This window comes from Sinohyriopsis cumingii, unplaced genomic scaffold, assembly GCF_028554795.1.
Source record: "Sinohyriopsis cumingii isolate HCF-2022 unplaced genomic scaffold, ASM2855479v2 utg001505l, whole genome shotgun sequence".
Taxonomy (NCBI): Eukaryota; Metazoa; Mollusca; class Bivalvia; order Unionida; family Unionidae; genus Sinohyriopsis; species Sinohyriopsis cumingii.
This window is the reverse complement of record NW_028316006.1, coordinates 971863-1116041: the sequence shown is the minus strand read 5'-3', so window position 1 is coordinate 1116041 and position 144179 is coordinate 971863. Positions and strand designations below refer to the sequence as shown.

Genomic DNA, 144179 nt, shown 5'->3' with positions numbered 1-144179 from the left:
CGAAGATGTGCTCCAAACTAGCTAAGCTAAACGAAGCCTACTTGAATTTGCATAGGGTCAGGCACAGTCTGATACCGAAGCCAGAAGAGATAGAGAATGTGAGAATGATAAAAGTCACTGAAGATCTGATAGAAGAGCTCTTCAGAGAAGAAGTGAACAGGGAGAAAGAAGAATGGACAGAGAAGTACAGACTTCAGAAACAGCAGAGAGAGCAGCAACAGCAACAACAGCAGCAGCAGCAGGAACCTGAACCTGACAGAGGCTTTGTCGATTGTCGTATCGACACCAAAGAGTTCTTCTTCTCTTTCCGAAGAAGCAGACCTATCGTCAGAAAGTCTATCGTCAGAGGACGTCGCATTCTTAGAAACTAAAAGATCGCCCTAGCTTCAACTTCGCACACAAAAAAACAGCCCTTTTCAGGGCTACCCAATACTCTAGAAAAGAAATAACAATAGATTTGCCAATGTATGTATGTATGTATGTAGAGTAGTGTGAATATAAACACTTACTCTTTTGTGGTGTGAGTGTATGTGCTTGTGTGGATAGTAGATAATGATAATGGTTTTTTTTGCTGTTTGACGTGCGTGTAGAGCAGATTTGGGGTCTGATTTGATTGCTTTGCGTATGTGGATAGTATATTATTTTTAATGAAAATTTTAAAATTAGTAATGGGTAGTAAAAAAGTGAGTGAGTCTTTCGTTTAGGTCCGCGCGTTGTTTGGTCATGATCTAGGTAATATAACTTTTGTCTTAGGGGGATGTTTTCCTTCACGTCCGCGCTTTCACTATAAATTGAAAATCGCCCAGCAGTCTAGCTACCCTTGTTGATTGATCAACAATAAAAATGAGTAGCAGACTTGAAAAACTTTTTGAACTCCAGATGCTCCTGGAATATGCCAGATGCCTCCTGAACGAGCTGGCTGCGGAGGCCCTTGTGGAAGAAGCCAGGATAGAACAGGAGGAGGAAGAGAGAAAAATGAAAGAAGAGGGGGAAAGAAAGAGAGAGATCAGGTGTCACCCTATGATGAACCCTGTGTGCAAGGTGACACCTGAGGCAAGGACATCTCCCCAACCTGTAGCTGCACCACAGTTACAACAGGAGGTAAGGATGCCGATTCATCCTAGAATTAGAAAAAGAAGAAGAGAAAGGGAAGTATTCACTATTCCAGAGACAGAAGATTGGAATAGTGAAGCCACTCAACCCGCCTCTGCGCTTACAGAGACAAGGGTGAATTGGCAAGGAGACTGGAGTCGAAGATGTGTGTGCGGTGCCAGACCAGGAAGGTGCCAGCATTAGATAGGTGCATCTGTTGTTAAAAAAACAGCCCTTTTCAGGGCTACCCCAATCTCTAGAAAAGATATAGTAATCGATTTGCCAATGTGTGTATGTAGAGTAGTGTGAATATAAACACTGACTCTTTTGTGGTGTGAGTGTATGTGTTTGTGTTTGTAAGAGTTAGTTAGTTAGTTGGATTATAGTGGTTTTCGTTCTTTTGAACATGTACCACTTTTTTATTCACGCACTGCGTGATTTTTAATTACTCCTGGGGGAAGGAAAAGGAGCCTCATCCCCCAGGCTTTTATGTACTCAAAGAGTACTTTTTAATTTAGCCACTCAGGTGTAGGACTAACTAGTCCTTAACAACCTGACTGAAAGGCTAATAGACATGAGTGGGAATAGTCACACCACACACTCGTGTTTCTTAGTTGGATTGAAAAGCCCCAGGTGTCAAACCAAGCAGTATGTGACTCCCGCCACGATTGGTCGGCAGCGATGACGTCACATTCGGACACCCGGTCTTGTGGCATTGACGAAGTGGCCCGCTTTTTTGATATCATCAATTGCCTTTCCCAGTCCGATATTCCGGTAGACAGAGCCTTCCTTTTTTCCACTCTGTTTAGGTGGTGCAGGTTCATCAGCTTCATCGCCGCTGGATGATGATACTTCCAGGGCCGCTGCCAGCGTGGAAGTTTCAAATTCTTCAGTGTCGTCTGCCAACATTGCCTGGATTTGGCTGAGTATGTTAGTAGAAATAGCTGTGGAAGCTTGATTTAAAAGTTCAGCCAGATGTTGTTTAAGAGACAAGGAGACGGTTAGGAGTATTTTTTTTTTTTATTTTTAATTTTTTTTTTTTTTCGTTTTCTTTTTTTTATTATTCATGAATTCCTTATTTATTTTGATTCCCTATCTTATTGGTTTGGAATGAAAACTTGTTTTATGGTTGTTTGTATGTTATTATGGAGTCCTGTTTTAATTAATTCCTATTTTCCTATTTTAATTTTTTGTGGCCTTAATTGGTTTTTATTATTCGGGGTATGAACGGCTGTGTCAGTTTGTGAACCTACGAGACCTAGCAGGCCGTCATAATTCCCAAACAGTGATTTTGTAATATTCGTCCTAAACTGGTTTTTATTATTCGGGCTATGAACGGCTGTGTCAATCTGTGAACCCACGAGACCGAGCCGGCCGTCATAATTCCCAAACAGTGATTTGTTATATTTTTAACTGGTCTTTGATTTACTTTCTTAGATTTTTTTGAGTAGATTGGATTCGTGTATAAAACGTATGATATTTTTGAATGTTAGATTAATATTGGGGTTTGTGTTCATCAAGAATTCTGGGTATGTTGTAGGGGATCCAATTTTATGCTGTTTAACTTTAAACTTAGCCCTTTCTTTTTCAAGTGTATGGCAGTTGTTAAAAATATGCTCTATGTCTTCTGGGACCCTGCAGTGGTAGCAGTTAGGGTTATGTGGTTGTGGTCCTATGTACTGTCCGAAGCTGTTAGCCAGCTTGGTTTTGCCCGTGAGTATTCTATTTATGAATTTTTGTTCACTGCCTTTTGTTTTGGGTGGTTTCCTATTTCTACATACTTCTTTAATGATGGTTTTTAGTTTCCTGCCTTGAGTGCTTGTGTTCCATAATTCCTGCCATTTATTATCAATGAGGGTTTTAGATATGCTATTGAGTTCGCATATGCTATAATCTAGGCTGATGTGAGTGGTTTCGTTTAGTTTTTGTTTAGCTGTTATATCTGCCATATCGTTACCTGGTATGTTAATATGGGATGGTATCCACATAAATTCTACTTGTAAGTTATTATTGTTCAGTATTTTTAACAATAAATTGGTTTGCCTAAGATAGTTTTCTCTTGATTTGGTGTTGTTATTAAGTATTGAGTTCATGACGCTTAGCGAGTCACTTATTATTACCGCTTGGGGTATTTTGTTCTCTTTGATCCATTTGAGTGCTTCAAGTATGGCCAGAATTCAGCTGTGTATATAGAGCAGAGGTTAGGTAGTCTTCGTCCTACTTTAATGTTAAGTTCGGGGATTACGTAAGCTGCTGCTGTTCTGGGTGGTTCTGTAATTTTGGATCCATCAGTGTAAATCTTAATGTAGTTGCAATATTTTGAGTTGATTTCTTCTGTACAGATTGCGTTTAGTTTGAGTTCCTGTTCGTTTTTATTGCCATATTTCGTAATGAGGGTGTTAACTGTGGGGTTGATATTTATCCATGGTTCTTTGTCATAGTGATTTGCAATTTCTGCTTGGAGTTTGTCTATTTATAGCTAGCCGGGTGGGGTGTGTGTCGGGGTGTGTTGTTAGCCTGGCTGCATATCTGAGGGTGAGTTCTTGTCTTCTAAGGTGGAGCGGCAGTTCTCCAGTTAAGATTTGAAGTTCCACTAGTGATGTGGATGGTAGTGCACCAGTGCAAATAATTAGGGCCTTTCTTTGTATGCTATCTAGTTTTTTGAGGTTATTTTGCGGTGCCGAGTTGTAAATTTGGCATCCGTAATCTAGTTTAGATCTAATTAACGATTTATATAAAGCTAGTAAGGTTTCTTGATTGGATCCCCAGGTGGTTCCTTTAAGGGTTGTAAGGAGGTTAAGGTCTTTATTGCACCTTTTGACTAGTTCGTTTATGTGGTGTCCCCAGTTTAGCTTGGAGTCATAATGCATTCCTAAAAATCGTGCTACATTTACGAATTTAATTTCTTGATTTTGGATGGTGAGTTTGGGAAACTGATTTTGTAATTTACGTTTGGTGGTGAATAATACTGCTATGGTTTTTTCATGGGATATTTTGAAACCCCATTTATCAGCCCATTTCCCTATTTTGTTTAAACTTGTTTGAATATCGCTGATTACTTTGTGGTTGGAGGGGTTTCCTGCTCTCCATAATCCACTATCATCAGCAAATTGTGAGAGTTCAATTAGTTTTGATGTTAAGTTGGTGTCCAAGTCATTAATCATAATGTTGAAAAGGGTTGGGCTGAGTACGCTCCCTTGTGGTGTACCGTTTTCAAGTGTGTGTGGTTCAGAGTAGGTGTCGCCGACTCTGGTTGATATTTTACGGTCAGCGAGGAAGTTTTCAATGAATTTAAACATTCGACCTGTGATGGCGTAGTGGTTGAGTTTGGCTAATAAGCCTTTGGTCCATACAAGGTCGAATGCCTTTTCGAGGTCAATAAATACTGCAATTAAATTCCTATCAGCTTTGCGTTTGGAGTTGCCTACCCCTTTTTTTAAATATTTTTTATTTTTTAAAAAAAACAACAAAAAGAAAAATCCCATGTTCAAATTCCCCTTGTCCCTAGAATTGCTTTTTTTTTCTCCCATGTTAAATTTCCCTTGTCGCTCAACAGACCCAAAATAAATTCCCATGTTAATTTCCCATTGTCGCTAAAGTGGCCCAGGGGTTTTCGTAATGTTAAATTTCCCATTGACGCTAAAGTGGCCCAGGGGTTTTCGTAATGTTAAATTTCCCATTGACGCTAAAGTGGCCCAGGGTTTTCGTAATGTTAAATTTCCCATTGACGCTAAAGTGGTCCAGGGTGGTTTTTAATGCTAATTCCCATTGACGCTAAAGTGGCCCACTTCACTACTAACATAATCAGCAAAGGCACGAAAAAGGCAAACGAATCCTGGATAGAAAGACAATGTTGCAAAATCGAAGACAGCCTGTGTTGAATAAAATTAATATAGCATAATTTGAAACAGAGCATGGTAGATTCATTCAGTTTCTCAGGGTAGTCACATGACTTATGTCTGTTACTAGCATATGATGGAAAGTGTATTATGTATATGAGGACCTAAAAAAAGTTGTATTGCTCTGAGAACAACGTCTGGTTTTATCTGCCTGTTAAGCAGCTGACTGGTATGTCCCTTTCTAGTGGACAATATATCAACATGGTGGCAGCGGTGGCTAATTAAGGACGCATCGAGTTTTAGAGGTAAACTGATTTTAGAAGTAACGCATTTTGCATCCTTTATCACAGTGTCACGTACTACAGGTCCAGTGGCGGGAAAACTAACGATAACATGGCCGACGGTCTCCTAAGCAAATTCCGCTTACTGCCAATATTAAATGTAACCGATGGGAACGTTTCGGAAAAGTTTAAGCATTGGAAAAGACAAGTGCAGATTTACCTACGTGCAGGTGGAGCAACTGATAAAGAGGATGAGGTACAAACGGCCATAATTTTTCATTGTGCAGGACGCATCTTTTGGATATTTATGATCAGTTTGTATGGGACGCAGATGGTGACATAAACGAACCCGGCAAGGTACTTGTAAAACCTGAGGCATATTGTAAACCCCCCCCCCCTGCCCCCCCCCAAAAAAAAATGAGGTCCTGGAATCATATAGGTTCTGGAATGTACCGTACCAAGAACCTATCGACACCTTCCTAACTGAGCTTAGGACGCGAGCGTCGTCATGTAATTTCAGCGGAAAGGATAGAAGGATCAGAGATAAAATTGTTTTCACAGTTACGGGAAAACTTCAGGAACTCTTACTCAGAGAAGACAAGTCAGACCTGAACAAAACCATACAAAATGTGTCATGCATTTAAGCAGTCAAATAAACATAAAAAAGAACTGAGGGAAGCCAGCTCTAGCAGTCAGACTGTTAAAAAAAAAATAACTCAAGGAAATAAAGCACAAACTCGAAGCCAAAGGAAAAGAGATACTAACAGTCAGCCTGGAATTGGCAAACTACGAAATAATCTGTCCTCACCAGTTCAGGGTAAAGATAGCATTTCACTTAAGGAATGCAACTTCTACGGATGCAAACACGAATTTAAGAAGGAAAAGTGTCCGGCATGGGGCAAGACATGCGACATGTGCAAAGGAAGGAATCATTTCAAGGTAAAATGTAAGAAAATCCATTTAGTTAGTGCTAGTACAACGCACGAAGAGCAAACAGATGACGATGAAAATTGGCTTAATACCATAGAAACCAGTCAGAAAAGTTGAATTTCTGCATTAATAAATGTCAACAATTGTGAAGTGCGTTTCCAGTTAGATAGCGGTGCCGTCATCAACACTATCTGCAAGAAGTATGTTCGTAAAGAATAAGTCAGGCCGACAACACTAACCTTAAAAATGTGGAATAAGTCACATATGAAACCACATGGAGAAGCTGATCTGAAAATTATTAACCTGAGCAATGGGGAAGAAACTACTGCTACTCTAGTTGTTGTACCAAATGGTTACATGAATCTCCTAGGATCAAAAACTCTTCAGCAAATGGGATTGATTACGGTTAACAGTGACATATTTATTGCTATGGTCGACACTACGAAACTCAGTGATCTAGGGGAAGCAACTCTTACAGTCGACAACGAATTGCCGTGCAAAAAGTTGCCACTCTCACTTCAAGAAGACGTGAAGAGAGAAATAGATAAACTTGTTGAAAGAGAAGTTCTAATACCTGTTACCGAACCGACTAAATGGGTTAGTCAGATGGCTGTTGTACGAAGGCAGAATGGAAATTTGCGCATTTGCATAGATCCACATCCACTAAATACTGCGCTCTTGAGAGAACACACGAAACTTCCGACACTTGAGGACGTGTTACTAAAACTTGCTAATGCAAAAGTCACCAGTAAACTTGATGTTCGTGAGGCATACTGGCATGTAAGACTTGATCAGAAATTAAGTGAACTAGCTACAATGATTACACCTTTCGGCCGTTACAGATGGGCGAGGTTGCCATTTGGACTAAAGGTCTCGAGCGAAATTTTTCAAAGAAAACTCACTGAAGCACTTGGAGATTTGGATGGTGTTTTCACGATATCGGATGATATAATTGTTGCTGGATGTGGCAGTACTGAACAAGAAGCGAAACAAGACAACGAGAGAAAATTGCAAAACTTGTACAAACGATGCATCGTACGGAATATTATGTTAAATGATGACAAGAAGTAAGTAGGATTGACTAAAATCATTTTTCATGGTCACAAAATAACTAGTGAAGGAGTCAAAGCAGACAATAGAAAGATCAAGGCCATACACGAAATGCCCACACCAACGGATATTTCTGACGTGAAGAGGCTATGTGGAGTGGTGCAGTATATGGCGAAATTTCTTCCAGACCTTGCAAATGAACTGGAACCGATGCGTCAACTCACCCGTAAAGATTCTGTCTGGAATTGGTCTGAAGAATGCGAAGCTGCTTTCCAGAGAAAGAAGAAAAGGCTGACCGAAGCACCAGTGCTGGCATATTTTGACGTAAACAAAGAAGTCGTACTACAAGTAGATAGTGGCAAGAATGGACTGGGTGCTGTCTTACTTCAGGATGGTAGACCAGTTGAATTTGCGTCGAGGGCACTGAAACCGTCCGAAAGAAAGTGGGCGCAAATTGAAAAGGAAGCTCTTTCGATGCTTTATGGTTTAGAACGTTTTGACCAATACACACATGGAAGAAAAGTCATAATACAAAATGACCACAAACCGTTTGTAAACGCTGCAATACTAAATAAGCCTTTGTGTAAAGCTCCAAAACGATTGCAAGATATAATGATGAAATTGTTTTGATATGTCATCAAATTTAGATTTGTGAAAGGAATAAATCTTGTTATCGCTGGTGCCTTAAGCCAAGCTTATCTAGAAACTCTCGCCATAGAAACTGAATGACCAAGAATCCTGGACATTATGTTCGACAACTTCCCAGATGTGAGACTGTAAGAAGTCAATAAAACAACTTTGGAAGATGCTGATATGCAGTTACTTATGGAACTCGTTACTGAAGGCTGGCCTGAAGCTAGAGACTAAGTACCATACTCAGCGTTATCATATTTTGATATTCGGGATGTCCTTAGCATTCAAGATGGAATAATTGTCAAAGAACAGGCAATTATAATTCCCAAATCATTGAGAAAGGATATGAAGAATTGTCTTCACAGTGCTCATTTAGGCTATGATAGCATGATTAGGTGAGCTTAGTAAGAGGACAGATATTTTGGCCTGGAATGGCAGGAGAAGTTAAACAAATGGTTGAATCATGTGAAGCATGTGAGGAATGCAAACCTAGAAACCAAAGAGGACCGCTTTTACAGCACAGTGATGGAGACAGACCTTGCAATAAGGTGGGTATGGATCTGTTTGAAATCAAGGGTAGACAGTATTTTGTTGTGATCGACCTTTTTTCTTCAAATTTCATAGAAGTGGACTACTTAAGTATGGCAAATTGTAGTCAAGTTGTAACAGTACTGAAGAAACAATTCTCAAGATTTGGAATTCCCACCACAAGTATATCAGATAATGGACCCCAGTTTACAGGAAAGGAGTTTACACAGTTCATTCGAAAATGGGACATTAACCACAGAACGTCAGCCCCAAATCATCCAAAGCAAACGGAAAGGCTGAATCTGCTTTTGAAGTCATTAAGAACATGTCGAAGAAGACACTCATAGATGATAGATATCAATATGAAGCCTTGTTAGAACTTAGAAACACTCCGCGTCTGGATACTGGACTTAGTCCGACTCAAATGTTTTTCGGAAGAAACACCCGATCAATGATCCCATCAACAAGTGATCTGACTAAGGAACCAAGAATTAGCTACCGATCAGCGCGAAAACGCTCGATAAAGAAAAATGGTATGAGGGCTCGAACCTTACCACCACTGAGTATCGGAGAGTCCGTATACATTGAACACAAGGAAGGAAAAAATGGAAACTTGGTAAAATCAAAGAAAGACTGAGTGAACGCTCGTACATCGTGGAAAGTCAGGATCAAGGAACGTATAGACAAAATCGTGTGCACATACGACCCACAAAGATAAAAGTATTCATCTCGGAGACTTCACCTTTACGTGAACCCGAGAACACTGATGTACTGACAAATAGCCACAAAGATCAAACAACTGCAACACCAAGTGAACCAAACAGCTCCTTGTCAGTGAATTTTACATTGTTTTGGCTAGTGAATATAAACTGATAATCTGATAACAGATTCAGACAGCAAAGATTTAAAGTTTAGCTTTCAATATACACTATATGTCAAGCATATCCAAAGTATTTGTATTAATCATTTAATAAAGTAGAGATAACTAGTTCTTTAAAGAAAAGGGAATGTTGAATAAATTAATGTAGCTTAATTTGAAACAGTGCATGGTAAATTCATTCAGTTTCTCAGTGTAGTCACATGACTGATGTCTGTTACTAGCCTATGATGGAATGTGTAGAATGTATATGAGGACCTAAAAAAAAGTTGTATTGCTCTGAGAACAACTTCTAGTTTTATCTGCCTGTTAGGCAGCTGACTGGTATGTTCCCTTCTAGTGGACAATATATCAACAGTCTGAGTAGAAATTATAGCAAAATGGCATATCAACTGGTGAAAGATCTCACAACCATAAACAAGGGAAATCTGTTACCATCCAAGACAAATTAGGAAAATGCCTCACAGAGGATAACGAGATCCACAAGCGATGGACAGAATACTGCTCAGAACTGTACAATCATAAGACCCAAGGAGATCCAGCAGTACTAAATAGCCTCAGGCAGAAGAAATTGATGATAACCCCATACTTCGTGAAGAAGTAAACATTGAAGTTAGGTCACTAAAGAAAGCAAATTCAGCCGGCGTTGACAACATACAAGCAGATCTCATTCGAGCAGGAGGAGAAGAGATAGTCACAGTCCTGACGACAATCTGCAACAAGATATGGCAGACAGAAACATTGTACACCACATGGACTCAATCCTTGGTGTTATGTAAATTTGATTTAATTTATGTTTTATTTTTTAATTGTTTATAAGTTTTTTTAAAACATTTTATTTTTCATGACATGCAAATGTAACTTGATATTTTCCAGAAAATTTAGTTTGACTTTACTCTTTTCATGGACGCCTAATAATAGAAACACTGTTTCAATTTTTTACCTAGTTCCTGGCCTTGATTGAGGGTCAAGTAAACAACTTCTTTTTTCAATTCATTTTTTATGTGTGAATGATAATGGTGAACTCGAGGCTGTACTGGACCACCTGCCATTAGACTTGTAGATACCTTCTAAATCATTCTAGAATGTGATCACGTGAACCTCGTCCGGGAATCTGTTTTGCGTCTCAAGTTACTGTATAACCTTTGTCTATAGAGAAATAATCTGAGTTGGGCCTTACACTGTGAAGTGTTTGTTTGTGACCAGTTTGGAGGTAGATTTTAATTTTTATTCAAATTATTTGGAATCTAAAAGTTTAATTCTTTTTTCCTGGATTTATTTCAGTGCTTATACAAATTTCTTGGACAAAGACATTTCTTTAAATTTTATTCGGAATTCAAACACCGGAATAATATTTTCTGTGGTTCACAAAGAACTGTAGACCCAACAGAGCTATACTGACTACAGTAAACGTCATCACCTTCCATTTTTGGATTTTGGTCGGGACTCGAACTTGAATTCATTCGAACATTTCATTACCAGGACTTCTAAAATTTAATTCATGGATTATTCTCGGATTATTTTTGGATTTGATTCTTAAAACCGTAAGTTCTTATTTTTTTCTTCATTTTTACAGATTTTTTTCCCTAGGGAAATAAATTATTTGTTAAATTTTTCAAAGCTTGTTGTTTTCACTCTTTCTTTTGTTACTGTTTATTAGAGGCTAAACACGTAACGTAAGACTTGGTCATCGTGCTCCGCAAGAAAGGAAACCTACATCTATGCCAAATCTACATAACCATCAGTCTGATCAGTCACCTGAGCAAAGTCATGCTGAAGATAATTCTCAACAAACTAAAGCCTCAAGCAGAGAAAATTATTGCTGAAGAGCAGGCAGGGTTCCGAGCAGGAAGGAGCACTACAGAACAACTCTTCAATCTCAGACTCCTTTGCGAGAAACACCTTCAGCATCAGCAGAATCTATACCACGTCTTTATAGATTTCAAAAAGGTCTTTGATAGGGTATGGCATGCCTTATGAGCAGCTATGAGGAAGTACAACATCAGCTCAAGCGTGGTGCAGGTTGTTGAGCACCTCTATGACAAAGCCACGAGTGCTGTCCTCGTCAATGTCAGCAGAGGAGATTGGTTTCGAACAACACATGTATACTGTGACCTACATTCTTCACTTTCCTGGAAAGAATCATGAAGGATGCAGTGCATGACCACAAGGGCACTGTCAGCATCGGAGGAAGAACAATCACCAACCTTCGCTTCGCAGATGATATTGATGGTTTAGCAGGAGATAAAAAAGAATTGACTGACATGGTTGAACGAATCGACACAACCTTCACAGCATCAGGTATGAAGATTAGCGCCGAAAAACCAAACTTATGACAAACAACACCAACGACATCAGTGCAGAAATAAAGGTCAGTGGACAGAAGCTGGAAAGAGTCACAAGCTTCAAGTACTCGGGGCAACAGCAGCAATAACAAGGCTGAGACTAATATGGAAAGATATCAACATTGCTTTTGTTTCCAAAATAAGGCTGATGCTCTCTATTGTCATATCCATCTTTATGTATGCTTGTGAAACATGGACACTCACGTCAGATCTACAAATACGAATTCAAATCTTCGAAATGAGATGCTACCGCAAGATCTTGGGCATCTCATACATTGACCATGTAACCAACGAAGAATTACACAACAGGATCCAACGAGCCATCGGATCCTATCAAGACCTCTTGACCACTGTAAAAAGGCGTAAACTGAAGTGGTACGGTCATGTCTCAAGATCATCTGGACTGGCAAAACCAATCTTGCAAGGCACAGTACGAGGGTGCAGAAGAAGATGCAGACAGAAAAAGAGGTGGGAGGACAACATTAAGGAGTTAACAGGCATGGGATTAGGAGATTCTCAACAGGCAGTAGAGAACATGGAAAGATGGAGAGAATTGGTTGTAAAGTCAACTGTGGTGCCCCAACGACCTCCTGGGTTAAGGGTTTGATGATGATGATGATAAAATTTGTGAATTTTTGTGCAGGAAGGAGATCTGTGGGGTGAAACCTGGAGTTACCGCACATGGCTGTCTATAAAATATTTGAAATTTTGTGCAGGAAGGAGGTCCATGGGGGTGGCATCATGAGTTACTGTACTGGGTGACACCAACCCTACTGATGCCAATGCTATGTACCTATAATGGTCCTACCTGTATTACATATACAGACATAAAACAGACCTTACATACATACATGCGTGCATGTATGCATGCATGCAAACATACATACATACATACATACATACATACATACATACTACATACGAGTCGTGTGACAGAGAGGGCAGGATCCCGGTCGATGTATTTACCGTAAACCACCTTTTTAAATATATTAACTCAATTTGTTCTCATAAAATGTGGGTGAAGGAGTCAAACATATAATAACGTATTTAATATTGCTCAAATGCACTCAAATAAATCTGAAAATCTCAAATTGATCTGAATATGTGTACATTTGTACTCCAGTTTTCATTGTCAGTAACAAGCATGGGTCATCGGGTAGTAGCTTATTCACAACATTTAGTGTTTTTCTCAACTATATGGCAATCGGCCGTACGTGAGAACAAATCCCAAAAAGATGGATAAAATAAAAGACTGCTCTATTTAAAACCTTTGAAAGTTTATTACGAATTAAAACAAACGATTCTTCAAATTGACCACGGAACTTCCAACAAGCAATGAACAAACGAATCCAGATGAATGTAAAAGAAAATACAAAACCAAAACACTTGCTTAGAAAATATTGACGACGAGATGTTAGAGATAACTGGTATGTGTGGGAAACATACATTTGTAAAGCGAATTGAAGAAGACAGAACAATCCATCATATTATATGCCGACAACCAAAAACATTAATAACAGACTTACATTATTTGGAGAAAAAAGCACGGGACAAATAATCTCATTGTTATGAGACAATAGTAGTTAAGTGGGATACCCTAGCCTCAATGGGAATTAGCATTACAGAGACCCCTGGGACACTCTAGCCTCAATGGAAATTTAACATGGAGAAAAATCGTGGGACACTCTAGCCTCAAGGGGAATTTAACATGGGAAAAAGTCTTCGGTCACTCTAGCCTCAAGGGGAATTGAACATGGGATTTTAATTTTTTTTTTAAAAAGTTTTTTAAATTTAAATTTAAATTTAAATTTAAAAAAAGGGGTAGGCAATTGAAAGGCTATCTCTTTTCGAGAAATATGGGGGCCCTGAAAAGGGCCTTTGGGTTTTTTCTTCTTCTTTTAACTTCTTAACTTTTTCCACCATCCCCTTATTTTGTCCATCATTCCTTTCTTCTTTTTCTTTTCTGTTTCTGGTATCCAGTCCGGGTGACCCATGGCTCGGAACTTGGCCTGTATTTTCATCCAGTTGTTATTCAGTTGGTCGAATTCTAATTTCTTCTTCTTATTCTGTTCTTCCTTTCTTTCTTTAGTCCACCTTTCCTTTATGTTCTCTACTTCTTGGGTCAGCACTCGTTTCATAAGTACCTCGGCTTTTATAAGTTGGTCAACACCCCATTTCACAAAAGACCACTCACTCCAAACTAAGATATCTTGTAGGAAGCATCTTACTAATGTTGTATTATCCAGAGCTTCCTTCAAACTACCTACTCTTACATAGGGAGGGTTAATGAATCCTCTTATTTTCTTCACTTCTTCTTCTAACATACCGTCAAGGAGATCCATAGCTAGTTTCAGACTCCTCACTTGTCTGGTCACAAAATCCCTTGTAACTGGATATTTCCATTCCTTTTCTACTCTTTCTACAACATATACTCCATCTACTATCCAAAAATAACAGTGTCTCAAGTTGTTGAACAGGTCAGATACAGCTGCCATTTTCTTTCCGTAGAATCGTGCGAACGACGAACACTGTGGATTCTTATAGTGAAAGCGCGGACGTGATGGAAAACATCCCCCTAAAACATAAAATTGATCTTACCTAGATCATGACCGAACAACGCGCGGACGTGAAGGAAAACATCCCCCACTTTTCTCATTTCATATAATAAAACCCCAAACTATACTCTCCACATACGCAAAGAAACAATAAAAAACCCATAATCTACTATTCACACAAACGTACGCAAGCCCTTACAAACACAAACACACAAACACATACACTCACACTATTAATAAAGAGTTAGTGTTTATATTCACACTACTCTACCTACACACATTGGCAAATTAATAGTTATTTCTTTTCTAGAGTATTGGGTAGCCCTGAAAAGGGATGTTGGTTTTTTTTGAACTCTAGATGCACCTATCTAATGATGGCACCTTCCTGGCCTGGCGCCACACACGCATCTTCTACTCAAGTCTTTCCAAGGTGACTCGTTTGGCTGGGAGCGCAGAGGGAGGATGATTAGCTTCATCACCCCAATCCTCTGTCTCTGGTATCTTGTAAGCCATCCTCTCTCCTATTTTCTTTTCCTCCTCTTCCCTCTGTCTTCTCTCCTCCTCTTCCTTCTTTATTCTTTCCTCTTCTACTATAGCCTCCGCAGCCAGTTCATTTACCAGGCGCCTGACATATTCCAGATGTATCTGGAGTTCAAGAAGTTTGCTTATTCTGGTATTCATTCTGGTGTTGATCAATCAACAAGGGTAGCTAGACTGCCCAGCGAGTTTCAATTTATAGTGAAAGCGCGGACGTGAAGGAAAACATCCCCCTAAAAACATAAAATTGATCTTACCTAGATCATGACCAAAAAAAACAACAACGCGCGGACCTAAAAGAAATACTCACTCACTTTTTATGCTACCCATCACTATTTTAAAATTTTTTCATAAATCAATTCAATAGACTATCCACATACGCAAAGCAATCCAATCTAACTCCAAATATACACCTCAAACACCAAAAAAAGACATCATTTTAATCTACTATCCATACCAACTTACTTAAGCACTTACAAACACAAACACACAAACACATACCCTCACATTTTTTAAAAAAAGAGTTAGTGTTTATTTTCACACTACTCTACCTACACACATTGGCAAATCGATCGTTATTTCTTTTCTAGAGTATTGGGGTAGCCCTGAAAAGGGCTGGGTTTTTTTTGTTTGCTATGGCATTCTTTTTTAGTTTCTAAGAATGCGATGTCCTCTGAGGATAGACTTTCTGGCGATAGGTCTGCTTCTTCGGAAAGAGAAGAAGAACTCTTTGGTGTCGATACGACAATCGACAAAGCCTCTGTCAGCTTCAGGTTGCTGCTGTTGTTGTTGTTGCTGCTGTTGCTGCTGTCTCTGAAGTCTGTACTTCTCTGTCCATTCTTCTTTTTCCCTGTTCATTTCTTCTCGGAAGAGCTCTTCTATCAGGTCTTCAGTGATTTTTAACATTCTCACATTCTCTATTTCTTCTGGCTTCGGTATCAGACTGTGTCTGACCCTATGCAAATTCACGTAGGCTTCGTTTAGCTTAGCTAGTTTGGAGCACATCTTCGTAGGAGGATGAGTCGACAATGGATGGTTAGACTGGAAACAACCCCGGTTCTTAAAGTCAAAGCGCGGACGTGAAGGAAAACATCCCCCACACGGTTTTCGAGCCGCAACGTTCAGTGAGTGTCATGAGAGGGATAGTAAGAAATGAAAGAGCATCAATCCAACATTCTTATAGCTAAACAAACCACAAAGGCATTTTTTTCAAAACACAACATTTTTTATTCAAAAATCACTTAACACTAAACAACAACTCTAACATTTTTAACAATAATCCAACACTATAAAATGAAACAATCTTTTCAAATCACAAACATTTTTTTCTCAATTGACAATCTACTTTAAACAGGGCTGACAACGTTGTGAATGAAATTGTGATTTCCACTTTTGGAAATCATTAGGCCATTGATGGACACTACGTTTCCTAGCTTGAGACAAAAGATAAGCATAATGGTCACAAAACCATCGATCTACTTTCACATCGTTTCTAGAAGAAGAACGAGGATCAAAATGAGTCACTAAATGTTCTAAGGAATAGCCCAGGCTGCGATGATGCAGAAAATACACACAATATTGTCCACACACCAAGGAATCTGTGCCTTGTAATTTCACGTTATTGAATCGGGTAGTCTGAGCATTTCTTCTCATAAAGTCGATGATATCGTCTTCCAAAGGGGGCAATCCGTACGAATCGAAATATTCCACACATCCTTCTTGAGGAAAGTAGACGGCTACCCAGTGGGTTCCTGGGAGATGACTGTCGTCCGTGTTGATCACGTAAGCTTGATGGTCTTTAGGTTTGCGATGAGGAAGTTCATCTTTAGCACAGACGACAGGTTTCCAAGAAGCCGTATACGAACTGTGGTTCAAAAGGTAATAAAGTTCCCAGGTATCCATGTTTTGTGTGTGCTTTTTTTCTTCTTCACAGGTAATAATAAGTCGTCAATTCGATCCTGACTTTTTGCTTGAAAATGTCTGACGAATAAACGGTTATTCGTTCTGTTTCCTCACTCTGATTCAGGAGAGCTTCGATACGATGGATCTCTTGAGTGGTTAATGGTGGACAAGAATGTTCACGCAAGTCTTTATACCACTGGTGCAACACGTCTTCGTCCGAGATGAGACTCCAAGCCTCGTCCAGATACTCGTCCAATTTTTCTTCTTGACTCAACATCAGGCATTTATCGTGTTGAATTTGACTGGGATGATCGTTTTGACATCCATAGCAATTTTTCTTGATCAATTCCGTCATTTTTTCGACCAAGTGTTTGGCAAAGCAGGAGACTAAATGGGCTTCTTGTTCTGGCCATCTCGACTTCATCATGATCACTTCTTCTTCCACAGTCTCCTCACATTTCATGTCCAAAGTTTCTCCACTAGGTAAAGAGGGACAACAGTCTTCCATGGTTTCTAGTAATCTAGAATGACTTCTCTCAAACTGTTGATTTCTATCGTATTATCGAATTCTGCATACAGGATGACGTTCACCGTTTCATCAGGGTCTCGGTCTTTGAACTGAATTTCCACACGAATCTGGCCGGATTTTATAGGGTGGAAATGTCCCTCGTCGCTGCCTTGGTCTGGAGTGAAATCAAAAGCCCACAAAGCGTAGCCTCCTGCATAATCCTCGTACGTAATACCGTGACTGGTATTGGTTCCTAACTGTCCGGTGGCTTCGTACAGGGACAAGTACGATCTCAAGTAATTCTTCTTGGTAAAGTCAGGTTCGAAAGGTCGGGTACACAAGGTCTTGCCATCGCGACTGACTTCGATTTTGGACACGCCAAAGTGTTGAAAGTAGAAAGGATTTTTTTCGGCAGCTCCGTTGAAGGCTGTATTCTCGACGATACCAACGACCAAACGTTTGGGTAACTGTCCTTGGAACAGATGATCTTCGATCATGGATCGCTGTCCCTTGGGAATGGTGAAGGTTTTCACTTCCACGCGTCGTATGGGATACTTGGCGGTCGTTCTGCTCAACGTCTGACTGATGTCGTTTCCCACTTTAGGTAACACTTCCACACGGCGTACGTAGAGTCTGGCTTCTTGGATTTTGGTTTTGTAACCGTCACTATCAGCCAATAAATGGAAAGCGGTACTGCTACGATTCAGTCTCAGGCGAACATCCACCCCGTTCAGCAAATACTTTTCTTGCAACCACATGTCCAAATGCAAACGATCCATCAGTTCTAAACTTGTGCCGACTTCCGTGATTCTCTTTCTTCGTTCTACAAATCCATCATTGTTGTCTTTCTTTTCATCAGTTTCCAATATTTCAAACTTGGTAGGTTCGTCAGCTTCCCATACCACACAGGCATTGAGATGAGTGTTCTTGGCATCTATTCCGTACGTCAAGAGATTTTCCAGGTAGGCACGATAAGGGTAAGTATCCATGCTGCTACTGACCAGTTTGTTATTCAAGTACAAGTCCACTCCACTGAACAAGGAATGCATGAAATTGTTGACGGAGCTACTGCTTCATCGTCTATAGCACCTCCAGTCTTATCTAGAATTTTGACTTTCAGGTACAAGTAACTGCTATTCAGATCGATGTAATCTTCGGGCTGTCCTTTGATTTCAAACTCGATGGGAGCGGAATCCGTCAGTGAGGAGACGGGGTGAAATTCCACCCACTGGGATTCTTGCATGGTCATCATGGTAGGGGGCATGGCAAACAGATCCAGTTCCGACTTGGAACAAGCGCAAGACTCTCGGTGCATCATTTTTTGTTCTTTCTCAATAATCGAAAACGTCTAAGTCTCGAACGGTTCTTCTTTTCTTGGCCTTTCTAGCTTGAAGTCTGGTGAAAGGGTGTTTTCTTCGTCGTCTCTTTCTGCCTTGTCCTTGCTGAATGCCTGACTCGGTAGCGTGCAGGGCATTTATAGGTGTGTCTCGTCGGCCTAAAATGTCTTTGCCCGTTTGTACCAAGACATTTTTGCCTGCCCTCATGAAGGCTTCTTTAGGGTTTTGTTTGTCGATGATGACATTTTGGAGAAATTCTTTGCCTTGCGTCAGTGCCGCATCTTTCAAGGCGTGCAATCCGCGTGTCACCATCGGTTTCAACACTGGGGCCACCGAACGAAAGGCCGATTTTAACATGTCTCCTAAACCGTGTCCTCGCTGTCGAGCAACCCCTCGGTACACTGGATACATGACTTACTTACGAGTCGTGAGAGAACCGTTTTCGAAAATGGAGTTTCACCGTGACTTTTCCTTTGGTGAATGGAATATTTTGTCCCAAATCTCCTTTTATAGTAATGTTGACCGTGTCCAAATACGACTTGCTGACCGGCAAATAGTGAGGATGGACAAATTCGCGGTTGACGTGGTAAGTGTTTCCACCTTCCTCGTCAGTGTTCGTGGCAGAATCTACTTTGAAAGGAATGACACGCAGTAACGGTACGGAGGTGTGTCCCACCACGTTGTACTCCACCACATCGGAGTACACAAACATCAAATTCAGTCCTTGGTTCAGTTCTACCGGGGCACGAAATAACTTGCTAAAGGACTCGTTGTCGTAAACGATGGGTAATTCGTTTTTCTTGATCATGGCCTTTCTCATGTCCATGTCTCCGCCCAACATGTCAAACAATTCAGGACAAAATAAAATGGACACGATTTTACTCCGTTCAAATTTCATCAAGAAGCGACGAGCTGCTTTGTGGTACTCCATGGTGACATTTTTGTTGACATCCTCCAAAGCTTTCAGAAACACGACATAAAACCTAGAGGCTATGGTGCTGACCAAATGTTGACCACTAAAATAATAGCCTGGGGGAATGAACAAGTGATAGGTGGTGTACTTTTGATTTTGTATACGGGTTTTCTTGTCATATTTGACATTGCTATCCATCCACTGTTGCATTTGCTCGTCATAAACTTCCACATCAAAAAAATTTTGATTGGGAAGGACATTGAGGACTTGGGTCGGGTGAATGATTTCTACTAAAGCCACTTCCCAATGGGCTTCGTGATCTAACGGGATGGCTTGAGGTAATTTGGCCGTGTAACAGCACAACGTGTTCTTGGGAAACACCTCCATGGAACTGTCACTGGGTAAGGTTAAGTAAAATTGGTTTTGGTGACTCATAATTCCAGAGTTCTGTGGCTGTCCGAGGGGTTAGTGGACGTCAGAGGCGTGTCTCCGCCCAAAATGGGGTTCTGGTTGTGGTTGGAGTGGTGACTGGCACTGGCACTGGACACAAGGTTCCCGTTGGAAGAGAATTTCAGGGAGGGATTGGGAAGCAGGTAACCGATGCAACTGCTCAATAAAATGGTCCACAATTGTTTGTCTCCTTGTTGCAAACTCAAATTGGCGATGGCTGCCCCGATGACACAATACACCACGAAGATTTGGCAGAAAAAGACGATTTGCGTTTTAGGCACACGTTCTCCACACCACACCCACAAGGGTTGTTTTTGTAAATCTTGCACAGAAGAACTAGGTGAAGGAGGAGTGGTCGACGTAGCTGCGTCTGTGTGAAAAGGCATGATGGTCACTTCTTTTTATAGTCGATGACTTGCGAAGCGTCGATCCAAGAATCAAAACTGGGTGGATGTCCTTTCCAACGTACTTTGACTTCTTTGACACGTCGTTTGCCCACTTTACGGGTTCTGCGTTCGAGAATGCTTTCGATGTCGTACACGTCGTCTTCTTTTTTGGTGACACGTTGTAACTCGGGCAAATAAAACGTTCCTTTGAGAACTTCTCCGTTCATGTCTTCCAATTTATAGACGGCAGGATGACGGCCACGCACTCGTCCAGTGACGCGAAACAATTCGGTCGTCCAGTTAGGTAAGTAACCTTTGTCGAAAGTGCGTTTGATTTTGCCAATGCGCACCCAATCTCCTACGGTCAACTCTCCACTTTTCTTGGGGACAGCCCTCGTCGGGGACGTACCAAACAGGCGCTCAAACACCAACACTTCGTTCTCGGGAGTCACGTCTTGCAGGGCACGTCCGATGCTTCGATGGTAAGATTGGTTGTACGCTTGCACCAGGTGCGGTAAGATGTCGATGTACTTCAGAGTGTGGTGATGCGTAAAATATTTCCACATGCGTTCTTTCAAAGTGCGTTGAAAACGTTCCACGATGCTGGCTTTGGTTTCGGGATTCTCGGTGGTAAAAAAATGAATGTCACGTTTCTTTAATTCTTTTTGGAAAGCTTGGTTCAGAAATTCGGTACCTTTGTCCGTTTGCCATCGAAGAGGGTGACGACCGCTTTGTTTCAACACCCGTTGCAGGGCTCGCACTAACTCGCTGCTGGATTTGGAAGTCAAGGGCACGACCCAGGCAAATTTGGAAAAGACGTCGATGACACAAAACAAATATTTGTAGCCACGATTGTAGCTGGCCAAATGAGAGACATCGGCTAAATCGGCTTGCCATTGATGATCGATGCCTTCCACTCGGGTGCGACTTCTGGAAAACTTGCGTCGAATGGGTTTGTGTAAAGTGTAGGTAGCTTGTTCTTGTAACCATCGTTGCACTTGAGGTAAACGGAGACTTTTCAGTCGAGTTTTGGCAGCACGATACAATTTTTGAACTCCTGCATAACGTGCAGGATGCGAGGGATCGTAGTAAATGCTGGCTAAGACTTTTTCCATTTTTTTTGTGTTTGTGTGTTAATAAGGCACCCACTCTTGGAGGATGCTGCTCTTTTTCTCTTGGGGTACTTTCTTGGATTGTAATGCTTTGCGTGTGCGACCGGCAATAGGTGTTGAAGAGGAGGAGGATGTCTGAGTGGGGGATATCGGTTGTTGTTTCACTTCTGTCGTCACTTCTGTCTTCACTTTCTTTTCCTCTTGTGATGAAGAAGGGGTGGCCATCATCTTTTTAATCCATCCAATTCTGGAGGTAGTTGGTGTTGTTAACTTGCGTACTTTTTCGGGTGGAGTTTGAAACCCTCCTTCTTCTTCTTTTTCTGTCTTGGTCACTGGTAGTGGTGGTACTGGTACTGATACTGGTGATGGTGCTGAACTTTTCATCAAGCTCTTAAAATCTTTCAGAGTGGGTAGAGCTGTTTCGTCTAAAGCTTTCTGGTGAAAGAGTTGCAGTCGTTGCAAAAGTTGACCGTACTTTTGCGATTTTTCTGTTTCGGACAAATCTTGGCGATCCATCAAGGACTGCAATTCGTGTTGTAACTGGGACATCTCGCTCAAATTGGGATTGGGAGGTAAATGCGGGGTGCGTTGTTCTTGCCACCGATGGTATTCCATCCATCGTTTGTAAGGCACTAAAGCTAGTTTTCGTCCTTCCATGGGGTTGTCAGCGGTCGATTCTGAGATCTTGGGACTTCCGAGGGTCTTTTTATCTTGCTCCCACCAGTCCTCCCAACATGGTTCCCAAGACTCCTTTCAGTATGGGGCCTAACAAGAGAGGCAAAATGCCTCCACGTTGGACCAACCTCTTCTTTTTTTGACGAATGGGAATTTTCTTTTGAACCATTTGGCGAAGAACGTGACGATGCTTGCTTAAGCATTGTTTCTGGTGTTTGGACAAAGGGATCGTGCCTTTCAAAACGTTCAAACAACATTCGCACACGGTATCGATGACCTCTTTGGAGGCTGTTTGAATGAGTTTTTTTCGTAGGGGTGGAGAAGCTTTGGACAGGACAGATAACATGTCCCCATGTTTGGCTAAACGTGGTGGCAGTCCTTTCCTTTTCTTTCCTTTGGGTTTTCTGGAGGGTGACATCTTTGAGTCTTCAGGAGCACCAAAAAAACACTGATACCCGACTTGGTCACAGGCCTTTTTTATACTAGAACGCGTCGCCACTGATTGTCTTTACGTCGTATCAGTTTGAGGACAGGCATGACACGTCGTGCAGGGGTACGCAACGGACTAAATCGAGCCAGTTCTTGCTTGGACAAATCCAGTAAACTTTGTAACATGCCCGATCTTTCATGGACTTTGATTTTGGGAGAAGGTACTTTGTGAGCAGCAGCCACTGTCACTAAATTGGAGGGTCCTGCCACTGGGGAAGTTCTTTTGGGGGTCATCAACGGAGAAGTTCTTGGTGTGATCAACGTCTCCAAGTACTCTTCAGTTCTGGGTGTCATTAACGGAGAAGTGGATAAACGTGAGGCTGCCGGAGACGCAGTCACCGCTGTGGCAGGTAGTGGTTTGCGAGTGTACAGTTGCGTCCTGGCCGAAGTGCCTCTCTTGCGACTAGTTTTCTTCTGTGGACTTTTCTTTTTCTGGGGACTTTTTCTCTGTTTCTTTTTCTGGGGGCTTCTTTTCTTTTTCCGGGGTGGTGGTGTCTGGTCAGAGGAGGGTCCTGCCACTGGAGAAGTTCTCCTTGGGGACCTGGTCTTTTTCTTTTTCTTCTTGGGACTTCGTTGGGCTTTTGTCTTGGGTATAACTTTGGGGGCATTAGGATCCCATCTTAAGAGAGAGCGAATGATGACCCCTCCTAGAGTACCGCTCCCTCCAGGTTTCAAAATGATTTGTTTTTTGGTTTGAGTGTCGATGCGGGGATCGGCCAGTTGGACCAAAGCGACTTTCTTTCGATCGAAAAAGCGTTTGGTTTGATGAGGAATCTGAATGATTCCTTGGAGTAATTGACGTGCCGTCACCGTGAACCATCGTAAGACTTCTTTGAGACTAGCTTCTAAGACACGAGCTCGTGTTTGTGGATTTTTTTCTCGACTGATGCCATACAAGGCACGAATCAATTTGACGGGAAGATGCGACTGAAGGGACGTCATGTTCACACTGTGTGAGACAGACGAAAAAGGGTCTGAGGTTTTTATAGATTTTATTATGGGGAGTGAAATGAAGTCGAGGACGGAGACGTGTACAGGACAGGCCCTCCGTCTTGGCACCAGTGGTGAAACAAGTGGGTACGAAATCGCAAATCCTCGGGGGTCGTAGGTTTCAAATCGACAAGTAAATAGGCGTGTGGCGTCTGAGTGGCATCGTCGTACGCCTGAGTCAGCCAAGGCGTTCCTAACTGTTTGGCTAAGACTTGCACTTGCGATTTATCTCGAGGGCTTTTAAACAAGACCACGTAATGCGCATTGAGACTGATGGTGCGATGGGCTTTACTTTGTTGAAACAAATTTTGGGTGATGTAAACGACACTGGCATTACGGTGATGCCCTTTGCGCGTGAACCACAGTTTAATTTCTTCTTCGACTTCTCCTAACATGTCGTCGAAAATGACCAAATGGGTTTGACGGGAGTCAGAGACGATGCCGTCGTCTTCTTTAGGAATGCCTTCCACAAACACGATGGAATCGCCTTGACTTTCTCGCAAGAGGCTGTACGCCGATTGCCACTCTTTGTAACACCACACGATCCGTTGAGGTGGCCGATCGATCAAATGATGTTTATGTTCGATCAAACGTTTGACGAATTCGGTTTTGCCTGAACCGCTAGGTCCAGCAATGAGCATGTTAAAGGGATGGCGAAGATACAAAGCCTCCCAACTGGCACGATCTAAGTGTTCGTCGATGACTTTGACAGTAGAGGAAGAGGGAGCAGAGACAGCAGAGGTAGCCATTGTGTGAGAAATGTCACTTGTGACACGAAAAACAAACAAGACAAGAGTTTATATACTTTTTCAGAACACGTTTATTGAATGTTTTTTTTCAAACATGAATACGAAAGACAAAAATACATAAAAGCCAAAGGCTTAAGTACAAGAATAAAAGGCACATGATAACCATGAACGTGGAATAAACACAAGTGTCTGTACAACATGTTTTGGGTAAAGTTCTAACCAGTTCTATAGTAGGGGGTAAGGTCACACAAGTGTCCTCCCGAAAGGGTCTTTCAGGCCTGTCTACGGCAGTCCCGTCCTGGGTGACGGGTTCTTCTGGCACCGTCACTAACACGGGTTGAAAAGTAACTTTTTTCCTTGAATAACTCTCGTGCATACTGGGCCACCTCTTGGGTCCAAGCCAAACCAATCTGGTTTCTTCTTCGTCAACGACATGGTAAGTTACTTCAATGAACAATGAACTATCGATCTTGCCTAGGGTTCCTTTTTATATACAGACCAATACCGACGTGACCGTACGGCAACGTAAAGTGATTGGGAAGTCGCACTCGCTTCTGGTATACAATTTGATAGACTTTTTCCAAGGGTCGACTGACGATGTGGTGAGTGGGTAAACGTACAATCTTGTTCGGTTGATAGGTGGTCACTTTAAAGTTTCCATCCTCTCCCGATTGCAAGGCTTCTTTCAATACCCCAAAGTTGACCACTCGACTGGTACGATGATTCAGAGTCAGTCCTTTCACTTTGCACGTCGTGTGCACTTCTCCTTGTTTGTCCCGGTATTCGTAGCCGTAATTTTTGGGGCCGCCACTGACGAAACTTAGAATCTTGTCGTCGGGATGCTCGTCTGTCCAGGCTCCTAAACGGTCTCCTTCGATGTCAGGGTGATGTTGAATCGGGTGATGGATGTAAATGCAACTGTCCGTGTCAAAGTACAGGACGCGTTCCCCTAACAGTTCTAAAGCTTCGTACAATTTTAAGCGAGCATGGGCTGTCACGTAAGCCGCAATGATGACATTTCCAAAAGGGTCGTCTTGTACAAAGTCCAGATCTTCTTCGTAATTGACCAAGATCAAATCCTCTCGAACGACGTCCACGTGTTTCATGTATTTGGTTTTGTCGTGAATCATCTGGAAGTAGCGGGAAGGTTCTGTCAAATATTCCGTCTTGGGTAAACACGGTCGTTGTGCCATTTTACCCCACAAGCAATTTAACATCACTTTGGCAAACGATCGCCTGCCTTCGTTTTTCTCGATGTGGTCTAAAGAGATGCCTTCTTGTGCATAGTATTTCTCTTTGAATTGTATTTGGTCTTCGGGAGTGTGACACCAGGAAGGATAGCCGCTGGCTTCTTGCTTCAGTTTCACAAAGGCATCCACGTATTCAGCGAAAATGCCTTTCTGAGTAGGGTCACCCTTGTGGTACTGTTGTGTCTTGGGGAAGTGGCAAATTTCGTACACTTCTAACAGTTGGTATCCCATGTCCAGAGCTTTGAACAATTCTACGCTGACCCAGGTTCCCGTCAAGGCCCGTTCTTCCTGGCTGTGATGACAAGGCTGATCTTGGTTGCACGTTTCGGCACAAGTACGGCACAAGGGAAACATCAGTTTGCCTTGACAATGGTGAGGTAAGACGGGATGGTATTGGTTCGTGGGAGGCAAAACTTTGCACTTGATCAAGCCTTCGTATTGTCGAATGTTTTTCAGGTCGATGTGTTCCGTCAGCAATTGCGGGTGCCCTACAGGAAAGCGACAATATTTGCACACGTAGGGATACAGCGAACACACGTCCAAGTATTTGATTTCTTCTCCTTTCTCTTCGTCGGCTTGGTACAGCAAACAGGTGGCATTGGTCCTTCCTCCGTACAAACTATCCCTCGGGTTCAGCGGGTCCATGAACTGGTAACTTTCCACGAGGCGTTTAAACTCGGGATCGGTTTTCATACGGTGATCGTATTCGTGTTCCCACATTTCCACCACTTGGTATCCTTGCTGTTCTAACTTTAGGCGCCGCTGACAAGTGTCCTGGTACAAGTCTTCCATGGTCCGTTGTAAAAACTGATTTTTAGTGTCACGGTCAGGGTTGCAGACGGGACATCCGTGAAATAAGCAACCGTTAAACTCGTACACGATCTTGGGGTTTACTAAGTCCCAGCCATCGACCGAATACGTTCCGATGGTCTTTTCGCCTCCTCCGTTGCGGGCATGCTGAATCCACTTGTCTTCCTTGTCGCACAAGTAATGTAACCAACGTAGGGCTTTGACCGAGTATTGACGCTTGACATAGTTGGTCGTTTGAGGACTGATGACAGCCACGGTGTTTTCAGGCATAAATCGTTGGCGGTACACTAAGGAACACGCTTTGGCAATGGTGCAAGCTTCTTTCAAAGGATCGACCCCTCCGTGTTCCATGAACAGTTCTCGAAATTTTCCACAGCAACGTCGTAAAATGTCCACGTCGGAACGACAATACTTTAACATTTCTTCCTGAAAGTCGAAGGGGTCAGAGGCATGAGCCTGGTACCAAGCGTAGAAAGCTTCTCGTTGTTCGGTACGCATGTTGTCGGGGTCGTAATAGTGAGCCTCAGGTAAATGGGGTAGAACGGCGTGTTGATTGGCTTCCGTATTGAAAAAGTGAGGAAAGTACCCTTTAGCCATTTCTGTCATTCCAAACGTTTTAGGCATTCGACTCAAAGGCATGGCCAAGTAACTCATCGAATCTTTAAACTGCACTTGTCCCACTTGCATGAAAATGATTTTGGCTCCGTTCAAAATCACTTTAGGACGTTCGGTGCCATGTTCCGTATAGTACCTCAAAAGAAACTGTCCATCGTATCCGGAGAAATTGTGAGCCATCACCGTGGCATGACGATGACAATCTCCGTAACGTTCGATGTCCTCTTGGCTCCACGTCTTGTCGATGGGGTCTAAGACCCATTGGGCAAAATCGGCTTACGTGTTTGGTCCCCGAAAGATTTTTTCACGCCCTCCGGGAATCTTGCTGCAGTGAGGGCAATGACTGAAGATAGGTTCTTGAATGCACTTCTCGCACGCTCGATGAGCCACGCAGAAATTAGGAATGTGAATGCCGGTCTCTTGCATGCATTCGAAATCGAAAAAGATGAAATTGCCTTTCTTCTTGTGACCGTCCTCTTTCTCTGCTGGGGGTTGGTATTTTTGCACGTAGCATTGGTGTTCCAAGTCCACGATGCGGTGACAAATGTGACATTTTTTCTTTCCTCGACATACGTGTGCCTTGGCATTATTGGTAAGTATGCCTTGTCCACAGGTAGGGCACAATCTCAGGAGTTGACAAGCACATTTCTTCTGTGAACCTTGCGCCTTCAAATGTTGTTGGTAACAGGTAGGGCTGACAAACGTGCGCAAACAAGTTGAACAAGGCACTGGTTCTTCGCTCAGACAGGGTTGAGAGGCCAAACATCCTGGGCATTTCCATCCACAATGCTTGTGTTGCTCTCGATTGTTATAACCATAATCACATTTCTCACAATAATAACCGTATCGCAGGAATGCAGTGATACTGGTAATGGTATCGAAATGGTCATCGTGATGATAAAGGTGAATGTATTTTCCGTCCTTAAAATCTTGGCCTCGAAACAACAGAGACCCACGCATTTCTTGAGGGTGCACTTTCAAGGTGTAGCGTGGAGGTAGGGCATCTTGCAATTTCTGCATCTCAGGAATGCCACAGGGTGTGTCTTTGGACAGACCAGCTTGTTGCAACAGGAGTTCTGCTTCGTTTCGTTGTTTGGCTCGGTCCGATTGTCGAATAGTTTTCCAGGCTCTTTTCCATTCTGTCGTGTCGTTCTTGTTGGCATAGGTTCGTCCCACCACGATGGCTCGGGCTAAACACATCTGGTCATGAGGGTTGTTAATTCGGACGAGACTTGTTTTGGTGTTGCGAAGGTCGTCCATCAATAACATCTTTTTGCGTCCAGTCCCTTGAGGAAGAGAGACGTGAGCCATTTTCAGTGTGGCTTTACCATCGGTGATGTCAAACTGGTCATTGGATTGTTGTACGTGTTGAATCTTGTCTATGACTTTGGAAGGGGTTAGTTCTGCGGGTCTGCTAAACTCGATCCAAACAGGGGATTTCAAACCGTCGTGATCTATGGATAGTGTCAAGCGATCGTCTTCTTTGGGTTGACATTGTCGCTTGAGTGCGGTGAGCAAAGAATCCCACATCTCGGTGATGAACCCTTCTGCTTTCTCCAATGGTACGTCGGCCTTGAAATCTTTAAACTTCACCGTGTAGGTGTAAGCCGTGGTTCTAAATTTTCTAGAGGAGCGCTTTTCCGTCTCTCGAATGGAATAGTATTTTTCAGGGTTGACTAAGGGTGACGAACTTGGTCTAGAGGTTTCAAATTCTGATTCACTCATGTCCTCTTCAAAATCACTGGCATGAATTTGTGCCAATATTTCAGCTCTGGTACGAGGCGATAGATCACGTTTCTGCCTCTTACTTTCTTCTTCTTTCTTCTCGAATGAATGGGATCGTTTCATCTTGAGTGCAAAACGTCAAATGACTCAAGTGTAAACACCATAGACTAATTTATAGTCATGGCAGACCAGCGTATATAAAAGGGTGTGTGTCTTGTTCTTTCACTATTCATTTCACTCTCAAGCCGAGCACAACGATGGAAGAGACTACCCAGATGGAACGTTTCGTCAGAGCTTTGCGAGGGGTCATTAGAAAATTCTCTTCAGACCAGCCGACGGACTACTCTCCTTCCTTTCGAGATAAAAGTCAAGATACTTGCTATATCTGTCAGAAGAAAGGGCATTGGTCTTCAGAGTGTCCAGACCGTCAAAAAAGAAAAAAAAACAGGGGCTAAAAAAGACAAAAGTCAAGATACCTGTTATTATTGTAAAGAAAAAGGACATTGGTCTCCAGATTGCCCAAAAAAGAAACAAGAGGAGTCAGAAGAAAAGAAGGATTCTTCAGAAGAAGAGAGGGATTCTTCGGAAGAAGAGAGGGATTCTTCGAAAGAAGAGAGGGATTCTTCAGAGGAAGAAGAGGAAGAAAGAAGACAATTCTATTTAAAAGAAGCAAAGAAACAGGAGAAGAAAAGAAGAAGGGAAGAAAATGAGGAAAAACGGTGAAGAAATTCAAAAAACAGAGACTAAACAAGGAGAAAGAAGAAGTCAATGAACTTTTAATTAAAGTGTTCTGTGGTGAATTGTGAATTGGATTGTAAAAAATGGATAAAAGAATACATGAATGATATAAGGTAAGTGTCTTTGAGTTTTGATTTTAAAATAAGAAGCTACACTCACGCACTCATACAAAAAAGACACGTACTATAAGGGTAAAATGGTTTGGTTTTTTTTGTTGATTTTTGAGTTATTGGCAAATTGAAAGGCTATCTCTTTTCGAGAAATGTGGGTGGCCCTGAAAAGGGCCTTTTTATTTTGGTGTAGGGGTGAGTTTAACCAATCAACTTTAACTGCCTTAAGCCTTTGCCACGGCCGAGGCCTACTTCTGATGATTGGGTTGAAATCACTAAGGGTGGTACGATAGGCTTAGTCACAGGGTTGGCGTGTTTAGCTCGGGAAGGTCGTATTCTCTTCGGTCGTGATAAAGAAGTCTGATACATTTGTTTCAGACTTCTTTACTCCGCTAAAATGTCCAACAGTACCGTAGCCGTTTGATTTTCACCCTCTTGTTTCTTTGCTGCTACTTCTTCTTCTTGTTGTTTTTTTCTTACCTCTTCTTGTTGCTGTTGCTGTTGCTGTAGGAGAAAAGCTTGTTCCGCTTCCTTTTGTCGTTGCATAAATTTCTCCAATTCTTCTTTCTGTCTCTGTCTATAATTCTCCACTTGCGGTAATGAAGAAGGTAACGAAGGTTCCGGAACAAATTCTTGCGAGGTAAGAAAATCCACAAAATCCCAATGTACCTCTTCTGAAAGTAAGTCCGGGTTCCCTTGGGCAGTCTCCCCTGCTGGTGCACCCCAATGGATCGTTTTCTGAGTTTCCGTCATGTTGAATCACTGTCGCATAGATTGACTGCACACAAGCGCTAACGAATCTATATAGACCACGTGACGTCACAGACTGCTCTCTTCGGATTGGATGCGAGCTGACTGAATTTTGTAACGCGTGTTCGGATTGGTGAATGAATTCAATCCGTTTCAATCCTTCCTGTACCTATAAATAAGCGCAGTTCACTGCATTGATTCACCTATTCTCGTCGCTTCAAGATGTGGACCACAGTTGAGTCATCCACCCTTGTGTCTTCCATGATGTTTAGGACGGACATGCTCATGTATGTCAGGTCCAAGTGGACTGTTGTTGATAGGACAGATACTAGTCAATGGATGAGGAGAGCCTTTCAATTGCCTACCCCTTTTTTAAAAAAATTTTAAAAAAAATAAAAAAAATCCCATGTTCAATTCCCCTTGAGGCTAGAGTGACCCAAGACTTTTTCCCATGTTAAATTCCCCTTGAGGCTAGAGTGTCTCACGATTTTTCTCCATGTTAAATTTCCATTGAGGCTAGAGTGTCCCAGGGGTCTCTGTAATGCTAATTCCCATTGAGGCTAGGGTATCCCACTTAACTACTGACAATACAGAACTATACTATCCCGAATTACAGCCAAACTCGAGAACATATGAGGTGTCGAAATAAGACAACACAAACTTGTGTCAACGAGTACTTATGGACAAACAATAATGCCGAATCATTTAACAACACACTAAAAAAAAAACCGAAACAACAGTGTATGGAAGCCACGGCATAACCTTGTGCTGGTTCAGACATTATTTCAAGCAGTAGACCTCAGTTCGTAGATCGCAGTTGCATGGTGAAAGCAATTATGCCTACTGTTTGTACCGAAATTATGCAGCATATTGCATGAACAGCGTAATATGGCGTTGTTAAACTGAGGTGAAACGCAAACACATTTTCCTGAAATTCCTAAAGAATTTGAAAAAAAAATGCAAGACATAATAGAAACAGTTGCAACCACCGGAACATTCTGTTTCAAATGGCGCTAAGAACATTGCTCGGAAGCCAAACCAACGGAAAAGACCGAGAAGTCAAAAAAAACAAAAGCAAGTTGAATGAACTGACAGGGAGTGACTTTGACTATCAAGTTTTATGAACCTTTATTCTGTAATCTGTTCCTTAATTTAATTTTCTTGCTTTCTGCAATGCTGAACTTTAATATTTTAAATGGATAGGATTACTGCCATGTGTATTCATATGTAAATAAAAACGTTTTATTAGTTTCTTTTCTTCTCCGTCAAGTGTCGGGGTATATATATATATATATATATATATATATATATATATATATATATATATATATATATATATATATATAGTTGTAGCTCCTTAAATAATTTATGATTCATTTATTATAAATCATCATGGATAGGTAGAGTATTTGTGCGTTTTTTGTAAGGTGTCCACTCTAACATGTAAAGTGTGTGAAGGGTGTGTGGGTGTTGTTACGTGTTTAGGCTCGAATAAACAGTAACACAAGAAAGAGTGAAAACAACAAGCTTTGAAAAAATATAATAATTTATTTGCCTGCAAAATTCTGTAAAAATGAAAAAATATGAACTTACGGTTTTAAGAATCAAATCCAAAAATAATCCATGAATAATCCACGAATAAAATTTTTTGAAGTCCTAATAACAAAATGTTCTAATGATTTCAAGTTCGAGTCCCGACGAAGAATCCAAGATGGAAGACGATGACGTATGCTGTAATCTGTAGTGTTGAAGTCTACAGTTCCTTGTAGAAACAAGAAATATCACTCCGGTTTTGGAAACCTGAATAAATTTTCATAAAAGCTGTCCTTGTTCAACAATTTCACATGAGCACACGTATCTTCCAGGAAAAACATAATTAATCCTTTTGAATCCAAGTAATTTGAAATAACTCCAAACAGCACAACATAAACTTCCAGTGTAATCGCCTAGCTAACACAGAGAATATCTCTCCAAAACAAAGGTTATATCGTATTCTAACACGCAAAAAAGGGGGTCACGTGATCATGTTCCAGAACCTCGTATAAAGCATGTACTTGTTAAAGATCACGTACACCCAGTGTGGCCCTGACGAAAACGAATCATTTTACTCTAAAAATTGTTTACATCTTAAACACGTAGTCCCATCATGACCTAGACAACAACCAATCATTTTAAAATAAAATAGAACTTATTTACGTGGTTGTTACTAATTTTGAATCAAGGTCAGGATCTAGATCAACAGCTGGTGTTTACTAAAACAGTCATGGTCAAACTATTTTCTGGAAAAAGTATCACCTCCTGTAAATAAATTTACATTACAATAGCATGTAAGGAAATTTGTTTTAAAGAAAACAAACAATTACATTGAAATACATATATATTAAATCATATAATTAAATCAAATATACATAACAGCGTGTAAAGTTTTACTCTTATGTAAGGGCTAGTTATTGCAAATCTAATTTGTTAAATAGTGTTATCTCTGGTTTATACTTAAAAGAATGACATACAACTCCTGGACAGATGATCTGAAATGGTAGCTTGAGATGGTAGATAAAAGTATTTAGTTCCCTTTGAACATGTATGTGGTACTTATATAAAACTAGACAAGAACGCAAGACCTACACTAAAAATCATTTGAATTAAACAGAGATTTCAAAATGAATATTGCTTCTAACTGGACTTCTGATATGGTGTAATTTGCGGAAGTCTATCATATGACGAATTGTAATCAATATCCCGGTCTCAAACGCTTTACGTATAATGAATTTGTCCACGTGATTTAAATTTCATTAATAAATGTCAAGGAAAGGAGACAAACTCTTTTTTTTCGTTGAAAAAATCGTAAAATCTACATTAAATCTGTTCGCAAAAAGAACAGCAAATACTGTATGTTGTGAAATACTGTTTAAATAACCTCTCCTTCTTACATGCCAGAAATGTATGGGATTGCTAGAAAAATTGTAGACACTTAAATTAATATTTAAGAATAAGACACAGAAATCCAATAAACATTTTTCTTATTAAAAAAATGAGTTAGTAATCATCAGCACAACCAAAGTTTTGGGGAAATCAAATAATAACAATTATGAAAAAGAAACGCACATTAAGTTACTAAATGGTACTAATATTAGTACCCCAACTTCGTGGACGTTGAGGTTACAACATCGCAGCTAGTTACTAAATCGTACTAATATTAGTACCCCAACTTTGTGGACGTTGAGGTTATGACATCGCAGCTAGTTAAATGGTACTAATATTAGTACCCCAACTTCGTGGACGTTGAGGTTACGACATCGCAGCTAGTTACTAAATCGTACTTATATTATTACCCCAACTCTGCGGACGTTGAGGTTACGACATCGCAGCTGGTTACTAAATCGTACTTATATTATTACCCCAACTTCGCGCACGTTGAGGTTACGACATTGCACATATTTGCTAAATCGTATTTCTATTATTACCCTAACTCTGCGGACATTTGAGGGTATGACATCACATCTATTTACTAAATCGTACTAATATTAGTACCCTAACTTCGTGGGCGTTCAGGTTGCGACATCGTAGCAGATTACTAAAATGCACTGAAATATACTGAAGTACTCTCAAATATAGTAAAATGAAGTTACTTATTTCAATTATCTAATGAATGTAATGGATGTTTTAATGTTTATGAAGAAAAAAAAGAAATACACATATCGTGACAACACTTTACAGCTGTAAATCGGACACGCAAAATTAATAACCTCATTTCAAACTTTCTTCACGTATTGTAAGATAAGTTTCACATTTTGTTGACTATCAACATATTGTCACATAAATTAGCATTATAATAAATTTTAAAGGTGGTTTGCGGTTGGTTTGTGGGACTCTGAATTCATCATTCCATTGGTTGGGTTAAATCATTTCATTTCACACTACATCATTTCATTTAATACCACGTCATCTGAAATCTAAATTCATCTTTCGGTTTTGTTCGTTAAATCATTTCATGTGACACCACATCTTTTGGAATCTGGATTTATCGTTTCATTTGCTGGGTTAAATCATTTGATTTCATACAACATCATTTGAGTAATGCAATTTTGGCGGTGACGGCTGCCCATACGTTAGGTCATATACATTTAATATATAAAACACTGCAGCGAGATAGTGGAATGTTGTAACCGCATAGTTATTAGTTGACGGATCTATTTCTTGGGTATATAGAGATAGCCGGTGACGATTTAAATTCGTTAATATTTCTTATCTGATTTATTTTTACCATGCACGTTAAAAATCCTCGATTCGTAGAGAGCCATGATAGGCAACATCATATACGTGTAAGATATGTAAATTTATTAATACAAGATAGTAAATTCCTGAGTTTACCTCAGTGAATGGAACAAACCGCCAAAGTTAGCTGTTGTAGGCACAAAATCACAACGTATTGATTGATGGCTATGACTGAAGTGCGAAAAGTTACGAAAAGTACGAAAAAGTTACGAAAAGTTGCGAAAAGTTACGAAAAGTTGAGAACAGTTAAAAAAAAAAACTTGAATGAATGCAGTTTCCTTCCATTATGACTTCAAAGCCAATATCCTTTCAAACTCTATAATACTTCTTACATTTCTTAAAATCGGAGTAGTGATTGAAACTGTGGTAAGAGCATGTTGGGTCCTTTTCGCAGAGGGTAAGCCATGTTTGCGAAAAGAGCCCCATTATTATTAGAACCTATAAACACTCGTTATTAAAACTATATGTTAAATAAATTTCAAAATCAGTTATTACACATTATAATTTCAATTGTGAAACAGAAATGCAACTGATAATAAAATATAGTCGATCCATTTCGCAGATAAGTAAGTCCTTTACGCGACAAGGATACATTTGCAAAAATGATCTTTCTGTAAATACTTTATATACAAAAATATATATTAAATCCTATGTAGAATGAGTTATTGTACAATATATTTAATTTGTGAAACAGAAGTATTAATTGAAACTGAAAATCAAAATCAAAATAGTCGGGTCGGTCAATATATTTTTTATATATTAGCGGTCAATATATTTTTTATATATTAGCGGTCAATATATATTTTATATATTAGCGGTCAATATATTTTTTATATATTAGCGGTCAATATATATTTTATATATTAGCGGTCAATATATTTTTATATATTAGCGGTCAATATATTTTTTATATATTAGCGGTCAATATATATTTTATATATTAGCGGTCAATATATTTTTTATATATTAGCGGTCAATATATATATCATATATTATCGGTCTAAGATATTTTAGCATCCGCAACAAGTCATAGTCATGTAAAGTTTTACAAAGACAAATGTTTGTCTGTTTTATTTGTTTGTCTTGTCTATGTTTTGTATTTGTCTTTGAAAAAGGTTCATTAAAGAGTCGAAAGCGCTCAGGTTAGTTAGATACTAATTTCGCACTGTTCGTAGTCAGTTTATTGCATTTATCTTAATCAATCCCTGACAAACGTGATCCCTTGCTGGATCCACTGCACTTGAAAGGACTGTTATTCGCCATATGAATTGTATTCTTTATATATATATATATATATATATATATATATATATATATATATATATATATATATATATATATAATTTTACAATTTAGATTTGCGATTTAAAAAATACACACACGCCGATAATTCTGTGCAACTAGTTTCGCATTTACTGTTTGCTTCATAATTCTTTAGTGTTATACAACCTTCAACGAAATCGATTCCTTCATACATTAAAGATACTACTGATTTCATTAAAAAGTTGAAGTCTATTATTCCACAGCTATCTGATAAATCAATCCTGGTATCATTAGATGTAACATCACTATATACCAACATTCCACATACACATGGCATTCAAGCGTGTAAATATTTACTAGATAACTATCCTAATAATAGCACACTATCTAGTGAACATATTTGTAAAATAATAAACTTATCTTGGAAAATAATTATTTTCAATTTAATAATACGAATTACATCCAAATAAAGGGTACGGCAATGGGTAATCATATGGCTTCTTCATGCGCTTCCCTTTTCATGGGTAAATTAGAAAAAGATTTCCTTCAAAACGAAAAGTTTAATCCATTTGTTTGGTTTAGAATTTTAGATGACATCTCGATGATTTGGAACCATTCATCAGAAGAAATGAACAAAATTCATTGATCGCCTCAATCATTTTCACCCGACGATTAAATTTACTTATAATGCATCTAGTACGCAAGTTTCAGTTTTAGATGTAAATGTAATAAAAAATATTGATAACACTGTCTCTACAAATATTCATGTCAAGGAAATTAATATCCACCAAACATATTTCCAAAATAGAAATTATCCTACACATATAATTGATTCTGCACTGAACAAAGCCCGTAATCTTACTCAACATGAGGCTTTAAACACAGCAAAATGTACAATAGAGAAAAATATAATTCCTTTCACAATACAATATAATCCTTCATTACCTAATATAGTCCTTATAATTAATAAATATCGGAGTCTCCTAAATTTATCAAATAAAAACAGCGTAAAAACACTTTACAAAATTAGACCAATTCATCCTTGTAGAAGATCCAATAATCTGCAAGATGTTTTTAATTAAAACTAAACAGACAGAAAATAAAAAGAAAGATATTTGTCATCATTTAAATGTAACAGACATCGGTGCACTCGAAGTGCAAATATAAGAGAAAGTAATTAGGAGCGCCAACACAAAAGAAGTATTTTCTTTACGTTATAACACTAACTACGTTTCAATGGATGTGATTTATCTGATAACCTGTATTAAAAAAAATGTAACATGCAATATGTTGGACAATAGATATTGTGCATGAAAACATTAACACACACATAAAAGAAAATTATTGGATTCGTAAGATACTTTGCATGATAGGCCTAATGGCCTTAATACCACGGTACTATATACAATTGTATAAAATGTTAATTAAGACATTGACATGTTCTATATCCTTTATGAAAATATAATTGTATGTATCACTGTTTGTCTCTACTTGATTATTTTACTTTAATTTTTAATGCACTTTTCGTAACTTTTCGCACTTTTCGTAACTTTTCGCATTTTAGTCGTACCGCGTATTAATCAGAACGGAGGAAATGGCGACCAGTTTGACCGAAGCTGAGAGTAACGAAATGACACAAACGAACGCCAACGGACCAATTTGCCCCATATGTTTAGATCAATTCAAGACACCAAGGATATTATCATGTTTGCACACCTTTTGTGAAAAATGTATATTGTCTCTGATCAACATTGATGAAGCTCCAAAGAGTAACCAATTTGAGTGTCCTGTATGCAGACGGACTACAACTCCGCCTTCAGATATAACAGCATCATCGCAATGGGTGAAGATTTTCCCTGTGAATCACTATGTTTCAACATGTGTCGGAAGTGATGAGGATGCACAGACCAAACCTTGTGACCCTTGCTTATCCAAAGACATCCGATCAAATGCTGCCACGGTCTGCATAAACTGTACCGAATATTTATGCAATAACTGTGCACAGAATCACGAGATGTTTAAAGCATTTCGGTCACATAAGCTGTTGAAGACCGAGAACATCCAGAAAAACCCGTCTCACTTCCTTCAAGAAATCAAGCACTCTTACTGTGTGCGCCACTCCAAAAAAGAGATCGAGTATGTCTGTAAAGACCACGATGTTTTGTGCTGCACAAAATGTGTAACCTTAGACCACAGGATATGTAAAGATGTCGTCGAGCTGTTGGATGTTTGTTCTGGAATCAAAGAAAGTGATGAAACGAAACAGCTGCAGTTGAAACTAGATGAACTCATCCAGCAACTTGGAAAGATCCAAGAGTTAGCTTGTGGTAAGGATATGGGCGTCAAGAAACAATCAAATGATATTATTGCGGAGGTACAGTCTGTAACAAAGAAAGCCGAGGATATAATTGCAGCTTATAAATCGTCAGTTTTGGAACAATTGCATCAGATTGGCAAGACTGAAAGCATGACAATGTCCAAGGTTGAGCGAAAGTGTCTATCTTTGAAAGCAGCTATTCAGTGCTCCATTGAGCTGCTGAAAACATTCATGATCTATGGAACAGAGCAACAGATTTTTATCATCATCAGAAAACTTCAGAACCAGATCGAAGACTACAAAAGAAACGCTGCTGAACAGCTATCCAGAATAGAAACGATGCCTGAACTGGGCTTACAGGTGAGTTCAGCATCGAATTTATTGGTACAAAACAACCTTGGAGAGATGCTACAAAATGTTAAGATTAAAGTAAATGTTTTGAAAGAAGTGGACCTAAATTTAGTTCCAAAGGGACAGAGGAAAGAGTGTACAAGGCCTATTAGTGAGTTAAATAATGTCAAGGCAGTCAACTTCAAAGCCCCTGGTCTTCATGGTCATAAACCCTTTTACTCTGGAGTAACATTTATATCTGGAAATAGAATTGTCTTGGTCGACAGTAATGGCAGTTGCTGTCTCCTTTATGACTCAAAATTTAAACAGATTGCAGAAGAGAAATGTGCATCTGCCCCTTTTGGAGTCGCATTAATCAGTGACAACAAAATAGCAGTGACTTTGCCACAGCAGCCAGCTATTCAGATCTTTGTAGTTCAGGATACGTTCATACATGTAAAGACAATAAAGATGCGCTGGGCTTGTTGGGGTGTTGCTTCTCTGGGAAATAACGAACTTGCAGTTGTGTGCAGTATACCAGTTACTGGGGAACATGGAAAATCCATCATTACAATAATTAATATAGAAGGCCAAGAAAAGAAAATAATTGACACAGTTGATATCTTTCCATATTCACAAGCCACAATCAGTTTCAACTCCAAATACATTGCAGTCGATAAAGTAACATCTCTGATTTATTGTTATTTAGATTATTTCCGTGACTTTGCTGGTACAAATCAAACATTTTGGAATTGTCTTTCAGCTATTTATGAAGATAAAATGATCGCATTCATCGGTGCTCCCTCTGATGGTTACATTGGCATTGATAATGATGGCAATGCATATGTCTACAACAGGTCTTGGTATTGTTTTGACCGCATTTCCTCCACAGGTAAAACGATAGGAAACTTAAAAATTCAGCTAGCATCAGATGAGGACATATCGTTTCAAAGAACTGCTGATAGCATATGTTTCTCATCAGAAGAACCTAATAAATTTGCTTTTGCTTCTTCCAGTACTATTTACATTTGTGAACTGTACTGACCTTTGATAAGACAAAGTTAAGTCTCAAGCAAAGAACATGAAGTGAAGTTAATGCAGGTATGAATTATATGTTATTATTACTGCTTAGAAGAAACTGCAATTTATGCAGCGACAAGATGCAGAAACAACTAAATGGAAATGTTTGTCTAAGGCGGGCAGAAATTTCCAGTATTTCATTAGGATGTACAATTCATTTGAATGGAACACTGACATATTGGAGCGTTTCATACTTCTCCAAATGGATTGCTAATAACAATCACAGTATTTTAAGAGTGTTATATAGATGCATAATATTAAAATTCTGTGGGTGTAAAAAAAAATAACCAATAAATATCACAGGTCATTTTTGTTTCCTCTAAACTTTAGAGGTATGCCCCTTTGTTTGATACAACAGAATTTATATATGTTGTTAAAAAAAAAATCACCAACCTCAATATTTTGTCTCCAATTAACAAAAAATTTTGCCATTTTTAAAATACAGTTTTACCCGTTTATCACAACATCCTCTGGTACAACGTAATATGGTCGACATAAGCGGATGTTTTTTTTTGCGGGGGGCAGCCTGAAATTAAAGAGCTTTTAAAGATTAGGCACTATACAAAGCCCTCATTATTATTATTATTTGGATAATGATATAACATTGTAGTGTTAGGGTGGTTTGTCAATATGAACAAAGGATTTGTTTATGTAACAATAGATTCCAGTGCAATTTTATATCCAAGTTTGTGGATTCCTGTCATGGTGCCTTTGAATTTCTCCACTCAAAACCTAAGACTGTATGTAAAAATTTTAATATCCAAAAATCTTGTCACCAAAACAAAAAAATTGCCAGATGGTACAAATGTTTGACCAATAAGGAAAATCAAATCGCAATTTGTGACATTGGCAAAGCTCGACAGATGATAATTTAAAAAGGTTTCTATGAATTACCACAAGACGCATCCAGTTAGAAGTTAAATAATGCCAAAAGTGCTTGGCATTATTTAAAAGAATATAAATATTGAATTTATCAACAAGAAAATTCCAACTTTATGGAGAAACATGAAAATACATAACATTAACTTGATCCTGTGTATACATTTTTAATTCCTTTTCATTGCATACATGATCAGGGACACTATTCTACTAAATAAAAGCGTTCATTATCGATATAACCAATATACATGTATTTTTCTTTAGTCTAATCACAAATAATTGGCATATTATTTTAAATAATGTAGAACATTTTTTCCATTTTCATTGCCTTTAGTAGTTGCACTGATGTAAAATGCAATTGTTGTGTATGAGCTTAATATATTGTTTGCAGTAAATTTCTATCCAGAGAAATTTTGCTTTTATTGTATATCAGACACAAACCTGTATATTCTGTTTCCTGATAGCTGTATCCAAGGTTAAATCCATTATCCTATCAATATTTAAGAACACACCCACATACACATACGATTTCAAAAATGTTCATTGATAATTGCTCCATCAGATTTATTACATTTTACTTCAGACAAAATTGTGTCTCAGCATTTTAGATTTATTGAATGTGGAAACTGCATGCTTGAAAAAACGCCTTGTGATTGACTCCAGAAACGTACACATTTGCAATATTTACATATAATTATGACTAATGTTAATCCTTACTTAAATACAGATCCAAATATGGAAGTTACATTAGCATTAAAACTGTCAACTGGAAAATACAGAAAAGTGATTATTGTCACTTACTGAATTTACGCTGGCATTATCCAGACTAATCTCCCTTTAAAGATCAATACAGGCATTGTATCAGATAAGACGTTAATATTATGTTCATCAAGAATGTTAATGTTAATTTTTGTGTTCCTGAGAGTCACCATCATTGTGGGCTTAGTGCCTTTTACAGAACATGATAGCTATATATGGCAGCCAGTTTAAATGGTAGAAGAAAAACCAGGAAAAAACGGGGGAAGAACCAGCAACACAACCGAAGCTACTCACAGGCTTTCTCACATATCCACACAGGCCAAGCCTGGAGTTTCAAAACACTGATCATTCTAGTTTATGAGGAAAAAAATCGCCTGATTATTTCGCCTTCCATACAGCTTACAAGTTCTAACCGAATCTTTGTAAACAATATGTAGCTGGAATGGATGCACACAGTCATTTGTATCTCTCAGGCACAATTTGGGAGTATTTCTTTAACTGAACTACCACTGGTTTAAATCTTGATAATTCATCTTTCTGCAGCTTCTTAAAAGTTGCTCTCATGATTTTATTGAAACTTTGTGGCAAAATAAATGTTAAATGAGCAATAAAGTTTTACTTTTTATCATCTGCTACAATTTCCAGTAATTTTCTAAGAAAACTGTCCGTGAAGGAGCATTTTGAGAAGTCAACTTGTCATCACTACTTCCAAACTGCTTCAAGGATTTTATCACTTTAAGTAAACTTTATTGGCAAGATATGTGGTTGGTATCAATGTAAAATATGGTTTAATGTTCAACTTATTACTCAGTTATAAAACATTGTGCCCAAAAAATTGTCCCAAAATGTTTCGAAAAAAATGTCAGGTTAAATGCTGAAGCTTATCATCACTTCTCCTTCCATGCTGCTTGATGAGTCACTTTAGCTCAATTTAATTTTTTTATAAAAAACTGTCAAAAAATGGGTTTTAGTATTTTGAGATGGCAGTGTGGTTATCATCACTTATTTTCAGAATGGAAGGATTGTAGCTGATTTTTTCAGGCTAAAATCAATGGTTGTGAAGATGCACAATAAGGTTTATGCCATTATATACACCAAATTTCACAGAAAAAAGAATATGTAACAATATTTAAATTGAGGTGGAAGGTTACAATTACTTCTAGACCATATGAAATATCTAACTCACCCTGATTTTGTAGATTCTGCAATGGACTGATATACTGATAGATCTTAAATTATGGAACATAACGATGCCATAGTATGTGTATAGCAGCATATGCATGTCTGTGACTGCATCTGTATTCTGTGTATTGTTTTTCTTTTTAGACTGCTAATGAAATCAATCAGGACAAACACTTTTATATTGACCTGTAGGGACAAATACACTGTACTTACTGTCAATTATACGGTACGGGCTAAAAGATATTTGACATTTCTTATTTACCCACACTCCTTTTAAAATTTTTTGAATATTCCTGATGACCAACATGCACAAGGAATAAGTTCAATATCCAATATGTGAAAGGAGTAATTTCTATGCCCAGCATGTACAAGGAATAAGTTCTATGCCTAAAATCTACAAGGAGTAAGTTCTATGCTCAGCATGTACAATGAATAAGTTCAATGTCCGACATGTACAAGGAATCAGTTCAATGTCCGACATGTACAAGGAATCAGTTCAATGTCCGACATGTACAAGGAATGCGTTCAGTGCCTAAAATATACAAGGAATATCAGTAAGTTCAATGTCCAGTACATACAGGCATAAGTTCAATATTTTCTTGGTGTATGAACTTTCCATAATTTAATTTATAAACAGATGAGAACAGAACATTCCTCCCAGCCACATTTTTCCAAAGGTTAAATTTATAGGCTAAATGTGTCAAAAATAAAGCTAAAATACAGTCATTTTATACAAAATAAAAGATACTGGGGATAATGACATGCAAGTATACTGATTGAACACAACATTTTAAAATACTTGCAACATAAATAAACCAATATTATGAACATAATGCATTGAAATATGAATTTCAATATATATCACTTATTACTGCTCCTGTTTCACTATTATGTTAAGTAATCAGTAATTCATTCTATTGCGATGAACATCACAATGTCCTTTTCAAATATTTTGGGGGGAAAAAAACCTGTAAGAAAAACTGACAAATGCTGCCCCTAAAAAAATTAAAAGGAAATTAAAAGATTTTGGAAAAACGAAAATGAAAGAATATAAATATATCTGGAATTTACAGGGATTAATACAAAATATATCTGGAATTTACAGGGATTAATATAAAATATAGTGATCACTAGGAGACCTGAAAGCAGGACTGAATATACAATCATTGCTTTTTTCCCCATGGTCAGTAAAAGATAAATACAGTTAAACCTAAAGTAATATGATGCATGTACAAATGGTTGTGTCCACTTGCAATTTAAATATTACACAAGTTTTGAACAAGCCTGAAAATTTTGTCAGTTTTTGGAATATACATATGCCAGCGTATCAAAGGGAAAATGTAGATCTGAATATACATGTATTGGTGTGACAACATGAGGGAACTTGAAGTAAAAATTACTTAACTGACAAATTTAAATATAATTCTGTGTCAGCAGCTTGTCTACAATTGTTTGACCTGGTTATGATACAAAAGTATGTTAGTGTGTGTACACATTACTCATGTATGCATGTCTGTGTGTTAATATATAGCTTTTCAGACATAAATAACCATGGTGACAGATGACTAATCTAATTAAAAGAATAGACTATTCCCTTTTGTCTATCAGATAAAGTCTTACATTTCATGTTAGGAAGATTTACCATTAGTAACAGTGCATTCTGAATGCCATTTTTTTTCTGAATTATGAAAGCTGCAATTTGATTGAGACATAGAAAAGTCTACAGAATATGACCTTGTATAAAACGATCTACTTTACTGATCTCATTTTGAATAGATCATTAAAAGAAAAGAAAATATATTTCAATAAATGTATATATATGTTGAGACTTCAAATGAGATAGAAACAATGAACCATATGGGCATAGAGAACTAGGATAAACACATGATATGTATACAGTTCATGTGTTGTGGACTCCAAAATTGCTGTGAATAGCGTTCAATGCTGACCACTAATCCAGCTGATTAAATAACATTTGAGGTTATTGCAGCAGTTTTAATGATATTTGTATCAGGTATTTCAAAAGAAATACAGCAAACATGTTTGTAAAAAAAACCAAATGTACATAAGTAAGGATTTAGTTACAATTATTCCCACCAAAAGCTAACAGAACAACTTACTGACAGTGACTTTACAAATGTACATAAGGATTTAGTTACAATTATTCCCACCAAAAGCTAACAGAAAACTTTACTGACAGTGACATTACAAATGTACATAAGTAAGGATTTAGTTACAATTATTCCCATCAAAAGCTAACAGAAAAACGTCCTGACAGTGACTTTACAAATGTACATAAGTAAGGATTTAGTTACAATTATTCCCATCAAAAGCTAACAGAAAAACATCCTGACAGTGACTTTACAAATGTACATAAGTAAGGATTTAGTTACAGTTATTCCCAGCAAAAGCTAACAGAAAAACGTCCTGACAGTGACATTACAAATGTACATAAATAAGCATTTAGTTACAATTATTCCCATCAAAAGCTAACAGAAAAACGTCCTGACAGTGACTTTACAAATGCACATAAGTAAGGATTTAGTTACAATTATTCCCAGCAAAAGCTAACAGAAAAACGTCCTGACAGTGACATTACAAATGTACATAAGTAAGGATTTAGTTACAATTATTCCCATCAAAAGCTAACAGAAAAACGTCCTAACAGTGACTTTACAAATGTACATAAGTAAGCATTTAGTTACAATTATTCCCATCAAATGCTAACAGAAGAACTTACTGACAGTGACTTTACAAATATACATAAGTAAGGATTTGGTTACAATTATTCCCACCAAAAGCTAACAGAAAAACTTACTGACAGTGACTTTACAAATATACATAAGTAAGGATTTGGTTACAATTATTCCCACCAAAAGCTAACAGAAAAACTTACTGACAGTGACTTTACAAATATACATAAGTAAGGATTTGGTTACAATTATTCCCACCAAAAGCTAACAGAAAAACTTACTGACAGTGACTTTACAAAGTGCCAGAATTTAGGTGGCATGTATAACATTTCACCACTTTTCAAAATGCATTCATGAAACTGAGCTTTCTGAAACTGTGGAAACTTTACCAGATCTGGCATTTCAACATCAACCTGACTTGTATTTTTTAAAAGGTCTGAAGAATGTGGATACAACATTTCTGACTCAGTTTCCGAGTATACTCTGATGTATTTCTTCCCCATAATTTGAGCTAGAAAATTATGTTTTGGATCATGGTGCAATGGGGATACAGTTCCTCCCGGTCCAAACCAGGCATTTATATCCACATCACTACTCTGTCCTAGAAAACAGTAATCTGGAATAATGATGTCCTCTTGCAACTCTGGAATTTGGTCGAAAAGCTGATGCTGGGCAAGGTAAGCTATTGGGCCCTCATTTGTTTCTCGATTGATGTGCTTTTCAATGAATTCACTCACTGTCATTAAACTCTGAGTCCATGTGTCATCAGTATATTTGGATCCAATCTCCACAGGCACTGTCCTATAACCTGCTAGTTTTCTGATATAAGCAATGTCCCAGCGCCTTGTACTCATACATGGCCAGTATGACATTGCATTTGTAATTACACATGGTTCCCCCTTTGCATAAAAATCTCTTATGAAGGATTCCATTGAAGGGCATTCACATCTTGGAATCTGCCCTATCAAACACAAACCCTTACTGGATGGAATCTCTATTTTCAATTTCTTTGCAGTCCACTCCTCTGTACGAGTTTCATTTGACTCCTCATCTTCCTTCATAATGTTTACATTCTTTGCTAATTTTCCAGATTCCATCTGCAGAATAGATGCCAATCGTGAAAGAATATTGTTATGAATAGATGCTCCCATTAAGAGTCCCATATCTACTGTCTTCATAATCATCTCCAATGTGACACTCTGATCTTCACCTGCATCTAGAATACAATACTGACTCACAGCCTTTGCTAGAGAAATCAGTGTATAAGCATTTCGCCATTGTATGTCCACATTTTTCCAATTGCCTGTATTTAACTTCTCCCACAGAAAATCTAGACAGCACTGGCAAACTTGAACACAACTGAAATATTTTCCATTGAATAAGTACTCTAAACAGACTTGGATTTGGCTGAAAAGAGGTACACCTACCAAGTCATGGTCAACTGTCTGAAGTAGAATAGTCTGGGTGGGTAGTAACTCAACTATAATTGAAGGAAACATCAAATTTGCATCATTAATAATGCCAGTCTTCCTAATGTCCTTTTGTTCCATTTAAAGTTACAAAATTTTAACCTTACTTTCAATTTTGACACATGCAAATAACATATTCCAGGATGCTTGGTTATCCAAGCGGGATGTCAGCTCCACTTGAATGAGAAGATCAGTCCTATAAAAGAAAGCTTCCACTTGAGAAAAGGAAATTTAATCTACTAAATTAGTATTTTTTTATAGTCACTCTTTGATTAAACTTGTTTATGACATTACAGTTTGGTTAGACATGGCTGTATTCTTCAGTTACAACTAGTAATTCCTCAAGAAAGATTGCCCCTGTGATTAAAACTATTGTTATTTTATCTCCGATATTGAAAGCATGTTATGTTGTATTATAATCTTTACAATAAAGCAAACAATTCTTTTATAACAATCTTGAGATGAAAACAATTCAGCTGAGACCTCACAAACTTATTCCCACCCATCGAAGATAGGTTACCGTGCAATATGCACTTTGTAACTTTGCGAATTATCACTTGAAATAGTCCGAAACTCGGACTACACTTGAAAAGGAATGGTGTTTGTTGTGTCAACAGAATGGAAAAGAAGAGAAAAATAGATCCTAAGCCCGTAAGAATTTGCATAAATCTTCAGAAAGTATAACTCTATGCTGCCTTGCAGAGAACAGGGGCCATAGTAAAAGTCAAATGGGTCATTTATGCATATTTGCTCATTTAATAAAATATAAATTGTTCTTTTAACATTTAACAGTAATTTTCCTAAACAAAGTCTATTCAATCCTGATTATTGAATGCTCTGCACCTTAACTGTGATCAAGAAACTTCCAGACAAAAAATATCTATCTCTATTGTCTTTTACAATGGTGGCCATGAACTAAGCTTGAATCAGAAAAAGAGCCTGTCGAGTGGAGTCTTCACACTATAGGGCAGTACGAATTTGTTTATGAACATACATAGCTTTCATTGTGATATCACAGCACACAACATTCAATCCGGATTGTACTGGATCACACCTTTAGGTTCATTTCATTCAAAAATGTCTACGTACTTCAACACTGATGCTGCCATATGCACTTCTCGAGGCGTCAAAGTAATGACCTTCCAAAGGAACGTGGATGTATAAGAATCCAAATGAATACTTGCCACTTAAAGGTAAGTAAAATCAAATTCTAAGAAATTTCAACCAATATTGAAATAGTCTTTGCTGAATGATAGTCCTACCATGTAAGAGACATTACGTTTTTGTTTTAGTGCTATGCCTATGCTGAACGACTACATGACATATTAGTACTAATATTAGTACCCCAACTCCTACCTTTTGGACGGGATACTAACATGTGCATATATAAGTCAATGGAGCAAGCCGGATGTGATTCACAGCCGGCGCTTTTTTTTAAGCCTAATATCAACAATCTGAACTTGTTCCTTGCATATAATGAAATAAATTGAGTAGTACTCTTATTTAATGCTGGAAGTATCGCAAATCAATGTAGAATTAGTTGTAAAATGTTGTTTACCTTTCTTATCCAATATTTAAATTTAGATCATCAGCCATATTAGTTTCAGTATAGATTACTTCCATTCTCAGCCTCGTTTGTGTGCCATATGAGGCCTTATTTGGAAATGTAAACAAATTGTAGTAAAATTATGGCGCGGTTTGAGTCAGAAATTCTGTGCATTAAAAGTAAATACGGTTTATCAGCAACTTTGATATTCCACCAAGAAGCCATTATTCGCCACTTGATTGATAATGACATAGTGTAGAATATCCAAATATGGTCTGGCAAGTCTTACGCAGAAAAGGGGTCAAGGCGAGAGTCTCGCGTTATCTGTCATGGCGGACACGGTGAAGTTAGTGTAACCATGTCAATTTACTTCGTGTTAGGACATAATAAATTCAAAAAAGGACAAACTTCTTTTCACAACATGATTATACTTATGTAGTAGATTTCTACAGTTTGTTTTTCTGACTTTAGTGATGATTTTTTTTGTGCTCCATTACATGATATGGGATCAGTTCGTAGCCTCAACCACAACATATCAAGTTGAGGCTACGACATCGTAGCTATAAGATATACCTGCATGAAATCGATAGGAATATGATTTATTTTCTCAGAAATTGCGATTAACAGGTACTCTTAATTTTCCTGACAACGAATCCCTATGTTGCAGAATACTTTAACTGCGGGGTCAGGGGCAAGTTTTTATGTACAAATGTAAAGCAGTCAGCGACCTAGTATTAAACATCTTAACTACACCACAACATTCAATTTCGACTACACATCGTTTGAACTAGTCCAAACCACACTCACACTGGAGCAAAGGTCAGTCCATTTTTTCTGCCTATACCGCCCTCCTCCTAGTAGAAAAAACAAGCTGGCTGACTCACTATATTTGGAGCAGTTTCCGAATCTCCTAGACTATGGAAATTCGATAGGTGGCAACCTGATTATTCTTGGAGATTTCAACTTTCACTTTGACTGTCCCGGAAACTCAAATACATCAAAACTAGTAGATTCCATTAATGTTTTCAACCTCAAACAGTCAGTTAACCAACCCACCCATAAACATGGTCACATTTTAGACTGGATTCTTCACAGACCTGATGATAACATTCTACGGTCCTCCCTGGTATCCCATGACCTTGCATCAGATCACCTCTGCATTATATGCCATCTTGACGTATCAGTCCCTAACCCTCCACCTTTATCTGCTACTAAGAGAAACCTCCGTATGATAAATAGAACCAAACTAATGCGCAATATCCAAGCTAACCAAACAACTTGCTTACCTCCTACCGCAGAACAACTCGATAACTGTCTGCGTTCATTGCTTGACAAGCATGCCCCAGCTACCAAGTGCAGAATATCAATTCAAAAGTGTTCTCCATGGTATAGCAGTGTTAGGGACCAGTTTCGCACTGCTAAAAGAGACCGCCGTAAAGCTGAGAGGCTCTGGCTTTCCACCAGACTCACTATTCATAAGCAAGTCTATGAAGTCGCTAAGAAGAATGTCACAAATATAGTCCATGCAGCAAAATCAGCCCACTACACTACTAAGATCATGGAAAGTTCCAGCTGCAAAGAGCTCTTCGAGATTACTAACAAGCTGATGTCAAGGAACAAATCAACACCACTTCCAACTACCTTCTCTCCAGTCGACCTTCCGGACATGTTTGCAAATTTCTTCCGTGACAAAGTACAAACCATTAGAGATAAGCTTGACACCACAATTTCAATTGTCTCGTCATCACCATTCAGTTGGGATACAGAATTTGAGCGGCAACCATTAGCTGCATTTGAACCTGTCTCTATGGATTTCGTACGTACAATCCTGATGAAGAGTGCACCAAAGTCATGTGAACTTGATCCAATTCCAACATCACTGCTGCTTGAGTGCTTAGATCCAGTATTGCCTTCACTAATTGATGTTATTAATACCTCTCTCTCATCTGGGGAATTCCCATCATTTTTCAAAGCTGCCATTGTAAAGCCTCTGCTGAAGAAACCAACACTAGACCATAACGATTTAAAGAACTACCGCCCAGTTTTTGATTTCATCTAAATTCAAACAGTCTTTTTAGCAATGTACAATCTGCATATCGCCCTTACCACAGTACTAAAACTACTCTTCTAAAAGTAGTTAATGACATTCTCTCTGCGTTGGATAGCGGAAATATTACAGTCCTCACCCTCCTTGATTTGTCTGCAGCATTTGACACAATAGACCATGATATATTACTTCACCATCTCCAGCATGTAGTTGGCATTCATGATACAGCCTTACTGTGGTACAAGTCCTATTTGGTCAACAGGACACAAATTGTATCTGCAAATGGAATACACTCCAGCCCAGTTGATCTATGTTGTGGTGTTCCACAGGGGTCTGTTCTTGGACCTGTTCTCTTCATTCTGTACACTCAGCCGCTCTCAAGTGTCATAGATCATCATCCAGTGTCTCACCAATTGTACGCTGATGACACCCAAATATACAAATCTAGCCACCCAACTGAAGTTGATGCTACCATCCAAGGTGTAGAGAGGTGCATTTCTGATGTAAAATCATGGATGACAAATAACAAGCCACAGATGAATGATGATAAAACTGAGGTCATACTGATCACAACACAAAGACTTTCTCATTCACATCCTTTACCTCAAACAATAAATATCAACAACACCAACATTAAATTCACACAATCAGTATGAAACCTAGGTGTTACTCTAGACAGTACTCTCACATTGCACCAGCATGTCATGAACATATGCAAAGCTGCATATGTTGAGCTGAGATGCATCAGCTCAGTTCACAAATATCTTTCAGTTGATGCCACTAAAACACTTGTGTGTTCATTAGTACTTTCAAGACTGGACTATTGTAACTCAATTCTGTCAGGTTCATCTCAATATCTACTCCAGAAACTTCAAAACACAGCTGCTCGGATCATACTTAGAGTACCACGATCAGAGCACACCTCCCCGCTGCTCTGTACCCTACACTGGCTATCCATTCGATCCAGAATCAAACACAAATTTTGTTTCTCTGTGCTACGTTTCACTGTCGGACTCTAGTCCAACATATCTATCCGATCTCACCCATGTGTACACACCAACAAGATACTTACGCTCCTCTTCTGATAATCGTATACTCATTATGCCCACTATATGAAAACAAAGTCATATGGACAGCGTTCTTTTGCATAACAAGGCCCAGCAGCGTGGAATGAATTGCCCATTGAACCTAGACACAAAGACACAGTGATCACATTCAAGAGGGCTCTCAAAACTCACTTATTTCGACTGCAAGAACAAACTTAAAGATCTAATAATGTTCCTACCTGAAATATTCTCAGCATGTTTGTTATTATTTTTAAAAAAATGTTTTTTCTAATTTCATGGCGTTTGTTTTTGTAATATTATTATATGTTTTTTTTTGTTATCTTTTAGGTGTTGCCTAATGTTGTAAAGCGCTTAGAGCTTCTAAAGATTAGGCGCTATACAAAGTCCTTATTATTATTATTATTATTTTTAAAAATCATAAATCAATACACATGTGAGATCAAATATTTCTATATTTTTTATACCTATATTAAAACAAAGCATAAGAATATTATCCACTTGACCAAAGAAGTCAATGGCAGTTCAAAGTAGAAGAAGTTTATGCAACCCAACCTAAAATTTCTACTTGCCCCAAACCAATGTGTTTACTGTTATGGGAGGCTAGCTCTTCTTCCTAACCGACTATTGGCATTTCACTATCAACGTACTGCAGATTAGCTATAGAAGGTGTACATGCCTGACATCAATTTTAAGAACAACACAAGCCCTAGTCTGAGTTTCCTCTAACCCTTGCCACCCCTTTTTTGATATTTGGACATTTATGTTGGGATGTAGGGTCAGAGACAATTGCCTATCTTAAAGTTGGAATTCGCCGACACCACTTGGTGTCGGCATAGTGTAGCTGCTTACTAGCCGGTCTAGCAAACTAAAACGACCGTTCATCGAGATATACCTGCATGAAATCTTTTGGAATATGATTTATTTCTCAAAAATAGCGAATATAGCATTTGTTATATCTTTAATCCGCTCACAGACGAGATGTAACTAGTGTTGATGAAATTTAACCTGGAACTCGCTATTTGCATTCCGTGTCACATGACTACACAAATCTACATGTTAATGAAATCAGAGGTCCATTAATCACGTGATATCAACACTATACCATTTCGAAAGTTGTTGTACATAGAATTCGAAAATATTAAAAGTCACGTAATACAGTACATAAACATAATGTTCACTCAATTCCCAACATATTTATTCTCAGAACAACGACGAGAAACCTTTCGGTATAGCAGCAAGGTGGAGAAAACCAGATTCATCAAGTTCTAAGCACGTGTCGGCAATGTATTTGCTGGTATCACGTGACTACCGCATTTACCCGTGTTCTCGACTTGTTGAGTATGGTTTTCCAAGTTGCTGCAACATTTACAGATTTCTGGTCGTTGTTTTCAGAATAAATATTTTTAGAAGTTAATGTTCTTTCATTTTCCTGTAAATAGTACGCCACTTTCATTGATATGTTCGATTTGTTTTCCTGCAGCAACATTAGCAATGATTTATCGTTGATATCACGTGACTATTTGAACTTTGCTGTCATTGACATATAGGTCGCGAGAGTTGTGTAGCCATGTGACTCGGAATGCAAATGGCGAGTTGCAGGTCAAATATTACCAACGCTATTGTTCAGGCTAGTTTGTCAGCAGATTAAAGATATAATAAATGCTCTACTCGCAATATCTGAGAAAATAAATCATATTCCTATCGATTTCATGCAGGTATATCTTGGTGAAAATTCGTTTAAGTTTGCTAGGCCGGCTAAATAAGTGGCTACCATGCCGACACCAAATGGTGTCGGCGAATTCCAACTTTTCGATAGGGAATTGACTATGACCATACATCCCAACAGAAACGTCCAAATATCAAAATTTTGGTGGAAAGGGTCAAAGTAAACTCGGACTACACAAGCCCGAAACATGCACGAAACACCCAGGTCACAAATATATACATATCTTCAAATAGTAAACAATAATAGCTGAAATTGTCGTACCATAGCCTTATGTTGAGAAATTGTGTTGGGCTCCAACTTGGAATAACGCAACAATTCGGAATCCGGAGTTGTTGCGCTTTTTCTCGAGAAATTGCGTGACCTTGCGAACCGATATAAATAGACCCGAGCTGCAGGCTTAGCATCAAGTTTCATTAGTGTTAAGAATGGAGGATGTTGATAGAGATATTTTTGAATCGTTCTGCACGGAAAAATACGTAAGCAACAAGACCACAAATAAACCAGTGACGAAGGTGTTTGTCAGTAATGTATTCAGTGTTCTGGATGGGAAAGTTCAAGATGTTGTATACGCAAATGGATGTTGCTGTTTTTCATGCTTCCTATAATAGTCTTGTTTTCTCTGTGTTTACGTTAAGGCCTGATATCTTTGTGTGCATTGTATTTGTAAGAGCTTTTTCTGATCCATCCAAAATTAATGTTTTATCCTCATACTGATGTATTAGAAATTCATTTTTACCTATGTTAATACCATTTATATCTTTATTCTTTTTAATTAAATCATTTTAACATGTTGCCTGATATACCATCTGCTGTCATGAATAAATTAATCACAGCATTCAGGTTCATCTGCCACAGATGGAACCATGTTTTAAAGAGTTTTCATCATCATCATCATCATCATCATCATCATTGGCGACTCGGTCTCGAAAGACCATGCGAATAGCGCCCTTGAGGTGTTGTCTGTCTCTGTTGGCATCGTCTGCTGTGGCTGTGCAGGCCTATACGTGAGTGACAGTCCCTACTGCAGATGGTGCAGACATACTGGGAAGTCTGCGTTACTGTGGTTGCTGTTTCGTTCTTCTTTCTCTTACGTTTCTCTGCCGCCAACTGGCCTCTCCTCGCATCAGCGACTGATATGCCATTGTTTACCACCAGTCTCCAGGTGCCTCGGTCCTCAGCCAGCTCTTCCCAGCCATCGGGTGAAATGTTGCATGCCTTCATGTCCCTTTTGCACACATCTTTGAAACGGAGTGAGGGGCGTCCGACTCTTCTCATGCCAGTGGCCAGCTGTCCATATAAGATGTCCTTTGGCAGCCTTCCATCCTCCATGCGTCGGACGTGACCCAGCCATCGAAGGCGGCGTTTAATTAGCAGGGAGTACATGCTGGGGGTACTTGCACGCTGCAGGATCTCGCTGTGTGGAACACGGTCTTGCCAGCTGATTTTCAGGATGTGTTTTAGGCACCGTATATGGAAGGAGTTGAGCCGGCGTTCTTGCCTCATGTAGGTACTCCACGTCTCACTTCCATATAGAAGGGTGCTGAGAACGCAGGCCTGGTAGACTTGGACCTTGGTGTGCTCTGTCAGCATGTTGTTTTCCCACACCCTCTTTGTTAATCGAGCCATGATGGTGTTTGCCTTTCCAAGCCTTCTGTCCAGCTCCATATCAATCGAGAGAGTGTTGCTGATGGTTGACCCTAGGTAGGTAAAGTTGTTGACTGCTTCCAGGGTGACACCATTGATTTTGATTGAAGGGGCAATGGTGGTATCTTGCACGCTGACATTTGTTTTTTCCAAGCTGATTGTGAGACCAAACTGCGTGCAGGCAACAGCAAAACGGTCTCCCAGTCTCTGGAGGGCTTCCTCGGTGTGGGCCACAAGAGCTGCATCATCTGCAAAAAGCATCTCCCTGATGAGCACAGCTCTCACTTTGGTCTTTGAGCGCAGTCGTGCCAGGTTGAACAGCCTCCCATCGGACCTGGTGTGTAGATATATGCCATCCGTGGACGTGTCGAAGGCGTAGGACAGGAGCAGGGAGAAGAAGATCCCAAAAAGTGTTGGTGCCAGCACGCAGCCCTGCTTCACACCACTGTTAATTGGGAAGGAAATTGAGGATGATCCATCATACAGGACTGTTCCCTTCATATCTGCATGGAAAGAGATTATCATGCTGAGGAGTTTTGGGGGGCAACCGATCTTACTCAGAAGTTCAAAAAGGCCCTTCCTGCTGACCAAGTCAAAGGCCTTGGTGAGGTCGATGAACATCATGTAGAGTGGTTGACCTTGCTCTCTGCTCTTCTCTTGGAGTTGTCGTAGGGAGAAGATCATGTCTGTCGTCGACCTGCCTGCTCTGAAGCCACATTGTGATTCCGGGTACACACGGTCTGCCAGCAACTGCAGCCTGTTGAGTATGATGCGGGCGTACACTTTACCAACAATACTCAAGAGCGAGATCCCTCTGTAATTATTACAGTCACTGCGGTCGCCCTTGTTTTTGTAAAGGGTCACAATTGTGGCATCACGCATGTCTTGGGGGACTACTCCTTCCTCCCAGCAGCGGCAAAGTAGCTCGTGCAGTGGTTTAATCAATGCTGGTTTTCCACGTTTGATAGCTTCGGGCGGGATGCTGTCACTACCTGGTGCTTTGTCGTTTGGAAGGCAGTCGATTGCTTTGCTGAGCTCCTCTAAGGTTGGCACTTTGTCGAGCTCTTCCATGGTGGGCAGATTCTTTATGCTGCTGAGGGCTGCATCAGTGACTGATGTTTCTCGGGAGTATAGTTCTGAGTAGTGCTCCACCCATCTGGCCATCTGTTGCCCACGGTCTGTGATCTTCTCTCTCATCAGGGATTTCAGGGGAGCGACCCCTTTCACTGTAGGGCCTAGAGCCTTCTTGATGCCACTGTACATGCCTTGGATGTGTCCGGACTCGGCACTGCGCTGGATCCCTTCACACAGTTGTTGCCAGTACTCATTCGCACACTGTCTAGCAATGCGTTGGGTGTTACTTCGGGCACTTCTGAGAGCAGCAAGCGTCCGTTCATTAGGGCATTTTTTGTAAGCTATGAAGGCTTTTCGTTTCTCCTCGATTTGTGGTTCCATCCTTGACAGGTGTGCATTGAACCAGTCCTGGCTGGGTCGTTCCTTCTTGCCAAACGTTGACATAGCCGTACTGTAGATGACACCCTTCATGGCATTCCACTTGGCTGTAGCGTCATACTCAGGCAGGTCCTGGAGAGCCTTGTTCAGGGCAGACACATACTCCTCCACCTTGGCAGGGACTGACATCTGTGCAGTGTTTATGCGAGGACGTCCTTTTGGTTTTGAGCGGTGTAGCGCGTGTGGCTGTAGTCGCACTCTGCTGCTCACAAGGGCATGGTCGGAGTCACAGTCTGCACTGTGGTAGGTTCTGGTGGAGAGGACGCTGTTGAGGGCAGAGCGCCTGGTGATGACCAAGTCGAGTTGGTGCCAGTGATGAGATCTGGGGTGTTTCCATGACACTTTGTGTTGTGGCTTACACTTGAAGAAGGTGTTTGTGATGCACAGGCCATGGTAGGTGCATAGCTCCAGCAGTCTCTGGCCGTTTTCGTTGGTCTTTCCAATGCCGTGATACCCGAGGCAGGTAGGCCATGACTCGTGGTCCGCACCTACTCTGGCATTAAAGTCGCCGAGGAGGAATAGTGGTTCATTTTTGGGGCATCCTTTGATCTGTTCGTCCAGCTGCCCATAGAACTGATCCTTCACGTCTTCTGATAACGTGAGGGTTGGGGCGTAGACACTGATGATGTTGACAGGACCTGAAGTAGTGGTGAGGCGGATGGACAAGAGACGCTCAGTGCCCCCTGTGGGAGGTTCAACCGAGGCCAGGAGATTGTTTTTGATGGCAAATCCCACTCTGTGCTGACGGGGCTCCTCAGGTTCTCGACCCTTCCAGAAGAAGGTGTAGTTTTCCTCTCTGAGGGAGCCACTAGAGGCGAGCCTGGTTTCCTGGAGGGCAGCTATGCTGATATTTAGTCTGGTGAGTTCTCTATCGATGATGGCCGTCTTTCTGGTGTCATCCACTTCTCTGAGGTCGTCGGAGATGCCTGTACACATGGTGCGCACATTCCAGCTTGCAAATCGAAGAGCTGGAGTCTTCTTTATTGGTTTCTTGTTTCTTTTGTCTGGTGTGGAATTACCGTCTGCTTGTCATGCTGAACAACACACTGAGCTCCAGACACCCACTGGAGCAGGCAGACGATGGCGGGTCAACACCTTATTGACCGGGGGCTGCCCGGCTTGAGGCGGGCGATAGTTGGCCAGTGGGACACGATGATCCCTCCCACCGTCAAAGCTGACCCGTGGCGCCCCTTCCCTACGCCAATCAGGTGGGACTTATAACCCGTAAACTGTCAGCTTCCGTGTTGTTTCCTCACTCAGTAGCAAGACTGGAGTGTCCTCTCCAGGGCGCAAGCCTGGGCGTGGAGTATGGAGATCCTGGGCTGCCCAGACGTTAGGATCCCCCTCTCGTCCTTGCTGGTGGGGTCCAAAGGAATGCTGAGCATGACATTTGGCACCAGTTTGGATGCAGGAGCTGCCGGATGGAGGTCGTAGTCGACCCCCAGCCGCCTTAGGGGCTCCACACCTGATTTTCTGTCTGGGTTTACTCCCGTAGCCTTTCCTTCTCCCGAAGATATCCACAAGGCAGTGGAGCCATAATCCAATGGATGGGACTTGGTTGGTTTTGAATCAGAGTTTCCTTCTCCTAGATGAACTGCCTGACAAGGAGTTTTACAGTGTAAGAAATATTCAGCATAATCACTTGGCAACTGGAACCTGTAAATGAACATGGAGTAAAACAGTATATGACTAAATTATGCTAATTCAAGTTGTTATGAGATTTGTCCTTCCTACAAGTCACCTCAGCAGGTTCAGTTTTATACACTGACCTGTATACAGAACAATTACTTGAACAAACCTACAGAATATTTGTATTAATAGAGATTAAGTTTGGTCATGGCATGATATCCTTCCTTGTGCATTTATTTCACACTATGGATGGAATTGTTGTCACAGTAATACAGAAATTTCCTTGTTACCTGGGCAAGGTGTACTATAAAACAACACATGCACTCTATTACAATTTTCAGGTGTGGTATAGAAGAGGTACATGAAACCAACGATATATTGTCATTGTATGTTTAACATCATACTCATAATACTATAACAATAAATGAAGGAAAACATTTATTTTACATAGACTATAAATAGACATATGGTCTGGATTTTGTCCATAGATAAAGCCAGAGTTATATTAGAATAATGCATAATTTAAAGCAGTAGAAATAACCAACAGCTATTAGATGTATGAGGAATTGTATCATGATTTAGGGATAGTGAGGGAAATAGGGTCAAATACAAAAGTTCAAGAAATGTATAAAATATTTATGTATGTATGGGTGTATGTGTATATATATATGCTTAATGTATCCATACAAGAGTTGCTAATGGAAATAGTAAAGTTAATTAAAAAGAATTTCATTTATATCAGTATATTTTATCTGTCATAATATTTCTGTATACAAAAGAAAGTTTAATTCTAGAAAATCAAGTAAACTTGTATGAAAATGGGAGAAAAGAATTGAAGTCATATATAATTATAAGACTATGAATCATTAGAGACGACCGCCTCTTATATCTACACAATCTCAGAGACAGAATATTCTACAGGAAACTGAAAGACCCAAATGCTAAAATTACCAATACAAATCAGAGATAATTCTAACAACCTTGATAATTGGTAAGGTATGCACATATGAAGACAGTATAAAATATACTGCATTGTAGGTGGCAAAAAATGACAATGATAATAATACACCTTTTTCATAAGTACTTAAAAATAGCAAACAAAACTATCTCTTTAAGTAGTCTTATTTGTTGATCTATTAATTAAAAAAGATGACAAAGAAGGTTGAGAACAATAGAATACCAACATAAAAAGATGACAAAACTTGGCAATCATTATTTGTATTTGCTTATACTAACAGGTTCAGCAGAAGGGTTATGGATCAATGTCCATACCAAGAGAAGATGGGGTTCATACCCAAGTCTTGACTGTAACCAAGCGAATCCGAGACCAAAAAATCTCGGGAACTTTCATTCACTATAATGAAACTCAAAGTAATCAAGTTAGAAATCATTATGACAAGATCTATAGTAATCAAGTTATTATTAACTATGGCAAGGCTGGAAATAATCAGTAATCACTGTAACAAGGCCTGTGGTAATCAAGTCAGTAATCTCTGTGAGAAGGCCTTGAATGATCAGGTCAGTAATCATTGTAAAAAGGCCTGCAGTTATCAAGTCAGTAATCACTGTGACAAGACCCTGAATGATCATGTCAGTAATCATTGTAACAACACCTGGAGTATTGTAACAAGGCCTGTAATCAGTGTACTGAGACCTGCCGTAATCAAGTGAGTAATGGCTATAACAAGACCTGGAATTTTTATTCTAATTGATGCCTAATTCTTATCAAATCTTGCAATTAATATTTTCAGACAAGTGGCCGACTGATTGTAGTACCCATCGAGGACCTTCATCCAACATTAAAGGCACTCCTACAGGCCACTGGCCATGGGAAGGAACACCTAATGCTACACAAGGTATAATACAATAAAATATATTATGCTTTCATCCATTCAACATTAAGGGCACTCCATCAGACCACTAGCCATTGAAAGGAACGATTAATGCTACACAAGGTATAATACAATAAAATGTATTATGCTTTCATCCATCCAACATTAAATACACTCCATCAGACCACTCTACATGGGATGGAATGAGTAAAAAATACACAAGGTATCTGACACCAACATGCATTATATTTTCAGCCAAATTGGAGACTGGCATAATTATTATTATTATTATTATTATTATTATTAAATTAGTTTCTTATATTTTTTAAATATGATGTCATATCTAAAAAACAAACTGTCTCATAATATTTATATTTCTATACAAAACTTTGTTACATATTTTGGAACTACATTTGCTTGATAAGCTATGTATTTTTTTTTATACCCAGGTTGCTGATCAATATGAAGGTCTGCCCAAAAGTGCTGTTCAAAAGTACATCAGCATGTGCAGGACAAGCAGTAGGAATATGGCACAAATTATAGAAGCCCCACCCAGAGTTATAATCAGCCAAGTTATACAAGCCCCACCCAGAGTTATCATCAGCCAAGGCTTGTTCTCTCATTGTCAGGTGTGTTCAACAATGGTTAATAACCTTGCTGCATTTGTGAGTCTATATATGTGTAACAGTACTATCACTAATTGATAAATACATTTATCTGTATATATCATGTACAAAGATAGTTCTATTATCTCCTGTTCCATACTAATATTAAAGGAAATTCATACTTGTCAAAATTCTTCCTAATCACTATGGATCATTATTTTTATTTCATATTGCTGTAAAACAATACAAAGGAAATATGCATTTGCTCTTTGGCAGTTTATGAAAACAGCAGAAAAACAGGCTTGATAAAAATCATTAATAGTTTTACATTAATATTTGCAGGTTGACCTTGTCGACATGACGAGGAAGCCATCAGGTGGTTATAAGTATATACTCCACTTGATGGATCACTTCAGTAAGTTCCATTTACTGGCACCACTGGTCCAGAAGACTCAAGCAGAGGTTAATCTTGCTTTGTTCCATATGTTTAGTATCATTGGAATACCAGCCATTCTACATACTGATAATGGATCAGAGTTTGGAGCTCTTGATAGACTCCTGCAGCAGTGGCCAGGGTCAAGTGATATTGTTCATGGACGTCCCTGTCATCCTTAGTCTCAAGGATTGGTGGAGAGAGGGAATCGGGTACTGGAAGAGAAAATTGCAGCAATGGAGGCCACCTGTCATGGTGATGGCCCAGCTGCCTGGCATATGTGGCTTCCTCTCATACAATGTTAGTTTCTGTTTAGGTTAAGTGATTCAGTTGACAGTTTGATTGCATGACCTCAGTGTCTGATATGTGCTGTATTTAACCATTGATAAGTTTATGCTTCATTTAATTCCACCCTCCACATTTTATCAGAGAGCTCCTATTATACATACAATGTTGATTGACCATCAACAGCTTCAATTAGTAAAAAGGTTATACCGAATAAAGCACATATCATATCTATTTCTGGCACTGATGTAACCAACCAAGTTAAATGTTAACAAGACACCATGAAGCAATGATGTGTACTTAAAACTGGTGTTCAAGATTGTAGCCTTTCTCTGCACATTCTGTTGCCAGGTTGTACTTTTTTAAAGCCCATTTCAAAGAAAAGTGTTCATATATGGTACTATCTTTCAAATGTCAGTAACACTTTCAGATCAACTCGACACCATAGTGAGCAGGGTGATACAGATGACAACATATGAGTGTGTATTTGGGGAAAAACCACCATCCCCACCACCACTTGGATGGCCTGCCAGAGTGATTGCCCAAGAAAAGGTGGATTTTGAAGTCACAGGAGGATAGCCAAGAATGGGACCCATTGCTTGACCGCAGCTATGCTGGAGTAACAAAAACTTTATTATTATTATTATTATTATTATTATTATTATTATTATATTATTATTATTATTATTATTCCCTCCCTTAAAGAGTATTCTTTTTTCTTTGTAAAGCCATTTTCTCCAACTACTAAGTATTTGCTTGAAGTGCTTGGTACAGCATTAATGATTTGGCACCATATTTCACTATAATTAGGGCCGGGCCAAGGATTTTTTTCACTCTAGGAAAACTATGCAGAAAAAATATAACTTCCATCACATATATTTTTGGGAAGAAAGATCATTATTTTTTTAAGTATTCATAACATTCATTACTTACTTAAAACCATGAGCAGTATATCATATTCTTAAGCTGTTGGCAACTATAAAATGGCATTCATTAACTCATCTTGCTGTTGTCAGTGAGACATTTATGCTCTGTGTACTTTTTTGACAGACTACCAATGGACCAGAAGCAAAAGATGAAAATCTCAGCCATGAAGCCCAAGTTAAGGTAAGATGCAGGTTGTTGATCGTTAGTAATATCATTAACATTCATTTTTCAGCATCTTTCTATCGAACGGTGTTGGAAAGGAATGGGGATATCATTCACATCTCCCCTGGTGTAATGATAGGTACAGCTAGAGTCATAAGATTCTTGATTATTTAAGAAACAGACACTAATGTACATGTTATCGTGCTCCTTTCTGGGACCAATTTCTTATTATAAAGACACCAGATTTCGTGAATGATAGTAGATATTAATTATTTACATACTTATTGACAGACTGCCAGTGCACCAGAAACAGAAGATGAGAATGAGAATGTCAGCCGTGAAGCTCAAGTTGGGGTAAGATGCAGGTTGACCGTTGGTACAAGCATTAAAATTCCATCTGCTTTCAGCATCTTTCTATTGAACGGTGCTGGAAAGGAATGAGGATATCATTCACATCTCCCCTGGTGTAATGATAGGTACAGCTAGAGTCATAAGATTCTTGATTATTTAAGAAACAGACAGTAATGTACATGTTATCATGCTCCTTTTTGAGACCAATTTCTTTTTATAAAGACACCAGATTTCGTGAATGATATTAAATATTAATTAGGTACAGCTAGAGAGTCATAAGAATCCTGATTATTTAAGAAACAGACACTAATGTACTTTTAATCTTGCTTCTTTCATTGCTGTAAAGATCCAGGATATTAGTATTCAATATAAATGATGTTCAATAATTTATGCTTGTTCTTATTATATCTCAGAATGCTACACACAGGATATGGAAGCCAGAGGAGCTGGCTACAACAGAAAGACACCGATCTAGAAGAGTAGTAGCTAATTAGGTATATCTTCAAGAGGCATCTACTACCTTGAGGCTGAAGTTCTCCTCCAAGACAGTTGTCAGCAGAAAATTTGTTCTTGATATGACTTGCTGTTTTTTTATGTTTATACAGCTGTAAATAATATCACAAATAAAATAATTACAATAATAACCAGTTATTGTTTGAGAAAATGAATTCTACCTATTTCGCAGTCAATGATCCTCCGGTACCTCGCACATAATACAACTAAATCAATAAAATGTAACCAACCATATATAAAATGGGAAACCCAGTAATTACTAATTAACTAATAAACATAATGCTCCTCTTTCTTTCTGTCCCTTTTTTCTTCTTTTCTTTTCTTGCCCCTCTCTTTCATTTCTTGATAAAATTTAGAGGGACATAGGTCATTTCTGATCATTTTTAGGATTTAAAAGTATCATATACACCAGATATGGCCCAACTCATAGCATACTTGCCATCCATCTATCTTTCCAGAACTAAATTCCAAAATGTTGCATGCAAGCATTATGCAACAACTTGGAATAACCCCAAAAGGTTCAGTGGGACAACAATAACAAGATCCTTAGACCTTTAATATGTTCCAAATATTCAGTTTCTGCAACAACTCCCTTTAAGACCTTTCATAGATTTACAATAGTATTTAAAAGGATTAATTTTAAAAAAAATGGCATGTATGCATCACACAACATTCACTGAAGTAACCCCCATAACTGTGTTGTTGTTGTTGTTGTTGTGGGGTTTAACGCCATTTTTCAGCACGATAGGCTATACATGGCGGCCAGTATTAATGGTGGAGGAAGAACCCGGAAAACCCCGGAAAGAACCACCGACCCACGAGAAGCTACTGGCAGGCTTTCTCACATGCCCACATTGGCTGAATCTTAGACTCGAACCGCCGCAGACAGAGGTGAGATGGCAGTGATCCGTAACGAAGAGCGCTTTAGACCACTCGGCCACTCGGGGCCCCCCCATAACTGTGAAATACAAGTCTATGGGTCAATAGTAATAGATACTTTGGACATTTAATATCTTCCTACTATTAATGTTATGCAACATCTCCCCTCTAGGTATCTCCTACTTTGCAAATAGTCTTTTCAGAACTAAAATTTAAAAAAAAGGTATGCCAGCATGATGCAACAACTTAGAATAAACACCCTAGGCTGTGAAATATAACCCTATGGGGCAACAGTAATAGTCTCTTGAGATGTTTAATATGTTCCAAATTTTAATTTTATGCTACGTCTCCACTCAAGAACTTTCCTACATTTAAATCCATCTTTCCAGTACTAAATTCCAAAATGTTGCATGCAACAACTTGGAATAACTCCAATAAGTTATGTGGGACAATAGTAATAGTCCCTTGAGATGTTTAATATGTTCCAAGACCTTTCCTAGATTTACAACAGTATTTTAAAGGATTAATTTTAAAAAAATGGCAGAAGACAGAAAGAAACAAAGAATACAAAATACATCTAAATTTAAATATATTATTATTTTATTAAATATTTTTACAAACATATATTTCAAGCACAAATATTTTTTGGAAACAGATATTTCAAATAGAGATATTTTGTGAAACATATTTAACATATTAAAAAAATGCCATGGAAATGAAAATAGATTAAATAAATATAAAGATTATAAATAAATATTTAAATCTTTGAAAACTAATATGAAATAATTAAATAGCAGAATAGTGCTTAGAATTTACAAAAGTAAAAACGCCGATTAATGTGGAATTCCAAGTTGTTGTGCGCAATTTCTCAAGAAATGGCTATTCAAAGTTGGAGCCAACGACCACGCAATTTCTCGAGAAAGAGCGCAAAATTAGAAATTCCAAGTTGTTGCGCGCAATTTCTGAGAAATGGCGTATTCAAAGTTGGAGCCCAATACCATCATGAATGAAAATAGGAGTCTGTGATTGCTTTGTTATTGCCCAAAACCAAAGCATTTCATCAACCAGGAGCAAAGAGAGGGTAGGCCTATATGACGATTCGAATTATGGCTGAATCAAATCAGATTATTGAGCCCAGACTATGGCTGATTCTGACCAAATGTCATAATGTTGTGAAATATCAAGTTTTGTTGGGGATTTAAATCTGATAATTGAAATTTGTTTAAAATATGATATTTCTCATTTCTCAAGTACACTGAGCCGCTCAAATCTGCATTTAATAAAACAAAACCCTGGTTTTACGCAGGTTGTTCTACATAATGAAAAGAAATAATGTAACACCGTTTACCGTGTCGGCAATTTAAGAGTGAAATATTTATTAATGAAGCTCATTCTAATTTATTGAAATAGTTTATTTTATTGAGAAAAATATAATTACTAACACTGACAAAAAAGATCTTGAACACAGGGCTCATGCAGTAACATATTTCTCATCTATATTGATCTGATTATGTTAATGCTTCTGATAAATTTATTTAGAATTAAATATTTATTCTGAGCATTTTACAATTAGTGCTTAATAACATATACAAAAAAATGCAGTCCTGTCAAATTTATGATCCAATTCAATACAATATAATGCATCAATAGTATGCATCTATATTTTGTTAATCTTAAGTGCAAATTACTAAGTGCAAAACATTGGTTACTTGTACATTGTTTTTGTCTACAGATACTTTGTTTTGATTTACGTAGAATTTATTTTATACTGCATAGTGTACCATATACGAAACAAAACTAATATACTTGTACTAAAAAAAATGAATGTAGGATCCTGTACAATTTATGATTTAGTTTGAAAATAATACAGTATCACACATCTATATTCTCCTAATTTTGTGGACCTCGTTAGATGAGATGAACTTTGATTATCTTTGCTTATGTTTGTGTTCTCTGAAATCATAATGCATTATTTAATATTCTGCAAATTGCTAACAATGGGGAAGAAATACAGTTAATTTGTTTTTTGTCGATATAGACTGATCTCAGTATGCTAATGTTTTAGTTAATTTTTTATAACTACTAAAATAAATTGGGAATGTGTTCCACAGTATTTTATGTCACATGGTCTGAATCAGCCTGGCATTTGGGCTGAATCAGCCTGTAATTTGGTCTGAATCAGCCTGGCATTTGGGCTTAATCAGCCTGTAATTGGGCTGAATCAACCTGTAATTTGAATTGAATTGGCTATGGTCTGACAAAGCCAACATTCTGAAGAGAGAGCAGATACTTTCCATAGTGCTCTGGTGTTCAGTATCAGAGTAGCTACAATGTCATAGCTTCATCAAGGTCGAGGTACCCAGTCCACAAAGTAGGGATATCAATATTAGTACATAAGTATCATATCAGAATGTTCTTTCATTCTTTTGCTAGCAAACTGAGAAAGGAAGATAGAGAGAAACAAACAGCTTATTCTGAGAAGTAAAGGATAGTACAAGGTTTAAGGAAAGGATTTGATGTGCATGTGAACTTGCTTTATTATTAGGCAAGCAGAAATAACATGTTTATGGATTAATATATTGGATTTCTATATAGAGTGTATTCATGAAATTGTAATTGTAAATTGATGTGTGTGTGTGCTGGTAAATAGTGAAGTGATTAAATAGTAAACAGTGAAGTGATTTAAAACAATTGTTGACTTCAGTCAAATTTGCATAAGAAACTAAGCCTAAATACAAAACTCAATTGTTAGTGTTACCTATATAAGATGGTATTGGATTCAACAATGCACAAATTGTATGATTTTTGGGCAAACACTTCCTAAGAACATAAAAACTTAAGAAAGGTGTGATGGGTGGAAAGATGGGTCAACATGCTGACACTCATCTTCATTAGCCAAGGTTTCGATATATTAACCTATCCTCACCTTGGCAGTTCAATCAAATATTTAGTACTTCACTTCTGTGCTTTTTATTGGATGCAGTGGCAAGCCACCACTTCCAGTCAAAATCAAGTTGTTAAAAATTTGAAAACTGTTCCTCCTTGATCAAGACAAGGGATGAATACAATCATAATGGACTCAAAAATAAGAAACTTTTTACTGCCTGTCCATATTCACACAATTACATCCTTTCCCTCAAATACACCTGTAATGGCTTCTCTCTTGTATGATGCCAGACTTTAGATATTAAACTTACAAAGTATCCTTTTGAAGTCGGCTGCCTCCACCATGTTTGGCCAATGTACATTGCACCACTGTTAAACACTACTAAGGGATGAAACTTGTGAAATCCAATACATGTCGCTAGTGCAAAGCATAGATAGGTTAACATATCAGAACCTTGGCCAGTGAATATGGTTAACACTATTACATGTATAGTCACTATATTATATAAATTAAGCTTCTGCTGAAGAAACCGACTTTGACTAAAACAATTTAAAGAACTGCTGGCCTGTTTCTAACTTCGCATTCTTTAAAAAAATCTTAAAAGAAGTTGTTCTATTCCAACTTGTATCTCATCTAAATTAAAAATAGCCTTTTGGCAATGTATAGTCTGTATATTGCCCTTGCCATAGTACTGAAACTGCCAATAGTCAACGAAAATCTCTCTGCTTTGGATAGTGGAGTAAAGTCCTCACCCTCCTTGACTTGTCTGTGGCATTTGACACAATAGACCATGATATATTATTTCACTATCTCCAGCATGTATTTGGTATTCATGATACAGCACTTACTAGGGTCCAAGTGATACTTAGTCAACAAGTCACAAATTTTGTCCGTAAATGGAAAACATTCCAGCCCAGTTGATCTATGTTTCTGAGTTCCACAAACCTTGTTCTCAGCCAAGTTCTCTTCATTTTATACACTCGGCCACTCTCAAGTATCATAGATGGACATCACACACAAATGTACAAATCGAGCTACCCAGCTGAAGTTGAGGCTACCATACAAGACATAGAGAGATACATTTCCAGTGTGAAGTCTTTGATGAAAAGTAACAAGGCGCAGATGAATGATGATGAAACTGAAGCCATCTTGATCACCATGCAAAGACTTTCCCATTCATATCCAATACCTCAAACAATAAGTATCAGCAATAACAACATAAAATTTACACAGTCGGTACAAAACCTAGGTGTCGCTCTGAACAGTACGTTCTCATTATACCAACACGTAATGAACAGGTCTAAGACTGCATATCTGGAACTGAGAAGCGTCGGTTATATTTGCAAGTTTCTTTCAGTTGATGCCACTAAATCACTTGTGTTTTCCTTAGTACTTACAAGACTTGAATTCACTTCTACCTGGTTTGTCTCAGTAACTATTAAAGAAACTTCAAAAAGCTCAAAACAGCTGCTCAGATCATCCTTAGGGATCATCCATAAAGGACGTTCACAAAGATGAAGGGAGGGTTTTTTGTTCAAATGCCGACAACTGCAAACATGGGGGTTGGGGTGTAAAAGACCTTGCGGATGTCCACAAGCTAGTATTTTTGTTAAGATATTCTGTGTTGAACAGCTGCTTTGGGCCTACTGCATGTATTCCAGTAAGTTTTGCAGCCGTCCTTTATGGGTGATCCTAAGCATAAACTATTTGTTAATTTCAATTTGTATCATTCGTGCCACAGAATATATATGAATGGGTTGGTATTAATACATAGGTCTGGCTCCCAGTGCCTGAGGCTGATTACACTACCCACATATCAACCCTGCGGACCTGAGCGAGTAAACAAATAGCCAAGTAAGATGCACCACGACCTGTATAACGCTCTCAATTCAGACAATACAGTGTCTGGCCTGTGATGAAGACCCTGGCTGACCATAAGACTGCAGAGCTAATGCCAGCCTCCCTTGAAGCAGGCGCTTGCTGTAGTAGCCAACACTACACTGCTGCTATGCACAGTACATCAGAAAGCATAGAATCCAGCTACCTTCTGCACATGTGTGTATTAATCAGTGACATAGGCAATGTACTGTTTAATAGAGGTTTTAATATCTGTATTTTTCCAGCTAATATGAGAAGCACGTTTGTAATCAGTGTGGCCTGTACTTTCCATCTCAGGCTGCAAGGTGCAATCATGCCTGTATTCACAGGCATACAGTAGTGAGCACACAAGCTGAAGTGGCAGACATCGGCACTATGGAGCCTGAATCTCCTAGCACTATTCTGTCAACTGCATCAACTACTTCCACAACTGAAAGCAGTGATGATGGTCTGTCAGTTGTTTGCAACTTATTGACTGGCTACATTATTTAATTGGGTACAATCTGCGTTTGTTGAAGTGGAGTAAGACATTGACAGTCTATCAAAATTAGCTTTCTGTGAGATGACAACTTTAGTTCTGTGTCATGATTAAAGACTTTTTTTAAAGAAAGAACTTTCTGTTTATTTTTTTCTTTGTTTTGAGCTACATGTTATGAGATCAGTAAGCGTTGTATTTTTAGAGCACCACCAATTCCACTGCCAGACCATACAGCAGTGTATAATGCTAGATGGGGACATCTGCAGCCGGATGGGCGGAGCCACATGCGGACAAGGGGGGAGGGGTAGGAAAACAGGTATTATCTGCAGACGTCCTTTATGGACAACCCCTTAGAGTACAAAGAACTGACACACCTCCTCCCTGATCAGAAACTTTCACTGGCTACCCATGTGATCCAGAATCAAACACAAAATCTGTTCATTATACTACATTTCATTGAATGCCTTAAGTCACCCCATCTATAAATTTAAGCTCCTCTTCCAACACTGGCATTCCATTGTTCCAACATCTAAAATGAAGTCATGAATATTGTTTTGCGTACCAGGACCCAGCTACTTGGAACAAAATGCCCATAGATCTTAGACACAAGGAAACTACAAACTCATTCAAGAGTACTCTTAAAACTCACCTATTTTGAATACAAGAACAGACTAAAGGACTTAATACTTCCTTAATTGTCAGCATGTTTTTGTTTGTAATTTCATGGTGTGTTTTTTTTTAGTTTTGTTATTGTTATTCTACTGGCTGCCAATATTCCTTCTAAGCTGCACACGTGCTTGGCCGTGCAGCTGCTCAGACATTCCCGTGCAGCTGAATTGTTCTCTGCACAGCAAGACAAAATTACCAAATATTCAATCAAACATTAATGCTTAAGTCACAGTAATGCTTGCACACTGCAGCGTGCATAGCGTGCACATCTACCATTCACGTAGCGGGAACACTGCTGGCTGCCATGTATAGCCTATCCTGTGCTGAAAAATGGCATTAAACCCTACAACAACAACAACTGATATGCAACTGATATTGGCCCCAGTGATTATCCTTATCGTCAGTACTCTGCCTCCGAGTATAATGTGGATTAAACTGAGGTCCCCATGCTATTAACTGATAAATTTAGTAGACATGAAAAGATAAATACATATATGCAACAACAATTGGTCCCTACGTCCATCATTATCTGCAGGCTCTTAGCCAAGAGATTCAGGCTTGAAGATAGCATTCAAAACGAGTTATTGCTGTATTGTTTAACACCACTTTTGGGCACAATACTATACATGGTGGCAGTATATGTAGTGGAGGAAGAACCCAGGAAAACCCTGGAAAGAACCACCGACCCACAGGAAGCTACTGACCAACTTTCTCAAATACCCCTGTTGGCTGAGCCTGAGACTTGAACCCTCGTAGACAGAGGTGAAATGTCAGTGACCTATAAGGCAAGAACATCAGACAACTTGGATGCTTGCAGTTCCCAGTTAAAACATGTACATGTATCAGGTTATATATATATTTTACAAAGTGTTAGTTTAGATCGAATTACATTTCAAAAGCCTCTATGGCATTAACTATTGTTCATGCTAGTTTTTAAAATCGCCACTAATATCATTGTCATATTTCATCAGCATCAATCTGTGAACTCTTGCTAATAGCATTGCTGACATGGGCAAGGAAAGGCATGCTTGCCTGATACCTTTCCTTGCCTGCTTTGCTTTATCCAGAAACCTTTGCTAAGTCACTAGAGCAAGAAAATTAGGTCAGTGACCTACATTTGTTAGTGTTGAGTGTTGAGTACCAGTAGTACCATGCAAAATGAATACACTCATCAAATTTCATGACCACATACGGGAGTGTAAATGAAACAGCCAAATACAAAAACAATATTGAAGCATATGCCAACAACAATAACTAGGATGGGAAAGTTATCCCTATGTCTCACCCATCACTCACTAAAACATAAAAAATATTGCCTCTTCAGCTAAACAATATGCTTTAGGTGAATAACTGATTTTTAAAAGATTTCTTTTACTTTGTTTTAGTCTACATAATAAAATACATTCTGATAAGAATCATTTATAAGGCCCTTTGAGAATTCCACAGCTGTATATCATTATTCCCTGTTTAAATATCATTCCACAACTACAACATTAAGACATTCCCCTTTATATTATGAAATTCTTTCTCTGAATTAAGACCACCTCCCAAATCATACCAACAATCTTCACTCCCATTGGTAGTATTTGTTAGGAAGTTTTACAGTACACCTAACAAACTTGAATGCAGCATAAAATGAGTTTAATGAGTTGTTCCCCTTCCTCATATCAAAATGCGAGCTTCAGATCTGACTTGATTGCACAAACAGAAACATGTCAGTGCATAAGTTTAATGATGCAAATATCTTATAATGTGGTAGACAGATATAGCAGTTAATTAACTACTTAACCTTTTAAGTATGTAAGTAATCTAGAGATATCCTCATGTATATACCTTGTGGTTAAATGACAGGGCACACTTTACAAAAAATACAGGACTTCTGAACGCCTTGAAAGACTATTAGATATTGTAGGATGTAAGTACATGTACATGATAAATTAATATTAAAATAATTTCAAATACTTTATCTTTGATGAAGATATATATATATATAAGAATTTTAATATTTGGACTACTTAGCCAAAGATAGTGAGTTGGCATTGTAGTTATATCCGTACTTTTCACTGTCTTCTCCAACAGTAAATTATTCAATTTTATGAAAATTGTTTTATTTGAAAATATGTTCAGTACCCCACAAAATACATGTAAATACTTAATAAACTTGATTTTACTGCACCCGAACTTACAAACAACACACAACAGTTATTTTGCAAAGCAGTTTGAGGGTTTATGTGAAAGTGAATGTGGAAGTTACAGATGAGTAAAATTATTTTGAAATAGATACTTTTTTTCATGGAGTACAAATTTTCATGGATTTCATAACTGGTTAAAACCACAAATTTCAAGACCCAAGAAATGATGATCATTCTGTGGATATAATAGGATCCTTTCCCTAGTCCCCAAATGTAAACTCCCAGGCAAGTTAGATCCATCTGCAAACTGCCAGTAGATCTGGGTCTATGCATTTTGTTAGGATTAAAATGAACAGAACAAACAACGAAGACCCTAATCTGCAAGTGTAGTATGCAACAGCAGATAAAGGGTCTATGCTATTTGCAGTTGGACTGGACTTGTATATGAGTATATATTCTAAGCACTTTCAAAAGTATACTCTTTCCTAAAATCTTAAAATGCATACCCACAAGTCTCGTTACATGTGCTAGCGTATGTCTACAGATATACTGTAAAATTTTAATAATGTGTGTGTGTGATTTAGATTTTTAACTTGGCTTTAACAATTTTTCAGTCATATCGCTATGATGTCTGCAGTGTGATAGTTTATAGTGATGTCCTTCATGCCGCAGACATGTAGCATGATGTCCCACTCAGTCACATTATCCTGACAACAGGCTGACCAGTCCTAACACTAACCTCTTAATGCTGAGCACCAAGCAAGGCAGCAGTTAGTACCATTTTTGTAAGTCTTTGGTATGACTCTGCCAGGTTTCAAACCCGCAACCTCCCGCATCTGAGGTGGACACTCTAACCACTAGGCCACTGGAGCGGTCAAATCTGAATAATAAACATGGAAATAAGTGTATATAGAAGAAAAACAAATTTGTGCATATTACAACCACTAATTTTAAAATTAAAGATTCTGGTACATGCACATTATTCAAACTGTACAGTATTTCACTGTGCTTCTTTGTTATATTATTTGTATTGGTAGGTTTGTCTGTATGTATGCAACATTATGGACTTCAACATACCAAGCTACCATCCTACATACCTAACATGATAGCTAGCTTTTTTGCAGTCATCTTTCGGGTGAGTTAGTCAGCTTGACAACCACATTAACAGAGACTCTAAAAACTACTCGGTTACCAGCTTGATAACTATATACAAGGTGGCACTAAAAACTACTGCTTACAACATCCATCGGAGACGATTTTGTACAAACATTAAAGCTGATATGCTAATATCAACTTATATACTTCTGACAGACTAGTGACATAAAGGGAACAAGAATAAAGAACAAATAGGAAAACAATATTTTTACTTCTGATATTTCAACATGTGTACATACAAAGTTTAATTTACAACTTTCTACAGGTGAAGACATCATATTTAAAACAAGAAGTTCTAAGACCATGGTTCCTTCTAGAGAAAAACAAAACAAACCAAGAACATTTAATTATTCACTGTATTATACTTTTCAAATTATTTAAATTTTGTCTTCATTATGATCTTGTTCAGCACTAATATCACATACCGAGCACTGTTATGTACATTATTAATGTACGGTACATTATTAGCCCAACCCATTAGCATACTGATTAATCCAAGATCCTTTCATTCATTAAACAATGTTTGAAAGGAGCACATATTGTCAAGAAGAATATAATTAAGCTCTCTCATTACTTTGGACTTTGTCAAAGTAAAGTTTAATGTAGGACCATTGCATTTTCAGTCATGAACAAAACTCATATCTTTCCCATGTTTCTCTTCCAATAGAGCATCTTGACATGATACTGTTGTTTTTTTCTTCTGTCCATCATAATTTTTTCTTTTCTTGACACCAAACAAATTTCACTTAACATTAAAAAATATCAAGTTTTATAACCAGGACAAAAATGTTTTTTTTTGTGTTTTGCCTAACATTTGCATATGTAATAATTTAATTAGTGCCATGGAATAATGGACAACAAAATGATCAAATACATCAACTAACTTCTGCTTCAGATACATTTGCAAAAATTCTGTAAGCATACCACTATGTATGACAATTCTGTGAGAGATTTTGAAGTAAAAAGAAACTTTATCAGTAATAATCATCTCAGTACAAATAATGTTTTGTAATATATTTGATTAACACACTTGAACCATGTCAAATGCAAATTTATCACTACACCCCAACTGACGAAGTTTTTAACTAGCATGAGTTACAAAATGAAGTAAAACGAAGCAAAGTATTTTTTTAAGCACAATAAATGCAAGTTTGCACACAACTGAGCAAAAAATCTTGGGCTCTCATAGAACAATGTCTTGCCTGTGAAACACATTACATACAGTAAAATGCCAATCATTCAGATCCTGTGAGAGACTAATTTTGTCATAAAATTCTGTTATTGACATCACTGACTGATTTACAGCAGCTTGTAAATTGCTAATGATTCAAGAAAATCACATACGTTTTCATGAATTTCTTTCACATAACAGTTATTGCAACTATTGATTTGTCAAACCGTTGTCCTTTTTTATTTAATAAGAGAAGTTGCAACCACATTTTTTAATGTCCAACCTTTCCCAGAGTTCATGGCACTGTGATACAATCTGGCAACAAGTGACATAATATCGATGATGCCATAATGTAATGATGTCATTTTGGTCTGTGCAGTTGGCATGATTTTACAAAAGCAGACATCCGTAAATTGGGAGGGGCGATAAGGAGGATTCCGAGTGACAATCTAGTGCTCAAAGAATTTTGTTTCTGCACAATCCCAGGGCAATTGGTTTTAAAATAAATCATTTGCCCTGATTAAAATTTGACTTGCCCAAAAAAGAGATTCCATTAAACTGGTATATGCCAGTTTTTACTGGCAAAATTTGTCCCTGCACTGGATAAAAATGAGACTGTTGGAATTCATGTATTTTAAGGCATGACAGTTAACCATTTCAACATCAAAGTCTCTCCAAAGCTGATCTAATCCTTTTTTATGCCACTGTAGTCCCATATATACACCAACTTTGATCAGTGATTTACAACATCACACCAGAAGAGGAGTCAGCATGTCTCATAATGGATTCAAGGTAGTGTAATGGTATGTACATGCTGTATAATTCAACATCCCTAATCTGTTTAGATGCTCGAGTTCCCATGGTTAAGAAATTAATGAAATAAAGTATTGACTAATCCAAGTTTCCTCTGACCCTTACCACCCCATTTTTGATATTTGGACATTTGTTATGAGGTGTAGTGTCAGGGTCAATTGCCTATCAAAAAGTTGGAAATTGCTTCCACTGTACGGTGGTGGCACAGGGTAGCCACTTACCAGCAGGTCTAGCAAACATAATGTTACACTGAGTCATAACTCCATTAAAATTGATAAAAAAATTATTTATTTTCTGAAAAATTATGAGTATTATAATCGTTATGTATCTAATCTGCTGACAGACATGGTGAAACTACTGCATTGATGAAATTTGACCTGATACTCGCCATATGCATTGCCAGTCACATGATTAAACAAATTTCACATCCTACATATCCATGATATCAGAGGTCCAATGGTCACATTATATCAACAATAAACCCCTTCCAATGTTACTGTACAAATTTTAAACTATTAATTGAAAGTCACATACTGTTTGTAAAAGAATGAAAGGACAAAACATATTTTACAGGGCTCGAAATTAGCGGCAGTCTGCTAGCCCGAGGCTAGCAGATTTCCTGTTGGACTAGTAACTTTCATAATGTTAATAGTCCGATGGGCTAGTAAGTTTCGGTTATCAATAGCCAGCGTTTGTTTATGCCATTCCCTAATAAAGACTTGACTTAGCAGATGTTATGTAGAATCCAAGCAGTGGCCATTGTAAACACAGTCATAAAATATTAGCATGAGAAGATGAAGTCAATTTCTGCCTCAGAAAGGTGCATTTCTATAGAAGAATCCATCCGATTTTGTGCATTTCACTTAAAAGCACAAATGATGGTCCCGTTATTAACAACGGAAGTTTGGTCTGATCCTAATTAATCTGATAATGAATTAAATGAAAAAATGACATGGTATCACACTTTATTCACTCGACCACAGTAACAAACTACAAAACGGTATACCACACAAAAGAACACAGCAAAAACTATTCAAAGAAATTAGTTTGCACGTTTTTTTGTTTAAAGTTCTTTTTTTTTGCTGCTTGCTACCCAAAAGCTACAACAGTCACAAACAGGAAACTACATATTTTACATTTCCATAGAAATAATTATAAGAATAAATTCAATTTATTATGACTACGTTATTGACACTTGACACATCCTTTCCATACAACTACATTTTCTATGATGATAAGAATAGTTTCTATATTTTTCCCTTACAAGAATGAACAAATAATTGAATACACATGGAGATATCCAAGCAGAATGCTGTACATTTGTTGGGAATTAAAATCTCTGCGCATGGGCATCTAAGATTTGAAAATTTTCCACCTTATTATTAATTTCAACAATACATTGAGGTTCGATTAATTAGGAACAAGTACCAAATTTACGGCTTGTGATACCGTAATTGGAGCTGTTAAATACAACGCGCCGAGTGTTAGATGGCTTAATTTGATGGAAATACACCTTTTCCAAGCTGAAACTAACACTATCTTCTGATGCTAATATTTTATAACAGTGTTTACAATAGCCACTGCTTTGATCATGCAGAACAGCCGCTGAAGTTAAGTCTTTGTTAGGGAGAGGCCATTTAATTGCTCTGACTTTCTTATATAAAGGACACTGTGCCATTCCTTTTCTTGCTTTAAATAATTCACGTCAGCTGTATTATAACATTTTGTATTTCAAAACAAGGCACAATTCCCTCCTTATAAGACAGGCAAAATGTGGCATTTGATAGAAGGTGTTAGTCACCGGAAAAAAGCAAAAGTTGAATGAGAATGATGAGAAATAATTCTTATGATAGGGAAAAGCGTAATGGAAAGTTTCAGAAAAATTGGACAAAAGACAGGGAATGGCTGAATTATGACGAGGAAAGGAACGTTATGTGGTGTAACTGGTGTACGCAGTTCGCAAACACAAACACATAGAAAACATCCAATTTTGTTGCGGGTTGTTTGAACTTTAAAATTGAATCGGTAAATGTACATGAAAGCTGTGTGACATTGTTCTGTGAACAGGACTAGTAAAGACTTGGCAGGACTAGTAAATTTCTCAATATACTAGTCCTTCTGGCTACAAAGAAATTTGTGTTAAATTCAAGCCCTGATTTATCAGAGAAAAACAATTAGGAACCTATCACTGTCACTGCAATTTGGAGAGTGACAGATTCAGCAAGAATACTGTATATATCAAATAATGGTTTTGCTGTACCATGTGACTACTGAATTGGCATTTGCTCTCTGCATGATGACTCTGGCTTTGGCTAGGTTGCTGTGACAGCAACAGGTTTTTGGTCTTTGTTCTAGGAATAAATATGTTGATAATTATGTGTCCTTTACATACAGTATGTGACTTTCATTTAATATTTATGAATTTTGGTACAACAACATTGGAAAGGGGTTAATTGTTCACATTATATGACTACTGATCTTCTGATGTCATGGACATATAGGTTGTTATATTTGTTTAGTCATGCAAATAGTGAGTACCAGGTCAAATTTCATCAATGAGAGTTTCGTCTCATGCGTAAGTGGATTAAAGACAACAGATGTTTACATTAAATTTCTACTTAGAAAATAAATCATCTTCCCTTTGATTTCATGCAGGTATGGCTCATTGTAAAGTCATTTAAGTTTGATAGACCTGCTAGTAAGTGGTTACCCTAAGCTATCACAATGCATTGATGATGAATTCCAATTTTTCGACAGGCAACTGTCTCTGGCCTCAACATTAAGGTAAAAATATCTAAAATGTGGTAGGAAAGGTCAGAGGAAATTCTGACTAGGGATTACACTACTGTCATGGATTGTATCTGTGCCATTTATTATCAATGTGGCTCCTGTAAAGGTCAGAACTGCATTTATACCAGTAAAATTTGGCTTTGTGATGACAGTTTCGATCCTTGCTTGTACTAAGCACTGGTATTTGTGCAACATTAGCAGAATCTCTGCCAAAGAGTCCATATCTTTCAACCAACACTTTGAAACAATGCTGAATTTGCTATACTTTAAAATAAAAAATATTAAATGCTACAAACTCATCAATTTTCTCCATTTATTTGCCAGCAAAGTATAACACATCTCAAAAAGTAATTACATGACCTAGTCAACTAAAATTATATTTTAAATTGTTTTCATTAAAAGCAATATTTTTTCCAGGTCCTGATGTAAATCAGTATTCTGTGCCAAAATAGTTCATGCTTTACAGTGAGGTTCAAATAAAATCTGTCTTACTTTGTTAACTCAAATTTTGATTCCTTTTCACTTGAAGCAATGTTTTTCTCTAGGTCATGGTGTCAACCCAACTCCAATGTCCTCCATACCGACTGGAACAACATAATTTATGCTCATAAGAAATTGAAATGCGACCTGCTTTAAATAGTTCTTCTTTATATTTTTGACCCTGTTAATTAGACTAAACATTCGTATTCTGCTGCAGAGGGGCTCACAACTAACACGACTCCAATAATTTCTGTATGTTCATTGTGAAATTCATAATAGTTTTGTCATAACCTTTGTTCTTGGGATGTCTGACTAACTGTATTATATTCAGCTTTGCCTTCCTTGTCAAATTAAGTTGAAAACAGAAACAAAATCTGAAAGCCGTGGGTTGTTTAGCTCTTGAAACACATTCTTAAGGCTCATAACTTCTTTGAGACATGATGATCATGGTTATAGAAGACACCCACTCCATATATCAATAGAATCAGTGGGAACCAATGCTTTGAACAAAATGGATTAAAATACTGTGTAAAATACCTCTATTCCTTTAAAGTGAAATAAACAACAACATTGTCTTGGAGACCTTTATAAGTTGTTAATCACAACAACATTGTCTTGGAGACCTTTATAAGTTGTTAATCCATTCCAATATTTTAGTAATGCCAAACAATCGCACATGTATATTTAATCAGTGATACTCTACCCATCAAGTTCAATGTCATCTTTATTCATTAAGGAATAGTGAGTGCTAATTATAGATAACCAATGGCGAACAAATAGATGTGCTCTGGTTGCTACACAAGGTATACAGTTTTAGATATAAGCAGACAATTTTTATAAGAAAAGCTTGCTCAAAGTTTTGTCAGGCAAATTATATAATAATATAACACTTTCTCTTTTGACAAGCTTGATGGGAACTTAAGTAGAATACCAATGGAACCTGATATATAGTTGGAGTGGCCCCAGGTGTCAGGCAGTGATCTAGAGTTTGAGTGGCCCCAGGTGTCAGTCACTGATCTAGAGTCTGAGTGGCCCCAGGTGTCAGGCACTGATCTAGTTCGTCCGAGTTCAGACAATCAACACTTTACTGTATACTCTCCCTGTACATGACTTTCAAAATATGAAAATTAGAAAACTTTTAACATTAATCAAGATTACAAGGTCCCTTCAAGAAAGTTCTTCCTATGTCCCTTGCTATCCACTAGAGCCCCATCAACTCAACAAACTAGATATGTGTAAATACAATACAGATGCACAACCAATAGGATGCAACAGAGGGGCCAAGTTACATCTTGATTAAATTCTCTTTAAAAAGTAGTGAAAAAAGTTAATGAGCAGACATAAATTTCAAGATGGATGGGGTAGATGTCGTAGTGACAGAATAAACATACATGGGTGAACATGATGGAGTGGGGGTGGAGGCCATTAAAAAAACCTTCCAGGTTATGAAACCACTCTATCACAGATTATTAACAAACTACTAATCTAAATTGCCTTGGAGGAATACATATATTGATATTTTATACACACTTGCATTTCTTTTCTCTGTCTTATTGTATTAATTAACAGTGTTTGATTGTTTAAGACTAGAATTTACTTGATATGCAAAACTAATATTCATAGAGAGGTTAACTAAAACTAATAAGAAAATATGAAGTGAATAATAGAATAGAAAAGTGAAATTATATTTATCCAGCCATCTACATTCCCACCATTTACATACAGACTTATAAGGAATCTGAAGAAATGAATCAATCTGAAAAATAATTGAGGAAATTTGTTCAGCTTATTTTAGTTTCTCAATTCCTGTTTCCCAGGGCAAGTTATATTTTAACATGGGCAAGCATATCAAGATTCCCAGGGTAAGTTATTTGTAACATGGGCAAGCATATCAAGATCCAGAAAACCTGTCCAGAAATAAAAAATCTGAAACAATCTCTGACATGCTTTGGCAAAGGAAGTTATGAATTGAAATGGGCAAGTTAAAATATGAAATTCACTTGGTCAGGGACAAATAAATTTCATACAAATTTTTTAGAAGATCTTCTCAGAATCTATTTACATACCTTGGCATTCTGATAAATGGGCTGCCATTAAGGAGGTCCACTGTGACATTAGTGATTATAAACTGCACAGTGTAGATTAAGCAATATCATATCAGATTTTCATAATCCAAATGGTGGTTTGAAGAAAGAACAATGGATTAAAGCTAAATTACAACAAAATCCTTTACACTCTTGGCACAGTAAGTTAAAGAAGTGTTATCTTATTACAATAACCATGTATTGTACACGATGTAATTTACACTGCAATTTCAATGTTTACTTTCTGTTCTTTGTTGTGAAGACTGAATCATTGTTATATTTCACATATAGGGAAGCATGTGGTAAGGCTTTTTCTTTAATATGCAGGCATACCAAAACAGAATTGAAACAAATCTGTTCAGAAAAAGAAAAAAATTATACTCATAATAATATCAGTGCCTATAGCTTCTAATCACAGTACACAGCCAACTCAATGCAGAGGAACTTACAGAAGCAACAGTTTTCTCGTAACACATGAATGGCTATCCAAAAATATCTGGTTTTATTTTCTTCGTGGTAAATCAAAATTCAATAAACTTGTTATCATCAATACAAAAACTGGAAAATTTCAAGCTGGAACAGCCTTCACTTGTGATAAAATGTTACAAATGATGGATTCAATGCAATTCTTTTTATTCCAACACAGTCTATGCAGCTGGGCAAAAATACAGTGGCTGGCGATCAACCCTTCCATGCAGCTGGACAAAGATACAGTGGCTGGCAATTAACCCTTCCATGCAGCTGGACAAAGATACAGTGGCTAGCGATTAAACATTCGCATAACTGACTCGATTTCTATTACACACATCTTCAATTCAAAGAATTCCGAAGAAAAGACTAAAACAGTTGACACTAGTAACTGGTCAAGTGTCTGTCAAAAAAGACAACAATGACCAAGGAATAAGCTTCTGTATATCCTGTAAAATCTAATTAATATACATACGTATGCAATATTTACAGTCATAAAGGTATGCTTCAAATTCAATTATCAAGTATAACAGCAGCTGAACATTAAGAATACATCACAATGTAGAAACGAGTCAAGATAAGGTATATCTAAAATGAATGTCAACTGGGGCAAGGAAAATCTGCCTCCATTCCAAGAATCCCGAAAATCATCCTTCCTGTCCAAAATCATCTGTGAACTTTTCCAATTTTTTCAAATCCTGTTCATTCACTGTGGGCTTCTGAGTCTGGAGTGACATCAACATGTCAGACTGAAACAAAATTCAGAAAACTTTAAAATACAGCCCTGAATATTTTGTTATGACAACAAGCAAATGGTTTTTCAATACAAACTAGATTAACCTGGATGATTTCAGATGGTGATGTGCATTGGGACCTCATGCCACCATGATGTCAAAAATTTATGCAAATGCTAATCTCATGCCAAAAATGTCTGCCAAGTTTCAGGGCAATTTATCAAAAGCTGTGTGACTAATTGCACACACAAGAATTTTAAGACAGTATACAAATTTAACATCAAGAAAGGGGTATACATGTAACTCTGAAATAAAACTCCACACTGAAGCATGACGTCAATGGTATCTGCCAAGTTTCTGTGCAATTCATCATAAGCTTGTAGGATTTAATGCACACAAATGAATTGTCATATAAAACTACATTCACATCTTTGTTTGCTAAATTTGCAAATGACTGCCACAACTGGTGATTGCCTTGATCAAAAAGCCCTCATATAGTAATTGGAAAAGCTAGGTTGTTTTGTTTTTATTAAGGAACACTTTTTAACAAATATATTGCTTTCAGTGCTTAATTACTGTCCAGGTTCTGTGCCTTAATAATATTGCTCCTCAGCCTTATTACAATCATCATAGTCCAGCAATAAACTAACAGCATCAATAAATGACCAAAGCATTACTTGACTGGCCTAAGGTTATATGGCAGAGTGACTTGCAATGGAAATAAATAAAGCAGACTACAATTTATCTTTCCTATTTTGTTCTGTAAGCATATGTGCTGAAAGGACCATAGAAAAGAATACAACCATACATTATATGTTGATAAGAACAAGAATTATACATACTAATAGTTTATACAAGAGATATACTACTCCAAATAAAAGAAGAGTAATATATGCTTAACATTTAGGTCAGTTATCAAGAAAACAATTTAGAGAGAAACACACGGTTCATGTAATTCATGAAGATAAAGAAATTAGATCATTATTTTCTTTTTCATACCTGACCTTTTATCATGATGTTTTAAAATATATCATTTAAAATATATATAAAATAATTTCAAAATAATCATTTTTGCAAAGGCAAAATATTAAAAATGTTGCTTTTGGAACTTCCTTTTATTAATCAGTGTTGTACAAAGAAATAATTTCAATGTAACTGAACTTTTATTTATTTAGCTTGACATTTAAAACATGTAAAAATTCCCAAGAATTTTATTTCATATTAGATATTAGCATGGCTTAAATTACTATATTATAAAATTAAAATTAAATTATGCAATCACCAAAACTTATCATCCAGTAGCTCTTATGCAATACTCTGTTTTCTTTCAAGCAGCGGCATGATCTAATCATACTGGCTGTAAAATAATTTCACTCTAATGAAGATTTCCAAACGAATATTATCTTTCTGAAAACATGACAAAATGATAAAGGTACAAAATAAGATTGGGCAAATTTATTTGAGGCAAATTCTTGAAAAAATAGCTTTCTGTGCATAAATAGCCATTCTTTATTAAAAAGATTTGCATAAAAAATACTAAAATCTGTATTTTAGTATGAACATAAATATAGTATACAGATTTACCCCCAAAAGAGGCATTAACTCTGAGAAAGAAAAAAACACATTAGAGCGTGATGGAAGAATGTTTTGAGCACGATGTCCATAATATCTGTCAAGTTTCGATACAGTTCATGGTAAGATGCAGATTTGTTGTACAAATGTTGAGATGTCTATATGTGGGATGCATGTAAAAGCCTAACAATTGTGGGATGTCTGTAAAAGCCTAACAATTGTAGGATGTCTATATGTGGGATGTATGTAAAAGCCTAACAATTGTGGGATGTATGTAAAAGCCTAACAATTGTGGGATGTCTATATGTGGGATGTATGTAAAAGCCTAACAATTGTGGGATGTCTGTAAAAGCCTAACAGTCGTGGGATGTCTGTAAAAGCCTAACAATTGTGGTATGTATATGTTTTTGTTGTTGTTGTTGTGGAGTTTAACGCCATTTTTCAGCACACGATAAGCTATACATGGCGGCCAGTAATAATAGTGGAGGAAGAACCCGGGAAAACCCTGGAAAAAACCACCGACCCACCAGAAGCTACTGGCAAGCTTTCTCACATACCCACATTGGCTGAATCCGAGACTTGAACCGGCGCAGACAGAGGTGAGATGGCAGTGATCCGTAACGGAGAGCGCTTTAGACCACTCGGCCACTCGGGGCCCCCTGTGGTATGTATATAAAAGCCTAACTATTGTGGGATGTATGTAAAAGCCTAACAATTGTGGGATGCCTGTAAAAGCCTAACAATTGTGGAATGTATATAAAAGCCTAACAATTGTGGGATGTCTCTATGTGGGATGTCTGTAAGAGCCTAAAGCTATATACTCATGCCATATTCATGGTGGGGCAAACAAAATCCAAGCATTACAATTCCAGTGATCACTTATTCATGAAAATGTGCTATTTTTACCACCATATATAATTACCAATAAATTCAGGTTCAGCTGCACACAACATACACCCTGATCTGCCATTGCAAATATCCAGATCTGCCTGCTGGTACATTATGTGATGGCAGACATAGATCTATGCAGTTTGCAGTCGGATCTGACTTGTAAATGAGTATATACGGTATGTTCTGTGTATTCTCCAATAAATGAGTATATACACGGTATGTTCTGTGTATTCTCCAATAAATAAGTATATACGGTATGTTCTGTGTATTCTCCAATAAATGAGTATAAACACGGTATGTTCTGTGTATTCTCCAATAAATGAGTATATACACGGTTATGTTCTGTGTATTCTCCAATAAATGATACTTAAATCAGGAAGAATGGGAGTAACGTACATACAACAGTACTGAAAATGTGCCTGAAATCTGAAATAATGGGAATAACAAATTACAACAGCATGAAATGTGCCTGACACCATTTTCAGAAAATTCTATAAGCAACAGCTTCGACAGATGTTCTGCATGAAATGTATGTACAGTTCAATGTGTCTGAGGTACTCCTTTATAAGTTAGTCTGGTTACCTGACCAACTCCCATTGATTCTAATATAAAACCCAGATCTAAGTCAAACACGGACTTGCCAGTATCCGGATTTTACAACAACAGTCATAATTTCATAATATTTGCTATTATTCCTTAATTCCATATTATTGGGGTCATTTCCACAAGACCTGCAGTCAAATTGTGAGAGTTAGCATATCTGTATTTGGTGGACAAAGAACACGGGAACCACCAACCCGTGGGAAGCTATAGGTAAGCTTTCACATATCCACATTGGTCAAGCTATGACTCAAACTCACATGAACAGATGTGTCAGTTATCTATAAAGGCAGATGCCTTAGACCACACAGCCACACAGGGCCACTCATTGGTTTTGAGAATTCCAGGGGAGGGGGGGGGTCTATTGTAAGAAGTTAATTGTGTACCTTCCTTTAAATCTTATGTTTATGCATGCTTCTGATCTTTGTAATTAAAATTATATTCAGACATTTTAAAATGCCTCCCCATGGTTTTGAGGTCAGGATTTGGACATCTGTTCTTTTCCTAAGACTCCTCATTTGTTTCACATCTGCCATATGGTCAAATACAAGAGCACCTTGCCAAGGAAATAAGGTTAAGTAAGATACTAACTGCCAAACTGTTTTCCAATTGTGCAGATTGGTTATGAAAAAAATCCAAGATTTTTTCCATCAAATTTGGTTAAATTCTGTTCAGCAGTTCTGACCATTCATTTAAAGGTTTTACAGTTTTAGTAATGATGGCCATACTTGATTATAGAGTCTAAAACATAAAATTCATTCTAGGGATGCTTTCTGGAAAAATTTTAACATTTTGCTGAGCACATTCTGAGAAATAATTTCAAGGCTGTTCTATAGTAAGTAAAAGAAGTCATATTTTAAGGTTGATGGGTATTATTTACATCATGTTTACAGGCCTTCATTCTTGGAAGCTTTTGCAAAATTGGTAACATTCTGTTCAGCAGTTTTTGATTAGTTTTTTAGAAATCAAACAATGTAAGTGCATTGGTATACAGGAAAGTGACAGGCATAGTTTTGCTCTGGAAACATAAGCATGAAATATAGGTGGTTGGACAAAGAGACAAATTGGCAAACACATTTGAAGTATTAAAACTGAAAAATTTTGATAAGCAAAAGGCACATCTCGAACAAATGAACAGATGCACATTAAATGGACTGAAAATGAAGAATAATGAAAAGCAAAAGACACATCTTTACTACTAGTCTAAAATATGTATACCAGATTTCAAAGAGATATCTTAAAATGTATTTGAGTTTTGCCCCATAAATGAAACTGCAGATAACAGATGGCTATATAAACTGAAAAACATTAAAAATTTTGAAAATGAAAAATTATGAATACCAAAAGGTGCATTAGTCTAATATGTGTATGAAGTGACATCTCTAACGGTTTGGGAGTTATACTCCAATAAGGAAAGTGTGAAGATGGTTAGACTGATGGATGGACTGAACCCATTTATATATCGGCTAAGGGGCTGGGAATAATAAGCATTATACCTACCATTGATACCACTGGCTCAAGTAGTTTATTTCCTGGAACTTTGGTCCAATTCATTTCTATTGCACCTGGAGCACCAGGAGAGCAGGGTGTCAAAAGGTCATCAACAATTATGTTTGGATCTTCTCGTGAGGGACCACGCACCTGAAAAAGGGAAAACCCCAAGACAAAGTTATAAAATAGTTCAAAAGAAAACAATCTCATCGTGAACACCATAAATATTATTATATAAATTATAAATGGCAAGCATAATTTTTGATATTTTTAATCTTATATTTGATACATGAACAATAATGTAATTTAATTTTATTTAAAAATTATGTCTGTATGTCTCTTCAGTGTTACTATTCAATATTATCTGTTAACTGTTCATCTCTTTTTTAGAAAGCATTACCTTTTAAACATTTTTATATTTTAAAAATGAATGCTGTGTTTTCAGTTTGCATTACATTTTGGCACATATTCTGCCTGAAGATATTAAAGAATTTCCAATGAATGAAGACAAAAATGTAACAAGTTGTAGTCATCAGAGAAAGCGTCATGTGGATGCATCATAGATGTACAACTTATGATTCAGCATATAATGATATACATAAAGAATAAGGCAAATGACTAATAATTATTTATAGTGATTGAGGATTAAAAGTAATTTTAATAAGGTAAGTATCATCTTTTATTGATTTTCCACCATTAGAATCAACGTGCTTAATGAAATTTCAAATTGTTAATGCACTGATACAAGAATTAAATGTTTCATCTTTACCAATATTTCCATACGAGTAAAACCAAATACATTTGCTACTATTACGTGAAAGCACTATGGAATATAACTAACCTTTCTGAAATGAGTAGCTGTTTGAACTTTGCGTACAGGCTGCATCAAAGCATCACGAACAACAATGCTAATATCTGCACCAGAGTAACCTTCTGTTTTCAATCCCAGAGCCTTGAAATCTTCTTCAGTCAAGGAATGGGGGGTATTCCCAAGATTTAGCTTAAACACCTTGGTCCTAGACGGTGCTTCTGGTAATGGGATGTAGATTCTCTTCTCAAATCTTCTCCTAATGGCGGAGTCAAGAACCCAAGGAATATTTGTGGCCCCTAACACAAGGACGCCTGCATAGAGTAAAAAGGTTTTGCCATAATTTAGTTGTTCCACAAAAGAATTGTTACTGAAAATTGGAATCAAAATTTAACTGGGCAAAAAAAGCCAAAAGCCAAAATTAAATAAATCAGAAAGCATTTGTTAAGACAAAATTCACCCATTATAATGAGATTCATTACCATAATGTTACCATGTATATCTGCTTATAGGTTAAAACAGACCCTGATCTATTGTTGCATAACACGCCTGCAGATCATGGTATACTTTGTTCAATTTAGCCTGCACTGAGGGGAGGTGTCTTGTATGATGTTGTACAGAAGCAAAACGTAAAAAATGGCAACACCTAGGGTTGGTAATGGGAGGTAATGGACAATAGTTATTGCCCTTTCTCTATATAATATAGACAAGAAAGAAAAAATTCATCTTTTAGTAGGGCTGGATTCAGGAGGTAGCAGGTCTATATCCTAATGTTAATGTGATTGGGAAATGAATTCAAACGAGAAAACAGGATGAAATTATGGTATGCAGATAACAACAAGTATACCACTCACTCCATAACTTGTGTCCAAATGACCAGTGAAACCCGCCCATAATGCTGGGTTGGGCATGATCACATTTGTTAAAACTAGAAAATACCCCTATTTGTTGAATGTGAACCAAATCGCTATCAAAACTGGAAAATGAAACCTTGATATAATACTATTTTTTTTTATCATTGAAAACAGTGGTTAGTACCCAGAAACTTTAAATCAACATCATAACATTATCTTTAATAAGTCTCAGATTTTGTTAAATTTTCATTCCATTTGACATTCTCAACTATATTCAACTAAATTGTGATCAATGAAAATGTCACTAATGCTTACCAGTGGCAACACTTTAATAATAAATATCAATTAAATAAGTTTTATCAACTGAAATTTTGATTTAGTTCCATCTTTTAATTCTGTTTCAGTGTAATCATCATAAATGTGAGATGCCCTCTTCTATTCAAACATGAAAAATGTGAATTTTAACTATATTTGTGAGTGCTTCTGTGAGAACGTAATTAAGTGCTGACTTAGTTTTGATCTCCAACATGCAGAAGTATTTGTTGTACTGTTACACTCAATTAAAAGTAGACCTGCTTTGTATTATTGTGTTCATTACGTCTTTTGTACCAAATCAAATAAAAGAGGTGGAAGACAAGAAAAGTTAAAGGGCATGCAAATACTGCTTGCGTTAGAGCTATTGGTCACAGTAATGTGTCAGGCAACTCATTTCAACTGATCAATCGAACACAGTTGTAAATATTATTATGTAAGTAACATAACTGAATAACCTTTAATTAGTGTACTTGTTCACAAATGTGACTAAAGATAGCAAGGCAACCAAGCAAAATGAGTACTTGGTGAATAAAACGTTTTTTTCCCACAGATATGGTTCATTATGGTGAAGCGAGTTCCAGAGTTTGTAGTGAACTTAAAATTCCTTACTGGTACTCAAAGATTCTTAAAAGGATGAGAAGAAGTCTAACTAATACATGCAGTGTAATCACTTATCAACTTTTTACCATTGGAACAATAACAAATAAAAACAAAATGAAGTTTTGATGTTAATAGTGTTTGGAAAAAAATAATTTTGTTTTGTTGTGAATCAACAAAAGCAAAACGCACTGATGTAATAGTAAATGTTTTTGTGTACACAAGATGGTTGTTGAAACCTCATGGAAAATGTTAGTGTAAACAATCTATCAGAGGTTGGATATCTTGAAAATAAATGTAATTTATACACATGTGAACGACTTCAACAGAATTTTTTTTAATGACAATTATTCCCAACACATTTATAAAATGAGTATTCAGTCATTAAATAGACCATATACCCTCCCCCTGGTTTTTCTCAATGTCAAGCTGGGATGTCTCTCATTAAATCACATCCTCGCTAATAGTGTGATCCTTGTTTTTGGACCCCCTAGCAAACGAATTGCTGAGGGAGAGATGTGGTGGCAAAAATCAGCATGATGGATCTTGAGTGAGATGGGGATAATCTGGAGATGACAGGACCATTTAGTTCCATGCCATAATGTTGCAAGTACATACCAAAATTATCATTTCCTACACCTTGCATCTGAACCAGGAACTCTGTTTTAATGCGTCTGGCTGACTCTGATTCATTCTCACTCCTTGACCCACAAAGAGCATCTACTTCATCTATGAATATAATACTGGGCTTGTGCTCACGAGCTAACTGGAACAATGTTTTCACTAACCTGTCAAATAAGAGATAATGGAAAAACTTATTCAAGGCTCAAACTGCAAAGCAAAGCCCCACTCCCTAACCCACCCCATCTAAAAAATGGTTTGTAAGAAAGTTGATAATGCATTGGAACCATTTCCTGCATTAATTTTACAAGTAATTTTAGAGATAATTGTAAGCTAACATAAGAATAAAACTAAAGTCGAACTTGCCTAATATAAATAACTGAAATCATGTTCACAGCACAAAAACTCTGGCACAAATTTTTTTTCAGCTATGAATTAGATAAATTTCCCTAATCCTGCCAATTGGCATTGGGGGACAATTTTTTGTTCTTACTCATTATGAAATAAAGCAGTTTTTATAAAAATGTACTCTGCATTACCAACAGAAGTTCTATTTCATTCAATCAATTATTGTCTGCTTCTCCAGATATCGCTTAAGGCATATTATTGGATGTAAAAAAAAAAAAAATACTGTTGTGGCTATGGGCATCTAACCCTCTGTCATAGTGATGTTACTGTGCCCTTGTGTTGTCACATTCAGACCAAACAGCCCATAAGGCCAACTTATTACTTTTATATTTAACAATATCATCTGAGACATTTTCATTCTTCTGTTAGGTCAAAAAAGAACAGAATACTGGCTTTTTACAAAATTTTTCAACTATGTGCAATCACTGAGTGCTGTTGATATTCATTTTTCCATCCATGTTGACAACAACAAAATCAAGAAGAATAGGGTACCTGCCATATATTTAGCAGAAATAACTCCAACACAATTCATAAACTGAAAGTAAAATATTTTATAGTTGAGGTAAATCAAGGATGTGTACAGTTGTAGGCATGAATGGATGAAGATGTAAACTGACACCAAAGGGACCACCATGTTGAGCTTCCTTCTCAAACTACAATTTCTGGGACCAAACAATAAATACTTTCAGACTGTACTAAATACTAAGTGCCAATAGTATATTTGTGACAACTGAATGCAGATCTGCCAACCCTGACGAGTCTGTCTCATTACAGAAGTTGATTTTTTTCTGTGAGATTGACCAGTTTTCAGTAAGGTGTAACAAAATATCAATAACTGCTATTATAAAGCTGGAAAACGTAATTAAAAGTTCGACGCAGCAAGAATAAACATTATGTTCAACTAAAAATTTTGTAAAGTAAGTGTATACTTTATTTACAAGTAAAGTTGCATAAACTTTAGTTCCAAACCCTATGCAACTCAATGGCTTGTTGCTATCTCTTAACTTGTAATTCTTGGAAATTCTTTTTCCATTTCATATGACAACGACAATCATATCTCCCACCGTAAGACATTCTCAAATTGGCACAGGATGTCCAATAAACGCAATTGTGTCCTTTCCAGCTTTTATTCACAAGAATCTAACTACTCCTTTTTATTCTTCTGTGTTGATTATTAACACTTTTTAGAAGTTTATTTTCCCCTTCGTCTTAAGGTGATGCTCTACAGTTTCGTATTCTGCATAGGGTTAGAATTTTAAAGAAAAAGAATTTCTCCAGCTTTCCTCACTGGTTATACTGGCTATATAAAAGAGATACATATATGTATATCTTAGATATAGTTCAAAGAACCTTTAATTCCTTTTATTTTGGTGTATGATTGATGGGTGTAATATGGATTATAGAGTATACAGCTTGGCCTTACTCCAGATGTGCACCTTTCAAAAAAGTGCTAGCTCCACTTGGTCATTTTCACTTCCTGAACTTCACAGGTAAATTGTATAAAAAAGAGCTGATAACTTTTTTTTTACATTTTATTTATTTGGCAATTCATTCATTGCACTTTCAGAAACTGGTATTGTCTAGTCTGGCAAAATTCATTTTCCCCATTTTAATAGCTGCTATGGATAGTGTACTTTAGACTAATTCAGGTTGATTTTTTTTGCACAAGGAAGCGGTCATTTTAGTTAGTAGTATGCTTAGATCATGTACAATTTCCAAAAGTACAATATCCAAAGAAATATCATCCACGTTACATTAATGTAGCATAGAAGTATGCCAACATTTTCTGCATTGTGCATGTTTTAAATGCAAACAACTTCACCTTACATATGTCACTCTCTCAAAAGTACATAATAACTGGTGAGTGCCCCCTAAACATGCATCACTTTCTGGACGTCATTTTTAAAAAATTATCATCAACAGTTTCATCATGCAGGTGCTTTGCATGAACAAATAGGTGCAGTTTAAAGTGTCTGGGGTGCTGATGTAAAATTAGTCTGGTTCCCCAACTTATTTCACTAATCCTAATATGAAAACCAGATCCATATCAAACATGGATGAATCGATTATCTGGATTTTTTGGCAACTATCATTTTTCCGTAGTTTTTGCTTGTATGCCGTAAGTCCATATTTTAAGTGTGATTTTTGTAAGACTTAAGGCAAAATCATAAGAGTTGTCAGGTCTGTGTATGCTATAGTACGCTTCTGGTTTGGATATGGTGATATATAGTGAAGTGGTTTTGTCAGTTTGCTAGATTTTATTTTAAGCAAAATTTACTATATTTAGCTCATATCAATGAAAATTACTTTATTTAGGTACATGACCTGTGGTGCATGTGATCTTATCTACCCCAACAGTACAACAGATTTATCTAGCCCAGGGTAAATGTTGGGATATTTCAATCCAGTGGACAAAAATGAGTTCATGTGATGTATATCACCATAGAAGGACTTACTTTTCACTCTCTCCCAGCCACTTGGACACAAGATCTGCTGAGGACACAGAAAAAAAAGTGGAGTTGTTGGCTTCTGTAGCCACTGCCTTGGCCAAAAAGGATTTCCCTGTTCCTGGTGGCTGCAAATAAATACAAGTACATGTAAATGTGATATTATTATTAAATATTCATCAAGTTTAAAAATACTGGGACCCAAGGACATGCAGAATTGGATGCCCAAACATGCACAAGATTGAGGGAATGCCTTAAGAATGATGGGTGATTATTTCTAAAGATCAAGTCAATAATCTCTATATGATATTCCCTAGAACAAACTTGTAAATGGATGATTTATTGTGCACAATAGCAAGATATAATAAAAGTTTGTTTGAAATTACAAAAAAAAATTCAAATTACCTCCTTCTGTGATAGAAACTTTGATACAGTGTAACACTATACATTACTATTTCATAAAGGTTTCGAGGCACTTAGATGTGCTGTGCGACATATCCATTTGAAGTTGTGAGTTCTACAAGCATCTCTAGCTCCCTGTGATCTTACTGAAAACAAAATACAAATAGAAAGCAATAACTTTCAATAAATGCAATTTATTTTACACCACCTCAGATGTGGGTTCGATCCCCGGCCGAGTCATACCAAAGAATTACAAAAATGGCACTAACAGCTGCCTCGCTTGGCACTCGGCATTAAGAGGTTAGTGTTAGAACTGGTTGGCCTGGTGTCAGGATAATGTGACTGGGTGGGACATCATGCTACATGTCTGCGGCATGATGCCCCAGTGCTAGACATCACTATAAACTGCCACATTGCAGACATCGTAGTGATATGAATGAAAAATTGTTAAAGCCACGTTAAAAATCCAAATCACATCACAACACACATTTATTTTACATTTAAAACTTGAGGCTATTGTAGGACATGCAATTGTGGGATTGGCCAAAAAGTCAATTGATTGCACCAATAAAAATTAGATAAAAACATGTACAAAGTTTCATGATGATCCAATGAAAACTGAGACTAGATGTGTTTGTAAGATTATGTCATATATTTCATCCAGCTCCAATATTAGGCTACAAGTGAAAAAGTGGAATAACTATATACAAAAATGACAGGAACACCATGATTTTATCTATATGTACACATTCAGATGTCACATAAACATTGCCCAAGTTTAAATGAGATTCCAAGAAATCTGAGTCTTGTTGTGCTCACTGTATTCAGCTGCAATAAAAACAGGCCAATAATTCGAAGAACAAGAGTCCTATGAAGGGGCTCATGTTCTGCTGACTGAAAAAAAATATATAAAGGCCACCATGGTGATTATACTGAATTTACAATCAGCACCATTTTTATTTTGGATCAAATAGACATTAAAAAAAGTTTTTTTGAAACCCCATGTTGATAAGACCATCTATTCAGAAAGAGTAGCAAGAACAAGACTTTGAAGATGGTCATCATAATTGGTCAAAAAGGATGTTAAATTGGAACGATTTTCATATAGATATCATACAAAGTAATTCGGTGATAGACTACTGAGTCAGGAGGAGTAGGAATAACACGATTTTCAAGATGGACAATGTGGTAGCCATATTAGGTTTCAGATCAGCATCATTTTCATTTAGGACCAACAAGACACTATAAGAAATCTTCAGGTGAAAACTGCCATGTCAATGTGACTTTTCATTTAGGAGAAAAAGTAATAACAAGATTTGTAAGGTAAAATGGCAAAGTAATCTGTCGACGTGCACATCTTCAAATAATGATCAAAACATTACCAAGTTCCATGGCAATCCATCAAAAGTGCATAACTAGTTGCACTAACCAGGTTGTGTCCCTGATAGAATGATGGATGGACAGATATGAGGATTCCTATACCCCACCTAGGGCACGAAAAAATAATATTTAATGAGCAAGTTAGCTTACCCCATATAACAAAATTCCTTGCCAAGGCTTCCTCTGACCTGTAAAAACAAAATGTGATTTCAAAGTTATTTCTCAAACATAAAGCATCTACTTTTAATGGTTTACCTCTCTAAATAATTGGTGTTACTTCTTTAATTGACTTGTACATGGTGCTAGCCCATTACAAACTCAATGTACATAAAATTAAAAAAGTTTCCTTGCCAGCTTCTCTTAATTTCTAGATAGTAAACAATGGTTCCAAACCATGTGTCTCACCCACAAATTAAGACATGGTGATGATGTGTTTTTCTACACAGATGCAGGTCACCACAGCATGTAGGTGCACTTACTCATATTAAATTAAATATTAACTAGTGTTCTAAAATTTAATTCTTGTAGACTTTAACTCAACTTTATTTAATCATGACTGCTCAATTCTTTACACCTTAAAATTCATCAAAAAACATCCATACAAAAATTATTGATTGATATGGACTTTTACAATTGTGGCCAAGGTTTTTTTTTCTTCAACATGAGCAGCTTTCATGCTTTCATTGTCACATCACAGTGCATGAAATTCATTCTGGTTTGTACTGGATGGATATATATATATATATTGTTCAGGATGTCAAATTACCAACTTTAACAGCAAAATCTTTGCCACTTAAGCAGTTCAACCTCCAAACAGATGTGCAGTAAAATATTAACTGATGTTACCTGTGAAGAGATGAGGGAACTTGACTGGTAGGATCACAGCCTCTTTAAGGGCCTCCTTGGCTCCTTCAAGACCTGCTACATCATCCCACTGCACATTAGGTTTCTCCATCACAATTGCACCTAATAAAAAAAATTGTTCTACTAAGCACTGCCTTTCTTCTGAATGGTATTATGACAACTTACTTTTTTGCTTATACAGTTGAGACAAAATTCCTAGCATAGCTGATTACTTTAGACAGCCAGTAATAAAATATTTAAACAAAGTTTCAGTTGAATACATGAACTGATTTGAAGCTTTAAGGCTTTCAAAAATCTGACACACGTCGCTAATAATGTTGATAATGACACTGGCATGTTTCCACTGAAAATGTCTTGCCATCCACTGGGAAGTCCAAAAGCAGATCTGTTCAAGTTCTATCAATATTGAAAAATCTACAAACTACTTAGCATACCAACCTCTTCAAATATCAAAATTCTATGATTAAAAATTTGAACATAAATTTCAACATTATTGTTGATTATGTCTTGAAAAAGTCACCAAATACAGTGTTTTATCCACCCATGCGTCATGTGTCAAATATGCAAACTTTTCAAATCTGACGCCAAAAAATTGTTGCCGGTACATAAATTGAATCACCTCAATACTGTTTCTTTGATTAACACAAAACAAAGGTTTGGTCTAACTACTTTAATGACTAGGTCACAACTCTCCCAAACAGAGAAAACACATGCACACCAGTTTCTTATGTTAATGTCATCATAAGACACAGGGTTATAACTGAGTTTAGAGCCTGGAGTTGACCTTATGTGACCTGTAACTCTCAGATCATTTGTAGAAACAGGATGTTAGAACCGTTTATTACCACACTGAAGAAAGACTCTAAAAATAAACATGTGGTTTTAAAGGGATTCTCACAAGAAACTATTATTTTATGCACATCCTTGTCATGCAATGAAACAACAATTTCCATTCGCTCAATTGTATGCCTTGCATTGTTCCAAGATACCATCAGTGTTCGACTGAAAATGGCATCAAAAGCACATAAAAAATCAACAACAAAATAATATCTGAAAGAAATGAAATTATCTTTTGAACCCTGTTTACGACCGACAATGATAACAATAAGACAACAGTTACTTGTAAGATAAAACATAATTTTGTTCAGCAATGGTTGAAAACAAACTGCTGGTTACATTTTCAAAAAGAAGGCAAGTCATTTTTCTGTCCAGAGCAGGATCTTAACAACCTTTAGGAATTGAGAAACACAGAAATCTGATGCTTATCAAGATTGATGAGGAAGACAGAAATACCTTCATTTTCTTAGGAAGCTTTGAATAAATGGTAGAAAACTATAGAGAGACGAATCTATGAACTTAAAAACATGTTGTAGTGTTTTACGCCATTTTTCTGCACACGACAGGCTATACATGGCAGCCAGTATTAATGGTGGAGGAAGAACCCGGGAAAACCCCAGAAAGAACCACTGACCCACGAGAAGCTACTAGCAAGCTTTCTCACATACCCACATTAACCGAATCCGAGACTCAAAGCCAAGCAGACAGAGGTGAGATGGCAGTGATCTGTAACGGACAGCGCTTTAGACCACTCGGCCACTCGGGGCCCATTAAAAACATGAAATGATTTCTTAAATTGTGAACAGTTTACTGAGTCAGAGCTACATTCAGAAGACTTCCTCAATGAAAACACTGCATGCTGTTTGGGATAAGCTCTTCTCTGCCTGCTAGTCGGATTAATACATTCTAGTCACTATAAAAATATTTAGAAAACATGCCTTGGCTTTAGTTACATTAGATAACTAATATTTATGTCATGTATTTAAACAATATAATTATTTTTAAAAACTATTGAAGACTGATCATCAGCTTGAATAACACTCATAGGTTTCGATTCTGAGTCGTTTTTTGCCTTGATGAGTCAAATGACTTACATGAAGCCATCTGTAGATAAAACACTGCAAATATCTGGCAAAAACTGGTGAAGTAACAACAATTGGACTTTTAAATGTTATATAGCAAAATTGCCCCAGTGTGGTATGTGTGTGTGATTATGATTTTTAACGTAGCTTTAACAATTTTTCAGTCATATTGCTACGATGTCTGCAGTGGAGAAGTTTATAGTGATGTCTAGCACTGGGGCATCATGCCGCAGACATGTAGCATGATGTCCCACCCAGACAAATTATCCTGACATCAGGCCAACCAGTCCTAACACGAACCTCTTAATGCTGAGCGCCTACCGAGGCAGCTGTTAGTACCATTTTTGTAAGTCTTTGGTATGACTCGGTCGGGGATCGAACCCAAGACATCCCGCTTCCAAGGCAGATGCTCTAACCACTAGGCCACCAGAGCGGTTTCCCAGTGTGGTGATGTCTTACATCTCTTTCCGGGTATTCCAGCGCTCCAGCTTGGATCTAAAAAGGACACAATTCCAGTTACCCAGCAAAAAAGCAGGTGAAATCCTTGTGAGTTATTTTTCTCTTGATGTACAAAAGATGAAACAGAAACAACTATAAAAATGTGCCAATCTAAAACAAGGATCTACTCTGAAATAACTTCACAAACATTATCTGTCAAAAATAACCCTCAGTCTAAAAGTCTTACAAAACTGCATCTACTTCAGACCCTGAATAACCCTCAGCCTAAAAGTCTTACAAAATTGCTTTTAAAAAAAGTTATGATGAAGTTGAACTAACAGTCTAAAGGCATTTTACAGAAACAAATCCCCAGGAGCTTTCTCATGTGCATGATTGCTGATCTCATATATAGTACAACCTCCAGTTCTGAATAAATTGCAAATAAAACGACATTTATCTTATCGACTGACTTGTGCAACGACAACAAGAACATTATATTTTCATTAGTCTCAATAAATAAAGGCATATTTTGTCTGAAAATGTTTATTTTTACAGATGCTTGCAGGGTTTATGACCCTGTATAAAGTTTAATCCTTTGAGAAGCCAAGTTGTCTTAAGGTGTACCAATTCCCAACAAATAATAATTCTGACCAAGGTTAACAGCGACAGCATATAAGTAAAATATTATTCCACAACATATGCAGCCAGATCTAAAACCTAAATGTTCTATTCTGAAAATTATAATTTAGGGGAGCAATTCTATCTCTATTTTAAAAAATGGGAGGGAGGGATTTTTTTAATGTGGGAGAGATAAAATAAAGAAATAATGGTAGAGCTGTAAAATATAATGCACAATTTTCAAGCATTCAGCTCATCTTGCAACAAAAATGTTGAGAAATCTGCATGAATCTCACAATTTCATGTTCTAAAGTGAACACTGAATCTAGAATTCTTGCAACGAAGTGCACAGTATCTCTATAAGCATGTACTCATCCTACCTGATAATGCGTTCGTAAACTTTTTCTTTTCTGGGTCTCCTTCTTTGTCATTGTCGCTGTCAGAATCATTATTAGTATCTCTGAAAATAATGAAGAAGTCTATATTAAAAATTTTGATGACAAAAATAACTTTAACTAACTTTAGGACTTAACAACAGTAAAACTTCCTCTACAGGGTTTTACAAATCCACTTGCCCTATGACCAGAACAAGCTCAAAATCAGCTATAGCAAGCTCAAGGTAATTCCAAAAATTTGAGAGTTAGCATGAGAGAGAGGTCACATTCAAACCGTAAAATCTTTATGTTGTGCATGTCTTTCGACAGGTGAGTTTGGGAAAAAGGGCTAATCTAATAACTATCCATCCAGTAATCTAGCACCCATTAGCGGTGTTGATTAAGGGAGACTGATACTTACTGTTAAGGAAATACAGCAATCTCTCAATTTATAGTGGTAATTGGGGTCTTTGAATGCTGAACATGATATCAAACTGTGGTAGAGCGAAAATGAGTGAAAATTATAAGAATGAGCATACTTGTTGATGTAGGTTTATGAAAATGTGTGTGTACATGTCTGTGAAAAAAATTACCAGTTAAATGTATTGTAAGAATGTTATTTTATGTACCATAAACTAGGTTTTATACATTTATATCTGTTCATTAATAATGTTTGCATAGCTAAGATGATATATTCTTCAGTTAATTGACTTGTTTGTTCTAAAGACCTTTCGATAAATATTGTTGTCTTCCCCTGGTAGGAAGTCTTCAATGCATTTTTGTGCATGCATTAACTGCAGCTTCTACTTCTGTTGACTACTTATTCATCAGATATCAAAGAATGCCTGTTGCAAAATCCCTCAAGTACTGTTCATGAATATGATAAGAATGCCTGTTGTAAAATCCCTCGAGTACTATTCATGAATATGATAATGCCTGTTGCAAAATCCCTCGAGTACTGTTCATGAATATGATAAGAATGCCTGTTGCAAAATCCCTCAAGTACTGTTCATGAATATGATAACGCCTGTTGCAAAATCCGTCGAGTACTGTTCATGAATATGATAATGCCTGTTGCAAAATCCCTTGAGTACTGTTCATGAATATGATAAGAATGCCTGTTGCAAAATCCCTTGAGTACTGTTCATGAATATGATAAGAATGCCTGTTGCAAAATCCCTTGAGTACTGTTCATGAATATGATAAGAATGCATGTCACAAAATCCCTCGAGTACTGTTCATGAATATGATAAGAATGCCTGGTGCAAAATCCCTCGAGTACTGTTCATGAATATGATAATGCCTGTTGCAAAATCCCTCGAGTACTGTTCATGAATATGATAAGAATGCCTGTTGCAAAATCCCTCGAGTACTGTTCATGAATATGATAAGAATGCCTGTTGCAAAATCCCTTGAGTACTGTTCATGAATAAGATAAGTATGCCTGTTGCAAAATCCCTCAAGTACTGTTCATGAATATGATAAGAATACAATGTAAATGTCATAAAGCAGTTGTGTACAATAAAACTCTGGAACTGTTTACAAGAAATAAAGAAAATTAAATATATAAAATAACATTTTTAAGGATAGCAAAATGGGCCAAAATTTAAATTTTACCTAAAACACATTATTATTATATACTGAATTAGGTGATGGAATCTAAGGGGGGGGGGATATTGTTAAGGCAAAGCCATACATGTTGTGTATCTTTTTCTAAGTTACTTTCAAGTAAAAATAGCAAGCAAATGTTTCACTTATTTTTTAAACAAAAATATCAAAGGACATATTTTTCTTAGCAAATGCAATCATTTTTCATTTGACAAAGGTATCCATTATCATAATAGCATGAAAATAGCTTTTCCTTAATACAAACAGTAGTTTCAACTATCTATCTGCATATCTTGTATCTTGGTATATATATATATATATATATATATATATATATATATATATATATATATATATATATATATAAATATTGCAAAACACACAGGATATGTGGATATATATTTTTAAGCCAATTTGAAGAAAAATTACGGTAACTTTTTCCAAAATAGTTGCCCAGCTGTACAACAGCAATCTACATAATTAATATTTCCAGTGACTTTAGCAGGACTTGACCCATACATTATAATCATGATTTTCTTTCTTATTACTGTATGGAAGGGATGGTATCACTTTATATCTCACATAACAATGTGAACATTCCTAGGAAATATTGTCAAATTCAATACTGTGGGCATGTCAGTCTTGAACTCTTCAACTGTGACTTTGCTTTCATTATCAAAACTAAATAATTTTAAATGTCACTGCCTGTAAAGTGTGGAATGTTACAAAGATCTTTATTCAATGACAATTAAGGTAGCCCTCAGAAGTAAAATAATTGATGACAGCACTGCCTATCTAAGGGAGGTAAGTTACCTATTAAAAAGTGCTATAACACGATAAGGAAGCTGCCAGTATCATTTTTTAAAGTCTTTGGTATGATTCGGCCAGGGATTGACCCTGCAAAGTGGATGCTCTAACCCGCTTAGGCCACCGGAGCCTAATGGAAGTACGGACATAATTATTCATCTCTTCAAGTGACTTCACTTCCACTTTGAATGGAAAGAAGTCCACCACCATTCTTTCTCTTGTAAACATATCTTTAATTAGCAATCCACAAATCTCTGCATTCTTTATCAGAATTTCATGCAATATTTACTTTCTGTCTGCCAGTCTAATAGGATGCAGGATCATCTGCAACCTTGGACATAGCACAAAAAATTATATCTAAAGCTGTTAACATAAAAGTACAAATTTAATATTCACTGAAGAAAAAAAGTATATATATAAATATAACACTGCAAAAAAGCTGATTTTAAGACAACATGAGATTTGTTTTCTCAGATAAACAAAATAAATAATTTCTATTTCAGGGAACACTATGATTAAGTTGCAAAATCTTGGATCTGTTTTTCTAAATATAGTATAAAGTGACGCTTATCAAAGTGAGGCATCTAAACATGTGCATCTAATTAGTATTTTGATCAAAGTGACAATAAGGCAACGATGATCAATTAGCAGGTGTCTTAATCTCCTTATCTCCTAAGATCTGGCCTTTACAGCCTGACCTAATCCCTTTGTAATCACCTGGATTTAAAGCTGTCAAAATGTTAGAAAACTTCTACCGGGTACCCATTGATCCAAACGATTGGTAACCCAGGTACCTGATCAAAAGGAAATTGTAATAAATGTGTACACACCTGAAGTTAAGTCTGCCTTTTTTTTTAAATTCACAGTATTCTATAAATACCACTACCTAATGTCACCTGGTACCAAGTAAAAAAATTCATCCTCATTTTCTGATAAAGTTCTGAAATCCTCCATCGTTGTCTAGTAAACTGTCGTGGTCGTCATCATAAATATTGTCTGCCACCCTTTCCTTGGTCTCACTGTTATATAAGAATACTTATTTATAGACTGAGCTTGAGCTTTGTAAGTAACACTTTGATCATATAATTTGTGAAATCTACTCAAGTTTGCAAATGAACACATTTCAATTGTACGGCAAGATAAAATAATCACCCTCAGTTACTTGCCACTGTACCAAACCCAGGGTTCAATCAGAGAGATGACGTGTGGAATTGAGGTCAATTATTTGGTGAAAGAGGCAGACCTCTGCTTGGCACTGATAAAGTACATGTACATGTATTTGCAGCTCAATTAATAGATTGTCAACTTGAACACAAAGTGAGTGCTGCCTTGTCAGGCATTGGCAGAAAACTGTATATGGTAAACAGGTACCCTATGGCTCATTTTATTACCTGTTGGTAATTAACAATGGGCGGGTACCAGAAAGAGTACCTGGATATCAGGTGGCATCTTTACCTGGATTCAGCCGATGACCCAGACACTGCATGCACGACTGATGCTTGCTTTGTAAAAACTAATAAATGAAGAAGTTTGCAGAAAAAAACATACACACTAAACTCAACTGTTGGATTTTACATGCATTAACAATTAAAAATTATGCACATTTTTATGTGGATTTTGGCTTTCAGAAGAATGATGACAAGTACACATACATTCCATTTTATGTTATATAACATGTTGAAGGATTGTTACTAAATCTATTCTTGCATGTAGAGATGAACTTCTTTTGGTGCAGCTCATAGCTATAATAAAAAACATAACAAGTTGTCTACTTACAACATGTGCAACAGCAGTTATCAAAGGCAAATCCAATTTATGCTTGCTAGTCAAATATTGAACACAGCACATTTATCTATTGACACCTAATTACATATGCCTGGTTTACTAGCTTTACAACAAAATTCAGTTCTTTTAGCCAATGCAAAGATAAGAATCAGTCTGGAAATATTGCTCTTCCAAGTTAGGTTGAGAGATGTCAGAAGCATAAATTATCATGCATATGATTAAAAAACAAAACAAAAATAAACTACTGACTTGCAATTTTAATGCAATTGTTTTTCTAATCTTTTCATTTTTGTTATGCAACTGTTGAGATTTTGGAGTTAATTCAGCAAATGTAAATCCTAGAATAAATTCAGTGGATATGATTAAGACTGCAAACTATTTCTTGGTGAATGCCAAAATACCCAACATGCTTTGCTTTGAATTAGCACTTTAAGTGTAAATGAAACATTATCCTATCCACCAATTACCTAGAACATTTTCATGCTCTCTGCTTAGTATGGCTGAATGAGGTCTAACTATATGATTGTACGCTATAGTCTTTATCATATGTCAGAACTTACTTATTTCCACCACCAGTATTGCCACCATCCATTACAGGTTTATTCTTCGCTTTGCTGATATGTTTCTTCAGTTTCTCTGCTCTATCCAAATAGGTTAGGCATTTTGCTCGTATACTCTCCTTTGCCTTCTCACTCTGTGCTTCATCTTGTTAAATGAAAAAAGAATTTTGTACATCAAAACAGAAATTCTGTTTGATACAACTCAATACAGGGAAAGATGACTGTAAAAATGAACTTTCCCATGGGAGGTATATTGTGATTTCGCATGAAAAGTTAAAAATAAGGTAAAATAAAATATGGATGTTTTTTTGTATCAAGCATTCTCCCATAGAATTCAATGTATATAGAAATAATTATAGAAGATTACATATATACACCAAACAGAACTGACAGTGATATCCATTCACTGCATCATCTCTTTCATCAACTTTATTCAATTCTAACCCATCATTTAAGTAAATATTATCATCGGAATCATCCAAATAGTCAACTTCAATGTCGCTACCCTCGCTATCAACATTCATGTTTACATTAGAGTTGTCGTCCATCATTTTATCTATCGATTTTCAAGTCAACAATTTCTTTTCCAAGCGCGTTTTTTTTTAAATTTCACTGCGCATACGTGCTTTAACCATTTCCTGTGTAGGTGAAGAAGTACACAAATATTTGTGACATATAACACGTGTTTCTAGAGCGCTAAACACATACGTAGTAGAGTATGACTATAGTCATATTCAGGATAAAATGGGATACTACGACTGCAGGCGTATTCAGGATAGAATGAGGTATTACAACCACTGTCGTATTCAGGATAAAATGGGTTAATTAGGCAAAAAGTTCAACAAATTGTAATCTTGAACTTCACCCTCTGAACAAACATGCCAAATTGTATTAATGATTTTGCTGCAAACATCACATGCAGTCATTCACAAAATACCTCACAAAACATCACCATCGCAACATCTTACATGCCTTGCAGTCTATAAAGATACATGATCAATTTAACAATTCCTGCCTCTGACCTGGAGCTTGGTAAAACTGATTAAATCTATTCAATTGCATTTGAGATTTCAAAACAATTTAGTGTTACTTCTTTACTGTGGGTCTTCATTTGCAGATGAAACAGGCTTTATATCTAATGACATTATCTAAATTTTGTTATGAACAACATGAACAATAATAATAACAATAATTTATAGATAAAATTCAATAAACCAAAGAGATAACAAACTTATATACTTACACTTGATTGCATGCAGGAAATATTCAACTGCATGTTCATAGAGCTTCAATGCTTCTTCATAATTTTTTTTCTTGTCTTCTTCTGTTGCCTTTGTGACAAGCTCTATAGCTTTCTGAAATTGAAACAAAATACAAAATGTATAAAAATGATAATTAAAAATAAAAAATTCACCTTCATTTGTAAATTTTCAAATGTGGTATAAAGTATACATTTTTAAATGGTATTAAGGTGTACATTTTTCATGATATTAAAAGAAACATTCCTATTTTGCCATAGTCCACAGCTGCAGATTATACAACCTTGAGCCCAAGATTTTGTCTCTACCACAGACAACTTTACATTTGAAAAGCTACCTCTAAAATCAGTCTCAATCTCAGGCTCTGCTGTTTCCTTTTTCCAGGCCAGATTTCACTCATGGATGACCGCCTTGCATAACACTGCATCGCTCATGTACATGTAACAGACACTCAGTGCAATCACCCACCCATCCTTACCCAATGACAAAGCTTTATATGAATGCATTTTCACAATGTGGTCGTATATTGAATCTTAATCTGTTTTAAACTAAACGGATGCAAACTTTATATGTATTCAGATTACCATGAATACGTTACAACATTACAAAATTACAATAAACATTTTACTGTAGACTGGGAATAAATAGTGATTCAAACTACAAAAAAAACAAATAAAGTCGATTCCTGTTAACTATACATGGACAAATTTCCGATATTACAATAATTACAAGATTTGTTCAAGTGTTAAGAGTAAGCAAGATATCAATAAGCCAACTATGAGGTTCAACCATATAAAAGTACCAAAGTGGAGGTTTTTATATCAGGGCATAATGATATAGAATAAGCAGTATATATATATATATATATATATATATATATATAATTACCACCAAAACAACCCCATAATAATAATCTCCTCTCCCTGGTATGTACAGCAAAGCCATGGGTAGCTCTGAGACTCACAGTAAGAATTAGTTTAGTATATAGTATCTGAACACCTTTATGCTCACATGTTTATGACTAATTATTTTAATATATACTTTGGTCATAATCCGGTGATATGAACAGTGTACAGAAGAAAACCTTCCTTTTGAAACTCAGAATAGAATGCTTAACATCCTTTCTTACACTTAGTTAAATATAAATATAAATATTTTCACATTTCTTTAACAATCTGTAATTTTCATGTGACTCCAGAATCAAACTTGCTCTAATTCATTTGCGTTTACTGCAAGTCAAAATCACATTCTATTGATTTGTACAGTTAATGCCATATGATCAGATTCTAAAAATAAACATGGCACACAGCTGCAGAAATCGATGTCTTGAGGTTCCAAACTCAGTAGAAATATATATTTTAAAACATATATGTTGGGAACCTAAGGATAGTCATGTATACAGACAACCAACAATGTGAGCTACATGAACAATGTACCAAATGCTGAAAAGTTGGCATGACTGTTCACAGTGACACAGATTCAACCGGGTTTACAATGATCATAAAAGTGGTAATAAATCACAAACAAAAAAAACACACAAAGTTGCCTAATTAAAAAAAAAACTATTATGAAAACATGCTTAACTGATATATTCCGACATCCGTAATCCTGAGACTCGCAATCTTGGTTAAAATTAAAGACCCTCGGGAAAAACAAATCGAACGGTGGGTGGGTGGTCAATGAAAAAAGTATTTTTTTCTTTTACCTGGAGTGTATTTCCTGACATTGGACAGTTTTCCTAATGTGATTCTTTCTGAAGTTTAAAGCTGATGACTGATATTGGTGAATAAGAGACAGGTTGTTACGAAAATGACTGTTTACTTTCGTGATTCATAGTCAACCATCATGGAGTTTCTTCCGTAATGATCACATGACCTATTTCTGGGAGGTAACTCGTCTCAACTTCTCTCTCCTCCATGACCAACCTTTGTAGTATGCTGTTTAATTTGTGATAAATTGTATGTCAATATCAATTTTAATAATAATAATAATAATAATAACTTTCGTATGTATGTATGTATGTTTGAAGGTTGGTAGGTAGGTGGGTAGGAAGATATGCAGGTAGGTAGGTTGGCCCTATAACATGGGTGGGTTGGGTGCGGCGGGCATTGGGCCGGGACCAAAGGAGCATCGGAAAACATTTTTTTTAAAAAATGAGCAATTCTTAAATAATCAGCCAATAAGTATAGCCAATGAAATGGCTTACAACGGGTGATGCATTGTTTTGTTCTAGGACTGTGTGGCATAATAATCCCTATGTTCTTGCGTTGTTACCATTACAGTGCAGACAGACTGAAATGTGAACTTACAAGCCCTCTTTGTGTGTGTTGTACCATTTCTTCTTACCACATCAAAATACTGAGCGTCACAGTATTGGTTCGCGTTTTCAAGCTGACCATTTTTTTATATCTCACTTAAACATTTTAACATAAACGCTCACACTCACATCGGTAGAGTCAGAACAGACGTGTTACAGTATTGAGGGGCATATTATCTTTTTTTTCTTTTTTTCAAACTAATGAATTTGGGGTGTGTATGAAGTAAAGAACCGAAAGTACAGTGAAACTCAAGGATGATGACCCAATCTGTCCGTCTATTGATGCGTGTATTTACTTAAGAAGAAATATGACCTCTAAAACACAAAGAGATAGGCAAGCATGATTAGAATGAACATAACGATGTTTTCCTTCACGCCCGTGTAATTTAGAGTTTCAATCCTCTTTGAAGACAAACTTGGTCTCCTTTTGTAGGGCTTGAAATAATAAAAAACCTGAAAAAATCTTAAGCACTTTGCTGTAGATAACTTCATCAACAGACTAAACAACATAAATACCGTTACAACACTAGAAAGCCTTAAATCTTCTATCAAAAAGAAATGCATCAAAAATTAAAGATTTACGATAACTAACCAATGAAACCGAATTTAACAAAGGCAGTGACATGTGAAGAAATGTCTCTCACTTTGGAAAGGTAGGCGAATGTACTCTGTCATGCACCATCAACTTGAAAAAAATTATAAACAGAGAGAAACCTGAATTCAAAATTCAGTTGTTTTTTTCTTCAAAATTGTTTCGTTTCTTTTTTCTTTTTTTTGGAACAAATCTAAGCACTAATATAGAGTGGAAAAGGGAAAATGCACATACAAGCTTTGATATTTCTGAAAAAATGAGGGGATATTCCTAACGTTCATAACAACCTATGGACTTGGACTTGTCTGTGACTTATCCACAAAACAAGATGTACATATTTCTGGTCAAGCTGCAAGTGTGTGCGTGTTTTTGAAAATGGTAAAAATGGGATATACAATTTTCTCGTGACACTTATAAAGTGAAGAGTCTGTGCAAGTGTCGAAAGCCAATGTCATATAAGTTTTGTATTTTGTACGGCTTGTAAAGATTTCCACTTTAGAAAATGTGAAGTATCACAAGTTATTATCACAAACAGAAGTGGAACATAAGGGCTTGCAAGAAAGAAAATAACCCAGACAGTTGGTGTCATCAAGAGTGCTAGAGACGGTACCCGAACTTGCTTGCTTGCTTACTTGAATTAAAGTGATTTTCGCTCTAATGGAGCATATATGACTGGTTTAATAACGCACCGCGTGATTTTTAATTACTCCTAGGGAAGGAAAGAGAGCCTCATCTCCCAGGCTTTTATGTACTCACAGATTACTTTTAAATTTAGCCACTCAGGTGTAGGACTAACTAGTCCTTAACAACCTGACTGAAAGGCTTTAAACATGAGTGGGAATAGTCTCACCACACACTCATTTTTCTGTCCGAGCGTGGTAAAGGAGGAAAAAGGTGCTCAAAAAGACAGCCATGGGTGTTAAGTACTCACCAAAACGCTAGCCCGTACTTATTTCAAATCAAGTCCCGTTTTTTGCTAATGGACAGTAAAAAGTACCAATAATGTGTTAACCACTTGTGCAATTAGTTCAAATCTAACGAGTCTGTTAAATTTCCTACTTCCTAACATATCTATCTAATATTAGTACTTAGTGTACATAAAAATAGCCATACTGATCTTATTTAAATTATTCTAAGAGACATATACCAGTTTGGTCACTGTTAGGTTTAAAAAGTTAAGTTTGTTACAGTGTTCCAATGGGTCAAGTTTGTTTCGAGAATAGTTTAGTCAAGGAGGGATACCAAGCCAAATATGGTTCCCTATTTAATAAAAAGCAATCTTTTGGAGCCCTAAAAAAGGTTGTTTTTTTCTATTAGAAGGTAACACGTCTCTCTTTTGCTTTCACGTTCTTTCCCGCACTCCTAGTCTCACGATTCTTGATATCAGGAAATGCGTAGCCATGATGGGCGGCAATGTAAGCAGCGGCTTCTACCAGTTGACTGAGGGGTATCCAGTGTAGGTTTGTCTGTAGAATTGGGGAAGAACTCTGACCCTAATCCCCATTGAGAAGGTCTTGGTTTAAAGGTGTCTAGAGATTTGTAGGCAACGTATTGTATGGCTCTAATAAACTGCCCTGCTTTGTTGACGTCATACAATGCTTGATCTAGTCCAATTTCGGTGTACTTCTCAACGAGGGTCAGCGTCCCCCTCTTCCTCCTCAACCGCCTCAATTTCCTCTTCTGGTTCTGATACTAATTCTTTAGTTGAGGTAGATAGTTTCAAATCCGCTGCTATGGTGTCTGTCGCTTTTATTGTTGTTGTGGTTGTTCTTTCAGCTGAGATTGCCTGTAGTATCGGAGTGAGAAAAGAACGTTGTTGTTGTTGTAGGGTTTAACGCCATTTTTCAGCACGCGATAGGCTATACATGGCGGCCAGTATTAATGGTGGAGGAAGAACCCGGGAAAAACCCGGAAAGAACCACCGACCCACGAGAAGCTACTGGCAAGCTTTCTCACATACTCACATTAGCCGAATCCGAGACTCGAACCCACGCAGACAAAGGTGAGATGACAGTGATCCGTAACGGAGAGCGCTTTAGACCACTCGGCCACTCGGGGCCCCAGAAAAGAACGTAGTGCCTCCAATAATTACATTTGAGTTTGCCATACCGTTTGTCTAACATAATTGGCCCTTTGTTTTGCCACCACTCTTTCCGGGGCAGGTTGTTAGGTATAGTCGGCTGTTGACTAGATGTTATTTGTGTTCTCGAGGTGGGTGGAGTGCTAACTGGCTAGGTCTGCATTTCTTGCTCCCGCTACTGTTGCGTATATTTCTTCCCTCCACACCGAGTTCTGGGCCTAATTCTTTTAATTTCGTTGTACCCGAACTTACATTATCCATATCATCACCAACAAAAAAAAAACAAAAAAAAAAAAACAAAACAAAAACAAAAAAACGCACAAACCTAAAAGAAACACTCACTCACTTTTTTACAGAACATTACTATTTTTAAAATTTTGATTAGCAACGGAAACGGAGGACTTAGAGTCGCACTTTCTAACCAAGATAAAGAAATCATGTGCTGATAGACTCACTTCTGTATTTTTTCTTCTAACTGACTAACATATTATAGGCAATGGAATGTTATTTCTTTTCGAGAGTATGGGGTAGCCCTGAAATTTGTTTTGGAACTTGAAGCTATGGCGATCGCTTAGGTTATAAGATGGCGGCCTCCTCTGACGACAGGCTTTCTCACAGGATAAGGTCTGCTTCTTCGGAAAAGAGAAGAAGAACTCTTTGGTGTCGATACAACTGTTGACAAAGCCTCTGTCAGGTTCATGCTGCTGCTGTTGCTGCTCTCTCTGCTGTTTATAAAGTCTGTACTTCTCCATCCATTCTTCTTTCTCCTTCTTGAATTCCTCCTTGAAGAGCTCTTCTTTCAGGTCTTCAGTGACTTTCAACATTATGATATTGTCTATCTCTTCAGGTCTCGGTATCAGACTTGTCATGACCCTATGCAAATTCACATAGGCTTCGTTCAACTTGGCTAATCTTGAGCACATCTTCGTAGGAAGATGAGTTAACAATGGATGGGCAGACTGGAGATTGCCCCGTTTTTATGGTCAAAGCGTGGACGTGAAGGAAAACATTACTACACGGTTTTCTAGCCGGAACGTTCAAATAGTGTTATGGGAGGGATAGAGAGAAGTCAAAGAGCATGAATCAACATTGCTATAGCCAAACAAACCACAAAGGCATTTTTTTCTTCAAAACACAAATTTTTTTTTTCATACTAACAAACACCTCTAACATTTTTTTAACAATAATCCAACACTATAACATCAAACATTATTTTCAAATACCAAACATTTTTTTCAATTCACACTCTACTTTAAACAGGGATGACAACGTTGTGAATGAAATTGTGATTTCCACTGTTGGAAGTCATTAGGCCATTGATGGACACTACGTTTCCTAGTTAGAGACAAAAGATAAGCATAATGGTCACAAAACCATCGATGTACTTTCACATCGTTTCTAGAAGAAGAACGAGAATCTAAATGAGTCACTAAATGTTCTAAGGAATAGCCCAGGCTGCGATGATGCAGAAAATACACACAATATTGTCCACACACCAAGTAATCTGTGCCTTGTAATTTCACATTATTGAATCGGGTGGTCTGAGCATTTCTTCTCATAAAGTCGATGAAGTCGTCTTCCAAAGGGGGCAATCCGTACGAATCAAAATATTCCACACAGCCTTCTTGAGGAAAGTAAACGGCTACCCAGTGGGTTCCTGGGAGATGACTGTCGTCCGCGTTGATGACATAAGCTTGATGGTCTTTAGGTTTGCGATGAGGGAGTTCATCTTTAGCACAGACGACAGGATTCCAAGAAGCCGTGTACGAACTGTGGTTCAAAAGGTAATAAAGTTCCCAGGTATCCATTGTTTTGTGTGTTTTCTTCTTCTTCTTCACAGGTAATAATAAGTCATCAATTCGATCCTGACGTTTTGCTTGAAAATGTCTGACAAATAACCGTTTCTTCGTTTCGTCTCCTCACTTTGATTCAGGAGAGCTTCGATACGATCGATCTCTTGAGTGGTTAATGGTGGACAAGAATGTTCACGCAAGTCTTTATACCACTGATGCAACACGTCTTCGTCCGAGATGAGACTCCAAGCATCGTCCAGATACTCGTCCAATTGTTCTTCTTGACTCAGCATCAGGCATTTATAGTGTTGAATTTGACTGGGATGATCGTTATGACATCCATAGCAATCTTTCTTGATCAATTCCTTAATTTTTTGCTGTCAAGACTATAGCATAACAGGAAACTAAATGTGATTCTTGTTCTGACCATCTAGACTTCATCATGATGCCTTCTTCGTCTTTGTCTTGGGGTTCTCCTTCCTCAGGGATCTTCACATTCCATGTCCAAAGAATCCCTACTATACAAACATTGATAAAAGTCTTCCATGACTTCTAAAAGTCTAGAATGACTTCCCTCAAACTGTTGGTTTATATCGTATTGTCCAATTCAGCATACAGGATGACGTTCACCGTATTATCTGCGCGTAGATTTTCTGCAAACTGAAATTCCACACGCATCTGGCCGGATTTTATAGGGTGAAAATGTCCCTCCTCGCTGTCTTGACTTACAATTCGTTAGAGAACCGTTTTCGAAAATGGAGTTTCACTGTAACTTTCCCTTTGGAGAATGGAATATTTTGTCCCAGATCTCCTTTTATAGCAATGTTGACAGTGTCTAAATACGATTTACTAACTGGCAAATAGTGAGGATGTACAAATTCATGTTGTACGTGATAGGTGTTTGCACCTTCCTGGTCATTGTTTGTGGTACTATCCACTTTGAAAGGAATGACACGCAGTAACGGAACAGAGGTGTGTCCCACCACGTTGTACTCCACCACATCGGAATACACAAAGATCAAATTAAGTCCTTGGTTCAGTTCTACCGGGTTTCCAAAAGCTCTGTAAAAATCCATATTACTTTTGATCTTGGGGCTCATATTGTTTGCAACCATTTCTGCATGTCCACCCAAAATTTCAAACAAACTACCATTGAACCTGAGGGACAATGTGTCCGTATCTTGAAATTTGATCACGAGACGATGAGCCACTTTATTGTACTCAATCTTCACACTTTTTTTGGCTCTGTTCAGTGCTTTGCCAAAGGCTAAGTTGAACCTGTCCGCAATAGTGTCCACCAAATGTTCACCACTAAAATAATAACCTGAAGCAATTTTCAAGGTGTAGATAATGAAGGCTGGATTGCTGGCTGGTCTTGTGTCCCCTAAAAACCCGATTTTGTTGATTTCTTCCACCAATTGGGCATTCAGGATTTCCACCTCGAAAGTGTTTTGCTTTTCGGTGATGTTTTTGATTTGTGTTGGGTGAATGATTTCCACTAAAGCCACTTCCCAATGGGTTTCGTGATCTAACTGGATGGTCTGAGGTAATTTGACCGTGTAACAGCACAACATGTTCTTGGGAAACACCTCCATGGAACTGTCACTGGGTAAGGTTAAGTAAAATTGGTTGTTATTGCTCATAATTCCAGAGTTTTGTGGCTCTCCGAGGCGATACTGGAAGTTAGAGGAGTGTCTCCGCCCAAAATGGGGTTGTTGTTGGAGTGGTGACTGGCACTGACACTGGACACAAGGTTCCCGTGGTTCTCGTTCGAGGAGAATTTCAGGGAGGGATTAGGAAGCAGGTAACCGATGTAACTGCTCAATACAATGGTCCACAATTGTTTGTCTCCTTGTTGAAAACTCAAATTGGCGATGGCTGCTCCGATGACACAATACACCACGAAGATTTGGCAGAAAAAGACGATTTGCGTTTTAGGCACACGTTCTCTATACCTCACCCACAAGGGTTGTTTTTGTAAATCTTGCAGAGAAGAATTGGGTGAAGGAGTGATCGCAGTAGCTGAATCTGTGTGAAAGGGCATGATGGTCACTTCTTTTTACAGAGCGAAGCGTCGATGCAAGAACGAAAACTGGGTGGATATCCTTTCCAACGTACTTTGACTTCTTTGACACATCGTTTGCCCACTTTACGGTTTCTGCGTTTGACAATGCCTTTGATGTCGTACACGTCGTCTTTTTTGGTGACACGACTTGATTTGAAATAAGTACGGGCTAGCGTTTTGTTGAGTACTTAACACCCATGGCTGTCTTTTTGAGCACCTTTTTCCTCCTTTACCACGCTCGGACAGAAAAATGAGTGTGTGGTGAGACTATTCCCACTCATGTTTAAAGCCTTTCAGTCAGGTTGTTAAGGACTAGTTAGTCCTACACCTGAGTGGCTAAATTTAAAAGTAATCTGTGAGTACATAAAAGCCTGGGAGATGAGGCTCTCTTTCCTTCCCTAGGAGTAATTAAAAATCACGCGGTGCGTTATTAAACCAGTCATATATGCTCCATTAGAGCGAAAATCACTTTAATTCAAGTAAGCAAGCAAGCAAGTTCGGGTACCGTCTCTAGCACTCTTGATGACACCAACTGTCTGGGTTATTTTCTTTCTTGCAAGCCCCTATGTTCCACTTCTGTTTGTGATAATAACTTGTGATACTTCACATTTTCTAAAGTGGAAATCTTTACAAGCCGTACAAAATACAAAACTTATATGACTTTGGCTTTCGACACTTGCACAGACTCTTCACTTTATAAGTGTCACGAGAAAATTGTATATCCCATTTTTACCATTTTCAAAAACACGCACACACTTGCAGCTTGACCAGAAATATGTACATCTTGTTTTGTGGATAAGTCACAGACAAGTCCAAGTCCATAGGTTGTTATGAACGTTAGGAATATCCCCTCATTTTTTCAGAAATATCAAAGCTTGTATGTGCATTTTCCCTTTTCCACTCTATATTAGTGCTTAGATTTGTTCCAAAAAAAAGAAAAAAGAAACGAAACAATTTTGAAGAAAAAAACAACTGAATTTTGAATTCAGGTTTCTCTCTGTTTATAATTTTTTTCAAGTTGATGGTGCATGACAGAGTACATTCGCCTACCTTTCCAAAGTGAGAGACATTTCTTCACATGTCACTGCCTTTGTTAAATTCGGTTTCATTGGTTAGTTATCGTAAATCTTTAATTTTTGATGCATTTCTTTTTGATAGAAGATTTAAGGCTTTCTAGTGTTGTAACGGTATTTATGTTGTTTAGTCTGTTGATGAAGTTATCTATAGCAAAGTGCTTAAGATTTTTTCAGGTTTTTTATTATTTCAAGCCCTACAAAAGGAGACCAAGTTTGTCTTCAAAGAGGATTGAAACTCTAAATTACACGGGCGTGAAGGAAAACATCGTTATGTTCATTCTAATCATGCTTGCCGTATCTCTTTGTGTTTTAGAGGTCATATTTCTTCTTAAGTAATTACACGCATCAATAGACAGACAGATTGGGTCATCATCCTTGAGTTTCACTGTACTTTCGGTTCTTTACTTCATACACACCCCAAATTCATTAGTTTGAAAAAAAAAAAAAAAAAGATAATATGCCCCTCAATACTGTAACACGTCTGTTCTGACTCTACCGATGTGAGTGTGAGCGTATATGTTAAAATGTTTAAGTGAGATATAAAAAAAATGGTCAGCTTGAAAACGCGAACCAATACTGTGACGCTCAGTATTTTGATGTGGTAAGAAGAAATGGTACAACACACACAAAGAGGGCTTGTAAGTTCACATTTCAGTCTGTCTGCACTGTAATGGTAACAACGCAAGAACATAGGGATTATTATGCCACACAGTCCTAGAACAAAACAATGCATCACCCGTTGTAAGCCATTTCATTGGCTATACTTATTTTCTTACCGCGTTCGCTTCGAATTGACTTGAGCAGCTATTCACACAGTGACGAGAATGGCCATGCTTTACTGGGTCTATCCTATAGGCGATTTATATAAAAAAATATTTTAAAAAATTAAACTAATGCACGAACAATGGTTCCATGGGCGATCCCATGGAAATTGTGTCTGTCTTATTGCAAAATACATCAACATTTAATTTAACCGTGCAGATCGCTAGAACAAACCTCTGATCATATACATTTTGAAAAGTGTTGTGTGACACGGATCGCCATTGTCGCTTGGTGTCTGCTTTCTTCTTCGAAAAGAGATCGTTTCGTCTTGACTATAAAAATTTAATTTGACTAAGTTTTACGCACTACTTGAACTCATACATTTCACGTTGTAGGTGTAAGCCGTCGTTCTCAGTTTTCTGGAAGTTCGTTTTTGCGTTTCTCAGATGTGATACTATTTTTTATGGACCGAACGAAATTTCTTTTGGCGTGAATCAGGACTCGTGGTTTTGTGGCATCAATGGAGAGCATTGATGAAAGCTCAGTTATGTCGTCTTCGAAATCGCTGACACGGATCTGAGCTAACACTTCAGGTTTTGTGTGAGGCGATACGGTACATCATTGCCTTTTACTTCCTCAATGAAATCGTTTCATCTTATTGCAAAATTACATTTGACTAGGTTTCATACGCAGCAGGTCCCTGTATATAAGGAGAGTGTCTTAGCGTCAGAGTATTCATTCCACTCTCAAACGATCAAGAAGATGGAAGAGTCAGCACAAATCGACCTGCTGGTCAAATATTTGCTAAAAGTCATACGAAAGCATAATTCACATGCGAAAGTGGCAACAAAACTTACTCTTTTGGTCGTTGATTTGATGAGAGTCATACGAAAGTGTGTGCTAATGAAGTTTGCTATATCTGCAAAGGTAAATGGGTATTTGTCTCCAGAATACCTGCTTCGTCTAAGAAAGAGAGACAAAAGTCAAGATACCTAATATCGTTGTCAGGAGAAAGGACACTGGAATTCAGAGTGCCCTACGAGAAAAGAGAAGAAACAGAAACAAGACGAAACAGAGAAGAGGGATTCAGAAGAAGAAGAAGAAATTGAAGATGATGAAGAACTTGTGCCAGTAAAGACATGGAAATGGAAAAAATTGACAATGTGAGCCGATGCGTTGGCCCTGATGTGAAATTTCATACTACCTTCTAAAAGAGAATAGACCAGAAAGAAAACGTAAGTGTCTCTTGGTCTTGACATTGTATAATAAGGATGGCGTGTTTTGTTTTTACTCACACTTTATGAAATTGTGCTCTTTCACCTCTCTCTATCCCTCTGGATCATGTTTTAGTTAGAATTGAAATGGAAGGATGTTTTCCTTCACGCACGCTCTTTAGGCATGCAAGTCCGTAAACAATAGTCAGTCTATTCATCCATCATTTTGTGTCTTGATGTTTCCTAAATCACACACTGATGCCATAAAATAACGGGTTAAATGGGTTTTGTAATGTTGGAAGTGGGGGGTGGGTGGGGTGTAGGTGTTTGGCAGAGTTGGTCATTGCAGGTGAGGGCTTAGGTGCTTTCAAAAAACTTTTTCTTCTTCACTCTGTGTTGATAGTATATTTGGGGTTTGTATGCGTTCGCGTACGTTTGTGTGGATAGTTTATTTGGGGTTTGTATTATCTCCCTTCTGTGTTGATAGTATATTTGGGGTTTGTTTTTTCCTCTTCCCTCTGTGTGTGTATGTGTGTGTGTGTGTGCGTATGTCTGCGTGCGTACGTTGTGTGTGTGTGTGGGTGTGTGTATTGGTCTCTGTTTGTCCCTATAAAACTCACTTTATCCCTATCAGATACACTCTACCTACCTACCTGCAGTAGCGTGTATTCAGGTCAGCCACTTGCAACACTGTTGACACTTATCCCCTAGTGTCCAGTACAGTGACGTCACTGAGGCTGGAAATTTCAAGACTATAAATATGGACTTGGGGATTTCCACAGGTTGTAGCTATACATATATATTAGAGTTCATAAACAGGAACGTCACTCAAGCTGAGGCTATAAAAAGATAGTGGGATTTTCCAAAGAAATAACCCACAAGTTGGAGCTATAAATAGATAGTGGAATTTCATAGGAATCTTAGCTGATTATAGCCATAAATAGATACATGGGTGTTTATCGACGATCGTGACACAAGTTGATTTTGTAAGTAGTTACTAATTTTATCCATTTTATAGTGTGTGTGTGTGTGTGAGTATGTCTGCGCGCGTACGTTGTGTGTTTGTGTGTGTGTGTGTGTGAGTATGTCTGCGCGCGTACGTTGTGTGTTTTTGTGTGTGTGTGTGTATGTCTGCGCGCGTACGTTGTGTGTGTGTGTGTGTGTGTGTGTTTGTGTGTGTGTGTGTCTATTGGTCTCTGTTTGTCCGTATAAAACTCCCTTTATCCCTATCAAATACATTCTACCTACCTACCTACAGTAGCGCGTATTCAGGTCAGCCACTTGCAACACTTTTGACACTTATCCCCTAGTGTTCAGTACAGTGACGTCACTGAGGCTGGAAATTTCGAGACTATAAATATGGACTTGGGGATTTCCACAGGTTGTAGCTATGCATATATACTAGAGTTCATAAACAGGAACGTCACTCAAGCTGAGGCTATAAAAAGATAGTGGGATTTTCCAAAGGAATAACCCACAAGTTGGAGCTATAAATAGATAGTGGAATTTCATAGGAATTTTAGCTGATTATAGCTATAAATAGATACATGGGTGTTTATCGACGATCGTGACACAAGTTGATTTTGTAAGTAGTTACTAATTTTATCCATTTTATTCTAAACCGTTGTAACTTAATTGTCGGGGATATGTTTATTTTCCTTTAAATTCTGGGACAATTTCGTCATTTTAGCGTTACTTTTAGTCACATCCATTTTGTCGTTGAGCATTTCCTTGAATATAGCTATTTATAGCATCATTACAATTATGCAAATTTTTGAACACCCCAGCAAGATTTCAGGTCTTGGTAATGCTTTATATATAAATCTCACGCTTGTACTAGTGTATGTATGTCTCTGTCTCTGTTGTGTTTGACCCTCTACCATCATTGTCCCTAGACAATCCCACCATGTTCAATTTCCCTTGACGCTAGACAGTCCCACACTTTATTCCCCCATGTTCAATTCCCCTTGAGGCTAGAGTGGCCCAAGACTTTTTCTCCATGTTCAATTCCCCTTGAGGCTAGAGTAGCCCAAGACTATTTCCCATGTTCAATTCCCTTTGAGGCTATAGTGGCCCAGGGTTTTTCTCCATGTTAAATTTCCATTGAGGCTATAGTGGCCCAGGGGGTGTTTTTAATGCTAAGTCCCATTGAGGCTATGGTGGCCCCATTGACTACTAATATATTTTACTGAATTTAATCTAAAATGTCAACATATTAAACTCTATTATTTAAAGAGTAATTTAAGTTGGTAGCGAAAGTCGTTTTTTACTATGATCAATAATATAATTACAAGTAAATATAAGTTCTTTAAACAATTAAACTTTCCAATATATTATATTAAAGAATAGTAAAGAAATATTCAATGTTGCAACGTACTGATGTTAGATTAACATCTTAACACTAAAAATCCTTATACTGTACAACAAATTGTACATAGAAGATAATCTTACCTGTAACGACACAAGCCTATTTGAGTTTCTGACGAATGGACTGGAGTGTCCGCGGATCAACGCTTTTCATACCAGTTTTTTAGGACATGGGCAAATATGGACATACGTCTAGTTCTTGTGTTTCGCCAGAATCTCAAAGTGAGGCTCCATCGTTTCTTACACACAATCGTCTGGGTCTATGTACGTCATTAGGTAGACAATTTTGCCAAATTAGCTCATTTACCCTTCTAACAGGAATCTTTGGAATTTGTTTAGTTAGCCTATCTCACAACTTACCGAGTGTAGTTTTTTTACTGACTTGTACAAAGGAAATGAATAGAGTTTTGCATTTTGATCATAAGGGCACACTCTTTATTAAATAGTATAAATTGTAATACCGAAATAAATAGGTTTAATCTCAATCTATTTAAATAGAAAATTACTTTCAATATAATTTAATGAAAAAATTACTTTTAATTCAATTTAGAGAAATTACAATCTTATTACTTTTACAAAAAAATTATGTCCTAGTATATTCACATATTAACGTGCATGTAGATAACTGTACTGTTGACAAAAAATATGATAATACACCACTTGTACCACTTACACCATTTCATAAACAGATAGTACGTTCTGATGCCACGTCGTTCCATGAAATTATATCTTTTCTTTTGTATACGAACATAAAATTATGATACAGTGTTTGTAAACAATGTGAATTCGCCCCATTACACTGTAGCAATGACGTAACACAAGTAATAGTCCTGCATACAGTATTAATTTCAGTCAGCCACATACACCGTGATTATTCCAATTAACAAAGCACATGGTGATAAAGTAATGTAGTAGCTATAGCAAAGACAATTACTAGTGTAGATATGTCCAAAGAATAATGTTCAAAATTGCAAAAAGGCAAAAGAGCATGTTCTAGGGCCGTTCTTCTTGTCTTGCTGATGACAAATAAATATAAAAGATGAAACCTTCTTCCCTCTTTCTACCTTCAGTGTGTATTTCACTTTTATCCAGGATCGCTTTTAATGTATGTGTTTGTTAGAACCCTACCGTCACACATTTCACACACACACACACACACACACACGAATAATGAATACTTTAAATACATAATTCCTCTCAAATTATATCTTAACACAACTGCAAAGTCTGACCACTGACTACCAAAAACTGACCTAAGACAGGAACGAATTATTTGTTTATCAAATCCTGATTTATATACATTCTCATTTGACCTAGATGTGAATGACTCCAACGGAAAACTCCAGTCTGATTGTAAACAAGACTGGATCTAGCATGTTCCGAACTCAGTTGCTCTTTGCAACTTAGAATGGTGGACAATAGTTACCTATGTATGCATTCTGTTTACATTATCTAAAGTACAAATTGCATAGTTAAATCTACATAAGACAGTGCAAACACGTTGCACTTTAATAAAAGCCCAATGTTAATACTGCGTATAGAGAATAATAAACAAATGTTAACAATGATATCAATGAAAGCTGTTTAAGTATCGTTCAGGGGAAAGGTGGTTACTTCGTATTATTCATAATTTATATATATATATATATATATATATATATATATATATATAGAGAGAGAGAGAGAGAGAGAGAGAGAGAGAGAGAACAGTAGCTGGAATCTACAGACTACAGAACGTGTTAGCACTTGTTCGATATAAATAGCACGATTTTATATCTTCACCGGCTGAGAATATCACTTTTGATACATAAATTTAATGTCAAGACAAATGAGTCTGCAGAATGGATGGAATGAAAAAACAAATACAGTTAGACAGATTAATACAAATGTATTTTCCCCTTTTCGCAATGCCTCCATTCACTATGATTGTATCATCAAAATCACTGTGGCATAACCAGTTAGAACTCAACATTATCTCATGAAATTTGCTTTGGTATTTAAAAAAAAAGAAATGATTTTTTTTTTAAATATACAGGGGTACTTAATCCCTTAAGTGTATTCAGCAGTTCTTAAAGTAAGGAAACGCCTTTAGATTTTTTTCCGGAGAAATGTGTGCAGTATGTAAGCATTTATTCCCAGGGTTTTTTACATTTCATATTAAATTACTTCGAAATTAAGAATGGTCCATTATGAATATCCAGATATACACCATAGAAATAGCTGTTTATAACATGTACTTCACATAAACAAGGTCATATAGCACTTAATCTCAAATTGACATGGTAACATTTGCTGTTTTATAAGCATGTAACATAGAACGAAACTTTGGTAAAATGTACAGCACATTTTTTTTATATTAATGTTAGATTAAAGTATTAAAAAGGCAAAATTAGAAAACTTTCAGGTGTGAAAAATTTCAAAAACGTCTTACATGTGCATCAGAATGAAATCCATACATAACAAGCAGGTATATACATTCACGAGTGCGTGTGCACACCCACGCGCGCTCGCACTCAAAACGAGTTCAGGGACCTTGGTTTTTTTCTAAAGGGTCTACTTACTCTGGGATAATGAGAATTTTGTACCAGACAGGCAATCAAACTGTTCGTTCATAATTTGATTTAGAAAAGATGGAGCAGTTATCGTCGACCATCTCGCCCAATTTGTACGATCCACAGGCACATAAAAAACATATTTTAGGTTTAAAGATTAAAGAAAAAATGTGCATGAATTTCAGAATCCAGCAGCTGAACGCCTCCATTTTTTCTGGTATGACCACTTTTGTATTTCAATCTCTCTCTCTCTCTCTCTCCTGAATGTTCACCAGCAAAAGATTTGAACTTATCATCTTCAGGAAACAACTGAAGGGGAATGTTGATAGAGATAGCACAGCCAGTGATTCAGTCAAATTAGTTGAATCTGTCTTTCAAAGTGAGGATGTAAAATGATGGAATGCAATCTGACTATAGGGACTTTGGTTTAACCAATCTTCGGAATTTGGCAATATTAAAATTCAGGACCAGAACCTTTCACATCTACAATCACAGGAAAAGAGTGAACTACAAAAAAGCTATTGAGTGAATATGAGCACTTGTTTCCTGATGTTCCAACACTAACAAATAAGATCTACTATGACGTTGAGAATGTAGTCTATACCCGTGAAACAGCATCCTTACATAATGATTTCTCTCAAGCAGGAATGCTTGGGAAAGAAATTCAATATTTGCTGGAGAATAATTTCACAGAACCAAGTAAAAGTAGCTGGAGTTCACCAAGTATTCTTGTGCCTAAACCAGATAATACATTCCGCATCCTGGTCATAGTGTCTTTTTCTTATACATAAGGTTGAGGTACAAACAAATTATTTGTTCCCGTTTTCATATCAGTCCGTGGAATCCCTTTCAGGCGTATCAGATATAATTTGACAGGAATCATTTATTTAAATTATTATTTGGAATTGCAAAGTGCTTATCTACCTTTTGGACTACAGCACTACTTTGGAATTTTTGAGGCCTCACTCAAAGACTTTCTAGATTATATCGTTGTGATACATCAAGACTATCAAGACTACAACATTGTAATTCATTCGGAACACTCTACACTGTATACTTTTGGACTTCTAACAGAACTTTTAGGATTATTTGTGATTAAACTCACAATACTGTAAGAACCTATTAAAGTTTTTCTTGTATTCTAGGGAAATAAATTATTTGTTGATTTTTACAAAACTTTTTGGTTTTGCTTCGTTCTGTTACTTAGTTTAAAAGAAAAGAGTTGTAACACATACAAATAATGGTTGGTATGTTTGGGGTGAAGGTCTGAAATAAAAGCTTCGAAGAAGGGAGCACGTATGTTTTTTAGAGGCGGAGTATTTAAAGAGGTGGGATAAATTAGTGGCTAAATATCCTTCTGGGGAAATTTAGTGATTATCTATAACAACGTTTTCTTTCTTTTTCTAAATATATGAATTTTATAGTCACATCAAAAGAAAGTTTTTCTCGGTAAAAGTGTTTCTTTGGGGGACGGTCCATATGAAAAACGGCGTTTTATATTTTATAGGCATGACGGTTCAAAAAACAAGTTTTGAAGAAAGTAATAGGTATATTTAAAGAGGCGTGGTAAATCTGGCGTCTATAAGCTAAATGTCCTCCGGAGGAATTCAGCGATTACCTTGTTAGAATGGTTTTTGGTGTTAAGGAGTTTTATGTTGGCCGAAACTGGAAGTTTTACTGCAGAGTAGGTTTGGTGTTCAAGACATTATATAGGGAGATTTGAGATCCATATGTTCTTTTGTTGTCAAGACTTGGAATGTTTAATTAACGAATTATAAGTAAAGCATGAGCCAACACATAATCCTAAATGAAACATGCATATACGCGTGTATAAACTGGCGGATGTGTTGTTTACATGAGCATATTTGCAATGACCATTCCTAACACGAGGTAAAGAAGAGAAAAAAGGTACTTGAAAAGGGGGTTTTCAGGCACGCATTAATGATTTGTCGAGCATTATAATTGGCGATTTTAGATATTTTATGAACCTTTTTCTTTTACATAAGAATGAAGTCATCGTTGAATGGTTTCGAGACAATGTTCTATTGGCCAGGGCTTTCAGTTGCCCAGAATGTGGGGGTATTTGTGTATCGAAAGTTTGGGCAAGCTGTAAAGGAAGCGAACAATGTATTTCAGTGCAAGTAGGAACAAATAAGTGTTAGTAAGCACCTTTTTTATTTTACCCAGGCGCATTTTCCTTGGTCGGACATAATAGAATCCATGAAAGTCAAAGCCTCCTCCAATGTTCAATCCGCGCCGTAATGGATTTAAAAAAATACGGCTGTAAACTCGAGTTCTTACATTCATGAAATTATGGTGGAGTACTGGTATGCAAATGACAGTTATTGGTCTTTGATAGACAGGTGGAAAATGATCCAATAAATACGCAATACGAAGAATTTACCCTTGAAATGTGTTCCCTTCCATCATGTTAGGTTGTCCCTGAGTATGAAACATCCCAAATGCCAGCATGCGGAGGCATAGCGCTAAAAGTGTATCAGATCGAGAAATAGACGTCATGAGCCTCTTAGAACCACCTTTGTCTGACTACAGATCAAATATAAATGATAAGACAATTCCTATACCTTCAACGCCTATCATATCCCCTGTAACTGGACATTCCACCAGTTGCAGCGGTGGCAATACTCCCAAGTGCAATAAAAGCTACATAGAAGACAGCATGACCAGTCATATCGAATGTGAGCGTTATTCTTTAACCGCTACATCCACAAAGTCCAAGGAACATCTAAGGCACATGTGTCAAACTCAAGGCCCGCGGGCCACATCAGGCCCGGCGTACAATTATATCCGGCCCGAGAGAGAATTTTAGGCAAAAATATTTTTTAATGGCCCTGCGATATAAAGTACAAATCAAATTCCCTAATTAGCAGCCTTGCCAAACATCCAGCTCTGACAAATTGGCATAAGAGCGAAAATGGGTATGCCAATGATTTTTTATTATTAAAACTTTTTTCTGTTTTAATTTATATTAATGTTTAAAAAAGGTTTAATTTTCCGCTTATTGAATGTTTATCCTGTTCGGCCCGCAACCTTACGTGTGATTTGAGTTTTGGCCCGCTGAGCGATTGAGTTTGACACCCCTAATCTAAGGTATCCGAAAGGCTGCATCCAATGGTAGCAAAAAAAAAAAGTAAACGAGATTTCGGTCCATAGCCGAACGTCAAGTCTGATTTCGTGTAAACGCTTAGTTCCACTGAAAGCGATTTTAGGTAAGGAACAGGTCATACTTCATACTAACAGTGTAGGCGTACTGAGATTTTGTTTAACATATGGGTGTAATTGTGCTAACAGACATACATACATACCGATAAATGCCGGTAATTAATTTATCATCTCCCCATTTCCATGAATAATAATAGGCGAATGCCATGATAAATAATGATGTTAAAGTAATACGTGTAAATATTGTATTTTAAATATGTAAATAGACACACACACTATACCAGATTTTGGTGTAATGCGCGTACTAGTTCGTTTTCCGATAAAGGTGGCTTGATATATTTTGGCGATATTAGGGTTTCGCGAAGCTGTGAAGAAGTGCAGCGTGAATGTTTTATGGATCGGAGAAAGAAACGATACAATCTTTTTTAATCCCATTTTCCTGTTTGTATCATATATGTGCATTCTACGTGTATGTACAAGCCTTTATATGCAACTGCAAGATATATATATATATATATATATATATATATATAGAGAGAGAGAGAGAGAGAGAGAGAGAGAGAGAGAGTTCCGTTTGCTACGGTTCTTTCAGTCATAACATATTCTGGTACTGGCTTGAGGTGAAATGAATGTAGCATTTTAACTGTGGTGTTTATATTGATATTTCTGTACAATAAAAGGCTAGAGTGACAGAAGATTCTAGAGAAGAACGAAAAATTGCGCTATTTATGATGCAAATAAATACAGAATAAATTATGTTTTACTTTTTATTGTGTTCTATTATTTCCTTTTTCTAATACTCACAAGATCACAATTACATTGACACACACAATATTAATTTTATTTCACGATAATACATTTACTATACAACATAAGCAAACAAGATTATTTTTTTAATACACAATTTTTCATGTATACTTTAAGAAACAACGATTTTAGCATAAATGTGTTATAAACTAAATTTGATAAAATGAAGATTATGTTTTTATAACATCAAAGTATAATCCTATTGGTGGAGAATTGTACTAACCCTATTTATAGAAACTCTCTATAAAAAAATAAAAGCTACAAATGAAAATCTGGGCAATTCCAAAATTTTAGAAGAACCTGAAATTTGTATAAATCAAAATAATAATAATAATAATAATGAGGACTTTGTATAGCGCCTAATCTTAAGAAGCTCTACGCGCTTTACAACATTAGACAAAACCTATAACATTTAAAAAAAACATATGATGATATGATTACAAAAAAACAAACACCATGAAATTAGAAAACGTAAAAAAGATATTAAAAAATATGGGCAAATTCGAATTTGGTATTGTAATAACATAACACTTTCAGATATGGTTTTTATCTGAAAAAAATTAGTCATGGCTGATAAAAATGTGGATTTAGAATTTTGAAATTTTTGTCCCAAAGGAGACAGACAGTTCTGACTTCAATGCCATCAGTCTCACGTCTGCAACGACGGGGCCTTATTTATACTCTCTGTACAGTTGGAGAACCTTCGATGTTTGCACAAACATAAACAAAGGGGACACTCGAGGTCCTCCGATTCGGATTAGAAACGGGAACGTTACCACCTCGCGCTCAGCAACGGAGAATGCGGGGAACAATGACGCCATTATGAACCTAGCGGATTAAAATACACTGTAAACAAATAAGGCAACATAAAATATTGTCATCTAGTAATACATAAGTATCTAACAGTTAGCTGTTACTCGAAACATAGTGACAAGTTGAAATAATCGTCAGAATGGATGAAATTAGTGTCGGTCGATCTCATTCAAGCTAATGTCAAGGAACAAATCAACACCACTTCCAACTACTTTCTCTCCAGTCGACCCTCCGGACATGTTTGCAAATTTCTTCCGTGACAAAGTACAAACCATCAGAGATAAGCTTGACACCACAATTTCAATTGACTCGTCGTCACCATACAGTTGGGATTCAGAATTTGAGCGGCAACCATTAGTTGCATTTGAACCTGTCTGTATGGATTTCGTACGTACAATCCTGACGAAGAGTGCACCAAAGTCATGTGAACTTGATCCAATTCTAACATCACTGCTGCTTGAGTGCTTAGATCCAGTATTGCCTTCACTAACTGATGTTATTAATACCTCTCTCTCATCCGGAGAATTCCCATCATTTTTCAAAACTGCCATTGTAAAGCCTCTGCTGAAGAAACCAACACTAGACCATAATGATTTAAAGAACTACCGCCCAGTTTCTAATCTCCCATTCATATAAAAAATCTTAGAGAAGATTGTTCTATCCCAGCTTGTATCTCATCTCAATTCAAACAGTCTTTTCAGCAATGTACAATCTGCATATCGCCCTGGCCACAGTACTGAAACTACTCTTCTAAAAGTAGTTAATGACATTCTCTCTGCGTTGGATAGCGGAAAGATTACAGTCCTCACCCTCCTTGATTTGTCTGCAGCATTTGACACAATAGACCATGATATATTACTTCACCGTCTCCAGCATGTATTTGGCAGTCATGATACAGTGTTACTGTGGTTCAAGTCCTACTTGGTCAACAGGACACAAATTGTATCTGCAAATGGAATACACTCTAGCCCAGTTGATCTATGTTGTGGTGCTCTACAGGGGTCTGTTCTTGGACCTGTTCTCTTCCTTCTGTAAACTCAGTCGCTCTCAAGTGTCATAGATCATCATCCAGTGTCTCGCCAATTGTACACTGATGACACCCAAATATACAAATCTAGCCACGCAACTGAAGTTGATGCTACCATCCAAGGTGTAGACAGGTGCATTTCTGATGTGAAATCATGGATGACATGTAACAAGCTGCAGATGAATGATGATAAAACTGAGGACATTCTGATCACAATACAAAGACTTTCTCATTCACATCCTTTCCCTCAAACAATAAATATCAGCAACGCCAACATTAAATTTACACAATCAGTACGAAACCTAGGTGTTACTCTAGACAGTACTCTCACATTGCACCAACATATCATGAACATATGCAAGGTTGCATATCTTTAGCGGAGACGCATCAGCTCAATTCGCAAATATCTTTCAGTTGATGCCACTAAAACACTTGTGTGTTCATTAGTACTTTCAAGACTGGAATATTGTAACTCAATTATGTCTGGTTCATCTCGAAATCTACTCCAGAAACTACAAAAAGTTCAAAACACAGCTGCTCGGATCATACTTAGAGTACCACGATCAGAGCACACCTCCCCGCTGCTCTGTACCCTACACTGGCTATCCATTCGATCCAGAATCAAGCACAAAATTTGTTCTCTGTGCTGCGTTTCACTGTCGGACTCTAGTCCAACATACCTATCCGATCTTACCCATGTGTACACACCAGCAAGATACTTACGCTCCTCTTCTGACAATCGTATACTCATTATTCCCACTATGAAAACAAAGTCATATGGACATCGTTCTTTTGCATGCCAGGACCCAGCAACGTGGAATGAATTGCCCACTGAACTTAGACACAAAGACACATTGATCACATTCAAGAGGGCTCTCAAAACTCACTTATTTTGACTGCAAGAACAAATTTAAAGACCTAATAATGTTTGCTACCTGAAATATTCTTAGCATGTTTTTTTATTTTTTAATGTTTTTCTAATTTCATGGTGTTTGCTTTTGTAATAATATTATTATGTGGGTTTTTTTATCTTATAGGTGTTGTCTAATGTTGTAAAGCGCTTAAAGATTAGGCGCTATACAAAGTCCTCATTATTATTATTTATTATTATTCAAAGCGAGTACTAATATTAGTACCCTTACTCCTACCTGGTGGACAGGGTAGTAATATCAGCATATACGTGTCAATGGAGCAAGCCGGGTGTGATTCACACCCGGCGTTCTTTAGCCTAATATCAACAATTTGAAAATATTCCTTGCATATAATCCAATAAATTGAGTAGTCATCTTATTTAATACCGGAAGTATCGTAAATCATTGTAGAAATAGTTTTAAAATCTCGTTTACCTTTTTTATCCGATATTTTCGTTTAGATCGTCCGCCATATTAGTTCAAATAATAATTACTTCCGTTCTCAGCCTCGTTTGTTTGTGTACCATATAAGGACACTGAGGCCGAATTTGGAAACGTAAACAAATCGTAGTAAAAATTTGGCGCGGTTTGAGTCAGAAATTCCGCGTATTAAAAGTCAATACGGTTTGTCGGCAACTTTGAAATTAGCCAAGAAGCCACTATTCGCCACTTGATTGATAATAACATAGCGTAGAATATCCCAAAATGGTTTGGCAAGCCTTACGTAGGAAAGGGGTCACGGCGAGCAGCAGAGGGAGAGAACAGACCGAAACTAACTTTTTAAACAAAAACCCTTTATGAAACTATTCTTCGATTTTGACGAAATAAACCCTTCTATTCAGAATACAAAACAAAAAAAAAATGTCCCCCGAAAACTTGAAGAGTTTCCAGGGACAAACTCGTTGAGTTTGCACTGACAACTTGGTTTACTTCAATAAATCTGAAACAGTTTCCGTGGCGGGGTCGTTATTGAAAAATCCATGGGTCGGGTCCAGCCCCCCCCCCCTCTGCTGCTCAAATCCATGCGGGGGAATTAAATCATGGACAAATAAATAATGGCAAATATTGGCGAATCTCGCGCATCTAGACTAGCACGAGAACGACTCGAAGCAATTAAAAAATTTATTCCTGTCCGTGATAGTGTCAGAGAAAAATTACAAGCAAGACAAGAAGCAAAAATCGAATTTGCAGCTGGCGCGGAAGAATTATTTAAGCCCGTTACAACAGCTACAAAAAAAAGCCGCAACAGCCGCTGAAAAGGCAATATGGGGCGATATTAAAGAGGAGGAGAGAGAAAAGTTGGGTATTATCCCGTTGACTCAAAAAATAGCAAAAAGAACGAAGCAAACAAAAAAGATTTTACAAGATCTTCCGGCTGATATAGTTGCAGCTCAGCCTCCACCCGTCGCTGAAGTCGCTGAAGTCTCCGAAGCTGCTACACCCCAACCAGTAAAGGAAATTGTTAAACTAACTGCGAGATTTAATCCGAGTTTTATTAAATTTCTTAAAAATACGCCAGAAGAAAAATTACCTGAATTGATATTAGAGGGTTTATACAACAAAGAAAAATTTTTAGCCGAGAAATATAAGCACACGACTGATGATAATTTTGTTAAATGGACTTATCGTCTGTACTACGACACGAAAACGGTTAAATCTAGCGATCCGAAATACTCAGCACTTATAAGCGCAATAAAGAAACTTAGCAAAAGTAGACGACAAGGACCTCCACCTCCCTATTCACCGCCACCAGAGAAGCGTCCAGATGAAGGCGATGATGTTCTCGGAGATCTTGGCCTCTTTAAAGCTACAGGTAGTGGTCTTGGTGGTCACATTACTTGCCCTGATAATATCGTCAATGACGTATCACGGTTGGAAGTTCTCATCGGAGGAAGACGTGCCGGAAACAACTCTCCGGAAATTATAAATGAAGCCGCAAATATCTGTCAGAGACTATTTCAGCGTGGCATCATGGATATCAGCATCTACCGGGGGCTCATTGATGAACTCGCGGATGGTTACTACAGCGACTAGCAAATTTAGTTAGAGAAACAATAATTAAATAAAATGATCGTGCACAATTCTCAACCTAGACACGCTAGTGTGTTACCAGTCCGCGTAGTGAACTCGCGATTACCAGTCTACAGAGCAACCTACGGAGATGGTCTCGGTGATACAGTTACTGGTTTGTTTTCAAGAATAGCCCCTAAGGTGTTACCGATTGCAAAACAATTGTCGATGAAAGCTATTGATGTTGTCAAGGATAAAGCCCTTGGATCTGTTGGTGATCTCGCCGGGAAGGCATTCGCGTCAATCAAGGATAGACTGTTACGGTTAACTCGTAGATCAAAAAAACCGCCACCGGTGAAACTGGCCAGTACTGAACTTATGCCCGCGGACGTCAGTAAAGTAATAAATCAGGCTGCCAATCAAAAACTTGCAGAGCTTGTAACCCAAACACCCGAACAAATAAATACAAGCCTGATATCAGGAAGCGGATTTCGTTTTAGAAGACGATAATTTTATATAAAATGTTTAAACCTATATCTGATCCAGCGTTCGACATGGATGCACCAACACTAAAAGATGAGTCTGTGCGTGATTATCAGTATTATTCTTATGAGGCAACAGTACCTAATCAACGCGGACGAATTGAATTACGAGTCCAGGATACAAGTAGATATTTCCTGCCCGCTGAAGCATTTCTTGAAGTCACGGGTAAACTTGTAACAAATGTTGCCGCTGATACAGCATACGAAAATAATGTTCGAGTTGGTTTTGTTAATAACGGTATCATGGCGCTGTTCAAAAGTGCTTCATACAGCATCGACGGAAGAGAAATTGAAATAATTCAGGATAATGTTGACGTTGCTACAACAATCCTGGGATTAGCGAGATACTCAGATGATTACACTAGATCAGCTGGTCCGACTATGATGTTCGCTAAGGATAATTCTGATCATCCTGAACATAGACCTGTTATTCAAGTACAAACAGCACGAGGCACTGCTTTAGACCCACAACCGGCTGGATTTGCGGACAGGCCAGGTGCTGATTTTTCAATATTAAGGCCTAGTCCAGATTACAATTTAGGTTTTGCTACGCGTAAATTAATGTTAAAAGGTGGCAATAGGAGATTTTCATGCGCAATTCCACTGTCTCACATCTTTGGATTTTGCAGACATGTCAGAAAGGTTATTTTTGGAGCCAATCATACAGTTGTACTTAACCGAAAAAGTGATGACGTTGACGCCATCTGGCGAGAAGACGGTGTTGCTGGCGGTAAAGTAATATTATTCAAGCTTGCTTTGTGGATGCCAGTGATGTCCCCATCGATCACTGAAGAGCAACGATTACTCTCTTTCATGGACACAGGCGGTAAATCACTGATATCGTGGTTAACAACATCAACAGATTCCATTCAAGGTGCCGGTCTCGGGCAGTTTACGTGGCACATAGCATCACAACAGGGAATATCAGCGCCGCGACATATTTTTGTTGCACTCCAGCAAAATGCGAGGTTGACTTCCCAACTACAGAGTCATATGATATTTGACAAACTTAATGTCTCTGAGGTTTCGCTGCGAATAAACGGGCATCAGGAACCATCCGAGGATATACTGATAGATTATGAGCGAAATGAAGTTGCACGGGCGTATCATCGTTTGATGACATTTATGGGACGTGATCAAAATATTGATACCGGGTTGCAGATATCACAACTGGATTTTACAACGCTGTATCCGATTTATTACTTTTCGCTGGAACATTTGGATCTAACAAAACAATCTGTCGTTGATATACACTTCAAAGCTCGTGTAGGTGAGTTTCCCCTCGGCCCGCCTGCTGGTTTTAGAGCTGTCGCGGTTATACTCTCCGATAAGGCAATGCTGCTTGAAGGTGCTGGTGGACGAATGAGAGTCGTTGACGCTCCCGTAGAAAACATGTGATGTTTTCCAAAAACATGTAACAATTAGATTAGTTTCTGAAATATAATGTCATACAGTCACGTTAACGTCACCTTGACTTCCGGTCAGACAAAGAAATTGCAATCGAAGAACGCAAGCACGTGCGGGACATCAATAACACTAAAACGAGATCAACTTGTTGGTGGTCCAAACAAGCTGTCGTTGACTAATACTCAGATTAAACATTTTAATAAGGCACTAACAGCAAAAACCGGTGTCCGACTTAATTTCTCTGCTGCAGCTATCAAGGACATGACTAAAACCGGTGGAATATTTCCTCTTCTCGCAGCAATACCGGCATTGATTGCAGCAGCAGCACCAGCCGTAGCAAAAGCCGCAGCACTCGGTGCAGTTGGAACGGCAGCTGGAATGGCACTAAAGAAAGTAACCGGGCGGGGATATAAAAAAAGGGGCGCTCGCGGGGCCGGTCTAAGATTACCCGGAACTCCACCGTCGTGGTACCCTCGGTGAAACTTCCAGCGTCCAACTTTGATTTACTGGCCGCGGATAAAAAACTGCGAATAAAACACTTCAGAGGCGTCTTTATGCGAGATCAACTTCCGGCAAAACCAAAAACAAAAGAAACTGGCATTATCAATCTTGACTCGAGCACAGGTCCAGGAACTCATTGGGTTGCTTACGCGATCGATCCACGTGGAACTATCTATTTTGATTCGTACGGTTTAGCACCACCAATAGAATTCCTCAACTATGCCCGTGTTTCCAAGATTTGGCAGTCAACGCTACCAACACAAACACTAATTGATCCACCTATTTGTGGCAGAGAAGTTCTAAATGTCCTTGACGCAATTTCAAAAAATCCTAACATCCCCCCACACAAGACCGTGTTCGCGTACACTTTAAAGAAAGGATAATAAATAATGGTAGACATTTTCGGAAGATCCCTCTCTCAATCAAAAAAAACCACCGGCGCAAATCTTTCAAAGTACGCGACCAAGGACGAAGTTGATAATCTTTTAAATTTAGCCAGTGTTGACCCAGAGGAAGTTGCTGTTTTTCAGGACAAGCAGGGAAAATTAAAATCCAGCAATATCAAATGGACTGATATAGTTCGCAGGGTTTTGGGACCTATCCCGGGTAACTTCGCTGAATTTACCGATGATGGAAAAATCAGAGATTCCGGGGTTGGCATAAAAAATATCACCGAGAACATCAACCGATCACTGAAAAAAGCCGGCGATACAATGACCGGAGAACTTAGTCTCGGCGGAAATAAAATAACTGTGTTAAGAACCCCTGACGGCCCCGAAGACGCAGCCAATAAAAAGTATGTAGACGACCGTGACGAGAAAGTAAATGATGAAATAGCAGAGTTTAAAGCCGAGTTTTCTAAACACGTGACTGAATTTAAAAATACTCGCAAAAATTTTCAAAAACTTAATAAAACCGCAGATGAATTTTTTACAAACCCTAACCTCGGCGTTAACCACGTTGGCAAACCACTCGGTGAGATCATTGAAGATTTAATTACCTTTCGCAAGTTTATTAATGATCTCTCAGGGAAAATTCCCACAGAAATTCCCCCAAAGAATGTTAAAAACATCTCCGTGACGCTATTATCTGAAAAATCAACATGGACTCCAGAAAATAATAACATTAAATACACCGCAGCAGTTACCGGCATATACAGATTGACAATAATCTCTTCTACAAAATTTACGATATCTACCAGATATAATTTAAAGAATAAGTTTATCCGAAGTGCGTCCGTGGTGATAAATAAGGACGTCGAAGAAATTTTTACACTTGACCCTACGTCGGACGAACCCGGATTAAAAAGCGTGGATTACTATTACTGTTTGGAATTCGTTGCAGTCATGCCTCAATTGAGCACCGCATAATTGAAAATCGGCAGCGATTTTTAAATAAATGTGCGAATACAGATACAATCAAGTCCGTGAGTGGCAATCAGAATTAAAAACCGTCATCGACGAATTTAATCAAAAAGTAAAAAAATACCGACGCCGCGTTGTAGTATTAGATGTTATTGTTTATTCAGTATCTGCCGCAGTTGCATCAACAGGATTAATATTATCAGCGATTACTCCCGTGACCGCAATAATCACTGCCACAATTTGTGTTTCTGTGACTACAACCACCGCGGGCGTCTTTGGAATAATAGCAAAAAAAATTTCATCGTGCGCGTACACAAAACTGCATGATTACACGACAAAACTAACTTCGGCAACAGGGGCATACCAGAAATTGTCATCGCTGATATCATCAAGTCTTGACGACGAAACAATATCAGATTCTGAGTTCAAGGCGATGTTAGACACATACAATAACTATTTGAAAAATTCAGTAAATAATAATGTCGTCAATAGAACTGCTTCAACAAATAACCACAAACACAACCCCGGTAAAGACCACAATGATCTCAGTGTCCTCGACTAAACCAGAATTTGGTATTAATTTTCCAAATCCAATTCCAGTAAGTGAAATTGCACTTGCAAAACTTAGTGTATATCACAGCTGGCCAAACATTCGCGCGACATCATTTGGTAGATTACAATCCAATAATTCGTTTGTATTTTCATATAAAAATAAACTTAATCCTGATGGTACTGATTCCGGTGAACTAGGCTGGAATACTATCACGCTGCCCACTGGAAATTATCAGATTGAAGAAATTAACGACGAAATACAACGCCAGATAAAAAAAATAACCGGTAAAGAATCTAAAATTGCTATATCGGCTCATATACCCACGTTATCTGCGACGATAGAAATCTCAACACCAGGTTACGCAGTGGATATCTACAACAGCTCAATCAGAACATTATTAGGTTGGCCTGTTGAAAAACCTCCTGCGGAACCGCGTCCACCAGCACCTACGAAATCAGATTTTATGTCAGATAAAAAATCGTATCACGGGAACGAGGATGAATCCATCAAGAATATCATTAACGATTTTTACATGGCAACCCATACAAATTTTTCATTTAATCCAATTTCCTGGGTGTTACATGGGGAGGACGATAAATACACTGGAAATAGTGTTCAATATAATCATGGCGATATAAAGGTATTTCATGCCCAAATGGATACAATACTTTCATATTACTTAACGTCACTGCGTACAAAAATGCAAGAACATCCCCCAAATCGTAGTGAGGTTATTAAGTGGGTTGAAGTATTAAATCAAATTATTTACGATATTGAATTTGTGGATAAATTATTATTGAACGGAGTAAAAAATAGCGATGATAAAGCGGAATTTTTAAAACATTTTAAACTAACAGAAGATCAATTAAATGATTATAAGTTTTATAAAGGAGACCTCAGTTTAACGCGTAAAACTATTAAAAAAATAATTGATGAATCCTTTGAGGATATTCTTGCCACGCACAGGCAAACACTACCAGAACCCGTTATCTTAAAACATGACAACAGCATAACCGGTGATGGTCGGCATATTTCTCCGAAAATTGTAAATATCACAGATGTTATTGCGGTTAATCTTACTTGTGATGTCATAGATGGCAGTTACAGCGTTGGAAGTGCCAGTGATAACTCAGCTACGGCTCAACAGGGGTTCATCCTGTACTCGTTTTCACCGACATCGCCGCCAGGGTATCTTATTGTTCAGGAGCCAATTAATCCAGTATTTCTAAGATGTCATAATCGGTGGCTGTCCAGGATAAATTTCAAACTTACAAATCAGTCTGGGGACTTACTTGATATACGAAATGAAACTCTTACTATAAATCTACTGGTGAAATCGTAAACGATTTTCATCCTGCATGATTTTCAAAAGAAATTTTCAAATTAATAATACAGTAATATAATAATGTCCTCAAGGTTGAATATCTATCACAGCGACGATATCCATGAAAGTGTTTATTCTGAAACAGATGTTTCAGATTCTGAAACAGACGTTACAGATACAGATGTTACAGATACAGATGTTTCAGATACAGATGTTTCAGATACAGACGTTACAGATGCAGACATAGATACAGACACAGACGATACAGAAGCAGCCCCCCAAATAATTATCAAAAACAGCTCAGTTGTAATTATGAACAATTAAAAAGTATATAATGTATCATCACGCAAGAGTCTTTATTTATGATAAAGAGATCCTCGAACAAGCAATCAGAAAAGCTTTTAGGGGACCCTGTGCGGATTTTCATTGTTCGATCGAGATAGGCAAATACGGTAATGAAGATTTTTTACTGACAGAAAGTCAATTACAACAACTTCAACAGGAGGATATTACTAGTATTGTATGTGATCAATGTCAGATTCTTAATTACGCCCACTCATGCATCAACGTGGAAACGCTTAAGAAAATATTAGAATAAAAATCCATGGCGGTGCGAGGAAGTAAAAAAATAATGTACTTTTTTTTTAGTACCTGGAATCTACTTTCGATTTCGTGAATAGGATATTTACTTCCTTATTGGTCGCTTGCATTGGAAACGCCATTACTAACTTGTACATCACACATATACTTTTTAAGCTTACGGACACGACCACTTATCAGCTTTCGAGTTTCATATTCTTCAGATAATGCTATTCGGATGTTTTCAATCACACGACACAGTGGAACAAATTCGGCTATCTGTGATTCAGTTACGGTGGCGAGATTTTTATAAACACCTGTTTGCAATGTTTTTACGAAGCGATATTCTGAAGGGAGTGTGTGTTTACCAGAATTTTTAGCCTCATTTATTGATTCGAAATCGGATAAAATTGTCTCTGCGTACAGTGATATATTAAAACCACGTTGTTGCAATTTCTCAATTTCATTAATTATGTTATTTATATTCGTGTGATTCATTATTATTATATATTTCATATATTTAAAATAGGGGCAAAACGATACAACCCCATATGAACTCTCAAGGTACCGGTAAGTATCTTGAGAGTTCAGGGGCATTACCAAACACGTGTCCGAGAGAACCTCTAACCTATAGTCTAGGGGTCGAGGATGTGTTTTGGTGAATGACAAACACAACATGTAACATATAACCTTAATTCTAGCTTATCCCGGGGCGGACAACCTTTAACTTCTATGAGTGTAAGTCAAAGGCACATTTAACAGACAAGACAGCCTGACTTCTAGATTCGAGTTTCCTAGCAAACAGGCATCACATTTATTTTGACAACACGAACATCCTTTAATCTCTGTGATCGAGTGTTTTCAGCAGACAAAGGAACATATAACTGATACAAACATATAACCTTAATTCTAACTTATCCTAGGTCGGGCTCTTGTCTACGTCCAGTGTAAAGCAAAAACCATCCCAGAAATCGACCCCTGGATGGTGCAAAAGACACCGCCCATTGGCGGATTTAGTTATGGTTTTTGCTTACTACTGACTTTCGAAACCCTTACGGTTAACAGGATCATTATCATATATAAACTGACTATTACTTGAGAGTCCAGGAATCGCTCACAGGTGGGCGTGGCCTGTTTAATTTACTTACTTTCTTAAATACGGTGTATAAGGAAATACAGCCATGTAGAGAAATCAGACAGATTTAATAAAGCAAGGATATTGTTTGTGAAAAAAAAATATTTACGATAAATAAATAATTAAAATCTAATTTATTTGAGCGACTTGATAAAATCATTACAAACAGGGGGGATAAATCCTTGACTACCAAGGGGAACTCTGCAATCCTTGTCTAGTATTCCCGGAGGAGTTATCTTTCTTAATCAAGCCGAAATATACAAAATGACAGTTAGTGTTATAGGAAAAATAACTCCAATCCGCTACCCCCTGGAAGTGTCAGGGATGAAGGGAATATAACAAAATTTAATCCTTTGATTGAGTTTCTTTGACAGAGCTGATTTTGCGATACCATCTGCAACTCTTTGAACTGAAACCGGCCAAATACCGAAATATTTACCAGCTGCGTAGATTGACTGAAATATTATTTCGTCGCCGGTGATCGCATTTATAGCCTTAATAGCTCTTCTTGTAACTGTTCGACATTTACCTGTATTACCCGATGAGCAATTTTTACTTTGAGAGACAACTCTAAGATTATTTATAGAATTATTTTTAATATTTCCATCAACGTGGTCAACGACGAAACCTTTTTTGATCTCTCCAAAGTAACATTCGTAGATAAAACGATGGGAGAGATATCTTTTTTTTTCCAACAGTAAATCTTAGATAACCAGTATTAGTTACAGTACCAACCGGTTGTTTTTTCTTGCAGTTTCTGACTATGCCATCTCGGTTTGCCTCATAATTTGGAATAGTTGGATGTGGGACGAATTCTTGATTCATTATACTATAAGCAAATCATTTGTCTAATTCATAATTTGTCTGAAAACTTATTTATGTAATCACGCTCCGAGAGAGTGTTATCACAGTCTGGATTTTTTTTATCATAATACCGTTTTAGTTCTCGATAGCGTTTTCCACCACACGCTGAACATAATTGCGTTTTTCCTCGTACTCCAATGCCGCATCTGATACACGGTATCGGTCCTAGACTTCCCCCGCGGACCTGTTGAGCATGTTGTCCACAGTATTCGTGTCTGCATGGTTTGCTACACGGCGCTGATGAATTTAGTTTAATCCACTTGCATCGGTTCATTATATATAATATTTTTGTCTATTTAAATACTTGTCTTAATTATAATATGGAGGAATTTGAAAGACTATCCAGAATAAAACCCGTATCAGGTTCTCGATTCGATCTTGATCGGTTAACCGCTGATCCACGACGAAGAGAGTTAGCAACGGTAATTGGTGTTATCAAGAACGCCAAGGAAGAGTTTCGTCGTGATGGTGCCGCACACACGTGGTCTTCGTATAAAATTATCCCCGACGCGGGCATTTCTCGTGGCCGTATCATTGATGCTACCATGAACGATACAATCGCGCGTAACATAATTGGGTATCTCGACGATAGAAGATATTTCATACAGATAAAATTTATTGTTGGAGTCGACGACGGAAAGTGGATTATCAGAGACAAACTAGACCCTGTTCTTGATGCCAGAGGCGTTCGTGGAAAAACCGTTCTGTTAAGTAAAGACTCAAACCCGGGAGTACTTGTTGGGATTGATATACCATATTATGCCAGAGCGTATCCTGTGACCGCAGTCATTTATGGAATTTATCCGATGAAGAAACCACGCGTTGATAAACTCAAACCGATGAAGGTGTCGCCGTTGACAGAGTCAAAGATGAATTGTGTAGCTGAGCGAGTAATGGAACATTTTAAAAATGCAATGCGAGGAAACGGCCTAACACCGCTAAGACAAACTAAAATAACAGCGTGGGCGACACGAGTAGCGGATAAAGGAGCGTCAATAAATGATGTTGCTGAGCTAGAGCGATTACTAAAATTTCCTATAACGGTTTCATCGTTAACCGGTGAGGTATTGTATGAGTGTAAATACAATTCCCGTGGAACACCAATAACTATTATCGATCATAACAGTCACGCCTGGACTGACTCGGTTAGGATCTTCCCGCGAGACCGTGTTGTGAAGTATTATCCGGAATTGCCGAGCAAGGGAACCGCTAGCGGGGAGAGTGCGAGGCACTCCACGGGTATGTTTGATTTTATTTATCAGATAAGTAAAACCGATCCGGTGTCTGTGTGGTTATTCAGAAGTAGTGAAGATGGAGAATATGATCAGTTTGTGAGACCCGACGGGGAAATATATAGAACAACGGCGTTACAGCAGGAAATGAAAAAACTCGCAGAAAAATATCATGCGGGCAACACTGATACGTTACTGACACACTGTTTTACTGTCCCGGGTGTTGCCGCACATGTAGCCCGGGAACGAAATTCATGGAGACCAACTCCGAAAAGTTTTCTTGCGGATATCCAACAGAGCTGTGTTGAATACGGACACGGCGGTTTGTGGAATACTCGATATGATCACCGCGGTATGATATCCGTGGACATGACGGCGTGTTATCCAGGAAGTTTCCTTGGGCGTGGAGAATGCAGCGAATATTTTAAACGGTTTGGCCACGTTACAAACTCGATGACAAGAGTTGCTGTAAACGGACCATTGCCTGATTTTGACCTGACCGGATTTGCTTGTGTGTCGTCGTTTAAATTCGCTAAGGATTTACATCCTGTGTGTTATGTTTGGTTTGGCAGACATTTCGTTGAGAAGCGATGGGCACCGATAGTGTTATTGCGATACATGCTTGACAGTCGAATATTGTTGTCACTGACGGTCAGCGAAGCGATTATATGTTATTGTCGTCAAACCGAAGTTTGGTTGCCAACTCCAACGCCGGTTACGTTAGAAGAAGTCATCGAAGATTGGTCACGAGAACATCCAGAAACTTCTATCGACGCTATCATCAAGGAAGCTCCTGAAGTACTTAAAAACAAACTCAGAAATGACGAAAGCACAGCAAAAGATCTAGGACGAAGAATAATAGGGAAATTCACTCAAGGTGGAGCGTATGATCATAAACAACATCACAGTCGATTAATCATGGACAAGACTGAATTGGATCTTGTTGTCGCTGATGCAGCCACGAACAACATGTTTTGTAACCGCGAAGATGTGTTTCTGTCAAACGGGGAAAAATTAGGGACTGTTTTTAGTTATATCGACGGAGAATCATCTCAGTACACACATTTGAGATCTTCGATGCTAGCTTATGTATCCATAAATTTGTTGTCGATGATTAATAGATTCCCTGTTGTCGCAGTGAGAGTTGCAACGGATTCATTTTATATTGATAAAAAACACTTAGCGGTGTTGGATAATGTTATATCGGATGATCCATCGTGGGGCTCGTGGAGAATAAAGAATGAAATGTTACAGGGATATTGTGAATCAGCTGACGTTGAAATCGTGGATGAGTATCGCAGCGCAGAAATGTCTTCGACGGTTTCGTCGGGGGCAACTTCGTTGTCTCCGCCGGTGCACGATCCTGTTACAAGACACAAAACAGTTTATCTGAACGGCCCTGGTGGTTCTGGTAAAACAACTCGGGCGATTGAATTATTTCGCGGTTCTGACTTGGTCGTGCTGACTCCCACACACAGACTTGCCAGGGAGATGAGACAACGGGATGTTAACGCGTGCACGTATCACAGTTTTTTCAAATACAGCGGCGGCACGTGGACACCTGAACGAATGGGAACGAAATATATTCCCGAGAAAATCATCTGGGATGAGATAGACACTGTGCCGTTAGATATATTAAAACAGTTTCTGGATTGGTTGCTAAAGAAAAATACCGCAGTGGTGATGTGCGGCGATCATGGTCAACCACCGCCATTTACAGGTGAATCTCCACACGAGTGGCTGAAAACTTTTGTAGATTATTATGAGGAAATAACTAACGATGTTAGAGCACTCGATGAAACGCTGAAAGAGTTTAAGGCACTGATCAGACTACAAACCAATAAAGTCCAGTGTGAGATAATGCGTGAAATAATTCCAGAGACTTCGCTGAGCGACTTTTGGGAAACGTGGAAACCAAGTGATCTCATAGTGGCAAGTAGAAAGATAGTCAGGGACACACTTCAGCAGCGGTTATTTCAGTTACATCAGAAGAAATTTCCCATGTTGGGCGTCCCGTTGTGTTATAGACCAGCTGATACGCGATTGCAGAATATTGATGTTGATATTCCAACGCGCGTATCTGCGTCGGGTCCGGAGAAACAGAATTTAGTATTAAATGATATTGTCACAGTTGATGTTGATGCTGTCGAACAGGCACTGAAAATGAGCAAATCCCCGTGGACGCTAGGATACGCTATGACCATCCACAGTTCGCAGGGACTAACTATTTCAGATACAACAGTTTGGATTGTTGATGATCGCATCGAGTGGTCAAATTTAGTTTATTTAGCCGTGTCAAGAGTAAGAAGGATAGCTCAGTTACAAAGAATTGTATTAGATGATGTTGTCAACGACAGCTCAATCGCTGATGATACAATAAGAAAGAAATTAGCCGGTTACAAACAGAGCGACAAAAAAAATGGTAGAGAGTTTGATCCCAAACAAAGTTTGGATGTTGAATTTGTAATACAGTTACAACAACAGCAGAATAATCACTGTGCGAGTTGTAATTGTTTATTGCTGTGGCAGTATTCGAAAAACGACCCAAGGCAATTCACCGTAGATAGAATAGATAGCAGTCGCGGTCATACACGTGAAAATGTGATGTTGACCTGTCTTGAGTGTAACCGACGCAGAGGTGTTGCTGCAGTTATTTAAATGATTGAATCACTTCAGTGCGGATCACTTTAGTGATCGGGGTGGTAATTGTGTATCCGTGGGAATCACCTGAAGTTGCTCGCGTTTAAATCCGCGTTGAGGAGCAGTTGAATCTAATCTGTAGATTGCGTTTCTCCCAGTTGATCTGGTTATGCTGGATATCTTATGTGTAGTAACACTCCATGTGGGATCGGTTGCTCTTTTTTTTCCTCCTTCTAGTTCGCCTGGTTCGTATAAATACCTAACGGTGACATTACCCAGCAGTGGGGACGCTAGCGTCACTGGCTGCGTTGAAACATGTCCGCGTTCACTGACGGGGGGTATATATTTTTTTGTGATTGCATTTACAGGTCTCATGTTTGTTGTTCTGGTAATTTCATTATTCAGCGCGGCTATCACGTTTGGCAGTCTTGCAACCCATTCACGAGATCTCGTATCGTAAATGAATTCCCTCGCGTACTGGTATCCGAATAATCTCTCAGCGAGTGTTCTATTAAATCGCTCAACAATTGCCTGATCCCGATGAATTTCAGTATGCCCTCGTCGTATAACAACGTTATGCTGCTTTGTCAGTGATGATACCGCGCCCTGAAATTCTTTACCAGGATCAACTTGTAATAATCGGGGCCAGCTTAGAGGTCCTCGCTGATAAATTCGTTTAAACGCAGAGGCAACTTCAGCGGCTGTTTTAGTCGCTAACGGTTCTGCTTCTTTGTATCTACTAGCAACATCAACTACTGTTAGCGCGTATTTGTATGTTTTTCTACGGACAGTATCATGAGGCAGGAATAGTATGTCAGCCTGATGAACTTCATTGGGCACACTAACATCAAAATGTGCAAAGTTGATTTGTCGAGGTGGTGGTAAGTAGATTTGCCATATTGCTTGTTTTGATAGCCAATTTTTGGCAACCTCGCGTGTTACTGATGCCGCGTTGGCGAGTTTATTAATTGCTGAGTTACCTCTCCAGTATCCGATTGGGGAATAATAAATCGCTTGCATTTTTATTTAATTATCCAGCGCCTAATGCTAATTTAGATTTCATCGCTGATCTTACTAACCAGTTAGCGAGTGACTCCTTAAATGATTTATTTTTTATGGCGCTTAGTGCATGAATTAATTTCACATCCGCGATATGCCTGTCTTGTAGATCTTTACTTCGATAAGCAACATCATGTATGTGACACGCTGCGTCGATAGCGTTTATCGGATACTCTCCCGGTTTTGGTTTAGATTGTTCATCAAGTCTGATATCTAGTCGTGTCCCTGGACCGCAGTAATTGTATCCTGGGAGATGTTTTTCTCCGGGATACTTTGCCCAGGGAGTTCCGGGGAGCTTTCCAAGTTTGGCTGCAATGTCACCTCCGCTAAATTCTCGCTTTTTTTTTGAAATCTAAATTTTTTTGTGCCACATCGCGCACACTTACCAGAAAGTGCTTGTCTGTTATTTTTTGTTGTAATGGTTGTTAGATCATTCGTAGGGGTTCGTGCCTTACACTTCACACAATATAAATCCATAATTATTATTCCTTATATACAAATGGAAATTACAGATTTTTCTGCGACGCGAAGAAAGGAGCCAGTTAAGCATAATTCAGTGCTACCAAACTCTATCAGAATGATCATCATAGGACCGTCAGGATCGGGTAAAACGCAACTGCTGTTGAACATGATAATGAAGTGGATGAAGTGGGATAAGCTGTATTTGGTAGCACCATCTGTAGATGATCAGCGATGCTATAATGTTATAAAAGATTTTAATGAGAGTGCAAAAGCGCTGAGTGAAGACGGCGAGGAAGTAGTTGAATTTATCACTGATATCGAAGAAGCTCCCAGCGTTGAAGACCTTAACGGGGAAATAAATAACCTAGTAGTGTATGATGATGTGATGCTGGACAAGCAAAAAAATCCTGCAAGAATATTTTCCCGGGGTCGTCATAAAAACACAGACGTGATTTATATTACTCAACGTTACACACAAATACCAAAAGTAATCAGGGATAACTGTAATCTTCTTGCTGTGTTTAATGGAGTTGATGTTCATACGCTGAGAAATATTCATCAAACCTGGTGTAGCGGCGATATGGATATTAATAAGTTTAAGAATTTCTTTAGTCGCGCTCAAAGAAACCAGCACGGATTTGTGACAATAAATTTACACGACCCGCGGACACGATACCGTATCGGACTTGATACATTGTATGGTTAACATAAAAATGTTTTCTCGGAAACTCATTTCGTAGAGCAGCAGAGGGGGGGGGGGCTGGACCCGACCCATGGATTTTTCAATAACGACCCCGCCACGGAAACTGTTTCAGATTTATTGAAGTAAACCAAGTTGTCAGTGCAAACTCAACGAGTTTGTCCCTGGAAACTCTTCAAGTTTTCGGGGGACATTTTTTTTTTGTTTTGTATTCTGAATAGAAGGGTTTATTTCGTCAAAATCGAAGAATAGTTTCATAAAGGGTTTTTGTTTAAAAAGTTAGTTTCGGTCTGTTCTCTCCCTCTGCTGC

General features: G+C 37.7%; 4 protein-coding genes and 3 long non-coding RNA genes across 11 annotated transcripts; 4 read left to right on the top strand and 3 right to left on the bottom strand.

Annotated features, from left to right (window-relative positions):
* The first annotated feature begins 8256 nt into the window (after positions 1-8256).
* LOC149772450 (uncharacterized) lies at positions 8257-8700 on the top strand. The gene has a single exon (XM_089947804.1). It carries the CDS (start codon positions 8257-8259, stop codon positions 8698-8700), a length of 444 nt encoding a protein of 147 aa, XP_089803930.1.
* A 27146-nt stretch (positions 8701-35846) lies between these two features.
* LOC149772447 (E3 ubiquitin-protein ligase TRIM45-like) lies at positions 35847-60648 on the top strand. The gene is made up of 4 exons (XM_089947811.1): positions 35847-38391; positions 59346-59450; positions 59876-60055; positions 60374-60648. Exons 1-4 carry the CDS (start codon positions 37309-37311, stop codon positions 60644-60646), a joined length of 1641 nt encoding a protein of 546 aa, XP_089803937.1. The 5' UTR covers positions 35847-37308; the 3' UTR covers positions 60647-60648.
* Positions 40468-53142, bottom strand: LOC149772449 (lysine-specific demethylase 8-like). Its single transcript, XM_089947812.1, has 2 exons — positions 53071-53142; positions 40468-46619 (listed from the first exon to the last, which is right to left on the bottom strand). The coding sequence occupies exon 2, from the start codon at positions 46502-46504 to the stop codon at positions 45203-45205; it is 1302 nt and encodes a 433-aa protein (XP_089803938.1). The 5' UTR covers positions 46505-46619; positions 53071-53142; the 3' UTR covers positions 40468-45202.
* On the top strand, positions 52665-59324 carry LOC149772448 (uncharacterized). 2 transcript variants are annotated; one of them, XR_016417704.1, is made up of 2 exons: positions 52665-52798; positions 58833-58939. It is a non-coding gene; the product is annotated as an uncharacterized LOC149772448 (long non-coding RNA). The 2 variants fall into 2 exon arrangements; XR_016417703.1 differs by lacking the exon at positions 52665-52798 and adding an exon at positions 53194-53285 and having other exon boundaries at positions 58833-59324.
* On the top strand, positions 60639-62833 carry LOC149772446 (uncharacterized). 3 transcript variants are annotated; one of them, XR_016417707.1, is made up of 5 exons: positions 60639-60764; positions 61180-61368; positions 61800-61856; positions 62130-62192; positions 62603-62833. It is a non-coding gene; the product is annotated as an uncharacterized LOC149772446 (long non-coding RNA). The 3 variants fall into 3 exon arrangements; XR_016417706.1 differs by lacking the exon at positions 62130-62192; XR_016417705.1 differs by having other exon boundaries at positions 61800-62833.
* A 2200-nt stretch (positions 62834-65033) lies between these two features.
* On the bottom strand, positions 65034-67616 carry LOC149772445 (uncharacterized). Its single transcript, XR_016417700.1, has 2 exons — positions 65808-67616; positions 65034-65742 (listed from the first exon to the last, which is right to left on the bottom strand). It is a non-coding gene; the product is annotated as an uncharacterized LOC149772445 (long non-coding RNA).
* A 5356-nt stretch (positions 67617-72972) lies between these two features.
* Positions 72973-105816, bottom strand: LOC149772444 (vacuolar protein sorting-associated protein 4B-like). Of its 2 annotated transcripts, none has more exons than XM_089947815.1 (11): positions 105644-105816; positions 103923-104034; positions 102680-102824; positions 97926-98005; positions 94553-94672; positions 93857-93894; positions 91934-92052; positions 89067-89236; positions 86716-86996; positions 85884-86024; positions 72973-81335 (listed from the first exon to the last, which is right to left on the bottom strand). In XM_089947815.1, the coding sequence occupies exons 1-11, from the start codon at positions 105662-105664 to the stop codon at positions 81234-81236; spliced, it is 1329 nt and encodes a 442-aa protein (XP_089803941.1). In that variant the 5' UTR covers positions 105665-105816; the 3' UTR covers positions 72973-81233. The 2 variants fall into 2 exon arrangements, with proteins under 2 accessions (XP_089803941.1, XP_089803940.1); XM_089947814.1 differs by lacking the exon at positions 105644-105816 and adding an exon at positions 104827-104927.
* Between the last annotated feature and the right edge of the window lie 38363 nt (positions 105817-144179).

Coding starts and splice junctions, on each gene's coding strand:
- LOC149772447 (XM_089947811.1), top strand. CDS start 37,309: ATGGCGACCAGTTTGACCGAAGCTGAGAGTAACGAAATGACACAAACG. Junction 38,392..59,345: donor TGCCTGAACTGGGCTTACAG/GTGAGTTCAGCA, acceptor TAATATTTTCAG/ACAAGTGGCCGACTGATTGT. Junction 59,451..59,875: donor AACACCTAATGCTACACAAG/GTATAATACAAT, acceptor TTTTATACCCAG/GTTGCTGATCAATATGAAGG.
- LOC149772450 (XM_089947804.1), top strand. CDS start 8,257: ATGGCAGGAGAAGTTAAACAAATGGTTGAATCATGTGAAGCATGTGAG.
- LOC149772444 (XM_089947814.1), bottom strand. CDS start 104,883: ATGGCTTTGCTGTACATACCAGGGAGAGGAGATTATTATTATGGGGTT. Junction 93,895..94,552: donor GTTCCCTCATCTCTTCACAG/GTAACATCAGTT, acceptor TTGTTTTTACAG/GTCAGAGGAAGCCTTGGCAA. Junction 86,025..86,715: donor CAGCTACTCATTTCAGAAAG/GTTAGTTATATT, acceptor TCCCTTTTTCAG/GTGCGTGGTCCCTCACGAGA.
- LOC149772449 (XM_089947812.1), bottom strand. CDS start 46,504: ATGGAACAAAAGGACATTAGGAAGACTGGCATTATTAATGATGCAAAT.